The sequence below is a fragment of the Hyla sarda genome (assembly GCF_029499605.1).
Source record: "Hyla sarda isolate aHylSar1 chromosome 1 unlocalized genomic scaffold, aHylSar1.hap1 SUPER_1_unloc_1, whole genome shotgun sequence".
NCBI classification, from domain to species: domain Eukaryota; kingdom Metazoa; phylum Chordata; class Amphibia; order Anura; family Hylidae; genus Hyla; species Hyla sarda.
This window is the reverse complement of record NW_026607570.1, coordinates 1,324,034-1,441,000: the sequence shown is the minus strand read 5'-3', so window position 1 is coordinate 1,441,000 and position 116,967 is coordinate 1,324,034. Positions and strand designations below refer to the sequence as shown.

Here is a 116,967-nt window from a genome sequence, read left to right as displayed (position 1 = left end):
TCACCAGGAGGGCCCCTTCTCCGCACCAGGCCGGCCCCGGACTCATCCAGGATAGGGACCTACAGAGACTGTCCACATACTGGTGGGAAGGGTGAGCCAGTCCAGGCCATCCAACTTCATCGGGAGGCCCTCTTCTCTGACCCGGCCCCGGACTAGAGACGCTGGGGTAGGGACTTTGCCATGGATGGCCGTGCACAGCAGACGCCCCTGACATGACGGACTTTTCCCTTTACCAGCTGCTAGGCAACAGGAAAACATCAGCTGCCGCCAAGAGCTACAAATGGATGGATGATGACAGGGGGGGATGGGTGTTTGTTGCAGTGGGTGATGATAGGCTTATACTCGAGTCAATAGGTTCCCCCCCAGGTTTTTGTGGTGAAATTAGGGGCCTTGGCTTATACTCTAGTATATACAGTATTTTCTTGGTTCAGATTAATTTTACTCTAGAAATGGTTCTTTTTCGACTTGCTGAATCACACACCTACTATTGGTGGCTAGACGGCTTATTCCAATATACTAGAGATCTACGACCCCCTCCAACCATTTCGCACCGGCTCACAAAAAGTTCCCAGTTGTTTAAAATTTGTCAAACCTGTTTCATGGCAAAATTCCTTGAGAAATTCCTTGGAGACTTGTTTTCCTTAGATTACTTTTAGAACCTTTTCATTAACACCTTAAGGACCAAGTACCTGTAACGCGGGGTCACAGGCTGACCCCGCATCATAGCCGGGTGGTCCCAGTGGCTATCAGCTGCCAGGACCCGTGGCTAATGCCGGACATCAACGCCTAAGTTGATTGCGGCATCTAAATCTTAACTAAACCGTTCCTGGCAGCTCAGTCGGATTGTTTGGGACCACTACGGTGAAATTGCTGCGTCCCGAACAGCTGTATGGACAGGGAGGGTCCTCACCTGCCTCCTTCTCCGTCCGATTGGCGATCTGCTGCTTCATGCTTAAGATCTAGGCTGGAGCAGCCGATAACACTAATTGATGCTATGCTATGGCACAGAACAGTGTATACAATCATAAGATTACATATAATAGTTCCCTATGGGGACTAAAAAATGGTGTAAAAAAAAAAAATGGATAAATGTGATTTAACCCCTTCCCTAATAAAAGTTTGAATAGCCCCCCTTTTCCCATTAAAATATTTTTTTTTAACATAAATAAAAATATGTGGTATCACCGTGAGCGTATATGTCCGAGCTATAAAAATATAATGTTAAAGGGGGAATCCGCACCCCTAGACATCTTATCCCCTATCCAAAGGATAGGGGATAAGATGTCAGATCCTGCCGCTGGGGACCCCCGGGATCTCGGCTGCAGCACCCACCTGTACGGCTTCCGGCAATGCTGGAGGCTTCGGATCCCGACCACAATGGCGGAAGAGCGCGATGGACCTCCCATAGACTTGCATTGAGGGGGCGGGGCGTGATGTCACACGGGGCGGAGTCGTGACATCACACTCTTCCGAAAAAGGGAAGGTGAAATAGTCCGGCTCCCATATGAGTAAAAAATAGTAGTACTTTATTGATCCATGATTAAAATCCAAAACACAAAAATGGGTTAAAAGTACATATGCACAGAAGGAAACACCTCCGACGCGTTTCGACTTAACAAGTCTTAGTCATGGAGATAACTATTATGATACATGTTGCACCTTTTATACCTGAATAACAAATGACCTGTTCTCTGGAGAAAGCCAGGGCACGCCCAGCACCACTCAGAGGGGAGGTGACTGTTCAGGTGAGAACATACTTTGCAAATCAGAAGAGATATACTCTAACTAAATAAAGAGAAAAAATAAATGTGCAAAATATATATATATATATATATATATATATATATATATAAATATCAATATACAAACTATATAGATTATACGCAATATATATAGCTAAGATCATGTCTATAATTTAGACCAGCTGGGAAGCGTGTATCAAGATATAAAATCCAAAACGCTTCCCATCTGAATAGTGTTCTATTCCAGTCACCCCCTCTCCGGGGTGGACGCACCCTTTCCAAACCAGTAAGCTCAATTTCAGGGATAATACCTGCATGCTTTTCAAGAAGATGTTTAGAGAACCCTGACATAGATCGATTACCAACTCTTTGGATATCAGGTACATTAAGATGTTCTTGGATACGGATTTTTAATTTACGACTAGTACATCCAATGTACTGTAAACTGCATGTTTTGCACACCAAGCTGTATATTACGTGGTGAGTCTGGCAATTAATGAAACTTTTTATGCCATATGTTTTAATGTACCTGATATCCAAAGAGTTGGTAATCGATCTATGTCAGGGTTCTCTAAACATCTTCTTGAAAAGCATGCAGGTATTATCCCTGAAATTGAGCTTACTGGTTTGGAAAGGGTGCGTCCACCCCGGAGAGGGGGTGACTGGAATAGAACACTATTCAGACGGGAAGCGTTTTGGATTTTATATCTTGATACACGCTTCCCAGCTGGTCTAAATTATAGACATGATCTTAGCTATATATTGAGTATAATCTATATAGTTTGTATATTGATATTTATATATATATTTTGCACATTTATTTTTTCTCTTTATTTAGTTAGAGTATATCTTTTCTGATTTTCAAAGTATGTTCTCACATGAACAGTCACCTCCCCTCTGAGTGGTGTTCATAATAGTTATCTCCATGACTAAGACTTGTTAAGTCGAAACGCGTCGGAGGTGTTTCCTTCTGTGCATATGTACTTTTAACCCATTTTTGTGTTTTGGATTTTAATTATGGATCAATAAAGTACTACTATTCTTTACTCATATGGGAGCCGGACTTTTTCACCTTCCCTTTTTCTGATGATCTCACCTGGAGACGCGCCTTCAGTGCACAGACCGGAGCTTCAAACCTGAGATGTACTGTGAGGAACGTCACCTGTCTATGTGGATTTATGGGTGAGCTGATATAACTATTTTTCTTTGATCACACTCTTTTGCCAATGTGGTCGGGATCCGAAGCCTCCAGCGTTGCTGGAAGCCATACAGATGGGTGCTGCAGCCGAGATTCCAGGGGTCCCCAGCAGCAAGACTCCTGCGATCTGACATCTTATCCCCTATCCTTTGGATAGGGGATGAGATGTCTAGGGGTGTGGAGTACCTGTTTAATTAAACCGCACAGTCAATGGCGTATACGTAAAAAATTCCAAAGTCCAAAATTGTGAATTTTTGGTCATTTTGTGTACCCTAAAATGTATAAAAAGTGATCAAAAAGTCCCATCACAACAAAAATGGTACCGATAAAAACTTCAGATCAAACCGCAAAAAATGAGCCATCAAACTGCCCGTAAGCGGAAAAATAAAAAAGTTTTATAGGGGTCAGATGATGATGGCCGACATTTATCATTGTCTTTAGACTGTTTTTTGTGTCTAGAAAAGGTGCCAAAAAGGCGCAAGCAGGGGAGATTTGCACCTTTTTTGCACCTTTTGGTTTACACATTTCTGCTGATTTTGAGTTGCAATCCACTGATTTTGGCAATACACATGATATGGAGGGTTTTATGAAATGCACCTTTTTGTGAAAAGGTGTAAAACCACTGAAAAGTCTCTAAAACGACACCAGCCCAGACTTAGCTTAGCTTTTTGGTATATGTGAAGAGAGAAATTTCAGAAAATGTGACCTGCACAAACTGTATGAAATGTTCTACAACCATTTAATAAATGTGGTGCTCCTACACATTACAGCACACAAAAAAGGTGTAGAAAAATTCTTCACTTACAATGATAAATGCAATAAAGGCTTCTAGGACATTCTGATCCTATAGGTGTTAGATTAGTGGGGTCTCCTACTCTACACAGGGTCCTTCCTTAGGTTATAGAGGGAAGAACAAGTTGTATTCGGATGAAGTGCGGAGAAGAATTAACCAGGTGGCTCTATGGTTGGTTCCCAGATCTTTGAGGGGCTGAAGCCAGCTGTGCGCTCTCCGTTCAAGGAAAGGACTTGTTAGACGTCATTTGGTCATTTAACGCTCATGGCGTCTGGAACAACATAACTGGATAACACATATTCTCTCACATTTTCATCCATAGGTCATGCTCCTCCCAGTTCCCCCATTAAAGGGGTACTCCGGTGCTCCAGCATTATGAACATTTTGTCAGAGGTCATGATCGTGACATCACGGCTATGTCCCTCGTGACATCACGCGACGCCACTTCCATTCATGTCTATGGGAGGGGGCATGTCAACTGACATGCCCCCTCCCATATACATGAATGGAGGGGGCGTGGCGTGACATCATGACCACTTCTGCAGAAACCCAGAGTTTGTTTAGAACACCCGGTGCTGTGGGAGATTGCAGAGGGCCCCAGCAGCTGGACCCCCATGATCAGACATCTTATCTCCTATCCTTTGGATAGGGGATAAGAAGTCTAGCAGCGGAGTGTCCCTTTAATGTTCTCACTTTAGGTAAATTCCCACAGTATAACTTCTAACAAACTGAACCGGTGAGCAGGAAAACCACTATTCCCCAAGTTAGTGATGACAGTGTCCTTCTCTTAGGGAAAATAAGTTTTGAATTTGGGATCTCCTCATCTGGTGCCGTCCATTCATAGTAATGTTCATTGTTTCTGATGTTCGTATTATTTAATCGATAGCTTGTTGATTTAGTATCTCTGCGGAGCCCCCAGCAGCAGATTTATTATAGTACAGTAACCTACGAGTATAAATACAATCAGTCCCATCACTATAGCTATGAGTCCCTTCAACCAGGAGAAGATATTCCTCAACCAATCAGGAAGAAGGTCCAAAAGCCAGGACCGCCAATCACCGCTTACATCTTACTTGATACCGGAGGCTGTCTGTCTGTATGGATGTAGAACAGATTAAAGGGGTACTCCACTGCCCCAGCATTCAGAACATTTATTTCCCAAAGCTGGGTGTGGCGGCGGAGGTTGTGATGTCACGGCCACGCCCCTCGTGATGTCATGGAGGTGGAATCCACATCAGTGGACTGAAACAATGCTCCAATCAGCGCTTCGCCCGTAATCCCCAGAAGAGGGATAAAATCAGGAGGAATAGAGTCGGACCATCAGGTAATAAAAAAACGAATTAAAATTTATTTGACAAGAGCGTTTGGACTACGCGTTTCAATGGGTGGGACCCCCTCTTCATCCGGCCCAGTGATTGGTCAGTCTATCACAGATTCATATTTATACACTAAAAAGACCGCGAAACAGGCGGTATGATTAATTCACATACAAATTACAGCATATATAAAATGAAAGCAGATATGTACTCACAAAGTATTGTTATTAAACAGCTAGAAAAAGAAGTATTAACTGATCTTTATCGCGTCTATTCGTTAAAAATGCAATTGCATGCCAACGAGAATTCTCCTGATGTCATGCCACGCCCCCTCCCATAGACTTGTATTGAGGGGGCACGGGCGTGACATCAAGAGGGGAGTGGCCGTGACATCATGATCCCCACAGCAGGCACCCAGAGTTCAGAACTTAATGTTCCCCTTTAAAACATCCCAGGTCTTCTACTTCTTCACGGCCATGGTTATACAGCTAATAATTTCGGGCGGCCCTATTCTTTAGAGCTGCATTTCTATTAGTTTGTATATCAGATAACAATAGAAGTGGGATTAATGCCTCTGACTATACCACAGGTCATTTACATCTAGGCCGAGCATTACATACTACACGACCAGGAGCTCCGAGCAGCGAGACTCCTAAAGCCATATATAGTGATTAGGATAATAAGATAAGATGGACATCGTAGTCAGGATCTAAGTTAGAAATCAAAGACAAGGAGGAAGTTGGAAGCTTGATATTGCGCTGCTTTTCTGGAGCTGATGGTGATTGCCAGACTTATAAACTTGCTTTTTTACTTCTCAGCCAAGTGTCAGAGGGGTGGGGCCAAGCTGCTCAATTGCTGATGTCTTGCACACCCTGCTTACGTAAGCAGGGCGTGCAAGGCAGCAGCAATTAAGTGTAAACGTTTCAGCGATGCCTGAAACGCATCATGGTGTTCACCTTCTTGTGTCTTGTAACTTTTCTCCAATAAACAGGACTCTGCATTGTCCACGCTGGTTATTTTTCCTTCTCATATGGACTTTGATGCCGCCATACACCTGCCGTGCTGTGGAGGGGACTTACCTGCAGGGAGCTGCCTATACACTTTACCTGTTTATAAATACAGTGATCCCTCAACTTACAGTGGTCTCAACATACAATAGTTTCAACATACAATGGTCTTTTCTGGACCATAGTAACTTGAAACCAGACTCAACATACACAATGTACAGACAGTCCAGATCTGGATAACTGGAAGATCTGACCAATCAGAATGGACAATCACTGGTAAAACCCCTGTATTACTCAAGTGTATGCACTGACTGGTGTCTGGTAGCGCCCCCTACAATACAGTGAGGTATTACATGTTCTGCATACTCTTTACCTGTGCCAGGGTTAGCTGCTCCTTTGGACACCAGGTGGGGGCGGCTCCATGTTACTTTTTTAGGACACTGTGTACTGTACAGGACCCCGAAGAAGCTCCTGTCCTCTACATAGACAGTGATTACAGCTCCCAGCAGATCTCTATTACTTTTATATGGAAGGATTTGCTTTATCTACATTAGTTATCTACTAATTTTCCTTAATCATCACTTTTTCCTATTTTTGGATGACATTTTGGTGGCTTCAGAACCAATTACCAGGTTTCCATAGAATTATGGTCTCAACATACAATGATTTCAACATACAATGGTCATCCTGGAACCAATTAATATTGTAACTTGAGGGACCACTGTATACTATTGATTTTTGTATATACTTTTAAAATATTTTTTTGTATATTTTTGTAACTTTATAAACAAGGCGCTCAACATCACGCTATATTGTGAAAACATTAATGCCTTCAATGGTATTGATCGTCCACCATGCGAGGCCATAAAACTTACCTTCTCCATTTGGATGTAAGACCGGCGTGTTCCTCCCTTATGTCTAGATTATAGTTATAAGTCCGCATTACCCTTTGTATATGAACGTGGGGTGCTTCCAGCTGTTTCCAGAGGCATCCGTCTCCATTTTTTGGCTATTTTTCATATCTTGTAAATCCTTCTGACATAATGGAAAGGTTTTTGATATATATTGTTTATATTTTTATGAGGATATCAATTCTATAGATTTTTAAGGTAATTTCACCTCCGGTCAGGTGACTCGTGACCCGGTAGGGATTCATTCACCGCTTATAATCAGGATGTAACTGTGAGTACTCATATCTATTTACCTGATGAAGAAGCCGGTTCGGGTTAGAAACTTAAAGGGATACTCTGCCTCCAGACATCTTATCCTTTATCGAAATGATAGGAGAATAAGATGTCTGATCCCGCAACTGAGACCCCCGTGATCTCTGTGCAGCACCTGTCATTCGTTTAGAACGCTGAGTGCGGGCTGTAGGGGTTGTGATGTCACGCCCCCTCAATGCAAGTCTATGGGAGGGGTCGTGATGGCAATCACGCCCCCTCCCATAGACTTGCATTGAGGGGGCGTGGTGTGATGTCACGACCCCCGCACCCAGCGTTCGGAACAAAATGCTCTGAACGCTGGGGCAGTGGAGTACTCCTTTAATGTTGCTTGTATGGAATAAACGACACCGTTCTGTTATTAGGATCTATGGTCAGATTCTTCTTCCATAACTAGTCTCAGTACTAGCACCAGCGGGTATCCTCCATTTTACCGCTGTGGATCGTGTGTGATCCTCTTCAAGTACATTCATCCCACCGAGGATCCTGCCAGACCTGGAGAGGATGCCGCGGCTGCTGACGGCCATCTTGGATTCCAATTAGGAGTCTACGTGCCAGTGCTGCTGGTGTGTCCTCAGCACAACATCTTCCGGTATGCCTTCTACCACCTACCTGCCAGGGTTTACCGGAACGTTACTACACCAGGAGCGCACCTTTTATTCTCGTCTAAGGAGATGATGGAGGCGCCGATGCTGCCAACCGAGGTGGGAAGTAAAAGCCCAGACAGGGGCAGATGCTGAGCAGCAAGAGGATAGGATCTTACTGACAAAGATGTTTAACCCCTTCAGGACTTTTTTTTTTTTCCATTTTTGCACTTTCGTTTTTTCCTCTCCTTCTAAAAATCATAACGCTTTCAGTTTTCCACCTACAGACCTATATGAGGCTTGTTTTATGCGTTAGCAATTTTACTTTGTAATGACATCAATCATTTCACCACAAAATCTGCAGTGAAACCTAAAAAAAATTATTTGTGGGACAAAATTGAAAAAAAATATGCCATTTTGTAATTTTTAGCAGCTTCCCTTTCTACGCAGTGCACTGTTCTGTAAAAATGACACCTTATGTTTATTTTGTAGGTCCATACAGTCACAAGGATACACAATTTATATAGGTTTTATTTTATTTTACTTCTTAAAAAAATTATAACTAAATGCACCAAAATTAGTATGTTTAAAATTGTCATATTCTGACCCCCATAACTTTTTTAATTTTCTGTATATGGGGATGTATGAGAGCTCAGTATTTGCACCCTGGTCTGTAGTTTCTATCGGTACCAAGATTTTTTATGGGACTTTTTGATCACTTTTTATAAATTGTTTTAGGGTATACAAAATGACCAAAAATACACAATTTTGGACTTTGGTATTTTTTACGTACACACCATTGACCCAGGGGAAACGGGCTACAGCAAGTACTTGTTTACTCCAGTCTCCGCCTCTAGGTGGAGGACACACCCCTTCTATCCTGAGATACTAAGGCTGGATGTATCACCTTTTATGAAACGAATAATATTCCTACAACACCGTATTCTCTACAGTTCGGTCGCATACGACAAATAACTCGTAACATTTACCAGTACTAAAAGGTGATGAGACGGTATCTAAAATATTACAACAAGGTGTAAGAATTAGACCACGAAAAGCAAAGTCTTTACAAAATAAGTTGTCACCCAGCAATTATTTTACAAACAGTAACCAGAATAATTGGCGCACATGTAAGGACAATTATAAATGTGGACGAGGTGCGGTCTGTGTAAATATATGCTGAATAAGACATCTTTATGATCCAGCAAAACAGGCAGAATATAAGATACAAAGTTTCATTACTGTCAATCCTCATGTTGTGTACTTGGCCACGAGCCAAATGTGTAATATACAATACGTGGGATGTTCATCCCGGAAGCTCAGAGTTAGGTTCTTAGAACATGTAAATATGCCCCATATATAGGTCTAGACAGTACATAGGTCTCTTTGGGGACTTACCAAGCACTATTTAGAAGTCCAGGCAGGTGATACATCCAGTCTTAGTATTTCCGGGATAGAAAGGGTGCGTCCTCCACCTAGAGGCGGAGACTGGAGTAACAAGTATTCTTGTGAGAAGCTTTTTGGATCTTATGTTTGGAGACTCGTTCTCCAACAGGTCTGAATTTCCGCAATGATTTATCATATATTTATTAAGCTATGTGATCTTCTTTCGTACATATGTTTGCACGGTTAATATTCTTGTCAAGAACAGAGATTATATCTGTATTATGTTACCGTATTATGATTAATCACCTGATACATGGATGTGACACAATATGGGGACATCGGCTGAGCAGCTTGCCGAACTTCCACATGTGATGCAAGTGTCTTATCCATCGGGCATCTCTTATCTCATATATGGGACCAGAGACCCCTTACATCCTGCTGCTTCAAAGGGCCTTTTACTTCAAAAGAAGACACAGCAGACAGACCCCAATTGACTGCAATACACAAACAAATATAGTGTGAATGACCCTCACCCCCAGGTCTTAGTTTATACACTATACACAGATACAATTATAAAACACATGTATGTTTCCATAATCAGGCCTTGGGCCTGACATTCTGATATAGAAAAATGGATTTTAAGATCTGAGACCGAAAATAGACGTGAAGACGGGAAACGCTCATCTAGGGTTTGTGATAAATAAAAGTATCTGCAGCGTCTTATGTTCAGAAGAGACGATCTTCAAGGGAGACGCGCGGATCCTGTCTGATGCCTTGAATTAAAGTCTCTATAATCATAATGAGAAGGGGGCGGGGACAACACTGACGCGTTACATTCCCTATATACAACGTCAGGGACAATATTATATTTATTATAAGTCCAGTGTGCGGAGATGAATATAAGAATAATAAATCATATAAGAAAGATAACTTTTATTAACAATTGGTAACAAGTTTGGAGATGCGGTATATGATATATGTATAAATGTCAGATATCCTATGTACATGGATAATATATAGATGTGTTATCTGCATCATTTACTGCTCTGAATTGGCTTCTCTCCTGTGTGAATTCTTAGATGTCTCTCAAGACTTGATTTCTGGGTAAAACATTTCCCACATTCTGAGCATGAGAATGGCTTCTCCCCTGTGTGAGTTCTTTGATGCTTAGCAAGACTTGATTTGTCAGTAAAACATTTACCACATTCTAAACATGAAAATGGCTTCTCCCCTGTGTGAGTTCTTTGATGTTTAACAAGACTTGATTGGTCAGTAAAACACTTTCTACATTCTGAACATGAAAATGGTTTCTCCCCTGTGTGAGTTCTTTGATGTACAGCAAGATGTGATTTATTAGTAAACCATTTCCCACATTCTGAGCATGAGAACAGCTTCTCTCCTGTGTGAGTTCGTTCATGTTGAACAAGAATTGATTTCTTAGTAAAACATTTCCCACATTCTGAGCATAAAAATGGCTTCTCCCCTGTGTGAGTTCTTTGATGTTTAACAAGACTTGATTTATAAGTAAAACATTTCCCACATTTTGAACATGAAAATGGCTTCTCTCCTGTGTGAGTTATTTGATGTCCAACAAGATGTTGTTTCTGAGTAAAACATTTTCCACATTTTGAACATGAAAATGGCTTCTTCCCTGTGTGAATTCTTTGATGTTTAACAAGATCTGATTTCTGAGCAAAACATTTTCCACATTCTGAACATGAAAATGGCCTATCTCCTGTATGAGTTCTTTGATGATTACCAAGACTTGATTGAAAAGTAAAACATTTCCCACATTCTGAACATGAAAATTGCCTCTCTCCTGTGTGAGTTCTTTGATGTGTAACAAGACGTGATTTAAAAGTAAAACATTTCCCACATTCTGAGCATGAATATGGTTTCTTTCCTGTATGAGCCTGTTGGTGTCCATCACACCTTCTGTGACTTTTATTTTGCTGAACATCCTGTGATGACTGAGAAGACAGGACCTGTATATAAGGATGAGATGACAGATCTTGGCTGTGAAGGGCTGAGGGTGTATCTGGGATAATGGAATGTTCTTCATATGTATCTTGTGTGATATCATCATCTGCTTTATAATCTGAAGATATAAGATTCTCCTCTGATCTCCTGGTACAAGAATCTGCAGAGAATAACACAGATTTTATTTTTGAGTATTAACCCCTTAACAACCCAGATAATTTAAGCTTTTGCGTTTTAATTTTTCTCCTCTCCTAAGAGCCGTTTGAGAGCTTTTTATTTTTGCGGGACCGATCTTTCGTTGTTATGACATCTTTCATTCAGTGTGTGGTAAAATTATTTTTCAGGTCAATGCAATCACAACGATATCTAATTTGCATAGTTTTCTTTATGCTTTACTGCTTTTTTATAACAATAACAAAAAGTTTTAAAATTTTACAAAAATAAATAAATAAATTATTGGTTTAGTCATTCGATTAAATTAATGCAGCACATAAGTACTGCACTGACCTATTAGAGCCGACCATTAGAGATGAGCGAACTTACAGTAAATCCGATTCGTCACGAACTTCTCGGCTCGGCGGTTGCTGACTTTTCCTGCATAAATTAGTTCAGCTTTCAGGTGCTCTGGAAAAGGTGGATACAATCCTAGGAAAGAGTCTCCTAGGACTGTATCCACCTTTTCCAGCCCAAGGGAGCACCTGAAAGCTGCAGGAAAAGTCATCAACTGCCGCGCCGAGAAGTTTGAGACGAATCGAATTTACTGTAAGTTCGCTCATCTCTACCGACCATAGACAGGTTGTATCAATAGCATAGTCCCAGCAGTGACAAAGGCTTCGGGCTGACATGATAATGGATCGGCTCCCAGTGATCGCTTCACAAAACACATGTAATCTTTAGATTGCATACACTGATTAGTGCTTCTCCATAGGAGAACAATGATCAGTGTTATCGGTGCTCCATTGCTTCAGCCTGGCATAGCTGACTGCAAGGTTGGAGCACCAATCGGACAGCAGGGAGGAAGGTAAGAGACCTCCTGCCATCCTCTCAGCTGATTGGGATGCCGTGGATCCGCCGAGGCAGCCGTGATCAACCCACTGAGCTAGCCGGGAATAGGATTTACCGATTTCAGACGCAGCGATCAACTTCTAAAGAGTTATTTCCAGACATACAGGGAGAATTATGAAAACCTGTGCAGACAAAGAGCCGTGCAGTTACCCCTAGCAACCAATCAGATTGCTTCTTTCATTTCTGACAGGCCTCTTTAAAAAAAAAAATGAAAGAAGCGATCTGATTGGTTGCTAGGGGCAACTGCACTGCTCTTCCTCTATACAGGTTTTTATAAATCTCCCCATAATGTCTGGCATTAGCCATGGGCGGGGTTGCTGATAGCTTCATACAGCGGGGTCCGCAGTGGATGTAAATATACATCCATTTGCGGGAAGGGGTTAAATTTCAGAATCTGATATGTGATGATGCTATCCTGTAGTTCAGAGTAAGTCATTAAAAAACAAACAAAAAATAAAACACTATGTAAATTGGGTATAGTAGTAATTGTGCTGACGCAAAGAATCAACCAGAGTGGATGTCAGCCAGACCATAGTCATACATAGTAATTACAATCAGGAACAACAGAAACGCGCTTTGAGATCAGACTGCCTCTGCCCTTACGTGGTCTCTGTTGCACTTAAATAGCCAGGACCCAGCAGGGAAGGGGCTGGCTGATTGCAGGTAGCCAGGGAAATAAGGAGCTATCATTAATATCAGCCAAGGTTTTGAGGTAAATATGTTATGACCTTCTTTTATTTTCGTTGTATTCCCGCCGCTCTGCCCACCCAAGATCTGTCCCTGCCAGGATCTCAGGTGCAAGTGTTTCCTGGCTAGGTTTGGTATGATCCGAGCAAAGGGCCCAATTTGCCACAATAAAGACACATTCCCTCGCTCCTACTATAATCCCTCTCCACTGCCGGAAGGGGGTGGTCCTGAGTTGCATTGGTTCGATCCCTTTAAACGTTTTAGAACCAGGAGGCATGGGGGGTGAGGGAGGCATGGGAGGTGAGGGAGGCATGAGAGGTGAGGGAGGCATGGGAGGTGAGGGAGGCATGGGAGGGCATGAATACTGAGGTGACGATCTGACAGGAGGCCTCCACAAGTGGTTCTGAACCTACTGTCAATTAAGACGGTGAAAGACAAAAGCTCCTTGAGATCTCTGACCACAATCTCATCTTGTATAATATCGGAGAGTCCACGAGAGAACGTGTCTACCAGCGCTTCCTTATCCCAGCACACTTCTGCTGCTAGAATACAGATCCATTATAGTGAAAATGTTTGGTGCTGGAGGATTGTCTGCATCATCCGGATTCATGGCCCTTGTGTAATGTCAGGAACCACAAAACCAGATGGAGATGATAGTGCAGAACAAATCACCTTTATTATAATAATGGAAAATACAAAAATAAAAAACAGAAGAATCCAGGGACCTGGTCAGATACACAGAAAGGGATCAGGAGCCAAAGTAGGTACTAAGGAAAAGCCCAAGTCAGAAGAAAGGAAAGAAGTGTAGTCAGAAGTCAGGACCAGGATTAAGAACAAGAGTGGATGTGGGACAGTCCAGGGTCATACACAGGTCATCACAATAAGGAACAACAGGAGCATGCATGGAAATCAGAGAATACACAGGGGCAGAGCCTTGCAGAACTGAAGCAGATTAAATAGCCAGGACCCAGCAGGAAAGAGGCTGGTTAATTAGACGGTAGCCAGGGAAACGCGGTGCTGCTCGTTAATAACAGCTGAGGTGTTCTTGTCTGCTGAGAAACAAGTATTGGAGTGGGGGAAGGGAGAGAATCCTAGTTATGTCACTACATCCATCCTCTAAAGACTCTTCTGTTATCTGGTATATGTCTCCATGTTGTGTATTGTGTTATCTGGTATATATCTCCATGTTGTGTATTGTGTTATCTGGTATATGTCTCCATGTTGTGTATTGTGTTATCTGGTATATGTCTCCATGTTGTGTATAGTGTTATCTGGTATATGTCTCCATGTTGTGTATTGTGTTATCTGGTATATGTCTCCATGTTGTGTATTGTGTTATCCGGTATATGTCTCCATGTTGTGTAATGTGCTATCTGGTATATGTCTCCATGTTGTGTATAGTGTTATCTGGTATATGTCTCCATGTTGTGTATTGTGTTATCTGGTATATGTCTCCATGTTGTGTATTGTGTTATCTGGTATATGTCTCCATGTTGTGTAATGTGTTATCTGGTATATGTCTCCATGTTGTGTATTGTGTTATCTGGTATATGTCTCCATGTTGTGTATTGTGTTATCTGGTATATGTCTCCATGTTGTGTATTGTGTTACCTGGTATATATCTCCATGTTGTGTATTGTGTTATCTGGTATATGTCTCCATGTTGTGTATCGTGTTATCTGGTATATGTCTCCATGTTGTGTAATGTGTTATCTGGTATATGTCTCCATGTTGTGTATCGTGTTTTCTAGTATATGTCTCCATGTTGTGTATTGTGTTATCTGGTATATGTCTCCATGTTGTGTATTGTGTTATCTGGTATATGTCTCCATGTTGTGTATTGTGTTATCTGGTATATGTCTACATGTTGTGTATAGTGTTATCTGGTATATGTCTCCATGTTGTGTATTGTGTTATCTGGTATATGTCTCCATGTTGTGTATCGTGTTATCTGGTATATGTCTCCATGTTGTGTATTGTGTTATCTGGTATATATGTCTCCATGTTGTGTATTGTGTTATCTGGTATATGTCTACATGTTGTGTATAGTGTTATCTGGTATATGTCTCCATGTTGTGTATTGTGTTATCTGGTATATGTCTCCATGTTGTGTATCGTGTTATCTGGTATATGTCTCCATGTTGTGTATTGTGTTATCTGGTATATGTCTCCATGTTGTGTATCCTGTTATCTGGTACATGTCTCCATGTTGTGTATTGTGTTATCCGGTATATGTCTCCATGTTGTGTATTGTGTTATCTGATATATGTCTCCATGTTGTGTATCGTGTTATCTGGTATATGTCTCCATGTTGTGTATCGTGTTATCTGGTATATGTCTCCATGTTGTGTATCGTGTTATCTGGTATATGTCTCCATGTTGTGTATTGTGTTATCTGGTATATGTCTACATGTTGTGTATAGTGTTATCTGGTATATGTCTCCATGTTGTGTATCGTGTTTTCTAGTATATGTCTCCATGTTGTGTATTGTGTTATCTGGTACATGTCTCCATGTTGTGTATTGTGTTATCTGGTATATGTCTCCATGTTGTATTGTGTTATCTGGTATATGTCTCCATGTTGTGTATTCTGTTAGCACACAGTAACTTGATAAGAGTCTAATGTTTCCTAAGACCCAAATTTGGGTCAATACTTTTCCCTCGTCAGTACGGACAAGATATGATTAATGTGTACCTGTCAGATACACCCCCCCCCCACCACCACCACCACCAAAAAAACAACCAAAACAGTTATATGTTGCTCAGTACCTCATTCTGATCATGTACATCTCATTGTTATGTGTCTATGTATATTTACCTATATTTCTCTCAGAATTACCTTTATTTACTTGCCATCATTGCTCGGTGAGGTTTCTGTCCTTGCAGAGGCGGGGGGGGAGTGTCCCTCTCTTCTCCTCACTGTGATGACTCCTCCCCCTCCCTCTGCTCTGACTCACAGAGGGCCCTGGACCTGCCTGCAGCCCTGTCCATTACTCATGGTGTCCATGACATGTCGATGACCACTGGACACTGCAGGACTGGTATGTGTCCCAGGAGGCAGGGGACCCCTAGTGGACAGTTTTTTTTAATGGCTTTTTCAGTATGAAATACTGAAAATGTTCTGATGAAAGCAATTACAAAATATATTGGGGGAGATTTATCAAAACCTGTCCAGAGGAAAATTGCTAAGTTGCCCATAGCAACCAATCAGATCGCTTCTTTCATTGTTCACAGGCCCTTTCTAAACTAAAAGAAGCGATCTGATTGGTTCCTATGGGCAACTCAGCAACATTTCCTCTGGACAGGTTTTGATAAATCTTCCCCATTGTTTATGCGTGCTTTATAATATATCAAAAGTTATTGTATCTGACAGTGCCCATTGAAGAAATCGGCCTCGTACACATTGGTATATTATTATTATATTGGTATATGTCCATGTTCCAGCTGTAGTATCATATTAGTTTACATTAGAAGAATATACAGCAGGAAAGAGACAGGACACAGAGATTAAAGGATTCTACACAATTACTTCAGCAGAAGAATCTGTGACTCTATATTAATGTGTATCTATATTCAGTTGTTACTACTCACCTGGGCGTTTATCAGTATGAAAATCCTCCTTATACTGCTCATCACCGCTCATATCTGTCTCTTCTTTTTCATCCTTTATATCTGTAGTATTATTATAGATCAGATCTTTGTCTGTAGGAATGTCCTCCTTATACTGCTCATCACCGCTCTCATCTGTCTCTTCTTCTTCATTTATATATGTACCATTAATATAGATCAGATCTTTCTCTGTAGGAATGTTCTCCTTATACTGCTCATCGCTGCTCACATTTGTTTCTTCTTCTTCCTTTATATATGTACCATTAATATAGATCAGATCTTTCCCTAAAGGAATGTCCTCCATATTCTGCTCATCAAGAGGACGGGGACACCTCTCTGGTGCTGTTTTCTTACAGGATTTGACTGTATGGAACACATACAGAGACTGAATTAATTCTTTACATACAAATAATGAGAGGACGTGTGTATATAGTCATGTCTATTACCTGGTGATGTGAGGGGCTGCTGATCCTCCATCATGACCTGATCCTTGTACTGATCCTTGTGTCCTTCTACATACTCCCACTCCTCCATGGAGAAATAGACCGCCACGTCCTGACACCTTATAGGAACCTGACACATAATGATACAATCATCACCCCGACCCCTCCAGTGGTGTTATTGTATAATGTCCCAGCATTCCCAGCAGTGTCACCTCTCCAGTCATCACCAGACCCCTCCATTACTGTATAATGTCCCAGCAGTGTCACCTCTCCAGTCATCACCAGACCCCTCCATTACTGTATAATGTCCCAGCAGTGTCACCTCTCCAGTCATCACCAGACCCCTCCATTACTGTATAATGTCCCAGCAGTGTCACCTCTCCAGTCATCACCAGACCCCTCCATTACTGTATAATGTCCCAGCAGTGTCACCTCTCCAGTCATCACCAGACCCCTCCATTGCTGTATAAAGTCCCAGCAGTGTCACCTCTCCAGTCAGCACCAGACCCCTCCATTACTGTATAATGTCCAAGCAGTGTCACCTCTCCAGTCATCCCCAGACCTCTCCATTACTGTATAATGTCCCAGCATTCCCAGCAGTGTCACCTCTCCAGTCATCACCAGACCCTCCATTACTGTATAATGTCCCAGCAGGGTCACCTCTCCAGTCATCACCAGACCCCTCCATTACTGTATAATGTCCCAGCAGGGTCACCTCTCCAGTCATCACCAGACCCCTCCATTACTGTATAATGTCCCAGCAGTGTCACCTCTCCAGTCATCACCAGACCCCTCCATTGCTGTATAAAGTCCCAGCAGTGTCACCTCTCCAGTCATCCCCAGACCTCTCCATTACTGTATAAAGTCCCAGCAGTGTCACCTCTCCAGTCATCCCCAGACCTCTCCATTACTGTATAATGTCCCAGCAGTGTCACCTCTCCAGTCATCACCAGACCCCTCCATTGCTGTATAAAGTCCCAGCAGTGTCACCTCTCCAGTCATCCCCAGACCTCTCCATTACTGTATAATGTCCCAGCATTCCCAGCAGTGTCACCTCTCCAGTCATCACCAGACCCTCCATTACTGTATAATGTCCCAGCAGGGTCACCTCTCCAGTCATCACCAGACCCCTCCATTACTGTATAATGTCCCAGCAGGGTCACCTCTCCAGTCATCACCAGACCCCTCCATTACTGTATAATGTCCCAGCATTCCCAGCAGTGTCACCTCTCCAGTCATCACCAGACCCCTCCATTACTGTATAATGTCCCAGCATTCCCAGCAGTGTCACCTCTCCAGTCATCACCAGACCCCTCCATTACTGTATAATGTCCCAGCAGTGTCACCTCTCCAGTCATCACCAGACCCCTCCATTACTGTATAATGTCCCAGCAGTGTCACCTCTCCAGTCATCACCAGACCCCTCCATTACTGTATAATATCCCAGCAGTGTCACCTCTCCAGTCATCACCAGACCCCTCCATTACTGTATAATATCCCAGCAGTGTCACCTCTCCAGTCATCACCAGACCCCTCCATTACTGTATAATGTCCCAGCAGTGTCACCTCTCCAGTCATCACCAGACGCCTCTATTACTGTATAATGTCCCAGCATTCCCAGCAGTGTCACCTCTCCAGTTATCACCAGACCCCTCCATTACTGTATAATGTCCCAGCAGTGTCACCTCTCCAGTCATCACCAGACCCCTCCATTACTGTATAATGTCCCAGCAGTATCACCTCTCCCGTCATCTCCAGTCCCCTCCATTACTGTATAATGTCCCAGCATTCCCAGCAGTGTCACCTCTCCAGTCATCACCAGACCCCTCCATTACTGTATAATGTCCCAGCAGTGTCACCTCTCCAGTCATCACCAGACCCCTCCATTACGGTATAATGTCCCAGCAGTGTCACCTCTCCAGTCATCACCAGACCCCTCCATTACTGTATAATGTCCCAGCAGTGTCACCTCTCCAGTCATCACCAGACCCCTCCATTACTGTATAATGTCCCAGCAGGGTCACCTCTCCAGTCATCACCAGACCCCTCCATTACTGTATAATGTCCCAGCAGTGTCACCTCTCCAGTCATCACCAGACGCCTCCATTACTGTATAATGTCCCAGCATTCCCAGCAGTGTCACCTCTCCAGTCATCACCAGACCCCTCCCTTACTGTATAATGTCCCAGCAGTGTCACCTCTCCAGTCATCACCAGACCCCTCCATTACTGTATAATGTCCCAGCAGTGTCACCTCTCTAGTCATCAGACCTCTCCATTACTGTATAATGTCCCAGCAGGGTCACCTCTCCAGTCATCACCAGACCCCTCCATTACTGTATAATGTCCCAGCAGTGTCACCTCTCCAGTCATCACCAGACCCCTCCATTACTGTATAATGTCCCAGCAGTGTCACCTCTCCAGTCATCACCAGACCCCTCCATTACTGTATAATGTCCCAGCAGTGTCACCTCTCCAGTCATCACCAGACCCCTCCATTACTGTATAATGTCCCAGCAGGGTCACCTCTCCAGTCATCACCAGACCCCTCCATTACTGTATAATGTCCCAGCAGTGTCACCTCTCCAGTCATCACCAGACCCCTCCATTACTGTATAATGTCCCAGCAGTGTCACCTCTCCAGTCATCACCAGACCCCTCTATTACTGTATAATGTCCCAGCAGTGTCACCTCTCCAGTCATCACCAGACCCCTCCATTACTGTATAATGTCCCAGCAGGGTCACCTCTCCAGTCATCACCAGACCCCTCCATTACTGTATAATGTCCCAGCAGTGTCACCTCTCCAGTCATCACTAGACCCCTCCATTACTGTATAATGTCCCAGCAGTGTCACCTCTCCAGTCATCACCAGACCCCTCCATTACTGTACAATGTCCCAGCAGTGTCACCTCTCCAGTCATCACCAGACCCCTCCATTACTGTATAATGTCCCAGCAGGGTCACCTCTCCAGTCATCACCAGACCCCTCCATTACTATATAATGTCCCAGCAGTGTCACCTCTCCAGTCATCACCAGACCCCTCCATTACTGTATAATGTCCCAGCAGTGTCACCTCTCCAGTCATCACCAGACCCCTCCATTACTGTATAATGTCCCAGCAGTGTCACCTCTCCAGTCATCACCAGACCCCTCCATTACTGTTTAATGTCCCAGCAGGGTCACCTCTCCAGTCATCACTAGACCCCTCCATTACTGTATAATGTCCCAGCATTCCCAGCAGTGTCACCTCTCCAGTCATCACCAGACCCCTCCCTTACTGTATAATGTCCCAGCAGTGTCACCTCTCCAGTCATCACCAGACCCCTCCATTACTGTATAATGTCCCAGCAGTGTCACCTCTCCAGTCATCACCAGACCCCTCCATTACTGTATAATGTCCCAGCATTCCCAGCAGGGTAACCTCTCCAGTCATCACCAGACCCCTCCATTACTGTATAATGTCCCAGCAGTGTCACCTCTCCAGTCATCCCCAGACCCCTCCATTACTGTATAATGTCCCAGCAGGGTCACCTCTCCAGTCAGCAGCTCCACCATCTTGTTGATGAGTTCTCGGATCTTCTGTTCATCCATTTCCTCATGTATCAGGGAGTGAGGTGGGGACCCCGGGATTGGGCTCAGGGTTCTTCCCCATCCTTCACACACAGGGGCCCGACAGCGCCCACTAGAGGACTTCTTGACTACTGTGTAATCCTGTGTATGGAGAGACACATTAATATCACTACATACATTCCCAGAATCCCTCACCTCTCCAGTCATATCCATCTGTTATTACATAGATAAGAATGAGGTCATGTGACATCACTCCCAGGATCCCTCACCTCTCCAGTCATATCCATCTGTTATTACAGAGATAAGAATGAGGTCATGTGACATCACTCCCAGAATCCCTCACCTCTCCAGTCATATCCATCTGTTATTACATAGATAAGAATGAGGTCATGTGACATCACTCCCAGAATCCCTCACCTCTCCAGTCATATCCATCTGTTATGACATAGATAAGAATGAGGTCATGTGACATCACTCCCAGAATCCCTCACCTCTCCTGTCATATCCATCTGTTATTACATAGATAAGAATGAGGTCATGTGACATCACTCCCAGAATCCCTCACCTCTCCAGTAAGCCGGAAGAGTATCTGTAGGGTGAGGTTTATGATCCTGTCGGCCATCTTGTTCCTGTCTCTCTCCATGGTTGATGGGTCATCCAGGAGAATTCTCTTATATAGAAGATATCAGCAGAGGATCCTGGATTGGAGAAACCTGAAGGGACGAAGAGGAGACGATGTTAAACCGCACCAGATTCTATGGAGAAATATCAGATTTCTCTATAAAACAAAATCCATTGTCCGAGGGCTGTAAAATAAGAGACTAGAGCGCACTCCCCTCTCCCGTCCAGTGGTGGCGCTCTGGTCCTCCAGGTCTTCTGAGGTCGCTCTCCCTGCTCTGCTGAAGACGTTGTGAATCCATTTCTCCTAATCTCTGAGGCTGCGGTGTATTCAGAACGTCTTCATCAGAGCAGGGAGAAGAATAGAGGGATTCAATATGACATTGTCCAATGAAGAATAGTGAAATGTGTCCACTAGGGGGCACAATATACATCACAATTACATCAGGATTTTATGTGAATTGTGATATGTCCCCTGGAAGAACCTGCTATTACCTGCAGCAGAGGCCGAGCATCATATACCGTTACACACGCAGGGTCTGGGCCACCACCGGAGTCAGTGTTTCCCAAGCAGGGTGCCTCCAGCTGTTACAGCATTTGTCTGTCAGGGCATGCTGGGAGTTGTAGTTTTACAACAGCTGGAGGCACGCTGGTTTGGAAACACTGTCTATAGTAATAATAGGGGCGCGGGAGAAACTTAAAAAACCTGATGCTTACATAGTCCTGTATGGAAGAAGTGGCTGATACCCGGAGAAAAGAGACTGACCAGGTGACAGGATGGGCGGGTAAGTGACCTGATACCTTCACCATCCAGACATCCCCTGGGGGGCAGTATAGGCAGGAAATCAGGAAACAACCGCTGGTCGGCACGGCGCTCCCTAGAAAAACAACCGTACAGCGCCATGTCTAAGCCACGCCCACCTACATTATTTTATTACAAAAATGGGATATAAACTTATTAGGGGAGGGGCTTCTATTACAAACCCTGAATAACGCTCTGCCATAGTGATCAGTGTTATCGGTGCTCGGCTTATACAGGCTGTGGAGGTGTCTGTATACTTAGAGCACCGATCTGAGTACAGAGCACGGTAAGGGGCCCTCCGGCCGTCATCTCAGCTGATCTAGACTCCGCCCCCCAACAACTGCATTTTACTCATTTTAGATTCTGCAATCGACTTTGATCATGGAATCTAAAGGGTTAATGGCGATGAGCGTCATTAGTGGTGAGTCCTGGCTGCTTATAGCTCCTGAACTCACCTCAAAGTCCCATATGGGGCACAGAATGTAAATATACATCGTGTCCTTAAGGGTTAATAATAAACATCCCCAATAATCCTGATCTGATGGTGACCGCACACACATACCTGTATCTGTAGAGGAGCCGTGTACTTACAGGACCTGTGATGATGTCACCGTCATGTGATCAGTCACATGGAGGAGGAGGAGTCACATGATCAGGGGCTGCTGCTCTGAGAGATCTCCACACACAACACAACAGCAGTGACTGCCCCACCAGGACCTGCTCTGTATCTGCTACATGCAGGAGGTGTAGGACCTGTGATGATGTCACAATCATGTGACCAGTACATTTGGGGGCAAAGTATAGCAGTAAAGATGCGACTGCGGCTGAAGGACCTGTGGGGAGGATCATGTGACAGGAGTGGGCGGGGCTCAGCAGTGCAGGATACACGGGATGGTGAGTTAAGGACCTGTGAGAATGATCATGTGACAGCAGAGTCCCGATTGATCACATGACTTCATCGCAGGTCCTGTAAGCACACGGCTCCTGTACGGCTCTGCTGGTGGAGGTATGTGTGGTCACATGTTGCTGTAAGGTGGTTTTTTGTACTATTAACCCCTTCAGAACCTGGCAGTTTTGCGTTTTAACCCCTTAAGGACACAGTGATTTCTCTTTTTAATGTTTTCCTCCTCGTCTTCTAATAGCCATAATGATTGTAATTTCCTCTTTATAAACCCATATGAGGCTTCTTGTTCTTGTTGTTGTTGTTGTTTTCACCACCGGTTTGTACTTTCTAATGACATCACTCATTTTACTGCAAAATCTACAACAAGGGCCAAAAATTTTATTTGTGGGGTGAAATCTGGGGTCTTCTGTTTGGACGCAGTGCACATTATGGTAATAATTCTCTTTATTCTGTAGGTCCAAACGATTACAATGATAAATGATTTATACAGGTTTTTTTTAAACACTTTTAAAATATAAAAAAAATCGAACTTTTTGTACAAAAATGATTATGTATCAGATTGTTCTACCTTGTCCCCTATAACTCTCTTATTATTCCGTATACAGGGATGTATGAAAGTCATTTTTTGCGCTGTGATCTGTAATTTTTATCGGAACCACTTTAGTTTTGATGAGACTCTTTGATCGCTTTTTAAGAATTTTTTTTGGACCATGAAGTTGTATTTTTTTAAGTTTACGCCATTGACCGTGCGGTTACACATATGTTTAGATTTATTTTTTGTTTACATAATTTTATTTAAACAAATTGGTAAATGGGGAAGATTCAATCGTTTATTAGGGGAGGGGCTTATTCACATTAAGTTAATGTTCTTTTTACCTTATTCCCAGTTTTTTAGTCCCTGTAGTAGACTATTACATGGAATCTATAGATTACATACACTGATCAATGCTGTGATGCTGAGGCTGCCTGCAGGATTGGAGCGTTGTTCAGACAGCGTGGAGCGAGGTTAGGGACCTCAACCCGTTCTCTCAGCTGACCAGGACCCCGCTATTTCACTGTGGGTGTCCTTATCAGCTCCACTGAGCTACTGGAAATAGATTTTTGGCATTGGTGATGTCCGGCATTAGCAATGAGTCCCAGATGCTGATAGCAGGTAGGACCTAGGGGCTATGAATCGTGCTGAACTCCTGACTGTGCGTCATAGACTGGCAGCGGCCTCCCTCCCCTCCAAATCTTATCACTTTAATGACAGGAGTCCCTGCTCTGAAAGGGGTTTCCTGCACAAGAGCAGAAGATATGCCAGATTTGATGCGTCTCCTGCTCCGGAGCTGGGCCCATGGCTATACATTATATACCTCCTGCCCAGTCAGCCATGAAGGAGTTAAATGGTGGTGATGCATTGACACTTACCTTTTTTGGGGCCACACACTATACAGATAGCTGCTTATTGTCCCTTCTACTCACTGGGATAAGAACAACCAGTCTATCTAGGGTTAAGTGGCGCACAGCACTGCCAATTCTATCCTTAGGGGCCAGACAGTAAGCAGCCATCTATATAGTCCCGGGGGAGGGGAGCAGTGATACTATGAAATATCACTTAACTCCTTACACTCCATGGGACGGGCACTTTGTGTATAATGATCTGAACTGACAGCTGGATCATCAGACATGCGGTCAGTTCGGGACATGTGACCATAATATAGAGGATCTGCCCCGACAAGTATTCACCTCATCATCCGAGAGCAAGAAGATAAATCATGTGCAGGAATATCCCCTCAAATGTCTCCATATAACATCCTGGAATTGTATAGAATTAAATGTTTATTCACAATACAGGTTCCTATAAGGTGTCAGGACGTGGCGGTCTATTTCTCCATGGAGGAGTGGGAGTATGTAGAAGGACACAAGGATCAGTACAAGGATCAGGTCATGATGGAGGATCAGCAGCCCCTCACATCACCAGGTAATAGACATGACTATATACACACGTCCTCTCATTATTTGTATGTAAAGAATGAATTCAGTCTCTGTATGTGTTCCCTACAGTCAGATCCAGTAAGAGAACAGCACCAGAGAGGTGTCCCCGTCCTCTTGATGAACAGAATATGGAGGATAATACTACAGAGAAAGATCTCATCCATATTAATACTACAGACATAAAGGAAGAAGAAGAGACTGATGTGAGCGGTAATGAGCAGTATAAGGAGTACATTCCTGCAGGGAAAGATCTGATCAATATTAATGCTACAGACATAAAAAAAGAAGAAGAGACAGATGTGAGCGGTGATGAGCAGTATAAGGAGAACATTCCTACAGAGAAAGATCTGATCTATATTAATGCTACAGACATTAAGGAAGAAGAAGAGACAGATGTGAGCGGTGATGAGCAGTGTAAGGAGGACATTCCCACTGAGAAAGATCTGATCTATATTAATGCTACAGACATAATAGTAAAAGAAGAAGAAGAGACAGATATGAGCGGTGATGAGCAGTATAAGGAGGACATTCCTGCAGGGAAAGATCTGATCTATATTAATGCTCCAGACATAATAGTAAAAGTAGAAGAAGAGACAGATGTGAGCGGTGATGAGCAGTATAAGGAGGACATTCCTACAGGAAACCGCCCAGGTGAGTAGTAACCACTAAATACAGAGAAGGGTCACAGATTCTATTCGTTCACCGGCTGCAATAATATTTTCGGGAAGTATTGGTGTAACTAGAATCTTTGGGACTTCAGGGCAAATACTATCCCCTCCCCCTCTATATTGACTCTATAGCAGTCGACTTGATACCATCACCACTAGATAGTGACTGAATAATACCGCCATACTGTTTATGAATCATATACATTATATACAGACTAATATTCCTCCATATAGAGGCCATATAGCAGTAGATCCCAGCAGTGACTGACAGGTGACGTCTTCCTGGAGTCGTTCTCTTCCCTTTTCTACGCTGAGCGGACTCATGTTGCAGTAACTCTGCATAGATCCCATGTCTTTATTTGCCCTGGACACTTTCTTCTGCCCCAAAGACCCCGAAAAGCCTTAGTTCAGTTAGCCCAGCTATGGGTCCTACCAGGGTCAGTCAGCGACAAAGAAGCTGCAAACTTATCTCGCACCGCTACACAAGATGGCACTGGTACCTTCCAAAGAATCCTGAGGAGAGGGGATAAGTGTCTGATCGTGAGGGGTCCGACCGCCGGGACCCCCCCCCCGTGATCTGCTGCCCGACACCCCAGATCTCTCCAGGCACAGGTGACCTCCGCTCCGTGCAGGGATTACTGTCCACCACCGCACCAAGAGGTGCCCAACATGTCTCTCCATGAATCTCTATGGGAGAGACGGAGATACACAAACGGGACCCCGCGTGATCAAACATTTATCCCCTATACACAGGATTCTGTGACTAGGAGATAAGTACTCATGGACTAGAGTTTTCCTTTAACCCCTTAAGGACTCAGCGTTTTTCAGTTTTTGCACTCCTGTTTTTTCCTCCTTACCTTTAAAAAATCATAATTCTTTCAATTTTCCACCTAAAAATCCATATGATTCTTATTTTTTGCGCCACCAATTCTACTTTGTAAGGACATCAGTCATTTTACCCCAAAATCTACGGCGAAACGGATAAAAAAAATCATTGTGCGACAAAATTGTAGAAAAAACAAAATTTTGTAACTTTTGGGGGCTTCCGTTTCTACACAGTAAATTTTTCGGTAAAATTAACACTTTATCTTTATTCTGTAGGTCCATACGATTAAAATGGTCCCCTACTTATATAGGTTGGATATTGTCGTACGAAAATTAATACTTTAAAATTGTCATCTTCTGACCCCTATTACTTTTTAATTTTTCCGCATATGGGGCGGTATGAGGGCTAATTTTTTGCGCCGTGATCTGAAGTTTTTAGCGGTACCATTTATGTATTGATTGGACTTTTTGATCGCTTTTTATTCATTTGTTCATGATATAAAAAGTGACCCAAAAATACACTATTTTGGACTTTGGAATTTTTTTGCGTGTACGCCATTGACCGTGCGGTTTAATTAATGATATATTTTTATAATTTGGACATTTCCGCACGTGCCGATACCACATATGTTTATTTTTATTTACACTGGGTTTTTTTTTATGGGAAAAGGGGGGTGATTCAAACTTTTATTATTCACTTTTTTTTCCCACTTTTTTTGCAGTGTTATAGCTCCCTCTAGTGGCTGTAACACTGCACACAGATATTTTACATTGATCATTGTTATCCCATAGGAGACTATAACACTGCACACACTGATCTCTTACACTGATCATTGTTATCCCATAGGAGACTATAACACTGCACACACTGATCTCTTACACTAATCATTGTTATCCCATAGGAGACTATAACACTGCACACACTGATCTTTTACACTGATCATTGTTATCCCATAGGAGACTATAACACTGCACACACTGATCTCTTACACTGATCATTATTATCCCATAGGGACCTATAACACTGCACACACTGATCTCTTATACTGATCATTGTTATCCCATAGGAGACTATAACACTGCACACACTGATCTCTTATACTGATCATTGTTATCCCCTAGGGGGCTATAACACTGCACACACTGATCTTTTACATTGATCAATGGTTTCTCATAGGAAAGCATTGATCAATGATTCTGCCGCTTGACTGCTCATGCCTGGATCTCAGGCACTGAGCAGTCATTAGGCGATCGGACACCAGGAGGCAGGTAAGGGGACCCTCCTGATGTCCTACAGCTGTTCGGGATGCCGCAGATGACACTGTGGCCCCGCATTATAGAACGGGATCGGACCCGGGCGTATAGGTATGCCCTCAGTCCTTAAGGAGTTAAAAGGGGTACTCCAGTGCTTCAGTGATTTTAACTTTTTGTTCAGAACGCTCTGAGCCAGAGGCTGTGATTGTGACGTGGGGGGGGGCGCGACATCACAAGGGGGCGTGGCCGTGACGTCAGAACCACTGCTCCAGGATCTGGAGTTTGCTTATAACGCCCAATGCTGTGGGAGATCCTGGGGTCCCCAGCAGCCGGACCCCGCGATCATACATCTTATCCCCCCATCCTTTGGATAAGGAATAACATGTCTAGCAGTAGAGTACCCCTTTAAATCCCTTTATTCTTTCCCTCCTGATATGGAAATGTTCCGGTTCGGGTCACCTGTGTGGGTCCAAATGGAGGTATAGGTGCGGCTGGCGAGCCGTGAGCCAAAATCATTAAAAATAACAGTTCCCCTTATAACTTGGTTCCAGGAAAATTTCACTAACTTTATTAGGACATAAATCTTTCTATACACATTAATAGACAAAAGACAAAAATGTGATACTGTCTGCCTAGACAGGATAGGGGATAGGTTATAGATCACGGGGGGTCCCAGGGCCCCGTTCAGGAGATGGCAGAGAGTCCCAAGAGTCGGACCCCCGTGATCTATAACGTATCCCCTATCCTTTGCCTGAATTCTCTGGCTGGCATGAGGATTATAAAGGGGGCGGTTTGGATGACTGCTCCATTATAACCTGCAGGGTCAGGTGGATTGGGTCATTTGGTCCCTGACCGGGCCCCATAGCAGTGATTTTCCCTGAGGCTGTGTCCACATGATTGTTAAAGACGGGTGTCCCTGCTCCTTGTAAGGCAGTGGTGTCAAACTGTGGCCCTCCAGATGTTCCAAAACTTCAACTCCCGGGCATGCTGGGAGTTGAAGTTTTGCAACATCTGGAGGACCGCAGTTTGAAGACCACTGCACTAAGGGATACCATGAGAGGGAAGCCTTGATTTACCTTTTGGGGACAGTGTGCATCCTCTGGAGGAGGCAGACAGACCTTTGGTGTCCAGGCATGCTAGGAGTTGACACCACTGTTGTATGGCTGCTCCGCTATCATAGTAACTATCTTTCTTCAGTTTTGCAGTAAATCTTATTTTAAAATGAAGGGTACAAAGTACTATTGCTTAGAAATGCAAAAATGTCCTGGGTTGTTAAGGGGTTAATACTGATAATAAAATCTGTGTTATTCTCTGCAGATTCTTGTAGCAGGAGATCAGAGGAGAATCTTATATCTTCAGATTATAAAGCAGATGATGATATCACACAAGATACATATGAAGAACATTCCATTATCCCAGATACACCCTCAGCCCTTCACAGCCAAGATCTGTCATCTCATCCTTATATACAGGTCCTGTCTTCTCATTCATCACAGGATGTTCAGCAAAATAAAGAGAAGCTATTTTCATGTCCAGAATGTGATAAATGTTTTACTCGGAAACCCGACTTTGTTAGACATCAAAGAACTCACACAGGGGAGAAGCCATTTTCATGTTCAGAATGTGGGAAATGTTTTACTTTTAAATCAGGTCTTGTTGTACATCAAAGAACTCACACCGGGGAGAAGCCATTTTCATGCTCAGAATGTGGGAAATGTTTTACTTTTAAATCACATCTTGTTGTACATCAAAGAACTCACACAGGGGAGAAGCCATTTTCATGCTCAGAATGTGGGAAATGTTTTACTTCTAAATCACTTCTTGTTGTTCATCAAAGAACTCACACAGAGGAGAAGCCATTTTCATGTTCAGAATGTGGGAAATGTTTTGCTCAGAAATCAGATCTTGTTAAACATCAAAGAACTCACACAGGGGTGAAGCCCTTTTCATGTTCAAAATGTGGGAAATGTTTTACTGATCAAACAAGTCATATTCAGCATCAAAGAACTCACACAGGAGAGAAGCCATTTTTATGTTTAGAATGTGGGAAATGTTTTACTCACAAATCAGACCTTGTTGCACATCAAAAAACTCACACTGGAGAGAAGCCATTTTCATGTTCAGAATGTGGGAAATGTTTTATTCATAAATCAAGTCTTGTTCAACATCAAAGAACTCACACAGGAGAGAAGCCATTTTCATGCTCAGAATGTAGAAAATGTTTTACTCAGCAATCACATCTTGTTAAACATCAAAGAACTCACACAGGGGAGAAGCCATTTTCATGCTCAGAATGTAGAAAATGTTTTACTCAGCAATCACATCTTGTTAAACATAAAATAACTCATACATGAGAGAAGTCAATTCAGAGCAGTAAATGATGCAGATAACACATCTATATATTCACCATGTACATAGGATATCTGACATTTATACATATATCATATACTGCATCTCCAAACTTGTTACCAATTGTTAATAAAAGTTTTCTTTCTTATATTATTTATTATCTTATATCCATCTCCGCACACTGGACTTATAATAAATGTAATATTGTCCCTGACGTTGTATATAGGGAATGTAACGCGTCAGTGTTGTCCCCGCCCCCTTCTCATTATGATTATAGAGACTTTTATTCAAGGCATCAGACAGGATCCGCGCGTCTCCCTTGAAGATCGTCTCTTCTGAACATAAGACGCTGCAGATACTTTTATTTATCACAAACCCTAGACCAGCGTTTCCCGTCTTGACGTCTATTTTCGGTCTCAGATCATAAAATCCATTTTTCTATATGAGAAGTCGTCAATATGTCAGCGTCCCCCGGGTTCAGTAAACATCGGTGTAATTCTTTTCCTTTTCTTTGTCCTCCCCGGGGTATAAAATCCCTAGAGATCTGATCACATCTGGTACAAGATCTCTTTACTTCACACTTTGCGCCATTATTACACGGATTGAAGACCCAGTTACACGCTCGTAAATTCCCATATATGTCGTGGATTGGAAGGAAAAAGGTTCTTAAATCTTATATTTACCAATAATATTTTATATTTTTACAGTCCGTCCCTATCATAGTACGGAATTGTTATTTTTCTTCTATCCGATGGTTATTTAGTAATTTTGTTATGATTCAGAAGAGACCACGTGTCCCGTATAGACGCTCACCCTGAAGACATTAGACGGCGGTTTTGTGTTTCCGGATTTACACACTTATTATAAAGCTTTTCCTTCGTCTGGATTATTAGAGCTCGTTCGCTCTTCTTTTTCTCATCCTCCCCTTTATATTCCTCCTCATGTGGATATGGAATTCTCCTCAGTCCTCCTTCTATAGGGCCCACTTTGTGGCCCCCGCTCTCCTCCTTTAGGTACAACAAGAGTATCGTCCAGCACCAGGCTTGTATTAAAAATGGTAGAACTTTATTGGGTCATGGATAAACAGAACATACACAGCCGACACGTTTCGTACCGACACTAGGTCCTTAATCATGGCATACAAAACATTCAAATAACTCTGCTTTTATATTAAAAGTTACAAGTCACATGATCACTGTTACGCCGAGCGCTCCGGGTCCCCGCTCCTCCCCGGAGCGCTCGCTTCACTCTCCCCGCGGCAGCGCTCCGGTCACGTCCTCTGACCCGGGGCGCTGCGATTCCGCTGCCAGCCGGGATGCGATTCGCGATGCGGGTAGCGCCCGCTCGCGATGCGCACCCCGGCTCCCCTACCTGACTCGCTCTCCGTCTGTTCTGTCCCGGCGCGCGCGGCCCCGCTCCCTAGGGCGCGCGCGCGCCGGGTCTCTGCGATTTAAAGGGCCACTGCGCCGCTGATTGGCGCAGTGGTTCCAATTAGTGTGTTCACCTGTGCACTTCCCTATATCACCTCACTTCCCCTGCACTCCCTTGCCGGATCTTGTTGCCTTAGTGCCAGTGAAAGCGTTCCTTGTGTGTTCCTTGCCTGTGTTTCCAGACCTTCTGCCGTTGCCCCTGACTACGATTCTTGCTGCCTGCCCCGACCTTCTGCTACGTCCGACCTTGCTCTTGCCTACTCCCTTGTACCGCGCCTATCTTCAGCAGCCAGAGAGGTGAGCCGTTGCTAGTGGATACGACCTGGTCACTACCGCCGCAGCAAGACCATCCCGCTTTGCGGCGGGCTCTGGTGAAAACCAGTAGTGGCTTAGAACCGGTCCACTAGCACGGTCCACGCCAATCCCTCTCTGGCACAGAGGATCCACTACCTGCCAGCCGGCATCGTGACAGTAGATCCGGCCATGGATCCCGCTGAAGTTCCTCTGCCAGTTGTCGCTGACCTCACCACGGTGGTCGCCCAGCAGTCACAACAGATAGCGCAACAAGGCCAACAGCTGTCTCAACTGACCGTTATGCTACAACAGTTACTACCACAGCTTCAGCAGTCATCTCCTCCGCCAGCTCCTGCACCTCCTCCGCAGCGAGTGGCCGCTCCTGGGATACGCTTATCCTTGCCGGATAAATTTGATGGGGACTCTAAGTTTTGCCGTGGCTTTCTTTCCCAATGTTCCCTGCATCTGGAGATGATGTCGGACCTGTTTCCCACTGAAAGGTCTAAGGTGGCTTTCGTAGTCAGCCTTCTGTCCGGAAAAGCCCTGTCATGGGCCACACCGCTCTGGGACCGCAATGACCCCGTCACTGCCTCTGTACACTCCTTCTTCTCGGAAATCCGAAGTGTCTTTGAGGAACCTGCCCGAGCCTCTTCTGCTGAGACTGTCCTGTTGAACCTGGTCCAGGGTAATTCTTCCGTTGGCGAGTATGCCGTACAATTCCGTACTCTTGCTTCAGAATTGTCCTGGAATAATGAGGCCCTCTGCGCGACCTTCAAAAAAGGCCTATCCAGCAACATTAAAGATGTTCTGGCCGCACGAGAAATTCCTGCTAATCTACATGAACTTATTCACCTAGCCACTCGCATTGACATGCGTTTTTCCGAAAGGCGTCAGGAACTCCGCCAAGATATGGACTCTGTTCGCACGAGGCGTTTCTCCTCCTCGGCTCCTCTCTCCTCTGGTCCCCTGCAATCTGTTCCTGTGCCTCCCGCCGTGGAGGCTATGCAGGTCGACCGGTCTCGCCTGACACCTCAAGAGAGGACACGACGCCGTATGGAGAACCTCTGCCTGTACTGTGCTAGTACCGAACACTTCCTGAGAGATTGTCCTATCCGTCCTCCCCGCCTGGAAAGACGTACGCTGACTCCGCACAAAAGTGAGACAGTCCTTGATGTCTACTCTGCTTCTCCACGTCTTACTGTGCCTGTGCGGATGTCTGCCTCTGCCTTCTCCTTCTCTACAGTGGCCTTCTTGGACTCTGGATCTGCAGGAAATTTTATTTTGGCCTCTCTCGTCAACAGGTTCAACATCCCGGTGACCAGTCTCGCCAGACCCCTCTACATCAATTGTGTAAATAATGAAAGATTGGACTGTACCATACGTTTCCGCACGGAGCCCCTTCTTATGAGCATCGGATCTCATCATGAGAGGATTGAACTTTTGGTCCTCCCCAATTGCACCTCGGAAATTCTCCTTGGACTTCCCTGGCTTCAACTTCATTCCCCTACCCTGGATTGGTCCACTGGGGAGATCAAGAGTTGGGGGTCCTCTTGTTCCAAGAACTGTCTAAAACCGGTTCCCAGTAACCCTTGCCGTAACTCTGTGGTTCCTCCAGTAACCGGTCTCCCTAAGGCCTATATGGACTTCGCGGATGTTTTCTGCAAAAAACAAGCTGAGACTCTACCTCCTCACAGGCCTTATGATTGCCCTATCGACCTCCTCCCGGGCACTACTCCACCCCGGGGCAGAATTTATCCTCTCTCTGCCCCAGAGACTCTTGCCATGTCCGAATACGTCCAGGAGAATCTAAAAAAGGGCTTTATCCGTAAATCCTCCTCTCCTGCCGGAGCCGGATTTTTCTTTGTGTCCAAAAAAGATGGCTCCTTACGTCCTTGCATTGACTACCGCGGTCTTAATAAAATCACGGTTAAGAACCGCTACCCCTTACCCCTCATCTCTGAACTCTTTGATCGCCTCCAAGGTGCCCACATCTTCACTAAATTGGACTTAAGAGGCGCCTATAACCTCATTCGCATCAGAGAGGGGGACGAGTGGAAAACGGCATTTAACACCAGAGATGGACACTTTGAGTATCTGGTCATGCCCTTTGGACTGTGCAACGCCCCTGCCGTCTTCCAAGACTTTGTCAATGAAATTTTTCGTGATCTGTTATACTCCTGTGTTGTTGTATATCTGGACGATATCCTAATTTTTTCTGCCAATCTAGAAGAACACCGCCAGCATGTCCGTATGGTTCTTCAGAGACTTCGTGACAACCAACTCTATGCCAAAATTGAGAAATGTCTGTTTGAATGCCAATCTCTTCCTTTTCTAGGATATTTGGTCTCTGGCCAGGGACTACAGATGGATCCAGACAAACTCTCTGCCGTCTTAGATTGGCCACGCCCCTCCGGACTCCGTGCTATCCAACGCTTTTTGGGGTTCGCCAATTATTACAGGCAATTTATTCCACATTTTTCTACCATTGTGGCTCCTATCGTGGCTTTAACCAAAAAAAATGCTGATCCCAAGTCCTGGCCTCCTCAAGCAGAAGACGCCTTTAAACGACTCAAGTCTGCCTTTTCTTCGGCTCCCGTCCTCTCCAGACCTGACCCTTCCAAACCCTTCCTATTGGAGGTTGATGCCTCCTCAGTGGGAGCTGGAGCTGTTCTTCTACAAAAAAATTCTTCCGGGCATGCTGTCACTTGTGGTTTTTTCTCTAGGACCTTCTCTCCAGCGGAGAGGAACTACTCCATCGGGGATCGAGAGCTTCTAGCCATTAAATTAGCACTTGAGGAATGGAGGCATCTGCTGGAGGGATCAAGTTCTCCTGTTATTATCTACACCGACCACAAGAACCTCTCCTACCTCCAGTCTGCCCAACGGCTGAATCCTCGCCAGGCCCGGTGGTCTCTGTTCTTTGCCCGATTTAATTTTGAGATTCACTTTCGTCCTGCCGATAAGAACATTAGGGCCGATGCTCTCTCTCGTTCCTCGGATGCCTCAGAAGTTGAACTCTCTCCGCAACACATCATTCCACCTGACTGCCTGATCTCCACTTCTCCTGCCTCCATCAGGCAGACTCCTCCAGGAAAGACCTTTGTTTCTCCTCGCCAACGCCTCGGAATCCTCAAATGGGGTCACTCCTCCCATCTCGCAGGTCATGCGGGTATCAAGAAATCTGTGCAACTCATCTCCCGCTTCTATTGGTGGCCGACTCTGGAGACGGATGTTGTGGACTTTGTGCGAGCCTGCACTATCTGTGCCCGGGATAAGACTCCTCGCCAGAAGCCCGCTGGTTTTCTTCATCCTCTGCCTGTCCCCGAACAGCCTTGGTCTCTGATCGGTATGGATTTTATTACTGATTTACCCCCTTCCCGTGGCAACACTGTTATTTGGGTGGTCGTTGATCGATTCTCCAAAATGGCACATTTCATCCCTCTTCCTGGTCTTCCTTCTGCGCCTCAGTTGGCTAAACAATTTTTTGTACACATTTTTCGTCTTCACGGGTTGCCTACGCAGATTGTCTCGGATAGAGGCGTCCAATTCGTGTCTAAATTCTGGAGGGCTCTCTGTAAACAACTCAAGATTAAATTAAATTTTTCTTCTGCATATCATCCTCAGTCCAATGGACAAGTAGAAAGGATTAACCAGATCTTGGGTGATTATTTGCGACATTTTGTTTCCTCCCGCCAGGATGACTGGGCAGATCTCCTCCCATGGGCCGAATTCTCGTATAACTTCAGGGTCTCTGAGTCTTCCTCCAAATCCCCATTTTTCGTGGTGTACGGCCGTCACCCTCTTCCCCCCCTCCCTACTCCCTTGCCCTCTGGTCTGCCCGCTGTGGATGAAATTTCTCGTGACCTTTCCATCATATGGAGAGAGACCCAAAATTCTCTCTTACAGGCTTCATCACGCATGAAGAAGTTCGCGGATAAGAAAAGAAGAGCTCCCCCCGTTTTTTCCCCTGGAGACAAGGTATGGCTCTCCGCTAAATATGTCCGCTTCCGTGTCCCTAGCTACAAGTTGGGACCACGCTATCTTGGTCCTTTCAAAATTTTGTGTCAAATTAATCCTGTCTCTTATAAACTTCTTCTTCCTCCCTCTCTTCGTATCCCTAATGCCTTTCACGTCTCTCTTCTCAAACCACTCATCCTCAACCGTTTTTCTCCCAAATCTGTTCCTCCCACTCCTGTTTCCGGCTCCTCGGACATCTTCTCGGTCAAAGAAATTTTAGCTGCCAAAAAGGTCAGAGGGAAAAATTTTTTTTTAGTGGACTGGGAGGGTTGTGGTCCTGAAGAGAGATCCTGGGAACCTGAGGACAACATCCTAGACAAAAGTCTGCTCCTCAGGTTCTCAGGCTCCAAGAAGAGGGGGAGACCCAAGGGGGGGGGTACTGTTACGCCGAGCGCTCCGGGTCCCCGCTCCTCCCCGGAGCGCTCGCTTCACTCTCCCCGCGGCAGCGCTCCGGTCACGTCCTCTGACCCGGGGCGCTGCGATTCCGCTGCCAGCCGGGATGCGATTCGCGATGCGGGTAGCGCCCGCTCGCGATGCGCACCCCGGCTCCCCTACCTGACTCGCTCTCCGTCTGTTCTGTCCCGGCGCGCGCGGCCCCGCTCCCTAGGGCGCGCGCGCGCCGGGTCTCTGCGATTTAAAGGGCCACTGCGCCGCTGATTGGCGCAGTGGTTCCAATTAGTGTGTTCACCTGTGCACTTCCCTATATCACCTCACTTCCCCTGCACTCCCTTGCCGGATCTTGTTGCCTTAGTGCCAGTGAAAGCGTTCCTTGTGTGTTCCTTGCCTGTGTTTCCAGACCTTCTGCCGTTGCCCCTGACTACGATCCTTGCTGCCTGCCCCGACCTTCTGCTACGTCCGACCTTGCTCTTGCCTACTCCCTTGTACCGCGCCTATCTTCAGCAGCCAGAGAGGTGAGCCGTTGCTAGTGGATACGACCTGGTCACTACCGCCGCAGCAAGACCATCCCGCTTTGCGGCGGGCTCTGGTGAAAACCAGTAGTGGCTTAGAACCGGTCCACTAGCACGGTCCACGCCAATCCCTCTCTGGCACAGAGGATCCACTACCTGCCAGCCGGCATCGTGACAATCACCCTGAATTTCACTGGTAAAATCTGAAATGGCAAAAAGGGAAGGGAACTGCTCATAGTACAAAAAAGAAGAAAAATGAAGAACATGGAAAGACACCAATGAAATACACAATATAACCTGTAATATCACCCTCAGAAAAAGTTTATATAAAATATGTAGAATTATGTAACATAAATTTAATTATACATAGTTAAAAATTTAATTACCACAGACTCTAAAGGGAGCGGAAAAAAGACGTAACACTCCTTGCCTTATATTCATCGCGGCTGCCGAGTGTCCAATTTGAAAATCCAAAATGAGTCTCGATTCAAGAGCGTCCGTCTGGTGTCCCCTCCCCTAGGAGGTCTGTGGACTTTATTTATACCCATAATTTCCAAAGATGTCGTCACCCCTTTATGTACATCCCTAAAATGTCTGGATATGGAGGACACATTAAATTGAGACCCTTTTGTATGAGGGATTTGCCCCCTGATCCTACTGTTTAGTGCATTAGAAGTGCAGCCTACGTATTGTAAGTGACAGGTGGTTCATGTGGATAAATATAGAACATTCATAGTATCAACATTAATGTCATTTCTTCACTAAAAGAGTCAAATCTATCTGACACTCGTATATGGCCGCACATAATGCACTGACAGTGCACATTTCCAGCTACCCAGGAAATTTAAAGGGGTTCTCTGCCCATAGACATCTCCTCTTCCCATATCCAAAGGAAAGGGGTTAAGATGTCTGATCTCTGGGGTCCCGGCACTTTGGACCCAAGCAATCTCCCTGCTACACCCGGCATTCGTTTAGAGCGTCGGAGGCTCGTGACGTCACGGTCACGACCCATTCGTAAGATCACAGCCACACCCCCTCAATGCAAGTCCATAGACTTGCATTCAGGGGGCGTGACCACGACATCGCGAGTGGGGCGTGACCTTGACGTTACGAGTCTCCACCCCGCATCGCCAGTCATCCGACACGGAGCAAAGTTCGCTCCATGCACCGGATGTCTGGGGTCCCCAGCACCTGGACCCCGCGATCAGACATGTCTAGGGGCAGAGTACCCCTTTAGCCAAGTTGGTTGCGTTTTTTTCTTACTGGGATCTACAAAAAAACTTGGTGAAACCTTAGAACCCAGAGAGGGGCCCGTTTGGCTACTGCTTGCAGCTGATTCAAAGAAAATCCCTTCAAAACGGAGTCCGGCCCTAAAATAGGTCGATATTTTCTCATAATCTTCTTTATGGCAAAAAAGCTGCGGACTATAGGGAGTAATAAATCTGGGGACGGTTTATTTGTCTTCATATTAACATTTCATTGGTTACTTTTCTGTGTAGGAAATTAATGCCTTTGATTCATTATAACTTCTCTTTTTTAACCCTGAATGCAGCGATATAGATTCCCTATAAATGTTTCTGTTTCCGACCAATTTGGCCTGAGTGTCACCCACTCCCCATATGGGATATTTATATTACATGTATTGGATGCAGGAAGAGGCTTGTGAGGTGATATTCCCTGTTATCTCTTTACTGTAGGGTGAGACCTGGATTTTATTGTCCTTGTCTGAAAGAAAAACATTTAAAAAAAGTTATGTCTTTGCTTGATTTTTTTTACTTTTACATTAACTGGAGCCAGAAAGTTAAACAGATTTGTAAATTACCTCTATTTAAAAATCTTTGTTATAAAAAAAAAATAATCTTAATCCGTCCAGTACTTATCAGCTGCTGTATCAGTCTGACCAAAGTGCTCTCTGCTGACACCTCTGTCCATTTTAGGAACTGTTCAGAGCCAGAGCAAATCCCCAAAGCAAACCTCTCCTGCTCTGGGCAGTTCCTGACATCGACAGAGGTGTCAGCAGAGAGCACTGTGGTCAGACTGTAAAGAACTACACAACTTCCTGTGGAGCATACAGCAGCTGATAAGTACTGGAAGGATTGAGATTTTAAAATAGAAGTAATTTACATATTTGATTAACTTTCTGGCACAAGTTGATTTAACCTCTTCAGGACGCAGGACGTATCCATACGCCCGTGGGAATTCCGGTCCCCTCCACTCACCGGGCGGGGACCGGACCGGGGTGACTGCTGACCCCCCCATGTCGGCAATCAATTCAATTCAGACCTGCGATTTGCGGCTCTTCCTGGTCAATCGGGTCTCTGGTGACCCGGAAAAAAAGGGTGAATGGGGCTGTCCAAGACAGCCCCATTCACTCTTACACAGCAGGAGCGAGGTGGCACGGGTGCCGCCTCACGATCACGTGATTGATCGTCCAGAAGGGATCTGCTGGGTGGCAATCAGGACAACAAAGATGGTGGCGATCGGCGCCGGCGGAGGTCTCCTACCTTCACCTGGTCCGGCGGGGGTCCCTCAGGATCGGTGGCAGCGGTCCCTGAGGCAGGAGCGGTGGCAGCAGCGGCAATGGTCTCGGCGGTGCAGGCGGCAGGAAACAGCAGGAGATGAGGCCTGTTCACCTTCGGCTATTGCTTAGCAACAACTCGCAGCATGCACAGCCAAAGGGCATGCTGGGAGTTGTAGTTTTGCAACAGCAGGAGTTCCATCTACAACTCCGAGCATGCCCAATGGTAGTCTGTGCATGCTGGGGGTTGTCGTTATGCAACAACGAAAGGCACATTTTTTCTATGAAAAAGTGTGCATTCAGCTGTTGCATAACTACAACTCCCAGCATGCACAGACTACTAAAGGGTATGCTATAAGTTGTAGCGGTGTGCCTCCAGCTGTTCCAAACCTACAACTCTCAGCATGCCCTTTGACTGTCAATGCATGCTGATTGTTGCAGTTTTGCAACAGCTGGAAACACATTGGTTGTGAAACCGAGTTTGTTACCTAACTCAGTGTTTCGCAACCAGTGTGCCTCCAGCTGTTGAAAAACTACAACTCCCAGCATGCACTGAGAGACAGTACTTGCTGGGAGTTCTAGTTTTGCAACAGCTGGAGGCACACTGTTTGCAAAACACTAGTAAGTAACAAACTCTGTGTTTCGCAACCAATGTGCCTCCAGCTGTTGCATAATTACAACTCCCAGCATTTATGGTCTGTCAGTGCATGCTGGGAGTTGTAGTTTTGTAACAGCTGGAGGTTTGCCCCCCCATGTGAATGTACAGGGTACATACACACGGGCGGAGGTTTACAGCGAGTTCTGCTGCAAGTTTGAGAGGCGGCAAATTTTCCGCCGCAGCTCAAACTCCCAGCAAAAAACTCATTGTAAACCTCTGCCCGTGTGAATGTACCCTAAAAACACTACACTACCACATAATAAAGGATAAAACACTACATATACACCCCCTTACACTGTCCCCCCCCCCAAAAAAAAAAAAAGTCTTGTACGGCACTGTTTCCAAAACAGAGCCTCCAGCTGATGAAAAAAAACAACTCACAGTATTGCCGGACAGCCACTGACTGTCAAGGCATGCTGGGAGTTTTGCAACAGCTGGAGGCACCCTGTTTGGGAAACACTGCCATAGGGTATTTTTGTGGCCGATTCAGATCCCCAATTTAGTCCTCAAATGCGCATGGCGCTCTCTCACTTCGTAGCCCTGTCGTATTTCAAGGAAACAGTTTATGCCCACATATGGGGTATCTATCTCCGTACTCCGGAGAAATTGCACTACAAATTTTGGGGGCTTTTTCTCCTTTTACCCCTTATGAAAAGGTAAAGTTGGGGTCTACACCAGCATGTTAGTGTAAAAAAAAAATTATTTTACACTAACATGCTGGTGTTGCCCCATACTTAAAATTTTCACAAGAAGTAAAAGGGAAAAAAGACCCCCAAAATTTGTAATGCAATTTCTCCTGAGTACAGAACTACCCCATATATGGGCGTAAAGTGCTCTGCGGGCGCACAACAAGGCTCAGGAGTGAGAGCGTGCCATGTACATTTGAGATCAAAATTGGTGATTTGCACAGGGGTGGCTTTTACCGCGGTTCTGACATAAACACAAAACAGTAAATACCCACATGTGACCCCATTTTGGAAACTACACCCCTCACGAAATGTAACAAGGGGTAAAGTGAGCCTTAAAGGGGTACCCCCGTGGAAAACTTTTTTTTTAAATCAACTGGTGCCAGAAAGTTAAACAGATTTGTAAATCACTTCTATTAAAAAATCTTAATCCTTACAGTACTTTTTAGGGGCTGTATACTAAAGAGAAATCCAAAAAAGAAATGCATTTCCTCTGATGTCCTGACCACAGTGCTCTCTGTTGACCTCTGCTGTCCATTTCAGGAACTGTCCAGAGAAGGAGAAAATCCCCATAGCAAACATATGCTTCTCTGGACAGTTCCTAAAATGGACAGCAGAGTTCAGCAGAGAGCACTGTGGTCAGGACATCAGAGGAAGTGCATTTCTTTTTTGGATTTCTCTTTAATATACAGCCCCTAAAAAGTACTGGAAGGATTAAGATTTTTTTAATAGAAGTGATTTACAAATCTGTTTAACTTTCTGGCAACAGTTGATTTAAAAAAAAGTTTTCCACAGGAGAACCCCTTTAAAACCCCACAGGTGTTTGACAAATTTCCGTTAAAGTTGGATGTGAAAATGAAAAAAAATAAAATAAATTGCACTAAAATGCTGGTGTTACCCTACATTTTTCATTTTCACAAGGGAGAATAGGAAAAAAAGCCCACCAAAATGTGTAGCCCCATTTCCTCTGATTAAGAATGTACCCCATATGTGGATGTAAAGTGCTCTGCTGGCGAACTACAATGCTCAGAAGAGAAGAAGCGCCATTGGGCTTCTGGAGAGAGAATGTGTCTGAAATTGAAGGCCACGTGTGTTTACAAAGCCCCCATAGTGCCAGAACAATGGACCCCCCCCCCCCACGTAACCCCATTTTGGAAACTACACCCGTCACGTATTGTAATAAGGGGTGCCGTGAGCATTTACACCCCACAGGTGTCTGACAGATTTTTGGAACAGTGGTCCGTGAAAATGAAAATTTTTATTTTTCATTTGCACAGCCCACTGCTCCAAAGATCTGTAAAAGGCCAGTGCGGTGTAAATGTTCACTGCACCCCTTATTAAATTCTGTGAGGGGTGTAGTTTCCAAAATGGGGTCACATGTGGGGGGGGGGGTCCACTGTTCCGGCACCACGGGGGGGGGGGCTTTGTAAACGCACATGGCCTCCCACTTAATTCCAACCAAATTCTCTCACCAAAAGCTCAATGGCGCTTCTTCTCTTCTGAGCATTGTAGTTCACCCGCAGAGCACTTTACATCCACATATGGGGTATTTCCATACTCAGAAGAAATTGGTTTACAAATTTTGGGAGGCTTTTTCTCCAATTACCCCTTGTGAAAATGAAAAATTTGGGGTAAAACCAGCATTTTAGTGAATCTAATTTTTCATTTTCACTTCCAACTTTAGCGGAAATTTGTCAAGCACCTGTGGGGTGTTAAGGCTCATTGTACCCCTTCTTATGTTCCTTGAGGGGTGTAGTTTCCAAAATAGTATGCCATGTGTTTTTTTTTTTTTTTTTTTTGCTGTTCTGGCACCATAGGGGCTTCCTAAATGCGACATGCCCCTTAAAAACCATTTCAGCAAAATTTGCTTTCCAAAAGCCAAATGTGACTCCTTCTCTTCTGAGCATTGTAGTGTGCCCGCCGTGCACTTGATGTCCACATGGGGTATTTCCATACTCAGAAGAGATGGGGGTTACAAATTTTGGGGGGCATTTTCTCCTATAACCCCTTGTAAAAATCTAAAATTTGGGGAAAAGCAGCATTTTAGTGAAAAAATAAATTCATTTACACATCCAACTTTAACGAAAAGTCGTCAAACACCTGTGGGGTATTAAGGCTCACTGGACCCCTTGTTACGTGCCTTGAGGGGTGTAGTTTCCAAAATGGTATGCCATGTTGTTTTTTTTTTTTTTGCTGTTCTGGCACCATAGGGGCTTCCTAAATGCGACATGCCCCCCAGAAAGCCATTTCAGAAAAACTCACTCTCCAAAATCCCATTGTCGCTCCTTCCCTTCTGAACTAGAGGAGTGCACCCACAGAGCACTTGACATACACATGGGGTATTTCCTTACTCAAGAGAAATTGGGTTACAAATTTTGGGGGGCTTTTTCTTCTTTTACCCCTTAAAATTTCTAAAACTGGGTCTACAAAAACATGCGAGTGTAAAAAATGAAGATTTTGAATTTTCTCCTTCAATTTGCTGCTATTCCTGTGAAACACCTAAAGGGTTAACACACTTACTGAATGTCATTTTGAATACTTTGAGGGGTGCAGTTTTTATAATGGGGTCATTTGTGGGGCATTTCTAATATGAAGACCCCTCAAATCCACTTCAAAACTGAACTGGTCCCTGAAAAATTCCGATTTTGAAAATTTGTGAAAAATTGGAAAATTGCTGCTATACTTTGAAGCACTCTGGTGTCTTCCAAAAGTAAAAACATGTCAATTTTATGATGCAAACACAAAGTAGACATATTGTATATGTGAATCAAAATTTAATTTATTTGGAATATCCATTTTCCTTACAAGCAGGGAGCTTCAAAGTTAGAAAAATGCTTAATTTTCATGAAATTTTGGGATTTTTCACCAAGAAAGGATGCAAGTAACGACAAAAATTTACCACTATGTTAAAGTAGAATATGTCACGGAAAAACTGTCTCGATAATCGGTAAAAGCATCCCAGAGTTATTAATGCTTAAAGTAACAGTGGTCAGAATTGCAAAAAAGGGCTCAGTCCTTAAGGGGTTAAATTCACGTCTCCTTTTTCCAGTAAAGACATTTTTTTGATGTTTTTCTTTCTGACAAGGACAATAAAATCCAGGTCTCACCGTACAGTAAAGAGATAACAGGGAATATCACCTCACAAGCCTCTTCCTGCATCCAATACATGTAATATAAATATCCCATATGGGGAGTGGGTGACACTCAGGCCAAATTGGTCGGAAACAGAAACATTTATAGGGAATCTATATCGCTGCATTCAAGGATAAAAAAAGAGAAGTTATAATGAATCAAAGGCATTAATTTCCTACACAGAAAAGTAACCCATGAAATGTTAATATGAAGACAAATAAACCGTCCCCAGATTTATTACTCCCTATAGTCGGCAGCTTTTTTTGCCATAAAGAAGATTATGAGAAAATATCGACCTATTTTAGGGCCGGACTCCGTTTTGAAGGGATTTTCTTTGAATCAGCTGCAAGCAGTAGCCAAACGGGCCCCTCTCTGGGTTCTAAGGTTTCACCAAGTTTTTTTGTAGATCCCAGTAAGAAAAAAACGCAACCAACTTGGTTAAAGGGGTTCTCCGCCCCTAGACACCCGCGATCTCGGCTGCGGCCCCCCAGACATCTGATGCACTGAGGGAACTTTGCTGCGTGTCGGATGACTGGAAATGCGGGGCAGAGGCTTGTGACATGACAAGTCTATGGACTTGCATTGAGGGGGTGTGGCTATGATGTCACAAACGGTGCATCCGACGCTCTAAACGAACGCCGGGTGTAGCAGGGAGATTGTGGGGGTCCAAAGCGGCAGGACCCCCACGATCAGACATCTTAACCCCTATCCTTTGTATATGGGATGAGATATCTATGGGCAGAGTACCCCTTTAACTCCTTAAGGATGAAGCCCATTTGGGCCTTAAGGACAATTTTATTTTTACGTTTTCGTTTTTTCCTCCTCGCCTTCTAAAAAATCATAACTCTTTTATACTTTCATCCACAGACTAGTATGAGGCTTGTTTTTTACGCGACCAGTTGTCCGTTGTAATGCCATCACTCACTTTACCATAAAATGTATGGCGCAACAAAAAAAATACCGTATTTATCGGCGTATAACACACACTTTTTAGGCTAAAATTTTTAGCCTAAAGTCTATGTGCGTGTTATACGCCGATACCGCCCCAGGAAAGGCAGGGGGAGAGAGGCCGTCGCTGCCCGCTTCTCTCCCCCTGCCTTCCCTGGGGTATAGAGCCCTGCTGCCGGCCCTTCTCACCCCCTGGCTATCGGCGCCGCTGCCCGTTCTGTCCCTCTGACTATCGGTACCGGCGCCGATAGCCAGGGGGAGAGAAGGGGCAGCGGCACCCATTGCCGGCGCCGCTGACCCATTGCCTCCCCCCATCCCCGGTGGCATAATTACCTGGGTCGGGTCCGCGCTGCTGTAGGCCTCCGGCATGCGTCCCCTTCGTCGTTGCTATGCGCTGCACATGACGTCAGTGCGCCGCGCATAGCAACGACGCAGGGGACGCACGCCGGAGGCCTGGAGCAGCGCGGACCCGACCCAGGTAATTATGCCACCGGGGATGGGGGGAGGCAACGGGGCAGCGGCGCCGGCAATGGGTGCCGCTACCCCTTCTCTCCCCCTGGCTGTCGGCGCCGCTTCTCTCCCCCTGGCTATCGGCGTCGGTACCGATAGCCAGGGGGAGAGAAGGGCCGGCAGCAGGGCTCTAGACCCCAGGAAAGGCAGGGGGAGAGAAGCGGGCAGCGATGGCCTCTCTCCCCCTGCCTTTCCTGGCGGTGTATCGGGGTATACACGCGCACACACGCACCCTCATTTTACCATGGATATTTGGGTAAAAAACTTTTTTTACCCAAATATCCTTGGTAAAATGAGGGTGCGTGTTATAGGCCGGTGCGTGGTATACCCCGATAAATACGGTACTATTTATGTGGGGAAATTAAAAAGAAAACTGAAATTTTGCAAATTTTGGAAGGTTTCGCTTTCACGTCGTACAATTTATGGTACAAATGACGTGTTCTTTATTCTTTAGGTCAATACGATTAAAATGATACCCGTGATTGCGTTCTTTTCTATTACTGTTGTGCTTAGAAAAAAAAAAGCAAACTGTTTAACCAAATTAGTACGTTTAAAATCCCCTTATTTTGAAGACCTATAACTTTTTCATTTTTCTGTATAAGTGGCGGTATGAGGGCTCATTTTTTGCACCATGATCTGTACTTTTTATTCATACCATATTTTCTTATATAAAACTTTGAATACATTTTTCACCGTACGGTATCATTAACATTTTATTTTAATAATTCAGATATTTACGCACGCGGCGATACCAAATATGTATATAATTTTTTTTTACACTTTTTTGGGGGTGAAATAGGGAAAATGGGATAATTTTCGTTTTTATTGGGGGAGGGGGGTTTTCACATTTTTTTTTTTACTTTTTATAATTTTATTTTTACATTTTAATAGTCCCCATAGGGGACTATTTTTGGCAATCATTTGATTGCTAATACTGTTCAGTGCTATGCATAGGACATGTGAACAACAAAAAACCCCAGGGAATTCCAGGGCAAAAACTATAAACAACAACTTTAGGGGAAACCCCCAAAGGGGTGCCCTAAACTAGAAACCCCCCCCCCAAAAATGTATTTTAAAATATAACTTTTATTGTTTGCGTATAGAAAATATAGAGCAATCTGATTGAGAAACCATTGGTACCAGTGGTGTGTGCACCACAATGAATAAAATGACGGGGTCTGTCTAGCACCTTTGAATAGAAGTGGTAGAAAAGCCTCTTAGTATGTGCGCCGCAGCATTTGTATGGCCACCACTGAGGCAATAACTATAATGTATACTGGTGCTGACAAAAACCCTGCATGTTAAAAGTTCACCACAAGCCAGAGTCCTGACGGCGTTTCGCTGGTTACCCAGCGTCATCAGAGGACTGGCGGCAAGTTTGTTATTTTAATCATTGTGGTACACACACTCCACGTGTTACCAATGGTTTCTGAATCAGACTGCACTATATTTTCTATACGCAAACAATAAGTTATATTTTAAAATAAATTTTCGGGGGGGGGGGGTTCTAGTTTAGGGCACCCCTTTGGGGGTTTCCCCTAAAGTTGTTGTTTATATGCATAGGACATAGCACTGATCAGTGTTATCGGCGATCTTCTGCTCTGGACCCGTGGAAGGCAGCGGGACCTCCTTCTGCCGTTCTGGATGATCGGACCGCTGCGTTACATTCCCTACATACAACGTCAGGGACAATATTACATTTATTATAAGTCCAGTGTGCGGAGATGAATATAAGAATAATAAATCATATAAGAAAGAAAACTTTTATTAAATGGGCACTCATTAAAAATTGCTATTGCACTGAAGTTTTCTATGTTTTATTTGTGTTTAAAAAAAGCTGCCACTAGGTGTCTCCCTACTTGTCCAGAGCACATTTCCCACCATCTCTTGCACATACTTTGGACTCCTGCTGGCCTTAGCCAGTGCAGCCTTGTGCAACCTTAGCCAATCATAGCTCATCTCACACTGAACTGCTCTGGGCTGTGTGTAGCTGAGTGAGGGAGGAAGTTCTCCCCTGTATGGCTTCAGATGATGTCACACCTGCTGGGGAACGCCCCTTACCAGTCTGTGAATCTGACTGAGACTGAGCAGAAAATACAGAACAATATCAAGGTATAAAACTAACAAATAATAAAAATAAAGGGCGGGGGTGGTTTATCATGATGGGGCAGTGACCTGGGAGGATTATAACATGTAACAAGATCATGAGAGGTTCTCTTTAACAATTGGTAAGAAGTTTGGAGATGAGGCCTATAAATAAGCATATATATATATATATATATATATATATATATATATATGTGTATTACTGTCAACTATCCTATGTACATGATTAATATATAATACTCTAAATTGGCTTCTTCCCTGTGTGAATTCTTTGATGTCTGATAAGATGTGATTTATTAGCAAAACACTTTTCACATTCTGCACATGCAAATGGCTTCTCTCCTGTGTGAGTTCTTTGATGTACAACAAGGTCTGATTTCTGAGTAAAACATTTCCCACATTCTGCACATGAAAATGGCTTCTCCTCTGTGTGAATTCTTTGATGTTGAAGAAGACTTGATTTGTGAGAGAAACATTTCCCACATTCTGAACATAAAAATGGCTGCTCCCCTGTGTGAGTTCTTTGATGTTGAACAAGACTTGACTTCTCAGTATAACATTTCCCACATTCTGCACATGAAAATGGCTTCTCTCCTGTGTGAGTTCTTTGATGTGTAACAAGATGTGATTGCTGAGTAAAACATTTTCTACATTCTGAGCATGAAAATGGCTTTTTCCCTGTGTGAGTTCTTTGATGTGTAACAAGATGTGATTTCTGAGTAAAACATTTCCCACATTCTGAACATGAAAACGGCTTTTCTCCTTTGTGAGTTCTCTGATGTACAACAAGACCTGATTTAAAAGTAAAACATGTCCCACATTCTGAGCATGAATATTGTTTCTTTCCTGTATGAGCTCGTTGATGTCCAACACCCCTTCTGTGGCTTTTATTTTGCTGAACATCCTGTGATGACTGAGAAGACAGGACCTGTATATAAGGATGAGATGACAGATCTTGGCTGTGAAGGGCTGAGGGTGTATCTGGGATAATGGAATGTTCTTCATATGTATCTTGTGTGATATCATCATCTGCTTTATAATCTGAAGATATAAGATTCTCCTCTGATCTCCTGCTACAAGAATCTGCAGAGAATAACACAGATTTTATTAATAACTGCGCCCATATTTATAGTCTTTTTAGTAGAACATTATAAGTGCAGCATGTGACATCATGGAACCTTCTCCCCGTCCTCCGGATAATAAATAGTTAATGTAGACATAATATAGGGTCTTCAGGTCACATACACCCCACTCCTGGACCCCATCACACTCCCATCCAGCAGCAATGAACAATCCATAGGGCACAAATCAGACGACAGCCGAGGCGGTTCAGAGCCCCCAGCAATACAGAAGTGCTGGGAAATATCCCAAATTATTCCTCTAGTCGTATACATGGAAATCCTGCTGACTATATAAGATGGAGACAACAGGGACAATAAACACAACAGCGCAAACAAGGACTTTAAGGACAAGATCAGTATCAGTGAGGGTGCAGACCATATATCTCACTACACTGGCAGAGCAGTTAGGCCGTTTGCCATTCAGTGAAGTGTTACCGACCGGAGCGCCCACTCACTAACATTCATACATTTTTTTATCTCCTTTTTATAGAGATCATGGCTTATGACCACTAGGGGTCCCCATACCATCTAACCATTGGCTGTCCGGTCATGCTGGGAGTTGAAGTTCTGCAACATCTGGAGGGCCACACTTTGAGAACACGGATCTAAAACATTATCCTGTCCGGCTGCAGCATCATCTTTGTCCCAGCTGAAGCACAGACCTGGCAGGACTAGTACTCCTCTGTGCTCACTCCTGTCCTATCAGACTGCAGCATGGAAGCAGAGAGGAGGGGGTTACAGAACCGCCTGCAGTCATTGGATAAAGAGATCCGGCACAGCAGACCCAGAGAGGAAATGAATGAATGGTGAGTGAGGGCGGGCTCAGTGCTTGCCTCGGACACTCCCCTTCCTGAACAGTGGATGTCAGAATAAGTGAGCAGCAGAACAGAGGGATTTGTAAGCCAAATACAGAAGACAAATAAAAAAGACCTGTATAGCATCTGGATGACCTAGTAAGTAACATATATGAACATTATTTTTTTCTGTGATTACTGCAGCTGGTGACCGAGCAGAATCTGTGACTGTTCTCTGTATTTAGTGGTTACTACTCACCAGTGCAGTTATCTGTAGGAATGTCCTCCTTATACTGCTCATCACCGCTCACATCTGTCTCTTCTTCTTCTTTCTTTATATCTGTAGCATTAATATAGATCAGATCTTTCCCTGTAGGAATGTCCTCCTTATACTGCTCATCACTGCTCACATCCGTCTCTTGTTTTTCCTTTATGTCCGTTGCATTAATATAGCTCAGATCTTTCCCTATAGGAATGTCCTCCTTATACTGCTCATCAATGTTTACGTCTGTCTCTTGTTCTTCCTTTATGTCTGTAGCATTAATATAGATCAGATCTTTCCCTGTAGGAATGTCCTCCCTATACTGCTCATAACCGCTCATATCTGTCTCTGGAGCATTAATATAGATCAGATCTTCCCCTGTAGGAATGTCCTTATACTGCTCATCACTGCTCACATCTGTCTCTTCTTCTTCCTTTATGTCTGTAGCATTAATATAGATCAGATCTTTCTCCGTAGGAAAGTTCTCCTTATCCTGCTCATCGCCGCTCACATCTGTCTCTGTAGCTTTAATATTGTTCGGATCTTCACCCTGATTCAAGAGATGTGGAAGAAATATAGTAAAAGTCATCAGACAGTAGGAGAAGTCACATGGGATGTTATAGATGAGCAGGAGATGAGGAGTCATGGAGGATGAGGGGACTGACCACAAGAGCTTCACAGCCCTTCTACAGATCATAGGGAATATCTCCATCTACCTGATCATCCTGTGGAAGAAGAGGACGGGGACACCTCTCTGGTGCTGTTCTCTTACTGGATCTGACTGTAGGGAACACATACAGAGACTGAATTCATTCTTTACATACAAATAATGAGAGGACGTGTGTATATAGTCATGTCTATTACCTGGTGATGTGAGGGGCTGCTGATCCTCCATCATGACCTGATCCTTGTACTGATCCTTGTGTCCTTCTACATACTCCCACTCCTCCATGGAGAAATAGACCGCCACGTCCTGACACCTTATAGGAACCTGTATTGTGAATAAACATTTAATTCTATACAATTCCAGGATGTTATATGGAGACATTTGAGGGGATATTCCTGCACATGATTTATCTTCTTGCTCTCGGATGATGAGGTGAATACTTGTCGGGGCAGATCCTCTATATTATGGTCACATGTCCCCAACTGACCGCAAGTCTGATGATCCAGCTGTCAGTTCAGGTCATTATACCCAAAGCGCCCGTCCCATGGAGTGTAAGGAGTTAAGTGATATTTCATAGTATCACTGCTCCCCTCCCCCGGGACTATATAGATGGCTGCTTACTGTCTGGCCCCTAAGGATAGAATTGGCAGTGCTGTGCGCCACTTAACCCTAGCTAGACTGGTTGTTCTTATCCCAGCGAGTAGAAGGGACAATAAGCAGCTATCTGTATAGTGTGTGGCCCCAAAAAAGTTAAGTAGCAATGCATCACCATCATTTAACTCCTTCATGGCTGACTGGGCAGGAGGTATATAATGTATAGCCATGGGCCCAGCTCCAGAGCAGGAGACGCATCAAATCTGGCATATCTTCTGCTCTTGTGCAGGAAACCCCTTTCAGAGCAGGGACACCTGTCATTAAAGTGATAAGATTTGGAGGGGAGGGGGAAGCACAGTCAGGAGTTCAGCACGATTCATAGCCCCTAGGTCCTACCTGCTATCAGCATCTGGGACTCATTGCTAATGCCGGACATCACCAATGCCAAAAATCTATTTCCGGTGGAGCTGATAAGGACACCCACAGTGAAATAGCGGGGTCCTGGTCAGCTGAGAGAACGGGTGGAGGTCCCTAACCTCGCTCCACGCTGTCTGAACGACGCTCCAATCCTGCAGGCAGCCTCAGCATCACAGCATTGATCAGTGTATGTAATCTATAGATTCCATGTAATAGTCTACTACAGGGACTACAAAACTGGGAATAAGGTAAAAAGAACATTAACTTAATGTGAATAAGCCCCTCCCCTAATAAACGACTGAATCTTCACCATTTACCAATTTGTTTCTCTTAAATGAAATAATGTAAACAAAAATAAACCTAAACATATGTGTAACCGCACGGTTAATGGCGTAAACGTAAAAAAATACAACTTCATGGGCCAAAAAAAAAGTCTTAAAAAGCGATCAAAGAGTCTCATGAAAACTAAAGTGGTTCCGATAAAAATTACAGATCACGGCACAAAAAATGACTTTCATACATCCCCGTATACGGAATAATAAGAGAGTTATAGGGGACAAGGTAGGACAATCTGATACATACTCATTATTGTACAAAAAGTTAGAATTGTTTTATATTTTAAAAGTGTTAAAATAAAACCTATATAAATCATTTATCATTATAAACGTTTGGACCTACAGAATAAAGAGAATTATTACCGTAATGTGCACTGCGTCCAAACATAAGACCCCAAATTTAAAAATAGCTTTTTTTTTTCTATTTCACCCCACAAATAATTTTTTTTGGCCCTTGTTGTAGATGTTGCAGTAAAATGAGTGATGTCATTACAAAGTACAAACCGGTGGTGAAATAAACAACAACAAGAACAAGAAGCCTCATATGGGTTTGTAAAGAGGAAATTACAATCATTATGGCTATTAGAAGGCGAGAAGGAAAACATTAAAAAGAGAAATCACTGTGTCCTTAAGGGGTTAAAACTCAAAACTGCTTCTGAAGGGGTTAATGGTACAAAAAACATCTAACAGCAACATGTGACCACACACATACCTCCACCTGCAGAGCTGTACAGGAGCCGTGTGCTTACAGGACCTGCGATGATGTCACCGTCATGTGATCAATCGGGACTCTGCTGTCACATGACCATTCTCACAGGTCCTTAAATCGCCATCCCGTCTATCCTGCACTGCTGACTTCCGCCCACTCCTGTCACATGATCCTCCCCACAGGTCCTTCGGCCACAGTCACATATTTACTGCTATACTTTGCCCCTCAAATGTACTGGTCACATGATTGTGACATCATCACAGGTCCTACACCTCCAGCATGTAGCAGATACAGAGCAGGTCCTGGTGGGGCAGTCACTGCTGTTGTGTTGTGTGTGGAGATCTCACAGAGCAGCAGCCCCTGATCATGTGACTCCTCCTCCTCAATGTGACTGATCACATGACGGTGACATCATCGCAGGTCCTGTAAGCTCACGGCTCCTCTACAGATACAGGTAGGTGTGTGCGGTCACCATCAGATCAGGATTATTGGGGATGTTTATTATTAACCCTTAAGGACACGATGTATATTTACATTCTGTGCCCCATATGGGACTTTGAGGTGAGCTCAGGAGCTATAAGCAGCCAGGACTCACCACTAATGACGCTCATCGCCATTAACCCTGTAGATTCCATGATCAAAGTCGGTTGCAGGATCTAAAATGAGTAAAATGCAGTTGTTGGGGGGCGGAGTCTAGATCAGCTGAGATGACGGCCGGAGGGCCCCTTACCGTGCTCTGTGCTCAGATCGGTGCTCTAAGTATACAGACACCTCCACAGCCTGTATAAGCCGAGCACCGATAACACTGATCACTATGGCAGAGCGTTATTCAGGGTTTGTAATAGAAGCCCCTCCCCTAATAAGTTTATATCCCATTTATGTAATAAAATGATGTAGGTGGGCGTGGCTTAGACATGGCGCTGTGCGGTTGTTTCTCTAGGGAGCGCCGTGCCGACCAACGGTTGTTTGCCTGATTTCCTGCCTATACTGCCCCCCAGGGGATGTCTGGATGGTGAAGGTATCAGGTCACTTACCCGCCCATCCTGTCACCTGGTCAGTCTCTTTTCTCCGGGTATCAGCCACTTCTTCCATACAGGACTATGTAAGCATCAGGTTTTTTAAGTTTCTCCCGCGCCCCTATTATTACTTAAGACAGTCCAAACCAGCGTGCCTCCAGCTGTTGTAAAACTACAACTCCCAGCATGCCCTGACAGCCAAATGCTGTAACAGCTGGAGGCACCCTGCTTGTAAACACTGACTCCAGTGGTGGCCCAGACCCTGCGTGTGTAACGGTATATGATGCTCGGCCTCTGCTGCAGGTAATAGCAGGTTCTTCCGGGGGGACATATCACAATTCACATAAAATCCTGATGTAATTGTGATGTATATTGTGCCCCCTAGTGGACACATTTCAGTATTCTTCATTGGACAATGTCATATTGAATCCCTCTATTCTTCTCCCTGCTCTGATGAAGACGTTCTGAATACACCGCAGCCTCAGAGATTAGGAGAAATGGATTCACAACGTCTTCAGCAGAGCAGGGAGAGCGACCTCAGAAGACCTGGAGGACCAGAGCGCCACCACTGGACGGGAGAGGGGAGTGCGCTCTAGTCTCTTATTTTACAACCCTCGGACAATGGATTTTGATTTATAGAGAAATCTGAAAACTCCTATAATGTCTCCTCAGATGTTTCCCCAGATTATCTCCAGGAAATGGATTTTATTTCTCCATAGAATCTGGTGCGGTTTCTCATCGTCTCCTCTTCTTCCCTTCAGGTTTCTCCAATCCAGAGAATTCTCCTGGATGACCCATCAACCATGGAGAGAGACAGGAACAAGATGGCCGACAGGATCATAAACCTCACCCTACAGATACTCTTCCGGCTTACTGGAGAGGTGAGGGATTCTGGGAGTGATGTCACATGACCTCATTCTTATCTATGTAATAACAGATGGATATGACTGGAGAGGTGAGGGATGCTGGGAATGATGTCACATGACCTCATTCTTATCTATGTAATAACAGATGGATATGACTGGAGAGGTGAGGGATTCTGGGAGTGATGTCACATGACCTCATTCTTATCTATGTAATAACAGATGGATATGACTGGAGAGGTGAGGGATTCTGGGAATGTATGTAGTGATATTAATGTGTCTCTCCATACACAGGATTACACAGTAGTGAAGAAGTCCTCTAGTGGGCGCTGTCGGGCCCCTGTGTGTGAAGGACGGGGAAGAACCCTGAGCCCAAGCCCGGGGCCCCCACCTCTCTCCCTGATACATGAGGAAAGGGATGAACAAAAGATTCTAGAACTCATTAACAAGATGATGGAGCTACTGACTGGAGAGGTGACCCTGCTGGGAATGCTGGGACATTATACAGTAATGGAGGGGTCTGGTGATGACTGGAGAGGTGACACTGCTGGGACATTATACAGTAATGGAGGGGTCTGGTGATGACTGGAGAGGTGACACTGCTGGGACATTATACAGTAATGGAGGGGTCTGGTGATGACTGGAGAGGTGACACTGCTGGGACATTATACAGTAATGGAGGGGTCTGGTGATGACTGGAGAGGTGACACTGCTGGGTCATTATACAGTAATGGAGGGGTCTGGTGATGACTGGAGAGGTGACACTGCTGGGACATTATACAGTAATGGAAGGGTCTGGTGATGACTGGAGAGGTGACACTGCTGGGACATTATACAGTAATGGAGGGGTCTGGTGATGACAGGAGAGGTGACACTGCTGGGACATTATACAGTAATGGAGGGGTCTGGTGATGACTGGAGAGGTGACACTGCTGGGAATACTGGGACATTATACAGTAATGGAGGGGTCTGGTGATGACTGGAGAGGTGACACTGCTGGGACATTATACAGTAATGGAGGGGTCTGGTGATGACTGGAGAGGTGACACTGCTGGGACATTATACAGTAATGGAGGGGTCTGGTGATGACTGGAGAGGTGACACTGCTGGGACATTATACAGTAATGGAGGGGTCTGGTGATGACTGGAGAGGTGACGCTGCTGGGACATTATACAGTAATGGAGGGGTCTGGTGATGACTGGAGAGGTGACACTGCTGGGACATTATACAGTAATGGAGGGGTCTGGTGATGTCTGGAGAGGTGACACTGCTGGGACATTATACAGTAGTGGAGGGGTCTGGTGATGACTGGAGAGGTGACACTGCCGGGACATTTTACAGTAATGGAGGGGTCTGGTGATGACTGGAGAGGTGACACTGCTGGGACATTATACAGTAATGGAGGGGTCTGGTGATGACTGGAGAGGTGACACTGCTGGGACATTATACAGTAATGGAGGGGTCTGGTGATGACGAGAGGTGACACTGCTGGGACATTATACAGTAATGGAGGGGTCTGGAGATAACTGGAGAGGTGACACTGCTGGGACATTATACAGTAATGGAGGGGTCTGGTGATGACTGGAGAGGTGACACTGCTGGGACATTATACAGTAATGGAGGGGTCTGGTGATGACTGGAGAGGTGACACTGCTGGGACATTATACAGTAATGGAGGGGTCTGGTGATGACGAGAGGTGACACTGCTGGGACATTATACAGTAATGGAGGGGTCTGGTGATGTCTGGAGAGGTGACACTGCAGGGACATTATACAGTAATGGAGGGGTCTGGTGATGACTGGAGAGGTGACACTGCTGGGAATGCTGGGACATTATACAGTAATGGAGGGGTCTGGTGATGACTGGAGAGGTGACACTGCTGGGACATTATACAGTAATGGAGGGGTCTGGTGATGACTGGAGAGGTGACACTGCTGGGACATTATACAGTAATGTAGGGGTCTGGTGATGACTGGAGAGGTGACACTGCTGGGACATTATACAGTAATGGAGGGGTCTGGTGATGACTGGAGAGGTGACACTGCTGGGAATGCTGGGACATTATACAGTAATGGAGGGGACTGGTGATGACTGGAGAGGTGACACTGCTGGGACATTATACAGTAATGGAGGGGTCTGGTGATGACTGGAGAGGTGACCCTGCTGGGACATTATACAGTAATGGAGGGGTCTGGTGATGACTGGAGAGGTGACACTGCTGGGACATTATACAGTAATGGAGGGGTCTGGTGATGACTGGAGAGGTGACACTGCCGGGACATTTTACAGTAATGGAGGGGTCTGGTGATGACTGGAGAGGTGACACTGCTGGGAATGCTGGGACATTATACAGTAATGGAGGGGTCTGGTGATGACTGGAGAGGTGACACTGCTGGGACATTATACAGTAATGGAGGGGTCTGGTGATGACTGGAGAGGTGACACTGCTGGGACATTATACAGTAATGGAGGGGTCTGGTGATGACTGGAGAGGTGACACTGCTGGGACATTATACAGTAATGGAGGGGTCTGGTGATGACTGGAGAGGCGACACGGCTGGGAATGCTGGGACATTATACAGTAATGGAGGGGTCTGGTGATGACTGGAGAGGTGACACTGCTGGGACATTATACAGTAATGGAAGGGTCTGGTGATGACTGGAGAGGTGACACTGCTGGGAATGCTGGGACATTATACAGTAATGGAGGGGTCTGGTGATGACTGGAGAGGTGACACTGCTGGGACATTATATAGTAATGGAGGGGTCTGGTGATGACTGGAGAGGTGACACTGCTGGGACATTATACAGTAATGGAGGGTCTGGTGATGACTGGAGAGGTGACACTGCTGGGAATGCTGGGACATTATACAGTGATGGAGGGGTCTGGTGATGACTGGAGAGGTGTCACTGCTGGGACATTATACAGTAATGGAGGGGTCTGGTGATGACTGGAGAGGTGTCACTGCTGGGACATTATACAGTAATGGAGGGGTCTGGTGATGACTGGAGAGGTGACACTGCTGGGACATTATACAGTAATGGAGGGGTCTGGTGATGACTGGAGAGGCGACACGGCTGGGAATGCTGGGACATTATACAGTAATGGAGGGGTCTGGTGATGACTGGAGAGGTGACACTGCTGGGACATTATACAGTAATGGAAGGGTCTGGTGATGACTGGAGAGGTGACACTGCTGGGACATTATATAGTAATGGAGGGGTCTGGTGATGACTGGAGAGGTGACACTGCTGGGACATTATACAGTAATGGAGGGGTCTGGTGATGACTGGAGAGGTGACACTGCTGGGACATTATACAGTAATGGAAGGGTCTGGTGATGACTGGAGAGGTGACACTGCTGGGAATGCTGGGACATTATACAGTAATGGAGGGGTCTGGTGGTGACTGGAGAGGTGACACTGCTGGGACATTATACAGTAATGGAGGGGTCTGGTGATGACTGGAGAGGTGTCACTGCTGGGACATTATACAGTAATGGAGGGGTCTGGTGATGACTGGAGAGGTGACACTGCTGGGACATTATACAGTAATGGAGGGGTCTGGTGATGACTGGAGAGGCGACACGGCTGGGAATGCTGGGACATTATACAGTAATGGAGGGGTCTGGTGATGACTGGAGAGGTGACACTGCTGGGACATTATACAGTAATGGAAGGGTCTGGTGATGACTGGAGAGGTGACACTGCTGGGAATGCTGGGACATTATACAGTAATGGAGGGGTCTGGTGATGACTGGAGAGGTGACACTGCGGGGACATTATACAGTAATGGAGGGGTCTGGTGATGACTGGAGAGGTGACACTGCTGGGAATTCTGGTACATTATACAGTAATTGAGGGGTCTGGTGATGACTGAAGAGGTGACACTGCTGGGACATTATACAGTAATGGAGGGGTCTGGTGATGACTGGAGAGGTGACACTGCTGGGACATTATACAGTAATGGAGGGGTCTGGTGATGTCTGGAGAGGTGACACTGCTGGGACATTATACAGTAATGGAGGGGTCTGGTGATGACTGGAGAGGTGACACTGCTGGGACATTATACAGTAATGGAGGGGTCTGGTGATGTCTGGAGAGGTGACACTGCTGGGACATTATACAGTAATGGAGGGGTCTGGTGATGACTGGAGAGGTGACACTGCTGGGACATTATACAGTAATGGAGGAGTCTGGTGATGACTGGAGAGGTGACACTGCTGGGACATTATACAGTAATGGAGGGGTCTGGTGATGACTGGAGAGGTGACACTGCTGGGACATTATATAGTAATGGAGGGGTCTGGTGATGACTGGAGAGGTGACACTGCTGGGACATTATACAGTAATGGAGGGTCTGGTGATGACTGGAGAGGTGACACTGCTGGGAATGCGGGGACATTATACAGTAATGGAGGGGTCTGGTGATGACTGGAGAGGTGACACTGCTGGGACATTATACAGTAATGGAGGGGTCTGGTGGTGACTGGAGAGGTGACACTGCTGGGACATTATACAGTAATGGAGGGGTCTGGTGATGACTGGAGAGGTGTCACTGCTGGGACATTATACAGTAATGGAGGGGTCTGGTGATGACTGGAGAGGTGACACTGCTGGGACATTATATAGTAATGGAGGGGTCTGGTGATGACTGGAGAGGTGACACTGCTGGGACATTATACAGTAATGGAGGGGTCTGGTGATGACTGGAGAGGTGACCCTGCTGGGACATTATAAAGTAATGGAGGGGTCTGGTGATGACTGGAGAGGTGACACTGCTGGGACATTATACAGTAATGGAGGGGTCTGGTGATGACTGGAGAGGTGACACTGCTGGGACATTATACAGTAATGGAGGGGTCTGGTGATGACTGGAGAGGTGACACTGCTGGGACATTATACAGTAATGGAGGGGTCTGGTGATGACTGGAGAGGTGACCCTGCTGGGACATTATACAGTAATGGAGGGGTCTGGTGATGACTGGAGAGGTGACACTGCTGGGACATTATACAGTAATGGAGGGGTCTGGTGATGACTGGAGAGGTGACACTGCTGGAACATTATACTGTAATGGAGGGGTCTGGTGATGACTGGAGAGGTGACACTGCTGGGAATGCTGGGACATTATACAGTAATGGAGGGGTCTGGTGATGACTGGAGAGGTGACACTGCTGGGACATTATACAGTAATGGAGGGGTCTGGTGATGACTGGAGAGGTGACACTGCTGGGATATTATACAGTAATGGAGGGGTCTGGTGATGACTGGAGAGGTGACACTGCTGGGAATGCTGAGACATTATATAGTAATGGAGGGGTCTGGTGATGACTGGAGAGGTGACACTGCTGGGAATGCTGGGACATTATACAGTAATGGAGGGGTCTGGTGATGACTGGAGAGGTGACACTGCTGGGACATTATACAGTAGTGGAGGGGTCTGGTGATGACTGGAGAGGTGACACTGCTGGGACATTATACAGTAATGGAGGGGTCTGGTGATGACTGGAGAGGTGACACTGCTGGGACATTATACAGTAATGGAGGGGTCTGGTGATGACTGGAGAGGTGACACTGCTGGGACATTATACAGTAATGGAGGGGTCTGGTGATGACTGGAGAGGTGACACTGCTGGGACATTATACAGTAATGGAGGGGTCTGGTGATGACTGGAGAGGTGACACTGCTGGGAATGCTTGGACATTATACAGTAACACCACTGGAGGGGTCGGGGTGATGACTGGAGAGGTGACACTGCTGGGAATGCTGGGACATTATACAGTAATGGAGGGGTCTGGTGATGACTGGAGAGGTGACACTGCTGGGAATGCTGGGACATTATACAGTAACACCACTGGAGGGGTCGGGGTGATGACTGTATCATTATGTGTCAGGTTCCTATAAGGTGTCAGGACGTGGCGGTCTATTTCTCCATGGAGGAGTGGGAGTATGTAGAAGGACACAAGGATCAGTACAAGGATCAGGTCATGATGGAGGATCAGCAGCCCCTCACATCACCAGGTAATAGACATGACTATATACACACGTCCTCTCATTATTTGTATGTAAAGAATGAATTCAGTCTCTGTATGTGTTCCCTACAGTCAGATCCAGTAAGAGAACAGCACCAGAGAGGTGTCCCCGTCCTCTTCTTCCACAGGATGATCAGGTAGATGGAGATATTCCCTATGATCTGTGGAAGGGCTGTGAAGCTCTTGTGGTCAGTCCCCTCACCCTCCATGACTCCTCATCTCCTGCTCATCTATAACATCCCATGTGACTTCTCCTACTGTCTGATGACTTTTACAATATTTCTTCCACATCTTATGAATCAGGGAGAAGATCTGAACAATATTAATGCTCCAGAGACAGATGTGAGCGGTGATGAGCAGTATGAGGAGAACATTCCTACAGAGAAAGATCTGATCTATATTAAAGCTACAGACATAAAGGAAGAAGAAGAGACAGATGTAAGCAGTAATGAGCAGTATAAGGAGGACATTCCCACTGAGAAAGATCTGATCTATAATAATGCTACAGACATAAAGGAAGAAGAAGAAGAAGAGACAGATGTGAGCGGTAATGAGCAGTATAAGGAGGACATTCCTGCAGGGAAAGATCTGATCGATGTTAATCCTACAGACATAAAGGAAGAAGAAGAGACAGATGTGAGCAGTGATGAGCAGTATAAGGAGGATATTCCTACAAAGAAAGATCTGATCTATATTAAAGCTACAGACATAAAGGAAGAAGAGGAGACAAATGTGAGCTGTGATGAGCAGTATAAGGAGGACATTCCTTCAGGTAATCACCCAGGTGAGTAATAACTACTAAATGCAGAGAACAGTCACAGATTCTTCTTGTTAACTGGCTGCAATTATTTTTTGGGGAAGTAGTATCAGGCTGGAGTAATGGAGTACTGATAACACTGATCAATGCTATGGTACAGTATTGTTCAGTGTATGTAATCAAGGATTGCATGTAATAGTCCCCTATGATTTAAAGGGGTACTCCCATGGAAAACTTTTTATTTAATCAACTGGTGCCAGAAACAGATTTGTAAATCACTTCTATCTTAATCCTTCCAGTACTTTTTAGGGGCTGTATACTAAAGAGAAATCCAAAAAAGAAATGCATTTACTCTGATGTCATGACCACAGTGCTCTCTGCTGACCTCTGCTGTCCATTTCAGGAACTGTCCAGAGCAGAAGAAAATCCCCATAGCAAACATATGCTGCTCTGGACAGTTCCTAAAATGGACAGCAGAGGTCAGCAGAGAGCACTGTGGACAGGACATCAGAGGAAATGCATTTCTTTTTTGGATATCTCTTTAGTATACAGCCCCTAAAAAGCACTGGAAGGATTAAGATTTTTAAATAGAAGTGATTTACAAATCTGTTTAACTTTCTGGCACCAGTTGATTTAATAAAAAAAAAAAAAAAAGTTTTCCACGGGAGTACCCCTTTAACCCCTATGCTAATAAAAGTTTTAATCACCCTCTTTTCCCATATTAGAAAAAAAAAAATATATATATATATGGTTTTGTCGCATGTGTAAATGTCCGAACTATAAAAATGTAACGTTATTTAAACAGCACGGTCAAAATACCAAAGTCTAGAACTGCGTATATTTGGTCACTTTGTACACCCTAAAAAAATGTATAAAAAGTGATCAAAAAGTCACATAAAAAAATAATAATAATGGTACAGATAAAAACTTCGGATCACAGTGTAAAAAATGACCCTCACACATCCCTGTATACGGAAAAATAATAAAGTTATAGGGGTCTGAAGAGGACAAGTTTAACCCATTAAGGACTCAGGGCGTACCTGTACGTCATGAGTCCGCTCCCGTTCTATAACATGGGGCCACAGCATGGGCTCACGTCATAGCGGGTTGGGCCCAGCCTCTAACAACGGCCGGGACCCGTGGCTAATAGCGGACGGCACTGATCACAGTGCCGAACACTATTAAATCCTTCAGACGCTGCGTTCAAAGTTGAACGCCTCATCTAAAGTGAAAGTAAAACATTACCGGTTAGCTCAGGGGGCTGTTCGGGATCGCCGCAGCGAAATCATGGCATCCCGAACAGCTCTAGAACAGCAGGAGGGTCACTTACCTTGCCTCCTGGTGTCCGATCACCGAATGACTGCCCAGTCCTTGAGATCCAGGCATGAGCAGTCAAGCTGCAGAATCATTGATCAATGGTTTCCTATGAGAAACCATTGATCAATGTAAAAGATCTGTGTGTGCAGTGTTATAGCCCCCTATGGGATAGCAATGATCAGCATAAGAGATCAGTGTGTGCAGTGTTATAGCCCCCTATGGGATAATAATGATCAGTATAAGAGATCAGTGTGTGCAGTGTTATAGTCTCCTATGGGATAATAATGATCAGTGTAAGAGATCAGTGTGTGCAGTGTTATAGTCTCCTATGGGATAACAATGATCAGTATAAGAGATCAGTGTGTGCAGTGTTATAGTGTCCTATGGGATAACAATGATCAGTATAAGAGATCAGTGTGTGCAGTGTTGTAGTCTCCTATGGGATAACAATGATCAGTATACGAGATCAGTGTGTGAAGTGTTATAGGTCCCTATGGGATAACAATGATCAGTATGAGAGATCAGTGTGTGCAGTGTTGTAGTCTCCTATGGGAGCTATAACATTGCAAAAAAAAAAAGTGAACAAAAAAAGTTAAAGATAATTTAACCCCTTCCCTAATAAAAGTTTGAATCACCCCCTTTTAAAAAAAAGTGTAAATAAAAATAAACATATGGTATCGCCGCATGCAGAAATGTCCGAATTATAAAAATATGTCATTAATTAAACCGCATGGACAATGGCGTACGCACAAAAAAATTTCCATAGTCCAAAATAACGTATTTTTGGTCACTTTTTATATCATGAAAAAATGAATAAATAGCGATCAATAAGTCCGATCAATACAAAAATGGTACCGCTAAAAACTTCACATCACGGCGCATAAAAGTTATAGGGGTCAGAAGATGACATTTTAAATGTATACATTTTCCTGCATGTTGTTATCATTTTTTTTTTTGAAGTACAACAAAATCAAACCTATATAAGTAGGGGATCATTTTAATCGTATGGACCTACAGAATAAAGAGAAGGTGTCATTTTTACCGAAAAAATTTATTGTGTAGAAACGGAAGCCCCCAAAAGTTACAAAATGGCGTTTTTCTTCAATTTTGTTAAATTTTTTTTTCTTTTACGATTAGATTTTTGGGTAAAATGACTGCTGTCAGTCCAAAGTAGAATTGGTGGAGCAAAAAATAAGCCATCATATGGATTTTTATGTGCAAAATGTAAAGAATTATGGGTTTTTTAAAGGTAAGGAGGAAAAACCGAAAGTGGAAAAACCTTGAGCCCTTTAAGGGGTTAAACATACTAATTTTTGTACAAAAAGTTCAATTTTTTTTAAGAAGTAAAACAAAATCAAACCTATATAAGTTGGGTGTCCTTATACCGTAAAGACCTACAGAGTAAAGAGAAGGTGTCATTTTGACCCAAAAGTGCATTGCGTAGAAACGGAAGCCCCCGAATGTTACATAATAGTGGGTGGATTTACATTTTTGCCTCACAAAAAATTTTTTTTTTTTTGGTTTCGCCGTAGATTTTGTGGTGAAATGATTGATGTCATTACAAAGTAAAATTGGTAGCGCAAAAAACAACAACAACCTCATATGGGTCTGTAGGTAGAAAACTGAAAGCGTTCTGATTTTTAGAAGGTGAGGTGGAAGAAACGAAAGTGAAAAAAAACCTTAAAGTCCTTAAGGGGTTAAAGTATTTTTTAAATAAAACATAAGGAAAACTATACAAGTTGGATTATGATAATGACCTGATGGATAAGTATAACGTCAGTTGTGACATCACGTTGTATGGTAGGTGATGAAAAAAATCCCAAATTTGCAAAATTACATTTTATTTCAATTGAATTTCATCCCACAATTTGTTTTCTATTTCACAGTAAAATTGGTCCCACAAAAAACAAACTCTCATGTGACTCTAGATGGAAAAATGTAAATAAGGTTAATACTCAATTATATAATCTGTGTTATTCTCTGCAGATTCTTGTAGCAGGAGATCAGAGGAGAATCTTATATCTTCAGATTATAAAGCAGATGATGATATCACACAAGATACATATGAAGAACATTCCATTATCCCAGATACACCCTCAGCCCTTCACAGCCAAGATCTCTCATCTCATCCTTATATACAGGTCCTGTCTTCTCAGTCATCACAGGATGTTAAGGAGAAAAGTTACAGAAGGGGTGTTGGACATCAACGAGCTCAGAAATCATATTTATGCTCAGAATGTGGGAAATGTTATTCTTCTAAAGTACGTCTTGTTCAGCATCAAAGAACTCACACAGGAGAGAAGCCATTTTCATGCTCAAAATGTGGCAAATGTTTTACTTTTAAATCAAGTCTTGTTCAACATCAAAGAACTCACACAGAAGAGAAGCCATTTCCATGCTCAAAATGTGGCAAATGTTTTACTTTTAAATCAAGTCTTGTTGTACATCAAAGAACTCACACAGGAGAGAAGCCATTTTCATGCTCAGAATGTGGAAAATGTTTTACTCAGAAATCAGACCTTGTGGTACATCAAAGAACTCACACAGGAGAGAAGCCATATTCATGTTCAGAATGTGGGAAATGTTTTACTGATAAATCAAGTCTTCTGAAACATCAGAAAACTCACACAGGAGAGAAGCCATTTCCATGCTCAGAATGTGGGAAATGTTTTACTGATAAATCAAGTCTTCTGAAACATCAGAAAACTCACACAGGAGAGAAGCCATTTTTATGCTCAGAATGTGGGAAATGTTTTACTCATCATTCAGGTCTTATTAAGCATAAAAGAACTCACACAGAGGAGAAGCCATTTTCATGTTCAGAATGTGGGAAATGTTTTACTCGTCATTCAAGTCTTTATAGGCATAAAATAACTCACACAGGAGAGAAGCCATTTTCATGCTCAGAATGTGGGAAATGTTTTACTGACAAATCAAATCTTGTTATACATCAAAGAACTCACACAGGGGAGAAGCCATTTTCATGTTCACAATGTGGGAACTGCTTTACTAAGAAATCACATCTTGTTAGACATCAAATAATTCACACAGGGGAGAAGCCATTTTCATGTGCAGAATGTGGGAAATGTTATACTCAGCAATCACATCTTGTTAAACATAAGAGAACTCACACAGGGAAGAAGCCAATTGAGAGCAATAAATGATGCAGATAACACATCTATATATTAACCGCTTAGTAAAGGAAACCATGAGCGATGCAATCTGTGCTTCTTATGAAATACTCAGACACTGTTAGATGCTTTGCCGCTGTTTTTTCTTTATTCGATCATTTTGGTAAAACATTCGGAGCTGTAACATTGGAAGCTGCAGATGTTATTAGTCGTCCCAGCAGAGATGGTGTTCATTGTTCGGGAGCCATCAGGGTGTGACGTTTCGGGGGAACGCCCCCTTACTCATGTGTACTAGAGCCTGAGATTCCAGGATATTTGAGGTGGGATGCCACCTGTTCACAATCGAGGGATTTCTCTTAAAGGAACATTTACAATTATCTGAAGTAACAGATTTATAAGTAATTTTACATCTAGTTGCATTTCACAAAACATGGTGATTACAATATTCATTCATAAATAAGCTTTCATCTACAGATGGGGAAATCGTGTCCAGGTAGGTTATCCAATATACTTCCCTTTACAAGAGACGCCTGCGCTTTATATTCTCATTCCCTTCAGTGTGAATTTGTTCTAAGATTTGTCACCTTACTTCCTTCACATTATGTTGTTTTCCTAAAAAATGTCTTGCGACAGTAGTTTCACTGAATTTAGATGATTCACTCACTGTTTTAGTGTTTATAGCCTTTCTAATGTTGTTTTTATGTAACATTATTCTAATTTATATTTTTCTGCTGGTCTGTCCGACATAACATATGCCAAATATTTATGAATGAATATTGTAAGCCACAATGTTTTGTGAAATGCAACTAGATGTAAAATCTGTTACTTCAGATAATTGTAAATGTTCCTTTAAGGGGTACTCCGGTGAAATTTTTTTTTTTTTAATCAACTGGTGCCAGAAAGTTAAACAAATTTGTAAATTACTTCTATTAAAAAATCTTAATCCTTCCCGTACTTATTAGCTGCTGAATACTACAGTGGAAATTCTTTTCCGTTTGAAACACAGAGCTCTCTGCTGACATCACGAGCACAGTGCTCTCTGCTGACATCTCTGTCCATTTTAGGAACTGTCCAGCGTAAAAGGAAATCCCCATAGAAAACATATGCTGTTCATATGAGTGGAAAGAAGTCGCACTCACCAAATGGATGCAGTAATTCAAATCTTGTTGTTTATTCACACCGGCTGAGTGGAACAATAAAATGCGGTCACACACGTGGGGAGCAAGAGCAGCCGCTCTCGAGATGTGGGGGCACACAACCAGAGGCGACTAGTTTCACGTCACAGCTTGACGCTTCTTCCGGCCAAAGTGATCTTCACTGCTGTATCTGGGTGTTTCAAAACTACAACTTCCAGCATGCCCAGACAGCCTTTGACTGTCCTGGCATGCTGGGAGTTGTTGTTTTGCAACATCTGGAGGGCCACAGTTTAGAGACCACTGTCCTTCCAGATGTTGCACAGCTACAACTCTCAGCATGCCCAGACTGTCCAGGCATGCTGAGAGTTGTAGTTCAGCAACATTTGGCCCTTCAGATGTTGCTTAACTACAACTCCCAGCATGTCTGGGCATGCTTGGAGTTGAAGTCTTGCAACATCTGTAGGGCTACAGTTTGGAGACCACTACACAGTGGTTTCCAAACTGTTCTCCTCCAGTTGTTGCATAAGTACAACTCCCAACATTTTCTTCGGCTGTCTGGGCATGCTGGGAGTTGTAGTATTGCAACAACTGGAGGCGCACTAGTTGGGAAACATTGTTTCCCAACTCAGTGTTTCCCAACCTGTAAGCCTCCTGCTGTTGCAAAACAATAACTCCCAGCATGCGCTGACAGACCATGCATGCTGGGAGTTATAGTTTTGCAACAGCTGGATGCACATGGGTTGGGAAACACTGAGTTAGGAAACAGACAATGGTGCGGAAACACTGTGGTAGTCTGTTACCTAACTCAGTGTTTCCCAATCCCAACCAGTGTGCCTCCAGCTGTTGCATAACTACAACTCCCAGCATGCATGGTCTGTCAGTGCATGCCGGGAGTTGTAGTTTTGTCCCCCTCCCCCACGTGAATGTACAGGGTACATTCATGCGGGCGGGTTTACAGCAAGTTTCCGGCTTCAAGTTTGAGATGCGGCTATTTTTCCGCTGCTGTGGGAAACTCACTGTAAATCTCCGCCCGTGTGAATGTACCCTAAAAACACTACACTACACTACACTAGCCCAAAATAAAGAGTAAAATACTACATCTACACTTCACTACACTAACCCTAAATAAAGAGTAAAAATACTACACATACACTACACCCTTATACTGTTGCCGCCCCCCCAATAAATAAAAAAAAACATCTTTTATGCCAGTTTTTCCAAAACGGAGCCTCCAGCTGTTGCAAAATAACAACTCCCAGTATCGCCAGACAGCCATTGACTGTCCAGGCATGTTGGGAGTTTTGCAACAACTGGAGGCTCCCTGTTTGGGGAAAACTAGCGTATAGTATTTTTGGTGAAGAAGACAAGTGTAACGCTTGCATCCGGGTCCACCACTATAAAAATCCCTAATTTAGGCCTCAAATGCGCATGGCGCTCTCTCACTTCGGAGCCCTGTCGTATTTCAAGTAAACAGTTTAGGGGCACATATGGCGTATCTTCATACTCAGGAAAAATTGCGTTACAAATTTTGGGGGGCTTTTTCTCCTTTTACCCCTTATGAAAAGGTAAAGTTGAGGTCTACTAGAGCATGTTAGTGTAAAAAAATATATATATGTTTCTCTATTGGGTCCATTGGGGGACACAGACCATGGGTATATGCTGCTGTCATTAGGAGGTTTGACACTATGGCAACAAAGAAGTCGGCTCCTCCCAGCAGGGTGTACCCGCCCACAGGCACCTGAGGTAATCAGTTTTAGCTTAGTGTCTTAAGGAGGTGGACATGGTCTGGAGTTCTCTCCAGACCAGGTCTTATGTTTTATTATTTTCCTAGTTAGGGACGTGTTAGTTTTTTATTCCTTTTTCTTTCATGTTTTCAGGTGGGGATTCAGGAACTGCGGCTCACTGTCTCCCCATTGCGACTGAGGGGGCACAACGGTCAGCGCCTAGGCTTGTACCTCATGGGTCCGGGTCCCCCTATTTCTCTGCTCGCCTCGCTCGCACATGGTAGCCCGACATGATGCAGGTGACTAAAGCTGACTGAAGACCTCATAGAAGACTTCATTAGGTAAGTTCTTCTGACTGAGGTGAGTATATATTCCCTTTCTCCCTTAGGTGCAGCCTTGCAACCTCTGGAGACCCTGACTTTTTGCCCACTTTTTCTCAGGGGCTGGCCCGGACAGGTTTTTTTTTCTATATTTATTGCTGGGGTGAGCAGGAGCATTTTTGGACTGGGGCACAGCTTTATTCATACTTTTCACTTTCCTGAACGATATGTGTGTGGTGTGTATGTTTCTTTAAGCGGCTGACAGCTGCGGCATTTTTACTATGCGGGCGCATGAAGCGCCGGCTTACTTTCGCTTTCGGCAGCAGTTGGCTGCCAGCGGCGTCTTGCTCGCTTCCCCGCAAGCGCATATGCAAATGACGTGCGCTCGGGGAGAGGAGCGGGCGTGGGCGCCATTACTGACCTTGTCAGAAGCTGAGGGTGCTATAGCTCCGCCCCCTCTCTCTGGGCTTCTGAGAGGCGCGAATTAGCCTCCAATCCAGTGCCCCTGCTCCTGGCCCGCACCTCTTTTGCTATTGGCCGGCATTTCTCCCTTCTTTGTCTACACTAGAATGGAGTTCTCCTCACAGCAGCTGCCCTGGGGTCACAGACTTGGGCTGCACAGACAGCTGGAGCGTTAGTTCATCATTTTGTCTGTAAAAGCTGTAATTCCAAAATGTCTGGTTCTGCTGAACCCATTTGCTCCCCCTAAACAGTTAACTGGAGTGTTAGCCACTCATTATATCTGTAAAAGCTGTATCTCAAAAATGTCTGTTTCTGCTGAACCACTTGTTCTGCCTGCTCCCCAGACCCCCCGGCTATTCTACCCCGGTTGTCTACCAGACCCGTTGGGTTCGGCCGCACCACCAGTCTGGGTTCTCTCCCTCCCCCAGTCTATATCCGACTTGGCTCAGGTCTCCTGTTATGAGGTGACTGCATTGGAGAGGCCCTCCGGAGGGTACCACTCTCCTCCTATACTGATGCTCTCGCAGCATCATGGGGGTGTTTTTCATCTGACTCATCCTCCGAGTCTTCTGGCAGGCACGGGCGCTCCCCTCACAGGCATCGCTCCGTTACTCCGCCCTGTAGCAAACGTCGCTCCCCCAGAGGATGCTCCCATGGTCGCCGCTCTGGCTCTCCAGACCCGCGTACCTGGTCAGTCTCCCCCTCTACCAGGGCCACCTCACACGTTCCCATTCACCTGGAGAACTTGTGGATGAAGTTTCCGATTCGGCCTCTGATTCAGAGGACCACACGGATATGTCGGACATGGTGCACTCATTGGTCTCGGCCACAAGAGTCACCTTCCATCTAGAGGACCCAGGAACTTCTGACGTGGCTCCAGAAGTTTCCTTTAATCGTGCCCAACCTCCAGGGCTGCCTCACCTCGTTCCCATTCTCCCGGAGAACTTGTGGATGAGGTTTCTGATTCGGCCTCCGACTCAGAGGACCACACGGATATGCCTGATGTGATGTACTCATTGGTTTCGGCCAAAAGAGAAACCTTCCAGCTAAGGACCCAGGAACTTCGGACGTGGTCCAGAAGTTTCCTATCGTTGTGCCCGACCTCTTTCAGGGCTGTCTCGCCTCGTTCCCATTCACCTGGAGAACTTGCAGATGTGGTTTCTGATTCGGCCTCCGACTTAAAGGAACGCACTGATGCCTGATGTGGTGTACTCATTGGTTTCGGCCATAAGATACACCTTCCATCTAAAGGACCCAGGAACTTCGGACATGGCTCCAGAAGTCTCTTTCTTCGTGCCCGACCGGCACCTGGCCGTTGGCTGGTGCAGCTGCCTTCAAGGATCCAGCGGACATGAAGGTGGAGACTTTGGCAAACTTTGCCTTTGAGACAGCAGGATCTTCCTGCTTTTGCTTCGGCCTGGGTGTCAAGGGCCCTTTCAGTATGGTCTCCCATCTCCACCAGGGTAGTCTTCAAGATCCCTCTGGAGGATTTATTTAATCTAGCTCTCCGATGCTCCGCAGCTGGAGATTTTCTGTGTTCTGCTTCCATGCGCAGCCACTGTGCTGCCTTTGCCACAAGCTACCTGGTAGCCACCGTCCCTCCATGTGGCTTAAAGCCTGGAATGTGGATACCGCCTTCAGGTAGTGAGGCGTCTGGTGGAAAAGAGTTCTTTATTACCTCTGGATACGGCTCACAGAACCGCTTTCTATCGTAAATCCTCCTTGGGGTTTTGCGGACCTTTGGTGCCACCACAAGGTACCAACAAAGGGTCCAGCCGGGCGCCTTCACAGGAAGAGGGCTCCCTCCTTCCGGACCTGTCCCTCCCGTAGCTCGGCTATCCGTTCAGGCCGTTTTGCGGCCCCATCGGGCACCCGTAGGCCTTCCTCGATCTGATGGGTCGCCACCACCCGCCGACCTTTCTCGGGTGGTTGGTCGTCTCTTACTCTAACGGGATGCCTGGACTACAGACATTCATTGTCCTGGTTCCTTCAGGGGAATGTTTTAGAGGTTTATTCCAACCTCTTTGTGGTCCCCAAGAAAGGCGTTTCTGTTCGGCCAATCTTGGTTCGAGTATCTCAACCAGCATCTTCTGCTTCCCATTCCGAATGGAGTCTCTCCGTTCGGTGCTGGCATCCCTGGTTCATGGGGAATTTTCGTTCCTCGGTGGACATCAAGGATGCTTGCCTCCACTTCTCATTGTTCCGGTCATCAGTGATACCTCCCCTTTGCAGTTCCGGACGGTCATTTTCTATTGTGGCTTTCCATTTTGGTCTGGCCACTTCTCCGCGGACCTTTAACAAAGTCCCGGCGCCTGTGATAGCCCCTTTTACGGACAACAGTTGTTTCCGTGATTCCTTACTTGGATGACCTTCTGATTAGAGTTCCAGCCAGGGCCCAGATCCTGGAGAGTCTTGGTCCCAACCTCCAGACCTTGTCTCTCTTCGGTTGGATGGTCATTCGGGACAAGTCCAACCACTTTCCTGGGGCTCCAGTTCCACACGGCCTCTGCTCGCTTTCAACTCTGCCGACCAATCGACTGACTCTCTTATCAAGAGTCCGATGACTTCGGCACCCTGCTCCAGTTTCCATTCGCTTTTGCATGGATGTCCTGGGTTGGTTAGCGGCGGCCGTGAAGGGCGTGCCATTTGCCCAGTTTCATCACCGACCTCTTCAATTGGTGATTCTCTTCCGGTGGGACAGGTCTCCAGTGTCACTCGACAGTCTTGTCGGTCCCTTCTATGGTGGCTTCGTTTCCCCCCCTGCTTTTTCGGGGGCGCTCCTTCCTGCCCGTCCCTGCCAGTCTGTCGGGCTGGGGAGGTCTTTTCAAGGACTGGCCGGTCTGGGGCCTTGGTCCCTCGAGAATCCCTTTTCCCCTTCAACATGTTGGGACCTAGGGCAATTCTTTCTTTGCTTGCTTCTTGGGAAATTCCCTTCTGGGCGGAACTCAGGTTTCCGGCCATCTCAGCGCTTTTCATTCCGGCGTTTCTGGGATGTGGTCTTTCTCAGCCGGTCCTCAGCCGCCAAGGCGAGTGGTTTCTACATCCGGAGGTCCCTACATCCGGTGGTGCAACCTCTTGGGTGCTCCAGGCGTGGAACTCTGCACGTCCCGCCACACCCAAGCGTTCCTCTTTCTTGGTCGGGCTTTGCCCTACCTTATCTGTTTATTGGTCGGGCTTTCCCCTACCTTATCTGTTTCCTCCCTTTCCTCTCTTTTCGGGGTCCTGAGGAAACTCACAGCAGAGGGCGTTCCCGCCATTCTCGTGGCCCCGGTGGGCGTGGTACGTCGTCGTGGTCAGGCTCCTGTACTACTTAGCTCTGCACCTTCCCTATAGTCCAGACCTCCTATATCAGGCCTCCTGTGCCACCCCTATTTACCGTCTCTGCTTTTGACGGCGTGGCGTTTGAGACAGCGGTTCTGAGGACCCGCAATTTATCTTCCCAAGTGGTTCACACCATGCTGAGGGCTCACAAGCCTTCCTCTGCAAAGGTTTACGACCATACCTGGCGGTCTTATTTCTGTTAATGTGAAACTCAGCCTTTTTCTCCGGTCGTGGTTGGCTTTCGGCCGTTTCCATTCTTTTTCAATGTTCTTCGGCGTTCAATTATCATGTCCGAACCTAGTTCAGGGAGTGGCACAAGCTGCCCCTCCTTATCAGTCCCCTTTTTTCCCTTGGGACTTACACTTGGTCTTAGGTGCTCTGCAGGATGCCCCTTTTGACCCTCTCAGGGACATTTCTTTCTGTCTCCTTCCCCGGAAGGTGGCGTTCCCTATTGCTCTTACCTGTGTTAGGAGGGTGTCAGAGCTGGTAGCTCTCTCCTGCCGTTCTCCCTTCCTGGTGGTATACCAGGACAAGTTGTTTTCCGTCCAGGTCCGTCCTTCTTACCTGAGATGGTTTTTTGACTTTTTCATCTCAATGAGAACATCGTCCTCTTGTCCGGCCCCTTCTCATTCCTGGAAGCGTTTGTTCCACAACCTGGTTGTGGTGAAGGCTGTTTGGACTTATCTCTCAGTCACTCTTTCCTTTCGGCAGTGTGACCCCCTTTTTTGTTTTTCCAGAAGGTCGTTGTATAGGACAACCTGCTTCTACGACCACCATTTTTCAGTCGATCCGGTCTGCTCTTTTTGGCAGCTTACCGCTGCAAGGGGAAGATCCCACCCTTCAGGGGTTTGGTTCATCTCATCTGTTTTTCGGGGCATCCTGGGCCCTTTGCTACGTGGCTTCGGCCTAGCAGTTCTGTAAGGCGTCCGATTGGTCGTCTTTGTACACTTACTCAAGGTGCTACCAGATTCATGCCTTCGCATCGGTTGATGCTACTCTGGGGTGTAAGATGTTGCAGACAGCGGTGGTCCCATCGTCCACCTGTCTGATTTCTTACCCACCCAAGGGACGGCTTTGGTACGTCCCATGGTCTGTGTCCCCCAATGGAGCCGATAGAGAAAAGGAGATTTTTTATGCTTACCGTAAAATCTTTCTCGAAGGATCCCCCCCTTTTTTCTGGTGTTCCTATTTCAGTTATATGTCCGAAGGTGTGTTCAGTTGCTCGGACAGTTTGTGGTTTTCTCTTGACCTGTCGGTCTTCTATTGCTCTGGGACTAAAACTGATTACCTCAGGTGCCTTTGGGTGGGTATACCCTGCTGGGAGGAGCCGACTTTTCTTGTTGCCATAGTGTCAAACCTCCTAGAGACAGCAGCATACACCCATGGTCTGTGTCCCCCAATGGATCCTTCGAGAAAGAGATTTTATGGTAAGCATAAAAAAATCTCCTTTTTTTACTCTAACATTCTGGTGTTTCCCCATTCTTTTCATTTTCATAAGAGGAGAAAAAGACCCCCAAAATTTGTAACACAATTTCTCCCAAGTACAGAAATACCCCATATGTGGGCGTAAAATGCTCTGCGGGTGCACAACAAGGCTCAGGAAAGAGAGCGCACCATGTACATTTGAGGCCTAAACTGGTGATTTTCACAGGCGTGGCTGCTGGTTACAGCGGTTCTGACATAAACACTAAATAAATAAATACCCACATGTGACCCCATTTTGGAAACTACACCCATCACGGAACGTAATAAGGTTTATAGTGAGCCTTAACACCACACAGGTGTCGTACAGATTTTTGGAACAGTGGTCTGCGAAAATGAAGACTATAATTTTTCATTTGCACAGCCCACTGTTACAAAGATCTGTCAAACGCCAGTGGGGTGTAAATACTCACTGCACCCCTTGTTACGTGCCTTGAGGGTGTAGTTTCCCAAATAGTGTGCATTGTGGGGTGTTTTTTGCTGTTCTGGCACTGTAGAAGCTTCCTAAATGCGACATGCCATTTCAGCAAAATTCACTTTCCAAAATCCCATTGTCACTCCTTCTCTTCTGAGCATTGTAGTGCACCCACAGAGCACTTTACATCCACATATGAGGCATTTCCTTACTCAAGAGAAATTGGGTTACACATTTTGAGGGGCTTTTTCTCCTTTTACCCCTTGAAAAAAAAAATATGGGTCTACAAGAACATGTTAGTGTAACATAACATAATTAAGATTTAGAATTTTCCTGTGAAACACCTAAAGGGTTAACAAACTTCATGAATGTCATTTTGAATACTTTAAGGGGTGCAGTTTTTATAATGGGGTCCATTATATGGTATTTCAAACATAAAGACCCTCAGATTCACTTCAAAACTGAACTGGTCCCTGAAAAATTCAGTTTTTGAAATTCACTTGAAAAATTGGAAAATTGCTGCTGAACTTTGAAGCCTCTGATGTTCCAAAAGTAACAACATGTCAATTTTATGATACAAACTGTTACGCCGAGCGCTCCGGGTCCCCGCTCCTCCCCGGAGCGCTCGCAACATCCTCTCTACTGCAGCGCCCCGGTCAGATCCACTGACCGGGTGCGCTGCGATACCGCCTCCAGCCGGGATGCGATTCGCGATGCGGGTGGCGCCCGCTCGCGATGCGCACCCCGGCTCCCGTACCTGACTCGCTCTCCGTCGGTCCTGTCCCGGCGCGCGCGGCCCCGCTCCCTAGGGCGCGCGCGCGCCGGGTCTCTGCGATTTAAAGGGCCACTGCGCCACTGATTGGCGCAGTTGTTCTAATTAGTGTGTTCACCTGTGCACTCCCTATGTATACCTCACTTCCCCTGCACTCCCTCGCCGGATCTTGTTGCCATTGTGCCAGTGAAAGCGTTTCCTTGTGTGTTCCTAGCCTGTGTTCCAGACCTCCTGCCGTTGCCCCTGACTACGATCCTTGCTGCCTGCCCCGACCTTCTGCTACGTCCGACCTTGCTCTTGTCTACTCCCTTGTACCGCGCCTATCTTCAGCAGTCAGAGAGGTTGAGCCGTTGCTAGTGGATACGACCTGGTTACTACCGCCGCTGCAAGACCATCCCGCTTTGCGGCGGGCTCTGGTGAATACCAGTAGTAACTTAGAACCGGTCCACTAGCACGGTCCACGCCAATCCCTCTCTGGCACAGAGGATCCACCTCCTGCCAGCCGAATCGTGACACAAACATATAGTAGACATATTGTATATGTGAATCAATATATAATTTATTTGGAATATCTGTTTTCCTTACAAGCAGAGAGCTTCAAAGTTAGAAAAATGCAAAATTTTCTAATTTTTCATGACATTTTGGAATTTTTCACCAAGAAATTATGCAAGTATCAACAAAAAATTACCACTAACATAAAGTAGAATATGTCACGAAAAAACAATCTCGGAATCAAATTCATAAGTACAAGCATCCCAGAGTTATTAATGTTTAAAGTGACAGTGGTCAGAATTGCAAAAAATGCTCCCGTCCTTAGGGTCAAAATGGGCTCAGTTCCCAAGGGGTTAAGGTGTATCCATATATATGGCCCACCCTGTATTTATTTATTATTATTTAATGAATGATTTCTCTCTATCTATAACTGGCCAATAGCCTTGTTTGGATAAACTGTGGACCGTACCTGACACCCATCTAACATTTGGGAGGAGCAGTTTGAGGAGTAGAAGCCCCAGTTAACTCTTCACAGCCAATCAGCATTGCGGAGAACACATCCAATGACACAGATTGGCTGAAATCACATGACTCCCAATACGCTCAACCTCAGAGTTCCTCTCCATGACATGTCACAGGTATACAGTCCGCCCAAAATTAATAATAGCTTCTACAACCATTACCCTTTAGTGTGGCCTTAAAGGGGTACTCCGGTGAAAACCTTTTTTCTTTTAAATCAACTGGTGGCAGAAAGTTAAATATATTTTAAATTACTTCTATTAAAAAATCTTGATCCTTCCAGTACTTATTAGCTGCTGAATGCTACAGAGGAAATTCCTTTCTTTTTGGAACACTGATGACATCACGAGCACAGTGCTCTCTGCTGACATCTCTGTCCATTTTAGCAACCATGCATAGCAGATGCATAGCAGATGTACGCTAAGGGCAGCATGGTGGCTCAGTGGTTAGCACTGCTGCCTTGCAGTGTTGGGGACTTGGGTTCAAATCCCACTAAGGACAACAATAAATAAAGACTTATTATTTTTATAATAACGTCAGCAGAGAGAACTGTGCTCGTGATGTCATCAGAGAGCATTCCAAAAAGAAACAAATTTCCTCTGTAGTATTCAGCAGCTAATAAGTACAGGAAGGATTAAGATTTTTTAATAGAAGTAATTTATAAATATGTTTAACTTTCTGCCACCAGTTGATTTAAAAGAAAAAAGGTTTTCACCGGAGTACCCCTTTAAAGCACACCTGTCATATCGGTGACAATATATAATACTTCTATACATTATTCACTAGGTCATACATATGCTAAACATGTCTTATTTATGTGTCTATCTACTGTATTTAGCTCACAAATCCCTCTGTTCTGCTGCTTACTTATTCCGACATCCACTGCTCAGGAAGGGGCAAGCCCAAAGCAAGCACTGAGCCTGCCCTCACTCACCATGCATTCACTTCCTCCCTGAGCCTGCTGTGCTGTGCTGGGTCTCTTCATCCAATCACTGCAGGCTGCTCTGTAACCCCATCCTCTCTGTTTATATGCTGTAGTCTGATAGACAGGACAGGAGTGAGCACAGAGGAATGCTAGTCCCGCCCTCACTCACCATGCATTCACTTCCTCCCTGAGCCTGCTGTGCTGGGACTCTTCATCCCATCACTGCAGGCTGCTCTGTAACCTCATCCTCTCTGTTTATATGCTGTAGTCTGATATACAGGACAGGAGTGAGCACAGAGGAGTCCTAGTCCCGCCCTCACTTACTGGACTTTGTCCCAGCCTGGGCTTTAGCTGGGACAGAGATGATGCTGCAGATGGACAGGATATTTTTCTGGATGGTATGGGGACCCCTAGTACCCTCTGTCTCTGGTAGGAGTGTGTAATTGTTTTGTAAATATTAAAATTTGAAGGCGATTATCCAGGATTCCAAAAAACCTAGCTGCTTTTGTCTAGAAACATCCCCCCCTTGTCCTCCATTTCTGGGGGGTGTTGCCGTCCAATTGAATTGAAGTGAATGGACCTGAGCAGCGGTACCATAAACAACCCTTGCTATGAGTATAAGGCTTTTTTGATCCTTTTGTCTGTAGAAAAGCTGCTCAACAATCCGGAGTGTTCTGGAGAGAAGTTCCTGCGGAAAGAACATTTATTATTTGGAGATTGAGGGATTCCTGATCCTTCATATATTCGGATGTTCCTGAGAGCGACAGCCGGAGGGACTCAATGTACAGGGTACAACTTGGTGAGATGTCGTTCTAGGGGGAGGAGGTGATGAATCTTTCTTCAGCCCCATAGACGGCAATGTCTGCAGAGCGGATTCCGCCCCAACAATTAACAAGTTCATTCTTTCGGCCGCAGAATTTCAATAGTGGAACGTCCCATCGTTGAAATTCCGTAGGGTGCACTGTGGAATCCCATTGCTGACACATTCCTGGCCTACCATATTTTTCGCCGTATAAGACGCACTTTTTCTTCCCCAAAACTGGGGGGGGGAAGTTGGTGTGTCTTATATGGCAAATACACTTTAAAACCCTGTCCTATCGCTGCGGTCCCTGCGGCCATCAACGGCCGGGGCCCGGCGGCTAATACAGGACATCATCGATCGCGGTGATGCCCTGTATTAACCCTTCAGATGCGGCGATCAAAGCTGACCGCCGCGTCTGAAGGCAAGGTGACACTAACCCGGCTGCTCAGTCGGGCTGTTTGGGACTGCCGCAGTGAAATCGCGGCGTCCCGAACAGCTTACAGGACACCGTGAGGGACCTTACCTGCCTCCTCGGTGTCTGCACCGTGCCGGGATCCCCAGCGTGGCCGGCGCCCTCCTTCCTCGTCATCACGTCGTCGCGCACGCCGTCCCATCATCCAATAGGAGCGGCGTGCGTAGCGGCCTGTGTAGCGACTTGATGGCAGCGACTGAAAGTGAGGATACTGGGCAGCAGAGACGTTCCGGAGCGACGGGGACACCCCGGGGATGCGGTGAGAGCGATAGAGGGCGACATCCAGGACATCGGTGACAAGCGGTGACGGGTCCGGAGCAGCAGGGACACGTGAGTACTACCTCCTATACCAGTGGTCTTCAACCTGCGGACCTCCAGATGTTGCAAAACTACAACTCCCAGCATGCCTGGACAGCCAACGGCTGTCTGGGCATGCTGGGAGTTGTAGTTTTGCAACATCTGAAGGTCCGCAGGTTGAAGATCACTGTCCTATAATTTACATTGTATTTGGTTCAGAATCTTTATTTTCTGGATTTTTATCCTTTAAAAATTTTTTATTTTTTTTTATTTTTTAAATTTTTTTATTTCAAATTACAAAATTACAATAATGCATTTCAAAAATTGCTTTACACAATATAAACAATTTTAAATATGAAAAATAGTCGCTCTGACTAATACTAAATTCCCTATTGAATGTTTTCCACTCTTTTAGCGTGCTTTCTATCACAAAATCTTTATCTCTAATAACCCCATTTCTTTCCCATTTAACATATTCCTTTAATTTCAGCATTTCTGGAAAATTTCCATTACCCCACATTAGTGTGTAGTGCATACTACCCTTAATCCCTAATAAACGTCTCGTGAATATCCATACTTTATTAAACATATTACAAGTGGGGATTTTTCCCCTGTGCATACATTTTCCCCCTTCAATTAACTCCAAGGTGCTATCCCCCCTAATACCTAGTTTAGAAAAAAAAACTTTTAAAACGTCATCGTCCTTTATCATGTATTCAATTTGTGCCGCTATATAATCCAGTTGCATATTTCGTATACCCAAACCACCACTACTCAAAGGAGGACTCAGAAATGTGTGTTTCATCCGTGTTTGTTTCCCATCCCATAAAAAATCATTAATCTCACTCTGTATTTTATTAAAATGGTGTTCCTCTAACCAAACCGGTGCTGCTCTAATCACATGCAAAACCATAGGGAAAATAATCGTCTTTATCAGAGTAATTCTTTCAGCCATATTCATACGCAACTTTTCCCATATTTGAATTTTGTTTCTTACTTTCTGTCTCAATGGGGTAATATTCAACTGGGCAAACTCTTCTATATTTCTCGAAATCTTAATTCCTAGGTATTCCAGGGCCTCGTTTTCCTGCAAAACATGTATCACTCTCTGGCAGCCCTGGCTATCACCTGACAACATTAATAATCCTGATTTATTCCAGTTTATCTGAAAGCCAGAATATTTACCAAAATCCTTTATCAAATCAATAATACTAACAAGCTTTCTTCCAGGATCTGTGACAAACAATACAACATCGTCTGCATAAAGCAGGATTTTCTCCTCCTCTCCCTCGACACCAAACCCATCAAACAAGCTGGAAGATCTAATCAACTGCGCGAGTGGTTCAATGAAGAGGGAGAAGAGGAGCGGTGATAGGGGGCATCCCTGCCTAGTTCCTCTCTGCAGCGTCACTACCTCCCGGGAAATAATATTATTAATATTAACTTTGGCTTTGGGGGATCTATGTAGGGCCCTAAGCCCCTGTAAGAAGCCTTCTCCAAGATTCATATGTTCTATTATTTTAAAGAGGAAGCCCCACTCCACCCTGTCAAACGCTTTTTGAGCGTCAAGAGACAGGATGGAGTGGGAGCCCCCCTCACCCCTTGCCTGCATATTAAGAAAAACTCTTCTAATATTATTATAGATATTTCTTCCCTGCATAAATCCTTTCTGTTCCTTCCCTATTAGCTTATCCATCACTCGTTGCAAGCGCCTGGCCCAAATTTTTGCTAAAATTTTCTGGTCTGTGTTTAGGAGTGAAATTGGCCTAAAATCATCCATTACGCCACTTTCCCTACCTTTCTTAGGAATCAGTACAATGATGGCTTCAGCCATAGTTGGGGATAACTCCCCCCTACTCAAGGATTCATTATAAACCTCTAAAAGGTATGGCAGTAGCACACCCCCAAAACATTTATAAACTTCAAAGACCAGACCGTCCGAGCCCGGGGCGAAGTTATGTACAAAGGACTTTAGGGCAGCTTCCATTTCTCCTATACTAATCTCTTCCCCCATTTTCACCTTTTCTTCCTCGCTGATACTAGGGAGCCCTATTTTCTTCAAAAAAATGTCAATTTCATCATCTGACACAAAGCTTTCCCTCGAGTATAAATCCTGGTAAAATTGGGTTGCCACACTTGTTATTTCCTCCTGTTTAGTACATTCCCTACCCTCTTTATTTTTTATCCCAATAATTGTTTTTTTCCCTTTCTGATTAATAATTCCCATAAGTGTTTTGTTTGGTTTGCCTGTTTCAACATATTGTCTGTTTCCTGAAAAAAATAGCGTGTTGAGCCTTCTCTAGGGCAATTTTACTGTACAGATCTTGCAGCTTTTTAAGATGATCCCAGTTCTCCGTATTAGGATTAATGCCATATATGCTTTCGGCTGCCACTATTTTCCCCAGTATCGCGTTTTCCTTCTCCTTACATTTCCTTTTAAACCTCGCGATATTCCTAATGAGAAGCCCCCTCAAGAAAGCTTTTAGTGTATCCCATACTATCAGAGTATCAGCTGTGCTTTTGTTTATTTCCCAAAATTCTCTAATTTCGGAGCTCACCCCCTTTGTAACATCCTCAATTTTTAACCAATGGGGATTTATATACATACTCCTAGAGGCTTCCTGTGTCTTCCTCTCCTTTTTAATATAACAGACTAACATTGCGTGATCTGACACACACCCAGGCTCATACACTATTTTATGAGTAAAAATTAGACCTGCATTATTAACAAGGACGTGATCAATTCTGGAGGCTGTTTTGTGAGTGGCATTATAACAGGAGAATTTCTTCTTGTACGGGTATAACTTTCGCCAAGCATCCTCCCATCCCACCTCCTGACACCAGCTATAAAGAAGAGTATCATTATTTCCCAAATTTCTACCCTGCCAGTCAAGATCCTTATTCATGATGCCATTCATATCACCCATTACCCAAAGGTCAGTAAACTCTTTATCCATTTGAAAATCCATTAAGACTTGAAATACTTCTGTTGAAAAGGAAGGGGGGATGTATGTAAACGCTAAGATAGATAACCTACCCTCCCATTTAACATAGAGAAATACAAATCTACCTCTATGATCGATTAGAGAGTTTAACACTTGCATGTTTACAGCCTTATGAATTAAGACTGAGACCCCTGAGGAATATTCTGAAAAAGTAGAATGGAAAGCTTCCTTTATCCAGCCCTTAGGATATTCAGCGAATCCTTAGTCAGGTGGGTCTCTAGGAGACATACAATTGCTGGGAGGTGCTTGTTTATTCTATCGAATATTGCTACCCGTTTACTCCTGTTTTTTAACCCTCTCACATTCCATATTACTATTTTATTACTGTTATTCGTAGACATAAACATTTTTCTGTTCTTTTTTCCGGAACCGACAGGCTCCACTTCTCGCTATGGGGTGCATCCCAGCTGGTAGTGCCTCAACCCTCCCCAACCCTCTTCCCCAACCTCCCATCCTCCCCCCAACCCCCCCCCCCCCCCCCTCTGTTGACTCGTGATACCCACAAATCTCTAAACTGCACTATACCCTCTCCCTCCGGACCCCCCCTCCACCACCTTCTACATAATTTCTGCTTCCCCTACCACTCCTACATTCCCCTCTCCTCCAGCCATTTACTGGTCTCATCATCACTAGTGAAGAAATACACCCTTTCCTCAAATGTTATCCTCAGTCTGGCAGGGAACAAAAGAGAGAATTTAATGCCGGCCGCATGCAGTCTCTTTTTAACAGGATGAAAGGCCATTCTTCTGCGCTGGGTATCTCTTGACAAGTCAGGGTACATGAACACCCTAGAGTTGCCGACTGGGATTGCTCCCTTTTCTCTTGACAATTTCAGAAGGCAGTCTCTATCTTGAGAGCATAATAATTTGACCAAGAGCGTTCTTGGCAAGAGACCCGGAGCAGGCTTTTTCATGGGGATTCTGTGGGCCCTCTCGACATGAAATAAATTTGTGAGTAGGGATTCCCCAGCAACCTCCTTCAACCATTTTTCAATGTAGGATGTTGGGTTTTCCCCTTCTTCACCCTTCGGGATCCCCACAATTCTTACATTATTACGTCTTGATCTGTCCTCTAAGTCTGCCAGCTTTTCTCTGAAATATTTGTTATCGTCTTTCAGAACTTCCCGCTCCTTTCGCATCTCGCCCAGCTCTTTTTCCATACGTGGAACTGCTTTTTCTATCTGCTTAACTCTATCTTTAATCTTGTTGGTGTCTTCTCTTATAAAGGAGACCTCCGCACTTAAAGCGCCCATTTGTGATGTTAGGTCCTCCAGTGACTTATTAAATTTTTCAACCCCATTCATAATAGATTTCAGAACCTGTGAGTCTAGATTCCCCCCTTCCACCTCTGGCAAGTCATCTCCTGACTGTAATATAGTAAATCTTGATCCACTCATAGTATTATGATGTTCTTGTTCTTGTCCCACTTGTTTTTGATTCCTAGTTTTGATATTATCAAGTGGGGACTTCAGGAATTTATCCATTCTTGTATTATGTGGAGCATCACTCCCCCCCGATAGATTTTCAGGCATTGACTTTGGGAGGCATGGCAACACCTGGAGCCGAAAGTCTATAATTAAGCACAATACGGGAAGGTGTTTTAATAAAGATGTATTTGGAAAGAGTTCTTAATTCTTACCATGCTCCTCTTTTAATAGCCGGAGGTGGAGCAGATAGGGGGAAAAAAAAACAGGAAAAAACAAACGAGACTCACAGTTCTGCAGTATATTCAGTTCCCAGGTCAGAAATGCATACAATCCACCACCTCTCACTTGCTGGGGGAAAAGAAGTAAAGACAGGCGAATAAGCAAATGTACTGGTAGAGATTATCAGAGCTCCAAATGAGGTAGGTATGCCATCACATCTAGCCCCCTCTAGCTTGGTTCATGCCGAGGCTGTCAGAACAACAAAGTCCAGCGTCCCCATAAAGGATACCAGGGATGCCTCACTATTTTTCCGTGCATCCCTCCATGACACCCCCTATAGTGGAAAGAGGGACATACCCTGGTATTGCCCTGGCAAACATTTTCCATAGCATTTTCCATAGTACTGGTTGAGCCACTAATCATAATATCATAATATAGCCTAGAGAGCTTGATTATCCCGAGGAGAGCTAGCATTCACATAGCGCAGCAGAGCCCCACCATCAGTGCAGCAGCATATAGAATAATGTAGCTCCACTTACAGTCTTTCGCTGGCTCAATCTGTCTCCACACACTCCTTCAGCCCTTGGTGCAGGCTCCTGTGCCTCTCGTCCTGCCTCGGCGTCTTCCTGGAGCACTGAGTCACATGTCTGCTGGATCACATGGTCCCATCCAGCCACTAACCATGAAACTGTCAGGCCCCTCTCCAGGAGCCTGAGCTGGCTCAGCTGTGCCTGAGCGTAACATCGCCCGACCGTGTCCGGATCCTGTCCTCCGATGAGGGAGCTCGATCAGCGGCACATCTTCATTGAGAGGAGGGGGGGAAGCCAGGGCAGGGTAGCAGGAGTTTTTCCCTAACAGCGTTCGGCAGGTGAGGGGCCGGTCTGGAGGCCCGGAGCTGACGGCGTTACGTCATGCCGTCACGTGACCCTTCACATCTACATTGATTGGACCCGAGGGGCCTGGAGCGAGTGTTTCTACTGGCTCTTAGTTCTTATATACTGGACCACACTATGAACTGGATGGAATTTTCACCAACAATCCTTTGTTACCGATCTTATGTCCTCATTAGTATCTAATTGGAAATGTATTAACATGATGGTTATTTACTAATAATCTTCAATATTCCTTTGTTTTTGTATAATAGTCTATTGTATGTTTTTTGTGTCTGTTCTCCACTCAATTACATTGTATACAGTTCTATGCATATCTCCTCTATCCCTGATGAACTCAAATGGTATGAGAGAAACATGTTGGAAGAAGGAGTCAGAGATTTAGTGATCCGGTTGTGTGTGAACCATATAGTTATCTCGGAGACCATATAACCACTCAATACTAACTTCCCTATACCCTTCCACACATTATATTAGGTAAGGGTAAGTATCGGTTAGGTAGGGATAGCCTCTAGTGGGCAGAGATTAGGGATGGTCACCTGTACCCCTGCCCCCACCCCTATTGGTACTTTATTGATGACATAATTTCATTCATTGTTACTACTATTTTACATTTGATGTATATGTATTTCCATTTACTGTAAATACTATATTGTGTATTTTTGTAATATTCTAATGTAGCAGTAAAAGTCACGTTTTATCTTATTGGGCCTCATTGGTATTTTTGCTCCTGTTTATCCTGTATATAAAAGAGGAAAGAACTAGAGAGGCCAAGGAGGAGTGCGGGGGCCACAAAATGGGCCCTATAGAAGGAGGGACTGAGGAGAATTCCATATCCACATGAGGAGGAATATAAAGGGGAGGATGAGAAATAGAAGAGCGAACGAGCTCTAATAATCCAGACGAAGGAAAAGCTTTATAATAAGTGTGTAAATCCGGAAACACAAAACCGCCGTCTAATGTCTTCAGGGTGAGCGTCTATACGGGACACGTGGTCTCTTCTGAATCATAACAAAATTACTAAATAACCATCGGATAGAAGAGAAATAACAATTCCGTACTATGATAGGGACGGACTGTAAAAATATAAAATATTATTGGTAAATATAAGATTTAAAAACCTTTTTCCTTCCAATCCACGACATATATGGGAATTTACGAGCGTGTAACTGGGTCTTCAATCCGTGTAATAATGGCGCAAAGTGTGAAGTAAAGAGATCTTGTACCAGATGTGATCAGATCTCTAGGGATTTTATACCCCGGGGAGGACAAAGAAAAGGAAAAGAATTACACCGATGTTTACTGAACCCGGGGGACGCTGAGATATTGACGACTTCTCATATAGAAAAATGGATTTTATGATCTAAGACCGAAAATAGACGTCAAGACGGGAAACGCTGGTCTAGGGTTTGTGATAAATAAAAGTATCTGCAGCGTCTTATGTTCAGAAGAGACGATCTTCAAGGGAGACGCGCGGATCCTGTCTGATGCCTTGAATTAAAGTCTCTATAATCATAATGAGAAGGGGGCGGGGACAACACTGACGCGTTACATTCCCTATATACAACGTCAGGGACAATATTACATTTATTATAAGTCCAGTGTGCGGAGATGAATATAAGAATAATAAATCATATAAGAAAGAAAACTTTTATTAACAATTGGTGACAAGTTTGGAGATGCAGTATATGATATATGTATAAATGTCAGATATCCTATGTACATGGTGAATATATAGATGTGTTGTCTGCATCATTTACTGCTCTAAACTGGGTTCACTCCTATGTGAATTCTTATCTAATAAGTGGTGATTTCTAAGGAAAACATTTCCCACATTCTGCACACTGAAATGGGCTCTATCCTGTGTGAATTCCTAGATGTTTGATAAGTACGGATTTCAGAGTAAAACATTTCCCACATTCTGTACATGAAAATGGCTTCTCCCCTGTGTGAGTTCTTTCATGTCTAATAAGACTTAATTTTAAAGCAAAACATTTCTCACATTCTGAACATGAAAATGCCCCCCCCCCCCTTGCACAATCTCTGATGTCCAACACCCCTTCTGTGACTTTTATTTTCTTTAACCCTTTAAGGACTCAGCCCTTTTTCACCTTAAGGACTGAGCCCTTTTTTGCAATTTTGACCACTGTCACTTTATGCATTAATGACTCTAACAGACAGTAGCAGCTGTAATTGGCTCTTACTGTCTGGAGGGAATCACATGTATTCACCGACCAGGAGGGATCTGCATCTGGTCACTGGCTACCTATACCGTGCATCGCTTATTGGGACCTTCATCCCGGGTCTCGGCTAGGAGGACTAATTTCTGTGGGTCTGAGTGAGTGGTCCCTATCGGACTGGTTTATCATTTATATAGCTGGCACTTACAGACTTATTGCCAGAGTATCAAGTATTTCTTTGGTTTCCTATCCATTCCCCTGATGAACCCCGCCTTGCTCCTAAATATCCATATAGGAGGGGGGGAAACGCGTCGGGGTGGATTACTGCATTATTTGTGTCTTATCTGGTGACACTTATTGTGATTATAGGAAACGTGCTATTTGACTGGGGCCATTGGCTATTGGCCCTGGCATTACACCCATTGTGTATTTTTGGTGTTGATTAATATTTTCTTGAGGACTACTATTTTATGCTGTTATTATTAAATGCTAAGTTTTTTTTTTTTTTTTTTTCAAACATCTTTTTATTTGAGATTACAAATGTTCACAGCCGTCTGAGTATCACCTGACGTGACAGTAAACATATCATAGAACAAAATTTCAATACAGACATGCAAATTACAGTTAGTCAACAAAATACTCCCCAACCCCTCCCACCCTCTCCCCTTTCCCAACCATCGCATCACTAGGATTCAAATACCTCTGGGAACGTCTAGTATGGGGCCCCACACTAAACCGATATACTTTCCAGACCCGTGCCTGCTGCATATATCGTAAATGCTAAGTTTTAGTGAGCTAATCTTGCTGTGAATTCTGGCATCAAAGTAGAGCAACAATTTTCAAAATGTTGATGAAAATTGAAAAATCTGAAGGGACAGATGTCAGAGAACTACAACTACCAGCATGCCTGGGCAGTCTAGGCATGCTGAGAGTTGTAGTTTTGCAACATCTGGAGGGCTACCGTTTGGGCACCACTGTATAGTGGTTTCCAAACTGTGAGTTGCAAAACTACAACTCCCAGCTTTTGGCTGTCTGGGCATGCTGGGAGTTGTAGTTTTGCAACATCTGGAGGGCTTCCGTAACTCTACAGATGTTGCCTTTGGCTGTCTGGGCATGCTGGGAGTTGCAGTTTGGCAACCACTAGAAGTCAGCAGTAAATATCGCTTTACTGCAACCTTCCTTGATGCTCCACGCCGTTGCCTCTTTACCGGCGCCGCTGATCTCCACTGATGCCACTGATGATCGGCGGTCCCCACCGCATAAAAGTCCCCAGGTACCGGCCACCATCTTCTCCCCCCGCTCTGCCCGACATCCAGGGGTGGGCGGAGCGGGGGATTTCCATGGTAACCCACTGTCTTCAACTGCCATTGGTCAGTAGTCATTGCTGACTAATGGCAGGGGATAGGAGGGGGTGGCACCACTGCAACCTCGCTCCTATCCGTTAGGATGATTGGGGCTGTCACTGACAGCTCTGATCATCCCTATTTTCCGGGCGATCGGGTCATCAGAGACCCGATCAGCCCGGAAGAGTGGCAAATGGCCGATCTGAATTGACTGGACGATATGCCGGGATGACTGCTGAACGATATCAGCAGGCTTCAGGATCCAGTCCCCCAGCGAGCGGCGGGGCCCGGAATTCCCATGGGCATATCCATATGCCCTCAGTCCTTAAGGACTTTAAAACGGGGGCGTATGGATACGCCCTCAGTCCTTAAGAGGTTAATAGTCTGTGATGAAAATGGATTCTTGCCTTTGTGAGTTCTTTGATGCCTAACAAGATCTGATTTCTTAGCAAAACATTTCCCACATTCTGGACATGAAAATGGCTTCTCCCCTGTGTGAGTTCTATGATGCCTAACAAGATGTGGTTGCTGAGTAAAACATTTCCCACATTCTGAACATAAAAATGGCTTCTCCCCTGTGTGAGTTCTGTGATGTTCAACAAGATGTGTGTCACGATGCCGGCTGGCAGGTAGTGGATCCTCTGTGCCAGAGAGGGATTGGCGTGGACCGTGCTAGTGGACCGGTTCTAAGCCACTACTGGTTTTCACCAGAGCCCGCCGCAAAGCGGGATGGTCTTGCTGCGGCGGTAGTGACCAGGTCGTATCCACTAGCAACGGCTCACCTCTCTGGCTGCTGAAGATAGGCGCGGTACAAGGGAGTAGGCAAAAGCAAGGTCGGACGTAGCAGAAGGTCGGGGCAGGCAGCAAGGATCGTAGTCAGGGGCAACGGCAGAAGGTCTGGAAACACAGGCAAGGAACACACAAGGAACGCTTTCACTGGCACTAAGGCAACAAGATCCGGCAAGGGAGTGCAGGGGAAGTGAGGTGATATAGGGAAGTGCACAGGTGAACACACTAATTGGAACCACTGCGCCAATCAGCGGCGCAGTGGCCCTTTAAATCGCAGAGACCCGGCGCGCGCGCGCCCTAGGGAGCGGGGCCGTGCGCGCCGGGACAGAACAGACGGAGAGCGAGTCAGGTAGGGGAGCCGGGGTGCGCATCGCGAGCGGGCGCTACCCGCATCGCGAATCGCATCCCGGCTGGCAGCGGAATCGCAGCGCCCCGGGTCAGAGGACGTGACCGGAGCGCTGCCGCGGGGAGAGTGAAGCGAGCGCTCCGGGGAGGAGCGGGGACCCGGAGCGCTCGGCGTAACAGTACCCCCCCCCTTGGGTCTCCCCCTCTTCTTAGAGCCTGAGAACCTGAGGAGCAGACTTTTGTCTAGGATGTTGTCCTCAGGTTCCCAGGATCTCTCTTCAGGACCACAACCCTCCCAGTCCACTAAAAAAAATTTTTTCCCTCTGACCTTTTTGGCAGCTAAAATTTCTTTGACCGAGAAGATGTCCGAGGAGCCGGAAACAGGAGTGGGAGGAACAGATTTGGGAGAAAAACGGTTGAGGATGAGTGGTTTGAGAAGAGAGACGTGAAAGGCATTAGGGATACGAAGAGAGGGAGGAAGAAGAAGTTTATAAGAGACAGGATTAATTTGACACAAAATTTTGAAAGGACCAAGATAGCGTGGTCCCAACTTGTAGCTAGGGACACGGAAGCGGACATATTTAGCGGAGAGCCATACCTTGTCTCCAGGGGAAAAAACGGGGGGGGCTCTTCTTTTCTTATCCGCGAACTTCTTCATGCGTGATGAAGCCTGTAAGAGAGATTTTTGGGTCTCTCTCCATATGATGGAAAGGTCACGAGAAATTTCATCCACAGCGGGCAGACCAGAGGGCAAGGGAGTAGGGAGGGGGGGAAGAGGGTGACGGCCGTACACCACGAAAAATGGGGATTTGGAGGAAGACTCAGAGACCCTGAAGTTATACGAGAATTCGGCCCATGGGAGGAGATCTGCCCAGTCATCCTGGCGGGAGGAAACAAAATGTCGCAAATAATCACCCAAGATCTGGTTAATCCTTTCTACTTGTCCATTGGACTGGGGATGATATGCAGAAGAAAAATTTAATTTAATCTTGAGTTGTTTACAGAGAGCCCTCCAGAATTTAGACACGAATTGGACGCCTCTATCCGAGACAATCTGCGTAGGCAACCCGTGAAGACGAAAAATGTGTACAAAAAATTGTTTAGCCAACTGAGGCGCAGAAGGAAGACCAGGGAGAGGGATGAAATGTGCCATTTTGGAGAATCGATCAACGACCACCCAAATAACAGTGTTGCCACGGGAAGGGGGTAAATCAGTAATAAAATCCATACCAATCAGAGACCAAGGCTGTTCGGGGACAGGCAGAGGATGAAGAAAACCAGCGGGCTTCTGGCGAGGAGTCTTATCCCGGGCACAGATAGTGCAGGCTCGCACAAAGTCCACAACATCCGTCTCCAGAGTCGGCCACCAATAGAAGCGGGAGATGAGTTGCACAGATTTCTTGATACCCGCATGACCTGCGAGATGGGAGGAGTGACCCCATTTGAGGATTCCGAGGCGTTGGCGAGGAGAAACAAAGGTCTTTCCTGGAGGAGTCTGCCTGATGGAGGCAGGAGAAGTGGAGATCAGGCAGTCAGGTGGAATGATGTGTTGCGGAGAGAGTTCAACTTCTGAGGCATCCGAGGAACGAGAGAGAGCATCGGCCCTAATGTTCTTATCGGCAGGACGAAAGTGAATCTCAAAATTAAATCGGGCAAAGAACAGAGACCAGCGGGCCTGGCGAGGATTCAGCCGTTGGGCAGACTGGAGGTAGGAGAGGTTCTTGTGGTCGGTGTAGATAATAACAGGAGAACTTGATCCCTCCAGCAGATGCCTCCATTCCTCAAGTGCTAATTTAATGGCTAGAAGCTCTCGATCCCCGATGGAGTAGTTCCTCTCCGCTGGAGAGAAGGTCCTAGAGAAAAAACCACAAGTGACAGCATGCCCGGAAGAATTTTTTTGTAGAAGAACAGCTCCAGCTCCCACTGAGGAGGCATCAACCTCCAATAGGAAGGGTTTGGAAGGGTCAGGTCTGGAGAGGACGGGAGCCGAAGAAAAGGCAGACTTGAGTCGTTTAAAGGCGTCTTCTGCTTGAGGAGGCCAGGACTTGGGATCACAATGGTAGAAAAATGTGGAATAAATTGCCTGTAATAATTGGCGAACCCCAAAAAGCGTTGGATAGCACGGAGTCCGGAGGGGCGTGGCCAATCTAAGACGGCAGAGAGTTTGTCTGGATCCATCTGTAGTCCCTGGCCAGAGACCAAATATCCTAGAAAAGGAAGAGATTGGCATTCAAACAGACATTTCTCAATTTTGGCATAGAGTTGGTTGTCACGAAGTCTCTGAAGAACCATACGGACATGCTGGCGGTGTTCTTCTAGATTGGCAGAAAAAATTAGGATATCGTCCAGATATACAACAACACAGGAGTATAACAGATCACGAAAAATTTCATTGACAAAGTCTTGGAAGACGGCAGGGGCGTTGCACAGTCCAAAGGGCATGACCAGATACTCAAAGTGTCCATCTCTGGTGTTAAATGCCGTTTTCCACTCGTCCCCCTCTCTGATGCGGATGAGGTTATAGGCGCCTCTTAAGTCCAATTTAGTGAAGATGTGGGCACCTTGGAGGCGATCAAAGAGTTCAGAGATGAGGGGTAAGGGGTAGCGGTTCTTAACCGTGATTTTATTAAGACCGCGGTAGTCAATGCAAGGACGTAGGGAGCCATCTTTTTTGGACACAAAGAAAAATCCGGCTCCGGCAGGAGAGGAGGATTTACGGATAAAGCCCTTTTTTAGATTCTCCTGGACGTATTCGGACATGGCAAGAGTCTCTGGGGCAGAGAGAGGATAAATTCTGCCCCGGGGTGGAGTAGTGCCCGGGAGGAGGTCGATAGGGCAATCATAAGGCCTGTGAGGAGGTAGAGTCTCAGCTTGTTTTTTGCAGAAAACATCCGCGAAGTCCATATAGGCCTTAGGGAGACCGGTTACTGGAGGAACCACAGAGTTACGGCAAGGGTTACTGGGAACCGGTTTTAGACAGTTCTTGGAACAAGAGGACCCCCAACTCTTGATCTCCCCAGTGGACCAATCCAGGGTAGGGGAATGAAGTTGAAGCCAGGGAAGTCCAAGGAGAATTTCCGAGGTGCAATTGGGGAGGACCAAAAGTTCAATCCTCTCATGATGAGATCCGATGCTCATAAGAAGGGGCTCCGTGCGGAAACGTATGGTACAGTCCAATCTTTCATTATTTACACAATTGATGTAGAGGGGTCTGGCGAGACTGGTCACCGGGATGTTGAACCTGTTGACGAGAGAGGCCAAAATAAAATTTCCTGCAGATCCAGAGTCCAAGAAGGCCACTGTAGAGAAGGAGAAGGCAGAGGCAGACATCCGCACAGGCACAGTAAGACGTGGAGAAGCAGAGTAGACATCAAGGACTGTCTCACCTTTGTGCGGAGTCAGCGTACGTCTTTCCAGGCGGGGAGGACGGATAGGACAATCTCTCAGGAAGTGTTCGGTACTAGCACAGTACAGGCAGAGGTTCTCCATACGGCGTCGTGTCCTCTCTTGAGGTGTCAGGCGAGACCGGTCGACCTGCATAGCCTCCACGGCGGGAGGCACAGGAACAGATTGCAGGGGACCAGAGGAGAGAGGAGCCGAGGAGAAGAAACGCCTCGTGCGAACAGAGTCCATATCTTGGCGGAGTTCCTGACGCCTTTCGGAAAAACGCATGTCAATGCGAGTGGCTAGGTGAATAAGTTCATGTAGATTAGCAGGAATTTCTCGTGCGGCCAGAACATCTTTAATGTTGCTGGATAGGCCTTTTTTGAAGGTCGCGCAGAGGGCCTCATTATTCCAGGACAATTCTGAAGCAAGAGTACGGAATTGTACGGCATACTCGCCAACGGAAGAATTACCCTGGACCAGGTTCAACAGGGCAGTCTCAGCAGAAGAGGCTCGGGCAGGTTCCTCAAAGACACTTCGGATTTCCGAGAAGAAGGAGTGTACAGAGGCAGTGACGGGGTCATTGCGGTCCCAGAGCGGTGTGGCCCATGACAGGGCTTTTCCGGACAGAAGGCTGACTACGAAAGCCACCTTAGACCTTTCAGTGGGAAACAGGTCCGACATCATCTCCAGATGCAGGGAACATTGGGAAAGAAAGCCACGGCAAAACTTAGAGTCCCCATCAAATTTATCCGGCAAGGATAAGCGTATCCCAGGAGCGGCCACTCGCTGCGGAGGAGGTGCAGGAGCTGGCGGAGGAGATGACTGCTGAAGCTGTGGTAGTAACTGTTGTAGCATAATGGTCAGTTGAGACAGCTGTTGGCCTTGTTGCGCTATCTGTTGTGACTGCTGGGCGACCACCGTGGTGAGGTCAGCGACAACTGGCAGAGGAACTTCAGCGGGATCCATGGCCGGATCTACTGTCACGATGCCGGCTGGCAGGTAGTGGATCCTCTGTGCCAGAGAGGGATTGGCGTGGACCGTGCTAGTGGACCGGTTCTAAGCCACTACTGGTTTTCACCAGAGCCCGCCGCAAAGCGGGATGGTCTTGCTGCGGCGGTAGTGACCAGGTCGTATCCACTAGCAACGGCTCACCTCTCTGGCTGCTGAAGATAGGCGCGGTACAAGGGAGTAGGCAAAAGCAAGGTCGGACGTAGCAGAAGGTCGGGGCAGGCAGCAAGGATCGTAGTCAGGGGCAACGGCAGAAGGTCTGGAAACACAGGCAAGGAACACACAAGGAACGCTTTCACTGGCACTAAGGCAACAAGATCCGGCAAGGGAGTGCAGGGGAAGTGAGGTGATATAGGGAAGTGCACAGGTGAACACACTAATTGGAACCACTGCGCCAATCAGCGGCGCAGTGGCCCTTTAAATCGCAGAGACCCGGCGCGCGCGCGCCCTAGGGAGCGGGGCCGCGCGCGCCGGGACAGAACAGACGGAGAGCGAGTCAGGTAGGGGAGCCGGGGTGCGCATCGCGAGCGGGCGCTACCCGCATCGCGAATCGCATCCCGGCTGGCAGCGGAATCGCAGCGCCCCGGGTCAGAGGACGTGACCGGAGCGCTGCCGCGGGGAGAGTGAAGCGAGCGCTCCGGGGAGGAGCGGGGACCCGGAGCGCTCGGCGTAACAATGTGATTTCTTATTAAAACATTTTCCACATTCTGAACATGAAAATGGCTTCTTGTCTTTGCAAGTTATTTGATGCCTAACAAGATCTGATTTTTTAGCAAAACATTTCCCACATTCTGGACATGAAAATGGCTTCTCTGTGTGAGTTATGTGATGTTCAACAAGATTTGATTTCTTAGTAAAACATTTTCCACATTCTGAACATGAAAATGGCTTCTTTCTTGTGTGAGTTCTGTGATGTACAATAAGATGTGATTTCTTAGTAAAACATTTTCCACATTCTGTACATAAAAATGGCTTCTTGCCTTTGTGAGTTCTTTGATGCCTAACAAGAACTGATTTCTTAGCAAAACAATTCCCACATTCTGGACATGAAAATGGCTTCTCCCCTGTGTGAGTTCTGTGATGTTCAAAAAGATGTGATTTCTTAGTAAAACATTTTCCACATTCTGAACATGAAAATGGCTTCTCCCCTGTGTGAGTTCTGTGATGGCCAACAAGATTTGATTTCGTAGTAAAACATTTTCCACATTCTGAACATGAAAAGGGCTTCTTTCTTGTGTGAGTTCTGTGATGTACTACAAGATCTGATTTATTAATAAAACATTTTCCACATTCTGAACATGAAAATGGCTTCTCTCCTGTGTGATATCGCTGATGTGTAACAAGATGTGATTGCTGAGTAAAACATTTCCCACATTCCGAACATAAAAATGGCTTCTCCCCTGTGTGAGTTCTGTGATGCTGAACAAGATGTGATTTCTTATTAAAACATTTTCCACATTCTGAACATGAAAATGGCTTCTCTTCTGTGTGATATCTCTGATGTGTAACAATACCTGATTTAAAAGTAAAACATTTCCCACATTCTGAGCATGAATATGGTTTCTTTCCTGTATGAGCTCGTTGATGTCCAACACCCCTTCTGTGACCTTTATTTTGCTGAACATCCTGTGATGACTGAGAAGACAGGACCTGTATATAAGGATGAGATGACAGATCTTGGCTGTGAAGGGCTGAGGGTGTATCTGGGATAATGGAATGTTCTTCATATGTATCTTGTGTGATATCATCATCTGCTTTATAATCTGAAGATAGAAGATTCTCCTCTGATCTCCTGCTACAAGAATCTGCAGAGAATAACACATTTATTATTAACCCCCTTAACGACCAGGACCTTTAAACTATTGAATTTTTCATTCTTCCTCCTCTCCTTAGAGCCATAACTCTTATTTTCCCGTATACAGAGCCGCTTGAGAACTTGTTTTTTTGAGGGACAAATCTTACTTTGTAATAACACTTTTTTATTGTGTCCTAAAATGTACGACAAAACCAAAATAATACTATTTGTGAGGAAAATGGAAAAAAAACACTTTTGCTATTTTTGTGGGGTTTTGTCTTAGAAATTACATCTTCTCTTTATTCTGTGGTAAATACGATAAATTTTACTATTATACTTTTTACAAAATGAGTTATTCATAAAATTGCCGTATTCTGACCCCTATAACTCTTATTTTTCCGTATACTGGGATGGATGAGGAGGATTTTTTTGCGCTGTGATTTGTAGTTTTTATCAGGACCATTACCCATGATGAGGGGGTGATGATAATGGGGGGGATGATGACAGGGTGATGATGACGGGGGTGTTAATGACGGGGGTGTTAATGACGGGGGTGTTAATGACGGGGGTCTGGATGATGACAGTGGGGAATAATGACGGGGGTCTGGATGATGACATGGGGGGATGATGTATTTCCCACCCTAGGCTTATTTATTGTCGAGTCAATAACTTTTCCTGGGTTTTTGGGGTGAAATTAGGGGCCTCGGCTTATATTGGGGACGGCTTATACTCGAGTATATACGGTATATGATGGGACCAAAAATCTGCATTTTTGGTGTTTGGTAATGTTTTACATTTATGATGTTCATCATGCGGAATCATAAACATTATGGGGGAGATTTATTAAAACCTGTGCAGAGGAAAAGTTACCCAGTTGCCCATTGCAACCAATCAGATCACTGCTTTCATTTTGCAGAGGTTCAAAATGAAAGAAGCCATCTGATTGGTTGCTATGGGCAACTGGGTAACTTTTCCTCTGGACGGGTTTTAAAAAAATCTCCCCCTATATTTGAGTACATAAAAATAAAGGGAACACGTAAACAACACAATGTAACTCCAAGTCACTGACACTTGTGTGAAATCCCACTGTCCACTCAGGAAGAACACTGACAATCAACTTCACATGGAACAGACAACAGGTGGAAAATATAGGCAATTAGCAATACACCCCCAATAAAGGAGTGGTTCTGCAGGTGGTGACCACAGACCACTTCTTCCTATGCTTCCTGGCAGATTTTTTGGTCACTTTTTTTTTTAAATATATTTTTATTAACCCCTTAAGGATGCAGGGTTTTTCCGTTTTTGCATTTTCATATTTTCCTCATCACCTTCTAAAAATCATAACGCTTTCAATTTTGCACATAAAATTCCATATGATGGCTTATTTTTTGCGCCAACAATTCTACTTTGCAGTGACATCAGTCATTTTACAAAAAAATCCAACGGTGAAACGTAAAAAAAAAATTCATTGAGCGACAAAATGTAAGAAAAAAAAGCCATTTTGTAACTTTTGAGGGCTTCCGTTTTTACGCAGTACATTTTTTGGTAATAATCGCACCTTATCTTTATTCTGTAGGTGCATACGGTTAAAATGATCCCCTACTTATATAGGTTTGATTTTGTCGTACTTCTGAAAAAAATCATAACTACATGCAGGAAAATGTATCCATAAAACATTCTCATCTTCTGACCCCTATAACTTTTTTATTTTTCCGCATACAGGCCAGTATGAGGGCTCATTTTTTGCGCCGTAATCTGAAGTTTTTATTGGTACCATTTTTGTATTGATTGGACTTTTTGATTGATTTTTATACATTTTTTCATGATATAAAAAGTGAAAAACTAAAATACGCTGTTTTGGACTTTGGAATTTTTTTGCACGTACGCCATTGACCGCGCGGTTTAAGTAACAATATATTTTTATAATTCGGACATTTCCGCATGTGGTGATACCACATATGTTTATTTTTATTTACTCAGTTTTTTTATGGGTTAAATTCAAGGTTTAAATTCAAGGTTAAATGACCTTTATTAACTTTTTTTTCCACTTTTTTTTGCAGTGTTATGGCTCCCATAGGGGGCTATAACACTGCACACACTCATCTTTTACACTGATCCCAGCAAAGCCATAGCTTTGCATGGATCAATGTTATAGGCGGTCGATTGCTCAAGCCTGTATCTCAGGCTTGGAGCAATCAATCACCGATTGGACGTGACGGAGCAAGGTAAGGGGTCCTCCGCTTGCATCCTAGCTGATCAGGACATCGTGATTTTATCGCGATGGTCCCGATCAGCCCGACTGAGCTGCAGGGAAGCTTTCACTTTCATTTTAGATGCGGCGATCAAATTTGATCGCCACGTCTAAAGGGTTAATAGCGCGCGACATCGATCATTGGCCCAGGGTCCCGGCTATCACTAGTGTGATCCCGTTTTAAATACCAGGACCGGGCGTAGGGAGTACAGGTATGCCCTACGTCCTTAAGAGGTTAAGCAATTTTCAATAAACAGTAAATATAAAACAAAATTATACAGTGGAACAAGATGCATAAGAGAATAGGCAGAGAATATGGCATCTCCGAGAATGTAAAGAGCGCATAAAGCTTCTTCACCCAGGTACCATAATCCCTATAATATAAATCCCTCCTCCCCCAAACGAAAAGTAGAAAATAGCATAGTCTCTCAGCGTCCTTGAAAAGTGCACTAAGGCATCTTAGGAGAAATTGACATCGATCACCGCGCAGTCATCATCTGGTAAGAAATAGGTGTCGTCGATGGGGAGACAGAGTTACCACATGCCTTCCCCGGCCCCAAACCATGTAGACAAGCATAAAGTGCAGCCCCTCGCTATGGGAGCCTCACTCGGACCCTGCTGGTGCTCCTCTGACTCCCAGGGCATCCAAACCGAGAGCCATAGTGCTCAAAATAAATGGTCAGCCTGTATTTAGTATTATTTATCTGGTAATCTTAGTGCCCCTAGAGAACCCCAAGTGGTGTATCTAAATGGTCGTACAATCTCAACGATCCCCCGAGAGTCAAAGTGAGTAACAAGAAAGGATTTCCATTTTTAGAAAAAACGTTTAGTGCCAGTTTCTGAATGTCTCTCGGCATCTAAGTGATCTACGTCTAGAAACGATTTCAATTGGGCAATCAGCATAGGCAAATCTGGAGTGGTAGTATCTAACCATTTAGACAACGCATGGCAACTAAATGGACTATATGGACAAACCAAAGAAACCTCTCCTCCCCTTCCCCTCCTCCCTCCGGTGGGTGCAACTGGTGAAATAGGAGCGATTGCGGAGTAAAAGGGACCCGCACCTTCCAATGATCCCATATGTACGATTGTATGAGACGCCAGTATATCGCTGAGTGTTAGCACTCCCAGATGCCATGATACATGTTTGTAAGTGGGGTACTTCATTTAGGGCAATGAGTGATCCTATCTGGGAAGTTATGGGAGGGCAAGATGTTGAAGCCATATAGGGCAGCGTGAGCGACCTTGAAGTATGTCTCCCTCCACCTCTCATCGATAAAAATTTTCCATACAGACCCGCTCAACACTACGTCAGTAATGTTTGTGTCCCCTGTCCATCTTTCCCACGTCCGAAATACATATTTGGGATCAAGTTTTAGGAAGCGGTTACGGAAGGCTGCGTACAAGTCAGAGATCGACCTTCTCTGGGGTTCATTGCCTATAATGTCATCTAAAATGTGGTTTGGGGCTTCCTTCGACAGATTCCGATATCTAGACGAACAAAAGGCATTACCTGATTGGCATAAAGAGTGTGGGACAGGGGGAGGTCAAACACACGGAGCATTTCTCCAGGGGTGAGCCATCTATGGTCATCACTACGAATCAGTTGCCCCACCATCCGAGCCCCTCTAGAAAGCCACAATTTCAACCACAGAGAAGATTTACCCTGGAGGAATTCTGGGTGGTCAAGCAAGGGCATCCTTTTGGATACCAGAAACGGAAGGCCAAAAACTTTTCGCACTGCCTTCCAGGTCACTATGGTATCTCACAGTAGCACTGAGCCCCTGATCCCTACCAGAAGTATAGCTTATGAAGTGTGAAGCAGTGTCGGTAGAGACCATGGGGCAGACAGTACTGTTTCCACCGCTAGAATGGAGAAGTAGTCAGAGGAGTGCAGTCATTCAAGTGCTTGGCGAAACAAACAAGCCAAATTATAGCCCCTGATGTTTGGGAAATTAACACCCCCCCTCAACCTTGCTAAGCATGAGCTTCTGTAAAGCTATGCGCGGGTGCTTGCCCTGCCATAGGAAGCATTAAAAGGCTGCGTTGAGGCATCAAATGTCATCATGCCGAAGTAGAAGTGGGAGAGTTTGCAAGGGGTACAACAAGCGGGGGAAACTAATCATTTTAACGAGATGGCATCTATCCAGGAAAGATAAGGGCAAGGGGCTCCCAGCACTTCAACTCCACAAAAATACGCTGAAAGAGGGGTGTGTAGTTGAGTGAATAGAGCATGTCAGGAGTCTTCCCTATGCGAATGCTTAGATACGTTATGGAAGAAGAGGCCACTGTAGCACCCAAGGCATTCGCATCAAGAAGCCACCTGGGAGGAGTCGCACCCAAAGGCAGTAGCATACTCTTGGCAGCATTGACCCTGTAGCCCGTGAAGCTTCCGGCATAAGATAGAAAGTTCAGAATTTTAGGGACAGCCTCATTGGGGTGGTTAGGTAAAGTAATACATCATCGGCACACATGGACAATTTGATCTGGGTGCCCACGGCTCTACCCCTGTAGATATCAGAGGAGATCAAATAGCGGGCCAGAGGTTCAATCGCCAGATCAAACAATAAAGGCGATAAGGGACAACCCTGACGTGTTCCTTTCGCTAACTGGAGGGGAGTGGATAAGATGCCTGGGGTATGTACCCTAGCCCTGAGACCATCACATAGGCCGTCTATAAAAGGAGCTAAATTGACCTACAATCCCAAACTTTGTCAGGACCAGCCGCAGCCAGTCAAACCGAACATTGTTAAAAGCTTTTTCAGCATCCAAAGCAAACAATGCGGGTTGGGTTGCTGTCTGGGACTGGCCCCAAACACTGTCCAGTACTGCCGGTACCCTCCTAATGTTCATGACCGCCGAACAGGTTTTCACAAACCCCACTTGATGGTCAACAATAAGGGAAGGTAAAAATCTAGGCAGGCGATCTGCCAGGATCTTAGATAATAACTTCACATCCTGGTTGATCAGAGCGATAAGAACCAGGTTCTAAAGGGTCCTTGTCAGGATTGGGGAGTACCTTAATATATGCTAGTTTCGCAGCCGGAGAGTGTATGCCTGTGCCATTTTGTTAAAATATGCCATAAGGGGGATCAATCAGGGGTTTGTAAAACTTGCCAGGATAGCCGTCTGGCCCTGGCGCTTTCCCATTTGCCAAAGCGTGTATACTAGTGGCTACTTCTTCCATTGGAACATCACGTTGAGCTCCTGCTGCTGCTGATCAGATAAAGATGGTAGGGTAAGCCCCTCCAGAAACCGCGCCCCTTCCTCAGAGCGGGGGGAGAAGAATAGAGAGCAGCATAGTAGGAGTCCAAGACGCCATTAACTGAGTGCGGCTCATGCATTACTTGCTCTGATGAGTCACGCAACGCAAGTACATGCGCAGGCACGCGTGACTCCTTCACTATATGCGCTAGCAAGCATCTCGCCTAATTGCCCTGCCAAAACATAACTACTTCAAAGTGAGATCTATGGATTCTCTCTTTCCTATCCAACCAGAGTTCATACAAGGATTTTGCTGCCTGCCACTTGAGTTTATGATCTACGGTGGGGGACTCTAAAAAGTAGGAGTAACCTTCCGCTAAGGCTGCGCTTGCCATTGCATGACCCTCCAGAGTATTCCTATAACACATAATTTTATCCCCAAGTACCGCCTTAGCAGTTTCCCAGTACAGAGAGGGATTGTCAATGTGGGATGCATTGTCCGTTTGAAATTCCAGCCACCACCCCCTGAGAAGACTTAGAAAAGATTCATCTTTCGTTAAATAAGACAAAAACTGCCACAAGATGTCAGAACCCTTTGTGCATGATGGCAGGAGCTCCAAGACCATCAGTGCATGATCCGAAATGACCAGGTCCCGTATGTCCACCTCTCCCAAGCGAGAGCACACAAGGGGGCTGACTAGGAAATGGTCAATGCGAGACCATGAACCGTGTACGTGTGAGAAGTGCCGCCAAGAGTCTATCAATCCCGTCTGTGTCAGGAAAGGAGGGAGGAACCTGTCACTCTGATGTGGGATGGTAGATATGTGAGCTGAGCGTCTATGGTCTATTCACTGTATTTAAGTCCCCACCCAGGATGGTGTGCGCTCCATTAGAGCTATTGACTGTATCTGCTAAAGATGCAAAGAAGGAAGAGTTATCACCACTAGGAGCATAAACATTATAAACGTGATATGTGGTACCATTATGGACTAGTTGAAAATGAGAAAAACACCCCTCGTCATCCCTTTCGTGTGAGAGGATGTGGTGCGAGACTTGTGAAGCAACATTACAACTCCCGACTTGCCGTCCGCCACTGGGCTGCCAAACACCTTGCCCACCCACAACTTCTGCAAGCTCTGAAAATCCTGCTCCGTTAGATGTGTTTCCTGGAGAGGGACCATGTCCGGACGCAGGCGTTTCAAAAAGCGCAGAATTTCCATGCATTTTTGTAGGGAGCATAAACCCTTAACATTCCACGTCACCAACTTACACATGGTCCCCCGGGGGGCAAGAGAGAGCAGCGGGGAACATATACTGAGGAGACAATAGCTATGAGGGCGAGGAGAGCATGAAGGACAAGAGGACCAAAGATGGGTGAAGGCGAGGAGGAAACATTGGATGGAACCAGAAATACAAGGAAGGGAAAACAGGAAAGGATCTGACATCATGAGAAAAATATGGGGGAGGGGGAGGCAAAAACACAGAAACAAACAAAGACAACCCGAAAAAGGGCAAGAACAGAAAAATAAAAATCCCCAGACAGACCAATCCACAGAATAGAATAAGGGCGGCCATAAATTGGGTAAAGGATTCCACTTTTTTCGGACATGTGGGCGGCTAGAACACCCACCCCAGACCCCCGACATAAACCAATCAACTGGGCTTAAACGAAAGGGGAAGAATATACACGTAAAGAGGGGCCTCCAGGGGAATCCTACAGCAACTATAACTAGATGGGTACCTATAGGAACGGGATCCCTCAGTGAAACACAGGGAAACTCATGACCGGAGGAGATTACCCAACCACTACCCTTAAACAGCCAGAATAGAACAAAATCGGGCAATCCCTAGAAGGAACCGTAGAGGTGTGGTGTAACAGAACCATTGGCTAAGAAGAACAACAAATGGCATTACATATGTTACAGTGAATAATAAATGACAATAAACCCCTAAACCACAGTGTAAAATGATCCCCTGGGACAGTTAAAGAGGTGCCTCATGGGCCCCATTAGTTTGCACTTTGGCTGAATAGAAGAATATACAGCAAGAGACAGGACAGAGAGATTAAAGAATTCTACACAATTATTACAGCAGAAGAATCTGTGACTCTTCTCTATATTAAGTTGTTACTACTCACCTGGGCGGTTACCTGTAGGAATGTCCTGCTTATACTGCTCATCACCGCTCACATCTGTTTCTTCTTCTTCCTTTATATCTGTAGCATTAATATTGTTCAGATCTTTTCCTGTAGGAACGTCCTCCTTATACTGCTCATCATCGCTCACATCAGTCTCTTCTTCTTCCTCCCTATCTGTAGCATTAATATTGTTCAGATCTTTTCCTGTCGGAATAACCTCCTTATACTGCTCATCACAGCTCACATCTGTCTCTTCTTCCTTCATATCTGTAGCATTAATATTGTTCAGATCTTTTCCTGTCGGAATGTCCTCCTTATACTGCTCATCACCGCTCACATCTGTCTCTGGAGCATTAATATTGTTCAGATCTTCTCCCTTATTCATAAGATGTGGAAGAAATATAGTAAAAGTCATCAGACAGTAGGAGAAGTCATGTGGGATGTTATAGATGAGCAGGAGATGAGGAGTCATGGAGGGTGAGGGGACTGACCACAAGAGCTTCACAGCCCTTCTACAGATCATAGGGAATATCTCCATCTACCTGATCATCCTGTGAAAGAAGAGGACGGGGACACCTCTCTGGTGCTGTTCTCTTACTGGATCTGACTGTAGGGAACACATACAGAGACTGAATTCATTCTTTACATACAAATAATGAGAGGACGTGTGTATATAGTCAGGTCTATTACCTGGTGATGTGAGGGGCTGCTGATCCTCCATCATGACCTGATCCTTGTACTGATCCTTGTGTCCTTCTACATACTCCCACTCCTCCATGGAGAAATAGACCGCCACGTCCTGACACCTTATAGGAACCTGACACATAATGATACAGTCATCACCCCGACCCCTCCAGTGGTGTTACTGTATAATGTCCCAGCATTCCCAGCAGTGTCACCTCTCCAGTCATCACCAGACCCCTCCATTACTGTATAATGTCCCAGCAGTGTCACCTCTCCAGTCATCACCAGACCCCTCCATTACTGTATAATGTCCCAGCAGTGTCACCTCTCCAGTCATCACCAGACCCCTCCATTACTGTATAATGTCCCAGCAGTGTCACCTCTCCAGTCATCACCAGACCCCTCCATTACTGTATAATGTCCCAGCATTCCCAGCAGTGTCACCTCTCCAGTCATCACCAGACCCCTCCATTAGTGTATAATGTCCCAGCATTCCCAGCAGGGTCACCTCTCCAGTCATCACCAGACCCCTCCATTACTGTATAATGTCCCAGCAGTGTCACCTCTCCAGTCATCACCAGACCCCTCCATTACTGCATAATGTCCCAGCAGTGTCACCTCTCCAGTCATCACCAGACCCCTCCATTATTGTATAATGTCCCAGCAGTGTCACCTCTCCAGTCATCACCAGACCCCTCCATTACTGTATAATGTCCCAGCAGTGTCACCTCTCCAGTCAGCAGCTCCATCATCTTGTTGATGAGTTCTAGGATCTTCTGTTCATCCATTTCCTCATGTATCAGGGAGTGAGGTGGGGGCCCCGGGATTGGGCTCAGGGTTCTTCCCAATCCTTCACACACAGGGGCTTGACAGCACCCACTAGAGGACTTCTTCACTACTGTGAAATCCTGTGTATGGAGAGACACATTAATATCACTACATACATTCCCAGAATCCCTCACCTCTCCAGTCATATCCATCTGTTATTACATAGATAAGAATGAGGTCATGTGACATCACTCCCAGAATCCCTCACCTCTCCAGTCATATCCATCTGTTATTACATAGATAAGAATGAGGTCATGTGACATCACTACCAGAATCCCTCACCTCTCCAGTCATATCCATCTGTTATTACATAGATAAGAATGAGGTCATGTGACATCACTCCTAGAATCCCTCACCTCTCCAGTAAGCCGGATGAGTATCTGTAGGGTGAGGTTTATGATCCTGTCGGCCATCTTGTTCCTGTCTCTCTCCATGGTTGATGGGTCATCCAGGAGAATTCTCTTATATAGAAGATATCAGCAGAGGATCCTGGATTGGAGAAACCTGAAGGGAAGAAGAGGAGACGATGATAAACCGCACCAGATTCTATGGAGAAATAAAATCCATGTCCTGGAGATAATCTGGGGAAACATCTGAGGAGACATTATAGGAGTTTTCAGATTTCTCTATAAAACAAAATCCATTGTCTGAGGGCTGTAAAATAAGAGACTAGAGCGCACTCCCCTCTCCCGTCCAGTGGTGGCGCTCTGGTCCTCCAGGTCTTCTGAGGTCGCTCTCCCTGCTCTGCTGAAGACGTTGTGAATCCATTTCTCCTAATCTCTGAGGCTGCGGTGTATTCAGAACGTCTTCATCAGAGCAGGGAGAAGAATAGAGGGATTCAATATGACATTGTCCAATGAAGAATAGTGAAATGTGTCCACTAGGGGGCACAATATACATCACAATTACATCAGGATTTTATGTGAATTGTGATATGTCCCCCCGGAAGAACCTGCTATTACCTGCAGCAGAGGCCGAGCATCATATACCGTTACACACGCAGGGTCTGGGCCACCACCGGAGTCAGTGTTTCCCAAGCAGGGTGCCTCCAGCTGTTACAGCATTTGGCTGTCAGGGGATGCTGGGAGTTGTAGTGTTACAACAGCTGGAGGCACGCTGGATTGGAAACACTTAAGTAATAATAGGGGCGCGGGAGAAACTTAAAAAACCTGATGCTTACATAGTCCTGTATGGAAGAAGTGGCTGATACCCGGAGAAAAGAGACTGACCAGGTGACAGGATGGGCGGGTAAGTGACCTGATACCTTCACCATCCAGACATCCCCTGGGGGGCAGTATAGGCAGGAAATCAGGCAAACAACTGCTGGTCGGCACGGAGCTCCCTAGAGAAACAACCTTACAGCGCCATGTCTAAGCCACGCCCACCTACATCATTTTATTACAAAAATGTGATATAAACTTATTAGGGGAGGGGCTTCTATTACAAACCCTGAATAACGCTCTGCCATAGTGATCAGTGTTATCGGTGCTCGGCTTATACAGGCTGTGGAGGTGTCTGTATACTTAGAGCACCGATCTGAGCACAGAGCACGGTAAGGGGCCCTCCAGCCGTCATCTCAGCTGATCTAGACTCCTCCCCCAACAACTGCATTTTACTCATTTTAGATCCTGCAATCGACTTTGATCATGGAATCTAAAGGGTTAATGGCGATGAGCGTCATTAGTGGTGAGTCCTGGCTGCTTATAGCTCCTGAGCTCACCTCAAAGTCCCATATGGGGCACAGAATGTAAATATACATCATCTCCTTAAGGGTTAATAACAAACATCCCCAATAATCCTGATCTGATGGTGACCGCACACACATACCTGTATCTGTAGAGAAGCCGTGTGCTTACAGGACCTGCGATGATGTCACCGTCATGTGATCAGTCACATCGAGGAGGAGGAGTCACATGATCGGGGGCTGCTGCTCTGAGAGATCTCCACACACAATAGCAGTGACTGCCCCACCAGGACCTGCTCTGTATCTGCTACATGCTGGAGGTGTAGGACCTGTGATGATGTCACAATCATGTGACCAGTACATTTGGGAGGCAAATTTAGCAGTTTAGATGTGACCGTGGCTGAAGGACCTGTGGGGAGGATCATGTGACAGGAGTGGGCGGAGCTCAACAGTTCATGATAGAAGAGAATGTGATTAAAGGACCTGTGATAATGATCATGTGACAGCAGAGTCCCGCATACACGGAGCAGATGAGCCCAGAGCTACAGCCCCAGATCATGTGACTCCTCAATGTGACTGATCACATGACTGTGACATCATGCAGGTCCTATAGGCACACGGCTCCTGTACAGTCTGCAGGTGGAGGTATGTGTGTGGTCACATGTGGAGGCTGTTAGATGTTTTTTGTACTATTAACCCCTTCAGGATTCGGCAGTTTTGAGTTTTAACCCCTTAAGGACACAGCGATTTCTAATTTTTGTGTTAGTTTATATTTTTCCTTCTCGCCTTCTAATAGACAGAACGCTTGTAATTTCCTCTTTATAAACCCATCTGAGGCTTCTTGTTGTTGTGTTTTTCATCCCTGATTTGTACTTTGTAATGACATCACTCATTTTAACGCAAAAATCTACAACAAGGGTCAAAAAAATATTATTTATGGGGTGAAATTCGAAAAAAAAGCCATTTTTAAAATTTGTCTTCTGTTTGGACGCAGTGCACATTACGGTAATAATTCTCTTTATTCTGTAGGTCCAAACAATTACAATGATAAATGATTTATGATATATTTTTTGTACAATAATGAGTCTGTATCAGATTGTCCTACCTTGGCCCCTATAACTCTCTTATTATTCCGTATACAGGGATGTATGAAAGTCATTTTTTGCGCTGTGATCTGTAATTTTTATCGGAACCACTTTAGTTTTGATGAGACTTTTTTATCGCTTTTTAAGAATTTTTTTTGGACCATGAAGTTGTATTTTATTACATTTACGCCATTGACCGTGCGGTTACACATATGTTTAGGTTTATTTTGGTTTACATTTTAAAACAAATTGGTAAATGGGGAAGATTCAGTCGTTTATTAGGGGAGGGGCTTATTCATATTAAGTTAATGTTCTTTTTACCTTATTCCCAGTTTTTTAGTCCCTGTAGTAGACTATTACAATGAATCTATAGATTACATACACTGATCAATGCTGTGATGCTGAGGCTGCCTGCAGGATTGGAGCGTCGTTCAGACAGCATGGAGCAAGGTTAAGGACCTCCACACGTTCTCTCAGCTGACCGGGACCCCGCTATTTCACTGTGGGTGTCCTTATCAGCTCCACTGAGCTACCGGAAATAGATTTTTGGCATTGGTGATGTCCGGCATTAGCAATGAGTTCCAGATGCTGATAGCAGGTAGGACCTAGGGGCTATGAATCGTGCTGAACCCCTGACTGTGCTTCATAGACTGGCAGCGGCCTCCCTCCCCTCCAAATCTTATCACTTTAATGACAGGAGTCCCTGCTCTGAAAGGGGTTTCCTGCACAAGAGCAGAAGATATGCCAGATTTGATGCGTCTTCTGCTCCGGAGCTGGGCCCGTGGCTATACATTATATACCTCCTGCCCAGTCAGCCATGAAGGAGTTAAATGGGGGTGATGCATTGCCACTTAACTTTTTTGGGGCCAAACACTATACAGATAGCTGCTTATTGTCCCTTCTACTCGCTGGGATAAGAACAACCAGTCTAGCTAGGGTTAAGTGGCGCACAGCACTGCCAATTCTATCCTTAGGGGCCAGACAGTAAGCAGCCATCTATATAGTCCCGGGGGAGGGGAGCAGTGATACTATGAAATATCACTTAACTCCTTACACTCCATGGGACGGGCACTTTGTGTATAATGATCTGAACTGACAGCTGGATCATCAGACTTGCAGTCAGTTCAGGACATGTGACCATAATATAGAGGATCTGCCCCGACAAGTATTCACCTCATCATCTGAGAGCAAGAAGATAAATCATGTGCAGGAATATCCCCTCAAATGTCTCCATATAACATCCTGGAATTGTATAGAATTAAATGTTTATTCACAATACAGGTTCCTATAAGGTGTCAGCACGTGGCGGTCTATTTCTCCATGGAGAAGTGGGAGTATGTAGAAGGACACAAGGATCAGTACAAGGATCAGGTCATGATGGAGGATCAGCAGCCCCTCACATCATCAGGTAATAGACATGACTATATACACACGTCCTCTCATTATTTGTATGTAAAGAATGAATTCAGTCTCTGTATGTGTTCCCTACAGTCAGATCCAGTAAGAGAACAGCACCAGAGAGGTGTCCCCGTCCTCTTGATGAACAGAATATGGAGGACATTACTACAGGGAAAGATCTCATCTATATTAATTCTACAGCTATAAAGGAAGAAGAAGAGACAGATGTGAGTGGTGATGAGCAGTATAAGGAGAACATTCCTACAGGGAAAGATCTGATCTATATTAATGTTACAGACATAAAGGAAGAACAAGAGACATATGTAAGCAGTGATGAGCAGTATAAGGAGGACATTTCTACAGGGAAAGATCTTATCTATATTTATGCTACAGACATAAAGAAAGAAGAAGAGACAGATGTGAGCGGTGATGAGCAGTATAAGGAGGACATTCCTACAGGGAAACATCTGAGCTCTATTAATGCTACAGACCTAAAGGAAGAAGAAGAGACAGATGTAAGCAGTGATGAACAGTATAAGGAGGGCATTTCTACAGGGAGAGATCTGCTCTATATTAATGCTACAGACATAAAGAAAGAAGAAGAGACAGATGTGAGCAGTGATGAGCAGTATCAGGAGGGCATTTCTACAGGTAACTGCACAGGTGAGTAGTAACCACTAAATACAGAGAAGAGTCACAGATTCTACTCAGTCACAGCTGCAGTAATTACAGAAAAAAATAATGTTCATATATGTTACTCACTAGGTCTATTTGTCTTCTGTATTTAGCTCACAAATCCCTTTGTTCTGCTGTTCACCTATTCTGGCATCCACTGTTCAGGAAGGGGAGTGTCTGAGGCAAGCACTGAGCCCGCCCTCACTCACCATTCACTTCCTCCCTGGGTCTGCTGTGCTGGATCTCTTTATCCAATCACTGCAGGCGGCTCTGTAAGCCCCTCCTCTCTGCTTTCATGCTGCAGTCTGATAGGACAGGAGTGAGCACAGAGGAGTACTAGTCCTGCCAGGTCTGTGCTTCAGCTGGGACAAAGACGATTCTACAACCGGACAGTATTATGTTTTATGTGCAAAATTAACCCCACCTCGAGGATCCTGCCCTACTGGGTACACAATGAAAAATAATTGGAAATAGCTTATTTGAAAAAATGTGGAAATATTTATTAAAATACAATTATAAATTTAAAAGAAAGAAAAACCCCATATACATAAAACATAATGATCAGAGAAATACTAGTTATATGTTGTGATTCTCTGCCATTGGGCCCTAATGGTGAAAGATAGAGAGATATAGCAGTGCCAATTGTTTAGGAGTGCGGACATCTGGCACTGCTATATGTCTCTATCTTTTACCATTAGGGCCCAATGGCAGAGAATCACAACATATAACTAGTATTTCTCTGATCATTATGTTTTATGTAAATGGGGTTTTTCTGTCTTTTAAATTTAGAATTGTATTTTAATAAATATTTCCACATTTTTTCAAATAAACTATTTCCAATAATTTTTCATTGTGTACCCAGTAGGGCAGTATCCTCGAGGTGGGGTTAATTTTGCACATTTTTTAATATTTTTGATCGGTGGGGATCGATCTCTTAGCCACATTAAACCTCGGATGCTTGGTTGTGAGCTGCACACATCCCTTTTCTTGTGTATTAGAAGTAGAGCAGGAAAAAACCCTCAGGTATGGCGCTGCAGACTCTTGTAGACAGATGAGGCGGATGCCAAAGGTAATAGGAAAGTCCTCAGCAGGACATTTTATTTAAAAAACAATAAAATGGACAAGATTACGCGTTTCGGGAGGATCCCTCCCTTCCTCCGATCCTGATCTGAGGAAGGGAGGGATCCTCCCGAAACGCGTAATCTTGTCCATTTTATTGTTTTTAAATAAAATGTCCTGCTGAGGACTTTCCTATTACCTTTGGCATCCGCCTCATCTGTCTACCAGAGTCTGCAGCGCCATACCTGAGGGTTTTTTCCTGCTCTACTTCTAATATTGACTCCCAGGACGACTTTTTTCCTCCTGCAACCCATCGGCATAGCAGCGACTCGCACTACAGTACCCAGATTATATCGTGGGTAATATGCTTTTTTGCATAGATCTCAAGGTGAGCGGCCATCTATAAGCCCCGTGGGGTTGCCCCCCCACCCACCACCCGATCTATTGAGGGTAATACACGAGGCGCCGTCCGTCGGTCCTTTCTTTTCTTTTCTCTACAGATTCTTTTCTTGTGTAGGATTATGTTTTAGATCTGTGGTCTCAAAGTGTGGCCCTTACTGATACTGAGCATGTATTTTGTCTTTAACCCCTTAATGACCAGGCCAATTTTATTTTTGTGTTTTCGTTTTTTCTTCCTTGCCTTCAAAAATCCATAACTCTTACATTTACATTCATAGACCCATATGAGGCTTGTTTTTTGCGGGACCAATTGTACTTTGTCATGAACCCTCATTTTACCATAAAATGTACGGCAAACCCAAATTATTATTTTTCTTTTGTGTGGAAATTTTAATGAAAACCACAATTTTGCTGATTTGGAGAGTTTTGTTTTCCCCTATACACTTTACGGTAAAAATGACATTTTTCTTTATTCTGTGGGTCAATACGATTAAAATTATACCTACGATTACACACTTTTCTATTATTGTACTGCTTTTAAAAAATCTCAAACTTATATATATATATATATTTTTTTACTAAATCAGTTGCCCTATTTTGACCACCTATAACTTTTTCATTTTTCTATATACGGGGCGGTATGAGGGCTCATTCTTTGCACCATGACCTGTAGTTTTTTTTAGTTCCACTTTTGTGTATATGTGACTTTTAATTCGCTTTTTTATAAAAAATTATATTGTGAATGTGATGTGACCAAAAAGCAGCAATTTTTTGTACATTTTCTTTGTACTTTTTTCAGTTTACGCTGTTCACCCTACGGGATCATTAACTTTACATTTTGATAGATCGGACATTTATGCAGACAGCAATACCAAATATGTTTCATAATTATTAACTTTTTATGCTTTTTTGAGTAAAATAAGGGAAAATAGTGATTACAATTTTTATTAGGGTGAATTTTTCAATTTGTTTTTTAACTTTTATTTTTAACTCCTTATGTCCCCATAGGGGACTATCTATAGCAATCATTAGATTGCCAATGCTGTTCAGTGCTATACATGATCAGTATTATCAGCGATCTTCTGCTCTGGACTGCTGGAAGGCAGATCAGTGCATAAGACCCCGGGAGAGCGGCGGAGGCAGGTGAGGGGACCTCCGTGCTGGCGACAATCAGATCAGCGATTACAAGCGCCGCGCTGCCACAGGTGCCGTGATCTGTATTGATCAAGGCATCTGAGGGGTTAATGGTGGACGAAGTACTGCCGCACCAGGATGTCCATTTATGTCCATTGTCATTAAGGGGTTAAAGTCCTTGTTTGCGCTGTTGTTTTTCTTGTCTCTGTTGTCTCCATCTTATATAGTCAGCAGGATTTCCATGTATACGACTAGAGGAATAATTTGGGATATTTCCCAGCACTTCTGTATTGCTGGGGGCTCTGAACCGCCTCGGCTGTCGTCTGATTTGTGCCCTATGGATTGTTCATTGCTGCTGGATGGGAGTGTGATGGGGTCCAGGAGTGGGGTGTATGTGACCTGAAGACCCTATATTATGTCTACATTAACTATTTATTATCCGGAGGACGGGGAGAAGGTTCCATGATGTCACATGCTGCACTTATAATGTTCTACTAAAAAGACTATAAATATGGGCGCAGTTATTAATAAATCTGTGTTATTCTCTGCAGATTCTTGTAGCAGGAGATCAGAGGAGAATCTTATATCTTCAGATTATAAAGCAGATGATGATATCACACAAGATACATATGAAGAACATTCCATTATCCCAGATACACCCTCAGCCCTTCACAGCCAAGATCTGTCATCTCATCCTTATATACAGGTCCTGTCTTCTCAGTCATCACAGGATGTTCAGATAAATAAGAGCCACAGAAGGGGTGTTGGACATCAACAAGCTCATACAGAAAAGAAACCATATTCATGCTCAGAATGTGGGAAATGTTTTACTAAGAAATCAGATCTTGTTAAACATCAAATAACTCACACAGTGGAGAAGCCATTTTCATGTTCAGAATGTGGGAAATGTTTTCCTTTTAAATCAGGTCTTGTTATACATCAAAGAACTCACACAGGAGAGAAGCCATTTTCATGTTCAGAATGTGGAAAATGTTTTAGTCAGAAATCAGACCTTGTTCATCATCAAAGAACTCACACAGGAGAGAAGCCATTTTCATGTTCAGAATGTGGGAAATGTTTTCCTTTTAAATCAGGTCTTGTTGTACATCAAATAACTCACACGGGAGAAGCCATTCTCATGTTCAGAATGTGGAAAATGTTTTAGTCTTCAATCAAATCTTGTTCAACATCAAAGAACTCACACAGAGGAGAAGCCATTTTTATGTTCAGAATGTGGGAAATGTTTCTCTCACAAATCAAGTCTTGTTAAACATCAAATATCTCACACAGAGGAGAAGCCATTTTCATGTGCAGAGTGTGGGAAACATTTTACCCAGAAATCCTATCTTGTTGAACATCAAAGAACTCACACAGGGGAGAAGCCATTTTCATGTGCAGAATGTGGGAAATGTTTTGTTCAGAAATCCGATCTTGTTAAACATCAAAGAACTCACACAGGGGAGAAGCCATTTTCATGTGCAGAATGTGGGAAATGTTTTACTCAGAAATCAGACCTTGTTGTACATCAAAGAACTCACACAGGAGAGAAGCCATTTTCATGTTCAGAATGTGGGAAATGTTTTACTCAGAAATCAGATCTTGTTCATCATCAAAGAACTCACACAGGAGAGAAGCCATTTTTATGTTCAGAATGTGGGAAATGTTTCTCTCACAAATCAAGTCTTGTTAAACATCAAAGATCTCACACAGAGGAGAAGCCATTTTCATGTGCAGAGTGTAGGAAACTTTTTACCCAGAAATCCTATCTTGTTGAACATCAAAGAACTCACACAGGGGAGAAGCCATTTTCATGTGCAGAATGTGGGAAATGTTTTGCTCAGAAATCAGATCTTGTTAAACATCAAAGAACTCACACAGGGGAGAAGCCATTTTCATGTGCAGAATGTGGGAAATGTTTTACTCAGAAATCAGACCTTGTTGTACATCAAAGAACTCACACAGGAGAGAAGCCATTTTCATGTCCAGAATGTGGGAAATGTTTTTGTTTTAAATCAGGTCTTGTTGTACATCAAAGAACTCACACAGGAGAGAAACCCTTTCCATGTTCAGAATGTGGAAAATGTTTTATTCAGAAATCAGACCTTGTTGTACATCAAAGAACTCACACAGGAGAGAAGCCATTTTCATGTGCAGAATGTGAAAAATGTTTTGCTGATAAATCACATCTTGTCAGACATCAAAGGATTCACACAGGAAAGAAGCCAATTTAGAGTAATATATATTAACAATGTGCACAGGATAGTTGACAGATATATATATAAGTTTTTTCCCTTGTTTTTTATTTCAACAACAATTAAACAATTATACATTCCATATAAAATCACATTTCCATTTTTCTTTGTCAATTATCACAATTTCTTAAAATTTTTCCTATATACCCCTCCCCCTATACATCTCTCCAATCTGGTTCCAGTGCCCTGTCTGACCCTCGCCATCTAAATATATCTTTTGCTTTATCTAATACTACCTCTCGTCCTCTTCCCCGCCCACATCTCCCCCTAAATTAACATTCCTATCGCTAGAACCAAACAAAATAGGAAAGTAGCATTTAGCTCCTCCCCCCCCCCCCTCAGAATCCAAATTTCAATCCAGACCCAACGCATTACTCCTCTCCTCCCTCTCACCTATTTCCTCACTTTCTCTCTCCTGGTATTTACCATACTTATCTTCATTCCCCCCCTCCCCCCCCTACTAATTTAGTATTTGCAAATTTCCTCCCCTTGCCAGCGAGGGGCGCTGCGCCTTCACACCCCACTCCTCCCTGACTATTTGTGCTCCACTGCTGATGGTCTATATTAACTTTTTTTTTTTTTTTATTAATTTTTTTAAAAATTTATCAGGGAAACCGCTCATATTTAACTCCTTCTCGTGGTCCACTTGGTCCAGTGCCGGGGCTCTCACCCACTCGATTCTCATTCCAACTCGGAGAGAAGGTAAGTGGGGGGGGGGGGGGAGGGGGGGAGTCAAAAAGCAGGAAAGAAAATCCATAATGGAAAACAGAGAGGAAAGAAAGAAAAAAGACAATAATACCATCTTATAGATACTACTGGCTTCGGTCGGAAAGAACACCCCCCCCCCCCCCCCTTACAAATATATATACTCCCCCCCCCCCTTACAAATATATATAATCCCCCCCCCTTACAAATATATATAATCACCCCCTCCCCTTACAAATATATATAATCCCCCCCCCATACAAATATATATAATCCCCCCCCCTTACAAATATATATAATCACCCCCCCCTTACAAATATATATAATCCCCCCCCCATACAAATATATATAATCACCCCCCCTTACAAATATATATAATCACCCCCCCCCCCTTACAAATATATATAATCCCCCCCCCATACAAATATATATAATCACCCCCCCCTTACAAATATATATAATCACCCCCCCCCCTTACAAATATATATAATCACCCCCCCCCCCCATGGCAGAAGGGAGGAAGAATAATACTCCCCCCTTATCCTTTTATCTAAGACTCCACCAGACACCATCTCTCTCTCCCTCATATCTTTATTCATCTATCCCAAATTACATGACACTTATCCAAGCACCCGACCTTACAGCTGCCAACAGAACTCACAATCCACCATCTTACATACTGTAGCCTTAAAGGAGAACTCAGAATCCACCATCTTACATACTGTAGCCTTAAAGGAGAACTCAGAATCCACCATATTACATACTGTAGCCTTAAAGGAGAACTCACAATCCACCATCTTACATACTGTAGCCTTAAAGGAGAACTCAGAATCCACCATCTTACATACTGTAGCCTTAAAGGAGAACTCAGAATCCATCATCTTACATACTGTAGCCTTAAAGGAGAACTCACAATCCACCATCTTACATACTGTAGCCTTAAAGGAGAACTCAGAATCCACCATCTTACATACTGTAGCCTTAAAGGAGAACTCAGAATCCACCATCTTACATACTGTAGCCTTAAAGGAGAACTCAGAATCCACCATCTTACATACTGTAGCCTTAAAGGAGAACTCAGAATCCATCATCTTACATACTGTAGCCTTAAAGAAGAACTCAGAATCCACCATCTTACATACTGTAGCCTTAAAGGAGAACTCAGAATCCACCATCTTACATACTGTAGCCTTAAAGGAGAACTCAGAATTCATCATCTTACATACTGTAGCCTTAAAGGAGAACTCAGAATTCACCATCTTACATACTGTAGCCTTAAAGGAGAACTCAGAATCCATCATCTTACATACTGTAGCCTTAAAGAAGAACTCAGAATCCACCATCTTACATACTGTAGCCTTAAAGGAGAACTCAGAATCCACCATCTTACATACTGTAGCCTTAAAGGAGAACTCAGAATTCATCATCTTACATACTGTAGCCTTAAAGAAGAACTCAGAATCCACCATCTTACATACTGTAGCCTTAAAGGAGAACTCAGAATCCACCATCTTACATACTGTAGCCTTAAAGGAGAACTCAGAATCCATCATCTTACATACTGTAGCCTTAAAGGAGAACTCAGAATTCACCATCTTACATACTGTAGCCTTAAAGGAGAACTCAGAATCCACCATCTTACATACTGTAGCCTTAAAGGAGAACTCAGAATCCACCATCTTACATACTGTAGCCTTAAAGGAGAACTCAGAATCCACCATCTTACATACTGTAGCCTTAAAGGAGAACTCAGAATCCATCATCTTACATACTGTAGCCTTAAAGGAGAACTCAGAATCCACCATCTTACATACTGTAGCCTTAAAGGAGAACTCAGAATCCATCATCTTACATACTGTAGCCTTAAAGGAGAACTCAGAATCCATCATCTTACATACTGTAGCCTTAAAGGAGAACTCAGAATCCATCATCTTACATACTGTAGCCTTAAAGGAGAACTCAGAATTCACCATCTTACATATTGTAGCCTTAAAGGAGAACTCAGAATTCACCATCTTACATACTGTAGCCTTAAAGGAGAACTCAGAATTCACCATCTTACATACTGTAGCCTTAAAGGAGAACTCAGAATCCACCATCTTACATACTGTAGCCTTAAAGGAGAACTCAGAATTCACCATCTTACATACTGTAGCCTTAAAGGAGAACTCAGAATCCACCATCTTACATACTGTAGCCTTAAAGGAGAACTCAGAATCCACCATCTTACATACTGTAGCCTTAAAGGAGAACTCAGAATTCACCATCTTACATACTGTAGCTTTAAGTTCATCAATATTTGGAGCTTCTTTAGATCCATTTTCCTGCCACCAATAATCTTGTTGCAAATTGCACTTTCCCTCTTAGAATCTTGTCTCTTTCTTCCTTCCGTTCTTTCTCCCCCTAATAACTAAGATATTAGAATAACATTAAACCATGTAGCTAAAAATTCACAATTTTATTAAATCCTCGTAAAAAAAAAATAACAATAATATAAATAATTAGTATCAATACATAAGAAAGAAGAAGTTCTTCTATGATGAACAACTGTATATCCCAACGCGTTTCCCCGTGTATCTTGTGATATACAACGGTTCATCAGGGGATGACATCAACAGTATACAAATATATACCTAATAAGCACAGAGATATGGAGGAACAATATATATATAGATAGCGTGCAACACATGGACAAAGGCACAACTTAATGCACAAAAGATG

At 44.7% G+C, this 116,967-nt stretch overlaps 4 protein-coding genes and 1 long non-coding RNA gene across 5 annotated transcripts; 1 reads left to right on the top strand and 4 right to left on the bottom strand.

Moving 5' to 3' along the window:
- Window positions 1-10,298: 10,298 nt before the first annotated feature.
- LOC130297929 (zinc finger protein 420-like) lies at window positions 10,299-50,761 on the bottom strand (the record flags this gene model as incomplete). The annotated part of the gene is made up of 7 exons (XM_056550777.1): window positions 50,248-50,761; window positions 50,100-50,164; window positions 49,381-49,933; window positions 47,450-48,289; window positions 16,570-16,650; window positions 13,438-13,520; window positions 10,299-11,111 (listed from the first exon to the last, which is right to left on the bottom strand). Coding segments are annotated over exons 1-7 (2,619 nt in total), but the record flags the coding sequence as incomplete, so codon positions are not given.
- Window positions 16,334-22,655, bottom strand: LOC130297898 (uncharacterized). The gene is made up of 5 exons (XM_056550746.1): window positions 22,585-22,655; window positions 21,168-21,315; window positions 20,564-20,743; window positions 17,034-17,160; window positions 16,334-16,950 (listed from the first exon to the last, which is right to left on the bottom strand). Exons 2-5 carry the CDS (start codon window positions 21,243-21,245, stop codon window positions 16,562-16,564), a joined length of 774 nt encoding a protein of 257 aa, XP_056406721.1. The 5' UTR covers window positions 21,246-21,315; window positions 22,585-22,655; the 3' UTR covers window positions 16,334-16,561.
- A 3,599-nt stretch (window positions 50,762-54,360) lies between the features above and the next one.
- On the top strand, window positions 54,361-113,762 carry LOC130297911 (zinc finger protein 271-like). Its single transcript, XM_056550762.1, is given in 7 exon segments — window positions 54,361-54,458; window positions 59,883-60,009; window positions 60,093-60,157; window positions 60,324-60,804; window positions 64,081-65,211; window positions 112,060-112,408; window positions 112,410-113,762. Coding segments are annotated over 7 exon segments (3,288 nt in total). The 5' UTR covers window positions 54,361-54,434; the 3' UTR covers window positions 113,521-113,762.
- LOC130297915 (zinc finger protein 436-like) lies at window positions 81,956-102,706 on the bottom strand. Its single transcript, XM_056550763.1, has 3 exons — window positions 102,344-102,706; window positions 93,670-94,761; window positions 81,956-82,938 (listed from the first exon to the last, which is right to left on the bottom strand). Exons 1-3 carry the CDS (start codon window positions 102,606-102,608, stop codon window positions 81,956-81,958), a joined length of 2,340 nt encoding a protein of 779 aa, XP_056406738.1. The 5' UTR covers window positions 102,609-102,706.
- LOC130297912 (uncharacterized) lies at window positions 102,939-105,855 on the bottom strand. The gene is made up of 3 exons (XR_008849729.1): window positions 105,683-105,855; window positions 104,212-104,359; window positions 102,939-103,160 (listed from the first exon to the last, which is right to left on the bottom strand). It is a non-coding gene; the product is annotated as an uncharacterized LOC130297912 (long non-coding RNA).
- Window positions 113,763-116,967: the final 3,205 nt, after the last annotated feature.

What these genes read in the sequence shown, in the direction of transcription:
- LOC130297898 (XM_056550746.1), bottom strand. Translation starts at nt 21,245, where the DNA reads ATGGAGAGAGACAGGAACAAGATGGCCGACAGGATCATAAACCTCACC. An exon ending in TCTTCCGGCTTACTGGAGAG is followed by an intron (nt 20,744 to 21,167) that starts GTGAGGGATTCT and finishes CTCCATACACAG; the next exon opens with GATTACACAGTAGTCAAGAA. An exon ending in TGGAGCTGCTGACTGGAGAG is followed by an intron (nt 17,161 to 20,563) that starts GTGACCCTGCTG and finishes ATTATGTGTCAG; the next exon opens with GTTCCTATAAGGTGTCAGGA.
- LOC130297915 (XM_056550763.1), bottom strand. Translation starts at nt 102,608, where the DNA reads ATGAAGGAAGAAGAGACAGATGTGAGCTGTGATGAGCAGTATAAGGAG. An exon ending in TCCTACAGGTAACCGCCCAG is followed by an intron (nt 94,762 to 102,343) that starts GTGAGTAGTAAC and finishes TATTCTCTGCAG; the next exon opens with ATTCTTGTAGCAGGAGATCA. An exon ending in AGACAAGAAGCCATTTTCAT is followed by an intron (nt 82,939 to 93,669) that starts GTTCAGAATGTG and finishes GCTTAATTATAG; the next exon opens with ACTTTCGGCTCCAGGTGTTG.